General features: G+C 37.3%; 4 protein-coding genes across 6 annotated transcripts; 2 read left to right on the forward strand and 2 right to left on the reverse strand.

Annotated features, from left to right (window-relative positions):
- Positions 1–1,332: 1,332 nt before the first annotated feature.
- Positions 1,333–25,207, reverse strand: myo1f (myosin IF). The gene is made up of 28 exons (XM_055048067.1): positions 24,788–25,207; positions 16,547–16,675; positions 14,410–14,499; positions 14,216–14,310; positions 13,640–13,727; positions 13,458–13,547; positions 12,418–12,549; positions 12,169–12,303; positions 10,532–10,664; positions 9,694–9,890; positions 9,505–9,585; positions 9,305–9,391; positions 9,120–9,206; positions 8,405–8,572; positions 8,201–8,286; positions 8,040–8,121; positions 7,855–7,961; positions 7,675–7,773; positions 7,460–7,604; positions 6,702–6,816; positions 6,436–6,605; positions 6,184–6,329; positions 5,810–5,956; positions 5,585–5,733; positions 5,432–5,494; positions 4,089–4,296; positions 3,186–3,346; positions 1,333–2,476 (listed from the first exon to the last, which is right to left on the reverse strand). Exons 1-28 carry the CDS (start codon positions 24,788–24,790, stop codon positions 2,400–2,402), a joined length of 3,270 nt encoding a protein of 1,089 aa, XP_054904042.1. The 5' UTR covers positions 24,791–25,207; the 3' UTR covers positions 1,333–2,399.
- A 1,591-nt stretch (positions 25,208–26,798) lies between these two features.
- adamts10 (ADAM metallopeptidase with thrombospondin type 1 motif, 10) lies at positions 26,799–89,738 on the reverse strand. Its single transcript, XM_055048079.1, has 27 exons — positions 89,653–89,738; positions 80,407–80,519; positions 72,217–72,679; positions 63,732–63,871; positions 63,430–63,639; positions 60,236–60,404; positions 59,861–60,063; positions 57,055–57,138; positions 54,874–55,022; positions 53,607–53,650; positions 53,222–53,327; positions 50,724–50,870; positions 50,373–50,514; positions 48,087–48,194; positions 47,531–47,676; positions 46,238–46,301; positions 45,982–46,084; positions 42,137–42,270; positions 39,557–39,680; positions 35,360–35,440; positions 35,017–35,180; positions 34,785–34,911; positions 33,786–33,915; positions 33,456–33,660; positions 31,968–32,144; positions 30,448–30,613; positions 26,799–29,876 (listed from the first exon to the last, which is right to left on the reverse strand). The coding sequence occupies exons 3-27, from the start codon at positions 72,317–72,319 to the stop codon at positions 29,767–29,769; spliced, it is 3,336 nt and encodes a 1,111-aa protein (XP_054904054.1). The 5' UTR covers positions 72,320–72,679; positions 80,407–80,519; positions 89,653–89,738; the 3' UTR covers positions 26,799–29,766.
- LOC129371482 (tyrosine-protein kinase ZAP-70) lies at positions 83,419–98,743 on the forward strand. 2 transcript variants are annotated; one of them, XM_055048086.1, is made up of 14 exons: positions 83,419–83,469; positions 88,281–88,374; positions 89,376–89,847; positions 91,216–91,376; positions 91,477–91,615; positions 91,711–91,792; positions 93,219–93,241; positions 93,322–93,367; positions 94,067–94,271; positions 94,363–94,569; positions 96,232–96,424; positions 96,558–96,698; positions 96,806–96,918; positions 98,248–98,743. In XM_055048086.1, exons 3-14 carry the CDS (start codon positions 89,443–89,445, stop codon positions 98,363–98,365), a joined length of 1,833 nt encoding a protein of 610 aa, XP_054904061.1. In that variant the 5' UTR covers positions 83,419–83,469; positions 88,281–88,374; positions 89,376–89,442; the 3' UTR covers positions 98,366–98,743. The 2 variants fall into 2 exon arrangements, with proteins under 2 accessions (XP_054904061.1, XP_054904066.1); XM_055048091.1 differs by lacking the exons at positions 83,419–83,469; positions 88,281–88,374; positions 89,376–89,847 and having other exon boundaries at positions 91,313–91,376; positions 91,550–91,615.
- Positions 98,744–102,872: 4,129 nt separating this feature from the next.
- mob3a (MOB kinase activator 3A) lies at positions 102,873–111,573 on the forward strand. 2 transcript variants are annotated; one of them, XM_055057870.1, is made up of 4 exons: positions 102,873–103,085; positions 104,826–105,365; positions 108,461–108,663; positions 111,143–111,573. In XM_055057870.1, exons 2-4 carry the CDS (start codon positions 104,948–104,950, stop codon positions 111,170–111,172), a joined length of 651 nt encoding a protein of 216 aa, XP_054913845.1. In that variant the 5' UTR covers positions 102,873–103,085; positions 104,826–104,947; the 3' UTR covers positions 111,173–111,573. The 2 variants fall into 2 exon arrangements, with proteins under 2 accessions (XP_054913845.1, XP_054913852.1); XM_055057877.1 differs by having other exon boundaries at positions 104,912–105,365.
- Positions 111,574–122,093: the final 10,520 nt, after the last annotated feature.

The raw sequence follows: 122,093 nt of genomic DNA on the forward strand, positions 1-122,093 counted from the left end.
CTTGGTTTGCACAGTGGATCGAGACTGGGTTGCTGTCCGTGTGTTCTTAGTTCAAAGCCTGCTTAAGGCATGCTTTTTTAAACTTTAACATGGAAGACTGACTTTGTGGTATTTGTAGAAGTTCGAACGGAAAGATGGGTAGTTGCTCGGTTGGCACACTGCGTAAAGACATGGGTTGTGGTTCCGATGGGTCTGAGTTCAAGACCTGTGTGTGGAACGGTCCGAAGCACACTCTTTACCCAGAGTGACAGCTGGAGTTTTAAAGTTTAACACAGAAGACCGACTTTGAGGTACTTGTAGGAGTTCGATCGGATTGATGGGTCAGTGCTCGGTTGGCACACTGCGTAAAGACATGGGTTCGGTTCCGATGGGTCTGAGTTCAAGACCTGCAGGTGGAACACTGCGAAGCATAGTGTGTATGCAGAGTGTCAGTGAGGGAGCCAACTCTCTGACATGTGCTGGATTCAGCACATGTCAAGGAGGCTTTACTCAGAGAGGTGGAAAGAGGAGGGAGTTCAAGATCTGCTTATGGAATGGTCTGAAGTAGAGGTGCTCAAGTCCAGTCCTCAAGAGCTACCATCCCTGCAACTTTAAGTTGCAGCCTTACTCCAGTAGACCAGGCTCAGCTATGAACAGGCCTGGTAACAAGTCATTTATTTGATCTGAGTGCCTCTCAGCGCTGAGAGGCACTCTGAGTGCCTCTCAGTGCTGATATATATATATATATATATATATATATATATATATATATAGTTTAGAGCTAGACGGTAACATTCAAATCCCCCAAAATCTGCAGTTATTATTTGAACCCAGTTGCTTTTGTGTTGCATGCTAGGCTAACTGTGTTGCGTTGCAGCCATCAAGAACCTCAAAAACTCTGGATCTGAAAATGTGATCAAATTCTTACTCAAGACTTAAGTCTGTTTAACATGTAGCTTGGCAGTAGTTTATGCTAACTGCTTAGCAGGTTAAAGGCTAGCGTTAGCTTAAGTGAACAAACCTGTTTTCGAGTTACTAACACAACTCTCTAACATTCTGGCTATAGGCTGCATTCTCAAAAGACTTTCGGTGAAGTGTGATAAAGAGTTTAATATTATAGTCTGTCAAAAAGGATTAGCAAAGAAAATCATCCTTTGCAAATAAAACTGAACACAAGAAAAACACAAAATGTTGAAATAAACTGTTCTGCTTCCAAAAATATGATTGATGATATGTGATATTAACTGTCACAGTTGCTCAGTTAAATATATATCTTAATTATTTGGAGTCTATGATTTCATCTTTACTGCAGCCATATTTGCCACTTCCAAATAAAGGAATCAAAAGACAAGATACTTTAAAAATACTTGATTTTAATATTTAAAAAATAATCAAACATAAAACAAAGAAATGTACAAATACTGTAATTTCTGGACTATAAGCTGCTGCGTTTTTCACATGTGGAAAACACTGCGATGTGGCAAATATAAATGCTTTTAAATGCTGGACTGCTGTGTGATGAAGAGAACAAAACAAAATTTTCCCAAGACGGAAGTGAAAACGGAAAAGAGACGGAGGAAGTGTGTGAGGCTATTCAAAACCGAAGACGACTTTAGTGGTTTTAATGCACTGGAGGAAGATGAAGATAGTGATAAATTACCTTTCCTTTCTTTTTTAAGCATCAGTGTTATAGCCACTGTTGGAAAAAAAAATTTCAGTCCATATTTCAATGTTCAGACGCTCGCAATAGTCCAGAAATTACGATATATCTGTAAATTAATTTTCTTTTGATTTGTTTCTGCAACATCTCTTATAACTTACTGTCAATGCAAAATATGCCCATGCAAATAATTTGCTTTAAGATGTATGAAAATATATTCCTTGATGACAAAATACCAATAATCCTGATTTTAAAAAAACAGTAAAAACTACAATTTTCCTCCAAAAAGATCTGATTTGATCTGAAGCAAGTTCTTTACCTGAGTGCCAAAGTATCAGTCAAGTTTATGTTTTTGCTGTAAAGCTTGTTTACTGCATGGAGGTAAACACAGGTTTCTTTTTGTTCAGTTCATTTTCAGCTGAAGCCCGGAGTTATTCTGGAAGATAAAGTCCAAGATCCTGTTGCGAGGCCATTCAGAGCGGGATCCTTTGACTTAAAGGAGATGAAACCGGAGCAGCTCATTGTCGTCCTGTTTTAACAATCATGATGACGCCTCCTGTCTTGTCTTCGTACCTTATGCTGCCACAGGTAATTAGCCAGGGCTCAAATGTCAGCAAAATGTCACCCTTACACTAGATCCTCTATGCAACTTTGAATAACTCTCAGGATGGTTTTTTTTGGTAAGCCAACAGGATCTGCAGCCATGGACGAAACACGCCTTGTTCTTGTTAAACACAAGAATGTCCCTGAAAAGTCCTCATCAAATCTTCTCCACATAATTACCGGGGAAGAGGCCTTCCCTTCCTCGAATCCTGCCGGTCCACCAGCCTGATGGATCTGCAGGGGGAAAACAAAAACCACCATCAAAGATCAAGAATTCAAGCTACCTGAGTGAAGTTGGGCCTCCATTTTTTTTCAAATTAAACCAAATTGGTGTCAAAGGTTGTATCTTTGTGTCGTAACAATTTCTTTTATGCCGCTGTGTTCCCAGAGGTCATCAAAGGTCAACCAGCCAGTCCACATTTACAAAATCAAGCAAATTTTCTGTCAATCAGCTGTGCTACGTTTGCGCTGCCAAATGTTTTGTTTGTGCTGCTTTTAAGATATTAATAAATGCTTTCAGAGGTCATCACAGGTCAATCAACCAGTCGACATCTTTCAACTATGCTACAAATATTGTCGCAGCACAAACCAGCACAAATATAGCATAATTGATTTATATCAATTTTGTTGGATTTTGTTAAAATGGGAGGGGAGGAACAGGTTGGCCTCTGAAAACTTTTATAAAAATAAATCTTAAAATTATAACCGCAGCAAAATTTTTTTTTTTTTTGCTGCAGCACTAAAAAAATTTTGGATTTTGTTAATGTGGGCTACCCTTGTTGACCATTGCTGACATCTGGAAACATTTATTAATATTTTTTAAATGATAGTGGCACAAACAAAAACTGGTGCTGCACAAACGTAGCACAAAAGTTTTGTTTAATTTGAAGAATCTTCACTCAGGAATTCAAACTGCACTACTGTAATCTGATTGGCCACATACCCTCTTTGACGAGGTCGAAGACGTCGTTGGCCTCAAAGCTGATCTCGTCCGTGTCCTGTCCGACGTACTGATACAAGGCCCGGCAGCGCGGACCCTGAGGTCGCGGCTGAGGCTTCGGGGCAGGAGGAGGTCGATGGCTGATGCTCCTTTTCCTCTGCTTCCTAGCACAAAACAAGAACAAACACGTAAAGGGGTGTGAATAATGCACACAAAGAAAAAGAGTGACAAGCAAAGAAAATATATAATCAGCTAAATGAAGCCAGGCATAGGAAAAGCACAAAATTGTGTATTTATTTTGATGTTGGTTTGAATTCAAATAAAAAAATACTTTATTGAGCCCAAAGGGAAATTAAATGTTAAATTCCACAAAGTTATTACAGATAAGTTTGTTGAAAGTGAAAAGTATTTCTGGCCACAAGTGCGTAGCAAACAATTAGATTTAATAAAGCCATAATACTAGCAGAACAACGTTAATTACAGAAGAAAGAGGTACAATGAAGAGAGAAAAGTTTTGGTGGTAATCGAAAGGTGACACGACCAGCTCGTCAAGTCCGTGTGCCTCTTTAACTCAACCGTTGGCACAATATTTTAAAATTCCTGTTACTGATAATAATTTATTGCTCATGTGATTTTATTTTTCTTGGTGTCCGTCAGTCATTTATCAAACTGCTTTTTCATTCTTTACATTTTCCACCTTAGGCTCCTTATTTGTACTGACGGTACTTCTGTAAAGGACAGAACGTTTTATAAACAGGCACTTTTTGTTGTGTCATGCCACATGGCGGCAAACAGACCTCACCTTGACTAACAACCTGTTGCAACGTGTTTGCACTGATTTTACTCAGCGCTGCACCCATCCTCTCAAAGCACCTTTTGTTTGTCTCACCAGCTGGCCTCTCTTACCCTGACATGCCTTGGTCAGGCACGTTGAGGAAGTCCAGGTTCCCCTGGTTGGGCTGGTTGGGGGCCGGGGCCCGGCGGGTCCGTTGGGAGTCCAGTTTTGGAAGCGGCGCGTTGGGAGGCCGGGGTTGCTTGTGTGGGGAGGAATATGTGATATCTGCTTGCTGGTTGGGGTGGGCTCTAGAAAACTTGGCTCCGCCATTGGCATGTCCTAGAAAAAATAAAATAAAAGTTAGAAGACACGTTTTCCTCTTAAAGGTTAGAGAACTGAACTCATAGAAGTTCAGTTCTCTAACCTTCTATGGTTAGAGAACATAAAGTTTAATGCTCCAGACTTTGTTTTATTGCAGCTCAGAGCTTAGTCACAACTGACAACAATAACAAATATTCAAGGCAATTGTCTACTATATTTGTTGTGATTTGTAAATGCACTGAATTGAATTGGTTCTACAAATTCAGCTTATCCTGTGTAAGGACCATTCTTGCCTGGATTATCACATAAGACAAAATAAATTCTGCATGAATCCTCCTGGTGACACTCCAATCCAAAGCAGTGATATCATAATCACTGCAGCACATACTGGTGGAACCAGCAGCGCTCTAAAATTGATCTTAGCTCTGCCTTTTATTCTACCACACTTTTTCCTTCCACTCAACTTTCAGTCAGATGTAGCACTACCTGAGAGGATATGTAATACCACATTATGTAGTGACCCTGTAATATGTTGTAATGTAATAATGTAATACAACATCAAAGCCCACATTATGTAACAATCATTGCAAAATTAAATATAATCTCTGAATGCATTTTACAATACTTTGTGCCACATTTGTAATAATATTATTATTATATTTTGCATCGATTATTACAAATTGCAGAGGTAGATATTTTCTAGAAATGACATTATGTAATAAACAATTACTAATTTTTAGTGTTCGTCATAATCATTTTACTTTTAATGACGACCATTTTCTAGATCCTATATGCCATTTTTCCATCTTCTGTTTTTTGAAGTTAAATTTTGAGTTTTCAGTAGTTGTGAGATACATTCAGCAAAATAAAAACTTGAAATTTATCAATCAGTGTTTAATGAAAGTAAATAAAATACAAATTTCACCTGTGATTTGTTAATGCAATATATTTAAGTACGATTACTTCTTGTTTCCTTAAAATTGAGCTCTAACTTTTATGAATTTAAAGTGCAATCTGATGCTGCTTAAAGCTGTTAGAATAGTAAACGATACCGGTGTGTACAGCCATTGTGCCAGGGATTAATAAATTAAATCAAAATGCAAACAAAGTGAATGCAAATGAGAACATAAATTCAAGTTAAGGAGAGCCACACCTCTGTTAGATACATGGTTTCTCCCTCCTCCTCGAACATCTAGACCAGACTTCCTGGTTGGCTCTAAAGACAAAATGACGTATTAAAACATCTTAACAGAACGATATGATAAAGTTTGCAGCAAAGATACTTTAATTATTCGTTTTGACTCACTGGAGGACTTGGGCAGACCGTCTCCGACAGAAATGGTGAGAGTCTTCCCTCCCGGTTTGAGCTGAGCCAAATCTCCTTGACCCCTTTGAAAAACTACGACCCTGGAGGTTCCTCCGCCCCAGCCCTCCTTCTTCACTCTGAACTCCAGTCTGAAACACAGAAAATCTGCGTCAGATCCTTTTATTTCTGGCTCATCAGGCCTCTGAACACTTTCTGTTGTTCTACCTGTCAGAAAAGGAGATGGTGAGCTTTCTCTGGGTCACTTCCTCGTAGCGTTTCAAGAGCAAACTGAGAAACTCTGTCTTAAAGTTGGACTCCAGCAGGCTGTCATACTGGACCTCGTGCAGAACGAAGAAATCATCTTGTCTGGTACTGAAAAGAGGGAAAAGGAGTTTTAACACTTCTGTCCTAAGATTAAAAAAAGAAAAAGGAAGCAGTACTTCTTAGAAACAGAAATAAAATAAAATTAGAAATTAGAGCATCATCATCTGAAATAATTCTGTATTCATAGAACCACATGTTATGCAGCATATATGCTCATCTATTTAATTTATTTCTGGTACAGAAGCATTTAAACATCATAAAAGTGTGAAGCCTACCTGAGGGAGACGCCGGTGATGTTTGCAAACTCCATTTTACGTTTTAACACCTCCTTAATCTGCCCTTTTTCAGGCCCTTTCTTCACCTTCTCTAGACCAATCAGATAGATCCCCTTAGAGCTCAAGATCAAGTCTCTCTTGATAGACTGTGCGAGAAGAAAAAGAAGAACTGACAATTGTGTATTGCAAGAAAGGGGAAGAATAACAGTGAACACAAGCTTTTGTGTTTTGACCCCTATTTGTGACAGGCACCTTGAACCTGCGGTCGAACTTTGTGACTGAATCAGCAAAGTCGACGCGCTCCCTCTTCGCCAGGAACTGCCGCAGCTCGGGTCTTTGCTCCAGGCCGAGGTAGTCGCCAACAAAGTTCCTGTTGATGCTGTTTTTCCTTCGCTCCTTCGAGTTGTACAGGATGTCTGAGGCTGCGTGTCGAGAGGAAGTGAGGACATGTTTAAAAAACAGAAGTCAGGCTGCGTGAAAAGCAATACGGAGAAACCCATGCGGTCGGCGCTGCTCACCCTCTTCCCTCATCTGTTCGTACTTCTTCCTGGCGTTGTACCGTCTCCAGGCCTTCTGAATGGTTCTGGCGAAGGTGTCAAACTTCCTTTCTCTCATCTCCTCAAGAAGAAACAGCTGAAGAGGAAAAGGAATGTGATCATGCTAAATATTAAACAACTTTTTTATTTAGTATCGCTTATCATCATCTAACGTAGAAGAAATGTAGCTTTTACAATAAAATAAGTAATAATAATATAGCATAAAATATATTTTAAGATTCTTCTTCTCATATGCAAAAAAAAAGATTATTTGCTTAAATAAACAGTATATGCTTGAATAGGTTACTGCGAGTACTTCATAGCTGACAATTTGGCTTCTTGGCAAGAAGTTTGTGCACCCCTTAAAAACATTAATGTTTGCCCAGTTGTTGGACAAGTGGGAGGAAGACGAGGTCGACTCCTGGGATCGAGGTGCAGCCCAACCCTGCAGTGGGAATGCAGTTTGGAAAGACGTTTCTCTCTGATTCTGACTCTCCTGTGTCATTCTGTGATCACATTCACACAGCAGGGAGATGTGACCCAAATGCGTTTTTTTTTTTACCCAAATGCAACCCATATATGAACTTAAATGGCCAATACCAATATTTTCCCCTAAAATAATCCCATCTGAGCCACTTCCATAAGCAGTACAAAATTTAAAACAGATCCAATAGTTTTCAAAGCCTCTGGAGTCTGAACGGCCATGTCATATTTTGTCTAAGCATCGTAGTTCTCAGTACCGATTCTGGGTTCTTGACAAAGACTTTTGTACGTCCCATCTGATACTGGTCGGTGTCCATGTTGACGGACCGGAGGAGGTGGAGGACCCCCTGCTGCTCTGGTCCCCTCCAACACGGCCATGTTTCAGCCGTAAGGATGGCATACCTGGAGCCAAAACAATCTCAGTTTTCTTTCAGAACAAACTCATTCAAACACGAATCAGAAAAAAACTCACCTTTGCAGAAATTTAGTGAAGAGTCGGCGATAAGCAAATCCAGCTCTCCTCACACGAATGTTTTCCCTCAGTCCGAGGTATTCCACTTGATGCTTCACCCTGAAAACAGTCAGAATATCCATGTTAACATGCAATAATCTCCTGCTGGATGCTTTGTTTCGTCACAATGTGCATGCAGACCTGCTCTCCTCCCAGTCTTTCGGCCTTTTCGTCTCATTTGGTTTAATACAGCGGATATAGTGTGGTGTGCATTTCATCAGAGTGCTCACTAGCTCATTAGCTTGTCTCTGTTGGAAGCATCAACAGGTTTTTAATACATTAAACATGGAAAATTTAAGCATTTACTTATTTATACATTGACTTACTTTGATCTTTGAGCTGGCGGTGGTCGGCCTCCCTTTCTTTTCCATGTTGAGGTTTTCAGGGAACAAGCTGCGGATGAAGTTACTAAAGCAAGAAATTAGATTTTTGTTCAATTTAACAAGAATTGCACAAATTGATCTTTACTATTGCTGAAAATGCTTACAATTCACTGCTTTGCATGAGCTCAATGAGGTCAGGGAAGAGGACGTCTCGATTTCTCTCACAGAATCCATTGATATCATACGACACCTGAGGAGAAATTAAACTTCACCTGTGATTCCCACGTTATTGTTCCTGCTGGTGTGATTAACATCTTAAAAATCAACTTAAAAACTAGAATTTCTGCACCAGATGAGATAAGTCTGACCTTCCCAGCGTAATGATGGATAACAAATCCAGAGTTCCAGCTGTTGAAATGTTCGTGGGTTCCCACAGCGGCCTGCAGCTTCTGCAGCAGTGTGCCGTCTGCGCCCTCGCCTTTGGCGTGCATCGTGGCGCAGACGTCGTCCAGGACGCTCATGATGCCAGGAGGGCTCTGCAAGCAGGAGGCACCAGTTTAAAGGTTTCCATAAAACAGCTAGAAACTGTTTCTAGCTGTCGGAAACTGTTTAAACAAACAAACAAACAAACAAAAAAACTGTTTTCAATGTAATAATTAGTAAAAATGATGTTGAGAAAATTTAATGCAGGTTTTATTCCACGTAGCAGCAACAAAAGAAGCTTTATGTGGTTCTGAACCTTCATTGTTTGTTTCAGTTTCAATTATTTTAAGCTTAATTATTGTTTTGACTGAATTAAACATGTCGAATTATATAATCTTTTGTCTTTCCTAGTTTGAATAATGACAAACTGAAATGGGCCTTGCTGTAATGCAAAGATATAAATTATAAAACAATTTACAAAAGTGCTCTAGTTACACTGATTTTAGAGGAAATCTAAGAAAATGTACAAATAAAGGCTGGACATTTCAAATTCCTTATGTGGGAAATTGTGCAACACAAATAAAACACATTTTTAGGGCTTGTATGCATCTTTGCCAAGGGTGTCAATATTTTTTCATTTATGGAAAATATTTAGCTTACCAGTTTATTTTCAATGAGGTCACACACAATCTTGTTGTTAAAATACTCGATGGGGGTCCATTTAATGCCTTCCTGAACATATTCTTCCTGAGGAAATAATTCAAAAGAAAGCATTCTTAATAAAACAGGAGATTTGGAACAGCAGAGCTTAGTGAAAAAGAAATCAAAAAACATTTTATGTTTACCTGCTCAGCCTTTAAAGTGAGTTCAATAAAGATCTGCTGCAGTTTCTCATTGACAAAGTTTATACAAAACTGCTCAAACCCATTTTTCTGCAGAGGAAAATACATCACAATTCATATTACATCACTAAATAAAGCCACCACTTTATGTTTTATTGCCTGTTTATAAATGTTATGCATCTGTAAGCTGTGAAAGCACTAACCTGAAAAATCTCAAAGCCATAAATGTCGAGCACACCGATGCTGAACTCTTCATAAGGTTTCTGGATGGCTTTATTTATGGCCTAAAGTACACAGAGCACAGTCAGAGGGACATAAAACAAAGCTCTGCTGAGCAAAATGTGTTTAATTTAGCCTCTTGTGGTTGTAAAAGGTCAGTATGACATGCTAACCTCTACAAGGTAATCAAAGAGACGTGCATAAAGGGCCTTGGCTAAGGCGTCACGCGTGTAAGTCGCCTGCTCCTGGTTGAGCGTTACGTTGATGGATTCGGACTTCCCGCCCCACTTGGAGTCCATCTTTCGACTCGTCAACTTGTCCTGCAGCCTGGTGGGGTCGATTCCCAGCAGGTAGGCAGGAAAAGCAAGCACTGACACAAACAAAAGCAACCACAAAACACATAAGTTATTGAGAAAAAAAAACAATCTTCAATGATAAGGCAGTGGCTCCGAAATATAAATATGGTAATTACTATTTTGTATCAAAATGTTTGGTTTGGTTCTGCTTAATTTGACTTTATCAAACGTAGCGAAATAAAAGAATAAGCAATGCAACATCTAAACAAAATAAATTTAAAACAAAAGCAAAAAAACAATAGTAAAGTACATTTAGACTTTCAAAGGAGTGTGTAGAAGAATAAACTCATTTTATTTTACATAAAATTGTACTTTTGTAGCATCATGAGATAAATTACTATTCATGCTAACTTGGTTTTAACAGTTTTCCTAAATCCTTATCTATAACTGGTGCAGTTGGTTAGTGTTTCATTTATTTCGGTACAAAACACTCTGTCTGTCTGTCTGTCCGTCCGTCCGTCTATCTATCTATACAAAGCACTCTTAAGAAGATTAACAAATCAGCTGAGCACACGTTAACAATTAGCTGTGATTAACTGCTTTTGCAATGGTGAGCGCTAATTTACTCATAACCCTCAGAGGAGGAGCATTGTGACTCTGTCCCACCACGGGACCAGGTTCATGAGGTTCATGTTAGTTTGTATATTACACTCACAGTCTGTGCTTTCCACCTCGCTCTGGTTTCCGGCCTCGATGAAGCTGATGTTGCCCAGATGGAGGATACCTGCTGTGATCTGCAGCACCTGAGCCTGGATGTCACTGGGGATGCCGATAACCTGCATGGCTTCCTGCAAATGAGCAACAGCTCAGTGATGAACACGGATCATAATAACAATAATAATAATAATAATAATAATAATCATAATAATAGCTTCATTTATAAAGCGCTTTCATACATTTACAAGGAAACAAAAATAAACAAATAAATCTGTGTAGATTAAAAACACATAAAACACCAAGAAGGCAATAAAACAAGGAAGTAGAGTTTAACTCAAAATGTATAGGACTTAACTAGCTAGCTTTAAAAACATCCACAAAACCTCCAGATGGACGCTCAATTTTATTCTGCTCTACATGTTTTGGTACATTTCTTCCTGAAAAAAGTTTTAGCCATAGAGGTAAACCTACAGTGGGGGTTTCCATATCAGTTGTATGGTAAAATATACTGGGGCAATTATTATTATTTTAATTTGGACATTTATTTTGTCACCTGGAACAACAGTTTTGTCTATTCTGAACATGAAACTTCTACATACTACTACATGTTGCCTAAATCGGACACAAAAAAATATTACTTGACATAATTGCACTTATAATACTGGAAATGTCTCTTTCCACTGGCAGATTGTTTAACTTTCTCACCAATATTTAGGAATTATTGACTTAAAACAAGCTCCTACATCTTAATGAAAAGTTATTTTTTAGTTTTGCCTCATTTCAAGTGAACTAAGACACCTGAACGAGAAGCTAAACCGAAATATTTAGTAATATTTTGTATTTGTTCCAGTGTTTTTATTCCTAAAACATGAGCATCCACTGACCTTAACTGAGTCAAGGGATGTGCGGGGTTGCCCCCTAGTGGTCGGCGAGGTACTGCATGTAAGTTATCATACCAAATTATTGTGGTTAAAAATAATAATGGTTAAGTGACATAAAACTTTGTCACTTTTATTTAATTAAAATGATATATTGGTGATTAAATACAATATATAAATACTACAGAAGAGAATTAGGGCTGTGGAAAAAAATAATTTTGATTTTGATCTCATAATTCTGGGATTAAAGTCAGCATCCTTTTTTGTTTTGTTTATTGGCCTTAATCATCTTCCCTAAATTACAATTGATAGAAATGGGTGAATATTTTTATAAGAGAAGAGAATTTTTGTTTCTGCCACAGGAACTTAAATCTATTTTTATTTTATTTTAAATTACTCAATTACTTTTAATGAAATTGACTCAATAACACTCGTAGTGAAGCACTTGTTTTTTTATTTCCATGTTTTTGAGATTATTGGAAAACGTGCAATCCAGACGTTAAGAATTTGTAAATATCTCAAATCGCCCTGGACTTGCTCATGGTTTTGTCACGGCCAGTCGCATTTATAAAACAGAACCACTCCTCATTAGAGTAATACTTTAATTTCAGGTTTAGATGTGGTGTTACTGCAGGGGCACCTTCACGTTATGTGTTTGTTCAGTGGATCTCTGCACAGTTTCTGCTCTGATGTGACACATATATCCAGATATTCCAGATATTCCACAGGAGTGTTTGTGGTTTTCATGAGTAAATACCATCGTCTCAGAGAAATCTTTGCTGTCGTTGGTCCCGTCAACCTTGTAGGTCCCAGACTGGTTGAGGTAGTAATAGTAGTCTGGAGTCATGAGGCCCAGGCCTTCTTTCTGCTGTGCGTTGGCGCCCTCTATCAACTGGAAGCAGACGGTGCAGGTGAAAGGTCAAACATGTAACTTGTTCTTTACTGCAAATATATGATTAGGGTTTAAATCTGCTGATGTTTTGCGCTGTGCTCTTTCGCCTCTGACCTGGTAGTAAATGTGGAAGTTCCTCTCACTCTCATTCTGGCTCACCACCCTCGACTTCTCCAGCAGGAAGTTAGAGATTTTGCCACCATCTGGTTCCCCACCTCTGCTGAACTGAATCTCAAAGTATTTTCCCTGGTAAACACAAAATCAGTCGTCACATTTGCGCCGCTACACACATTGTTTTGTGTTGCTGGGATAGGAAATACACCAAGCTCCGCAGCAGGAACAGAAATCTGCATTTTTTTAATGCTGTGAGCGAGAACGCTGTGTGCATGCATGAGGCTGCAGTGACCCATAAACAGACTTTATGATGCTTCACCGAGGCTTACAGGAAATTTCACAAGCTAAAGCTGCACATGTGGAAGTTAGTGTGGTTTAATGGTGTGAAATTAGCGCATTAGCATTAGTGGTGAGAAAGAAGTGAGTCAAGTCGAGTTGGTTTTGTGTTATTCTCTGTGTTGGAGGCAAGGATTTTTAGCATTTTGTAACCAGAAATTATAACAACTGGCATCTCAGGCCTAAATAAATATAGTGTTTGTATCACATTTATTTCAGGGAATTCTTATTTACAGAAATGAAACAGAGTCAAGATCATTTAGTTTGATATGCTTAAAGCCAGGCTATCTTCTGCAGGCATTAAACCAATCATGCGTAAAGCTAATGCTAATCCTAATGCTAATGCTAGCTGAACCAACATTACTTGTGTTGTTTGAACATCTTTTTATTTTGGGGCTGCACAAAAACTAACTTAACAAAATTCTTTCACATGAAAAAAATACAATTGTTAAAAAAATATGTATAAACATACATTTCTAATAAAAAATGCAAGTAAATAAAATTAAATAAAATATTTAAAATAATACACAAAATATGTCCTGTAAACATAAAAGCAGAATGTATTACAATGATAAAAACTAATCACATAAATACAGTTTTTGAAGCATAAAAATATTTTGAAGATTGTGAGAAAATACATGCGACTTCCTGCCACAGCTTGTCTTGTGTCAGGTGATTAAATTTTGAGAAATAAAACGACTTACAAAACGACTGGAGTTGTTGTTTCGGACCGTCTTGGCATTTCCGAACGCCTCCAGCAGAGGATTGGACTGAAGAATGATGTCTTTTACGTGCTATGATGCATAAACACAAGTCATTAAGAAACAATTACTCATATTTATTTTGAATCAAAAATAAAACACATGCTGTGTGTTCCTGTTTCTACCTGCACTTTGGATCCACCTCCAGACACTTTGGAAATGTAACCCATGATGTATTTGGCAGCCACTGTCTTTCCAGCTCCACTCTCCCCGCTGAAGTCAAACCATAACAAAAATAAAAGTAAAACTTTTAGGTTATTCATGTAATTTCCTTTATTAGAGTCATCTGAATCAGTCGGGTTTAAAGTTGAATGTTGGCTCTAGAAAAGATTATTTCTTGGACACTTTAGTCGTCTATGCTACATTTACAACCAGGAACCTTGTTTCATGTTTTCACCAAAGTAATACTTTTGGGAACAAATGTAAGCTTTTAACCAATAAATGCTACACTGCAAAGTTGAGTTACATTTTGTCAACGTACCTGCTGAAATCTGTGCTACTTTAACAGCTTAAACAGATGGGAATCAGCTTTAAAAAGCAGCAAAACTTGACTTATTTCAAATGATTTAAAATGTTTTACAAGGTTTTGTGATTTTTCTTGAAAGCTGGTAAATAAAGTCAGTTTCACTTACTTAATTTAACAGAAAAGAGGAATTGACATAAAAAGAAAATGTGCAGTTTGATAAAACTTGAGTTTTCACCTGATGATAACGCACTGATTCTCGCTGTCAATCATCATGTTTCTGTACATGTTATCTGCCAAGGCGTAGATGTGTGGCGGGTTTTCATACTGGGCCTGAAGAGAGACAGAAACTGGGGTAAAGAGGAGCAGGAAGAGGTTCTCCACCACGAACCACAGGTCTGCAGAAGTTCATGTGAAGACGTCTTCACTCACGGCGCCTTGGTAGAGTTCAATCTCTCTGTCAGTGAAATAGGGCATCTGCTTAAACGGGTTCACTGAAATCAACACAGGGCCGATGTACGTCTGAGGCACAGAGTCAAGGAAAGCGAGAAAACATGGCTGTGTCTCATATAATCATTGGTACAGATTGAACCACAGTCCTATTTTTAAAAATTAAATATACGTTGAGTTATTTTCTTTTGAAGAAAGTCACAAACAGACCCAGATATTTCAGTCCTTCCACTTCGTCTTGCACCTACACAATGCAAAATATCTTGATTTTATCTGACATTTTCCTTCTCTGAAGGAAAAGATAATGAACACAGTCAATCTGATGTTAATGCTGCAAAATATACAGCAAAGTATAACAATAATAATAATAATAATGCATATTATTTGTCAGCACCTTTTAAAACACTTTAAAACATTAACAACACAAATTAAAAAGTAAGAAAATGGCTATGAAAACATAAAATAACTAAAAAAATAAAGTGACAAGGTTAACTTGAATAGAGAGCCAAAATTACAGATGTCAGAATATATGAAAAGTAACGCAATAATGTGCTTTTATTTTGTAATTTTTCTGTTTTAGTAAAAAAGAAAAAAGAAAAACAGATAAATAAAAGAGTCTATTAGCATGATGTAAATCAAAGTTTACAGCTAACATTTTGTGGTTTGTAAAGCAAATTGATCTCAAATGCATCTTTAAATGTATTTTTGTGAATGATGTCAGCATAATTAACTCTTGCAACAAAAACAAGTCGCTTTAGTTTGTTTGTTTTTTCATGCATGTGGAAGAAATGTGAATCAGAGATGCACCGTTCCACTTTCAGGATCGGCTGATATGGATCCGATTCAGATAAATAACTTAAAACTTCAGTGTATCGTCTAACTTGAATGCACCAAAAGCTTCAAAATCTTGGTCAAATATGAAATAAAAAACTATTCAAATGTAATTTATTCTGTCAGTGTAATTAGGATTATAAGAGCCAACATGAAATAAATAATTAAGAAACTGAAACAGACAAAAACAAGTCGACGACTTTGGTCAAACGTAAAAAATAAACAGCAACAAACTTTCCTTCAAATGACTCAGAAAGGATTTTTAAATATAATGTAACATAAATAACAAAGCATCCAATTAGACTATTAATATTGGATCTGTGCATTTTTCCTTTGATTATGTAAACTTATGATTTATGTTATTCTGTTTTTAGGTTACTGAATTTTAAATGCATAGCTAAAGTGATCCAGCGTGTGATTTGAATCTCAGATATTTGTCATGCATTTTGCAGTCGACTGACAGACTTCGGGCCCACAGCTGCCAGCCTGTAGGCGGGGAACCAGGAAGTGAAGTCATGCCTTCATTCTTGGATGATCTCAGCGTTTCCTAAACGCCTGCAGCTCTGACCATAACAGGTCATAAGATCAACACGCTTCCTGGTAGCTAAAAAACCCCAGACATCAATCCAACCGAGGAATAATCAAATGTACACCAACTCTCTGTCTTCAAAGTGGAACCGATGGCTGATTTAGTAGCAGATGAAGATACCACAGTATTTTTATTTCATGTAAATGAGCTAAACTGTAAACTTCGTTCCCCAGCTGTGATAAAACTCAGAGTTCAAGTGACAAATGGCATCAAATTGAGACAAAAAGTTTTTTTACTCTTAGAGAAAAAGCTTCATCATAGGCTTTCAGGAAACAGCCTTGTTGAAACAAAAGGGGTGAAAACTCCAACATGCAGACATGCAAACGTTTTTAAATATTTGTAAAACTATTTAAAAGAAATCCAAATCAAAACAGCCTTTTACTGAGATTTAAACTACTGTTCATAATTACAAATAATAGATGCAAATCATATAAATGATTTCCTAAATGTGAATAAAACAGTACTTTCATTGTTAGTGTAAAGTTTAGCTGTGCTTAGAAAAGACGGAAGTGAGTCGGCAGTAAGGAGGAAGAGTGAATCTCTTATTTTTATGACCATATATGTTTAAACGTTGGGTTGTTTATGTATAAGAGCAGAGTGATGCATAAAATCCATTAAATAATAATCAATCTGATAAGTCTTTTAACCTTTCGTTTAGTAAAGTTAAAACTGATAATTATCTGACCGCTTGCAGGATACAAAAATGTAATCGTCCATGTATCTCTTCTTGAGGTTTTCCACGATGGCATCCTCTGTGATCTTGGACAGCAGGACCATGTCGTCCACGCCGCTCTGCTTCACATTCTGACTCTGCCAGTGGTACTTCGCCTGAAACACAGAAACTTAGTCATCCAGGTGTTTCTTCCTGGTTTTACACGTCCGGGATTACAAAAGCACAACCTCAGATTATCAAACTTCTTCACAAAAGATTTAAGTTAACTCCCATAAATTAAATGGACCAAGTTCACTACATTTTCTAATTTTACGACAACACATACATATGTGCTATAAGACATTGTTAGAACACATAGCATATAAAATCAATATTTCCTTTGTGATTCTGTTCTATAACTTCACAAACTCTTAAAATTTTTTTTGCAATTTCTAAAAGTGAAAACAAACGTGAATAAAACAAACGCTAGCTTTCAGACGTCAGTTAAGAGAATAAAAATAAAACATGTATTGATATAATATCTGCTCATCTTTCAGTGCAAATTAAATTAAATTACAGTTAAGGCAAATTTAGAATTAAAATTATTTTCTTTCCTTTCTTGAGAAGTTTGTTTTTGTTGGAAATTGAATCAGACATAAAATACAATAAAACAACATAAAAAGGGCATTAATTTAGAAAAAAAACCCATACATTTTATTAAACAAAGAGCATCTTTTATTTTATTTACAGCCTTCTAAATGAGCAGTGGAAAAGACCCTTCTGAAAATTGGCAGCCATCTATTTTCATGTTTCCTCTCATATCATTGATTACCTCAAATAATTTTTTTTTATTTTTTTTTTTTAAAGTAGATATTTTAACTTGACAGTGCTTAATTAGGTGAAGGCAGTTTTATTGCCTAATGGGAAATACTTATTTAGTTTGACAGTATTAAGTTATAACAACTCACAAACGAAGATAAATAAACTATAAGAACGTTAAAAAACAAGGTTTAAATTATCTTGATGTTCAAGTTAAATCTTCCTCAAATGTTTTTCAGTGTATAAAAGCAACACAAATTAAACTCTTGTGCTTTGCTAAAAGCCAGTTTCAATATGTGAGTCTGTCTCGTGTGTCGAAACAGTTTGTTCCTCAGTTTCTGGTCAGTAATTACCAAAACCTTTAAAGGGAAGATTTTATTATATCGGCCCAGTTCAGGAGGCAGCGGATCCTGTTTGTTCACTTCCTCATTTTTTAACCATAAAAGGTTTAAAAACTGTTACATTTTTTAACACCTAAAGGTTCCAAAACAAGCAATAAATCTGAATATTCACCAAATGTAACCTGAGCCAAAACATCAAGGAGGTTGAAAGAACATTTTTTGTATCATAATTTCTGGACTACAGAAATATATGGATTTTTACCGATGGGTTTCCAAAAGCTGGACTCGTGTGATGACAAGTTCAAAAACTATTTTTATACGCGATTAGAGCAACAATGAAAGAGAAACTGCCAGATCTGAAAAACTCAAATACAACCTGTCTGACAAGATGAAGAAGGTTGATAAATATAAAAGATCTATAAAACGAAGAATATATGAGAATCAAAGTTAATGCTTGTTTTCACACCTAATAATCTGGTAGACTGAGTTCAACTGAGGACCAAAAGTGTTATATTTTCAGCTGGTGAGGTTTGCTTTCACTCTGCACTGCATCAAACAATCCAAGCTTATTGAAAAAAACCTGTTCTTCCCCTCGCCTGTGGTGGCGCTGCACCAAAAACCACTGAGGAAACAACATGAAAACGTCTGAAGAAGACATGAGCGCGACTTCAAACCTGCAGGAAATGCAAACAAAACATCAGATTTTAGCTGTTGTAGAATTTCTCTCTTCTCTTTGCTAAAATACCAGGAGCCATTTCTCCCACTCGCCCTTGATTCTCGTGTTTGTTTTGGTTTTATTTACCCAGAATGCCCTGCGCTATCGTCCGCTTCCTGCTTTCGAAGAGGTTTCCGGTCCACTTGTATCCACATAAGAAGTAGAAATGTGTCAGAGTTTATTTTTTTTGGTCTGTATCATCACAGTTTGATTACACATTCACACCAAAACAGGCCGGACTCTCTACGCGCAGGGCATTCTGGGTAAATACGCACAAAACAAAAATCCCACACCACTAAAATCTGACTCTATTTTTGTTTACATTTTGTGAAGAAAAAAATCCTATCATAAAGTTTTGCTCATGTTTTATTGAGAGGTTTTTATATTTCTTTTGCTCGAGTGATTTTTGGTGCAGCGCCACCACAGGCGTGGAGGGAAATAGGTCTGATTCCTAAAACCGTTACAATATTATGTGAACTGACGAGAAATAATCTGAACTATTTGAGGTTTTAACAATTAGGAAAAGAGGCGTCAGACCCACAGGAGACATTGCGAAGGTGTGAAAGTCTGGAGCTGCAAGTTCAGTCCAGAATGGCTCAAAAATAACAATTCACACGTTTTGGATCCGCCTTGTCAAGGTTTATACAGAAATATCCATGCTTGAAAATCCTCTGATGAGGCTGAATTATGAAGTAACTCTCAAACAAAGTGGGTCAAAACACTTCTATATAGGAGGTCTGGAGGGGAATTACTTTTCAAATAGAGACAGGTTTGAAAAAAAGAGTTTCGTAATTCGTCAAGTTATGCTTGTTTGATGGTCTGAAACATTTAAATGTGACAGAAGAGCAAAATTACGTGGTGGGTTGCAGCACAAAAACAAGCATTCAGGAAGATCAGCAGGTTAATAAGTGAAAATTAAGGTCATTATTATTAATGACCTGAAAAAACTTATTTTGAAAAAGTTTTGTTTCAAATCATAACTTGGAAAGAGATTTAAAAAGCATTTTTAAGGCTAATTATATAAAATCCTGACATTTACGAACAATTTTTGCAATGCCTGTTTGGCATTTTCACAGACATTGTTAGAAGCAAAACTAGTTGTGGTTATTGTTGCAGGAAACTGAGGTCGGCTGCCAGGCAACAAGTTCAAGAAACCCTGCACAGCTTTTTTTTTTCTTGGACATTGTTGAAAAAAAAAAAGCCACGATTGTACAACCTTGAAACCTTTTGACCAATCGCAGGAGCCGTCTTCTAATCCAGCTGACCTGATGTTTGACACCTTTAGATTCACGTGAAGCTTTGCTTTTCCCCAAAAGATGCCGGTCTGTTTGATGTGTGAAGCTGCTCAGGGTTTGTCACTGGCAAAATGTGGTCTGTGGTCAGAGACAGAGACTGACGTAGACATGCAAGAAGCTCGCTGCTGTGCTGTTTCATCATCAGAGTGATGAGAGAAAGAAGTTCAGGCATTTTCTCACATTTTAAATCTTTAAAGGCAAGACAGTAGGGTAATTTTAATGAAAGACGAGCGCTTCTTGTATTAAATATCCTGCAGAGCTGAGGCATGATCAGTCTGCTTCATTAAGCTCTGGCAACACAGGAAATGCTAAGAACACTCACAGTGTTTTTTTTAAATGTAAAAATCCCATGATACACGGAAATCACTCGTAAAAAATGTTTCGAACTGCTACTGCTTGTCTTGTTGGCTGAATACAACTAAGATCTCAGTAAAATTGAAAATGTTTCTTCTGTTTATAAACAGTGGAGATTTTACAGCTCTGGAAAAACACAAAGAGTTCGTTGAAAATCTGCTGGTTATTCCACCAAATATTGATTCTGATCTCTCACAGATCAGAATCAACTTTCTCACAGAGTGAAAACGTTGGTTTCGTTGTTTCTAAATGACTATGATCTTGTTTTCTTTGCATCATTTGAGGTCTAAAACTCTGCGTCTTTTTTTGGTAAATTTTACCGTTTCTCATTTTCTGCAAATAAAAACAGATTTTTTTTGCTTGGAAATTCAAAGACATGTTGTCAGTAGTTCATTGAATGAAAGACCAAAGTTCATTTTTGTCAAACGTAACCCTATAAAGAGTAAAATCAGAGAAACTGATTATTTTCAGTGGCCTCTGGAGCTGTAGGTAACATGGCTCTCTGCTCAGGGCAGCATGACTGAGGGCTTCACAAAATAACAAATTATAGGTTTGGTTTGTATCAAACCAAACCAAAACTAGAGCCAAACTGCTTTTCTGCACCTTGTGAGCACTAAACATGTGACTGCGCACAGATTTAAGACAGCGTCGGATTCAACAAGTCAGTGCGGAAATAAAAAGATATTTCTCTGTATTTTGTAGGTTTTGTTTGTTTATTGTAAACACTGAAAGCGTTGTTTGATTAAAAACCTGCAATGTTTCAAATTCAAAAAGACTTTCTTGATTCCAAATGGAAACTAAATGCTGCTGTTACTCAAAAGACTTGGTTTTACTGGTTCTACTGGTTTCTGCGTCCTTTTGCTGTGGTTTGAATTAGATTTATCTCTTTATTTCAATGTTTTGTTATTACAGGTGATGTTTTATATATTATTACTTTACTTTGTTTTTGCTGAAACAAAGTAAAGTTGATGATGCTTCTTCAGCGTTGTTGTAAATGCTAATGGCTGTCCTGTAGCCATCTGCATTCCAGTGACTTTGAGGAAGCCTCTGACTGAAGACACTGACTTTCTTAGTTGGGTCATATCCAAAGTTATTTTTGGAAAGCCATCCTGAATGTTTCTGGTGATGTCATGATGTAAAGTTTGTTTGTTTTCTAGATTGTTTTTGTCAGAAAAGTCGAGGCCCGGTCCAGTCATACCAGAACCCTGACAAGGTCCTATAAATAACGCAACACTGAACGTAACAAGCTTTTTAATCTACTCTGTTTTTGTTCCTGATGGTCAGCTGATGTCTCTTGATCTCAAAATACAGCAGAAAAAAACCCAATCCATTTTTGAACATTGCAGTGAAGAACACAAGCAGAACAGCTGACCTTAAAGTGCTGAACTGTGTTTTAGTTCGGGATTAATTTCAGTTTTCATCTGAACTCTTCTTTTGGGTTTTTATCTTTACACGTAATAATCTGGCTTTCAAAACTTGATGATGCCAAGAAACTTTTTTAGAATCTAGTTTCTAGTGTAAATACCTGAGTACTAAATAAATTAAAACTAAGGAACTTCTCAACAAGATATGAGCTTATTTTTATCAAAAATAATTTCTTAAAAGTTGCAGCTCTCTTATCAAGTTATTTCACTCATAACAAAACATTTTTCCATGTTATGAGTTAAATAATCGGCTGGTGGGATTAATACATTTTCTCAATATCCAGGAATAATTTACATAAAATAAGTGTTTATGTTGCTGAAAAATTACATGCAAGTTAATTTTGTCTTAAACAAGATCAAAAATACTTAGTGAGATTTTGCAGAATTGCGTTAGCTCATCCTTAATTCTTCTCTTTTAGTCTCTTCAGATCAGCAGATTTCAATCTGGAGGCTGCTTAAATCTGCTGGACCATTTTGTGTTGATTTGGCTGCATGTTTCGGATCATTATCCCACTGAAAAACCCAGTTACAACCCACTTTTGTCATCTTACCACCAGATATTTATTTACAATAAAATTCTCGATGCAGATTTCCTGCGTTCAGTTTGCGTCTCTTCCTCTTCTGCTCAACTTTTCTCCAGCTGCTAACAAGGTTCTGCGGTGTCAAAATGAAACTTTTTCAAAAATAATAATTGGATGTTATTGAGAAAATTGGTGATTCCAAGCACTCTATGAGAAACAGGCCCACAGCATCACTGATAACCTGCTATCCTAATCAATGGGATGAAGAAGCTTTTTTCTCACATTCATACCAGAAACAAATGGATTGTTATTTTCCTCCTTTTCTCTCTCTCTCTCCTGACCTCAATAATCAGTCCAACTACACAATATCCAAAAAAGAAGGAGCGGTTGTCAAAAGAAGGTTATTTTCCTCCACGAAAGCAGGAATGACAAGAGAAAAAATATCAACGAAAGCGCAGAGCTTCTTGTCGATAGGCGTAAAACTCCATATCCAGTTTATCACAAAACAGAAATAAGCATTAAAAATACTCCAGTTGCATTTATTTCTCAGAAATTGCACAACTATAATTTTAGAGAGCAACTTTTAGATGCATCCTTTCTTCAATGCAGCTGAAGCTAATGACTAAACCTCCTCCTCATCATGTGCATCCGACTCTACAGACGCAACCAGACATTTATTTGATTCAGGTGTTTTGGGAGGAGGAATGAATCTAAATAGCAGGACTGGAGTTGAATATCCGTTGTATAAAAGTTTCTGGATTAAAAACCTAATTTGGCACATTTTTAGAGAATTTCTCAGTTCTTGCAAACATTTTGTTTTTAGGATCCTCTTGGCACAATTAGATTTTTTTTAACTAAGATATTTCTCTCTATAACCTGAACCTTTTCTTCTTAAGAGCTTTGAGATCATTTGTTGCTGTAATTTTACTCTACGGCTTCTTCCCAGGTGCAAAACTAAACTCGGTGAGGCAACATTTTGCTCCTCATCGCTGAAAAAAAAAATAAAATCCTGATAATCTGAAAAGTGTAGAAACTGTTGAATAAAGACTGAAAACAATATTGCAACTTCTGATCACCAGTTACATTATTATCCCAATCTCTGACAACAGATATCTCTGATAATATCACATTTAACATGTTTCTTTTTATGCAACATTTTAAGGTTTATCCTCCATTTAACCCCAATGTGAAGGTAAAAAATCCTTGTTTTTGCTGAATCAGACGTTTAATTCATGCCTTTTCTTCAGTTCATGGCAGGATTTTAACTAAGCATGGAGTTAGCATGATCTCCCTGATTTATACATGTTGGCTTAGCATGTACAGGCACAGAAATCTTCTCTCTTTCCTTCGGGTGGTTAATGCCGGCTTCCATTTATACTCATTACTGGGAAATTCTGACTTCCCAGTCGGAAAAATCAAGTGGAACGCCGTCCGAAGCCGGCTTGTCACTGGGAGCAACTCCGACTTCTCACTGTCATTATCTTCTGCCACAGTTAATCTCGTCAGTTGTGGAGGTGAAGCACAGATTTTGCCATCCGCTACAAAACACTGAAGAAGAAAATCTTGAGCGATTGACACGTAATTTATTCAGATAAATTAAAATAGACTTTTTCTCAGTGGTTTTGTCTTGAGATGTCTTAGCGAATCACATCTTGGTGCTTCTCAGGAAAATCTGGTTTTTGTTGACGTCATTGTTCATTGGATCTGAATCTGCCTCCTTTTGCACAAATCAAAATTTACAGAAACTTTTTACTGACAGCATCAACCTACATTTAATTTTGCTTTAAAACATTTATTCACTTTGATCTTCTTAAAAACTGATCATTGACCTAAGAAAGAGAAGCAGAGACCGGAACTTCACACACAGTTGCTCAACAATTTCATCTTCCTTAGAGGAGATGTCCTTTTTTTTTTTTTAAATCCATCAATTTGTGACACAGATCATCACTGGCAATGAGGTCAGCTGTGACTTTTATTTTGAAAGGAGTCGTTGGAGGCTGCAGAAACAGTGAATTTGCTCTTTTGGATGATCTTTAAGAGATTGTGTGCATGAGTCACAGGCAGCGTTTTCAGGAAGTGTTGTGACAGAAACTACCGGCCTCTCCTGTGAGTCCACTTCCTCCTCTCACCTCAGCCCTGCCTCTTGTGAAACCTGCAACTTTTGTACATGCTCTGGGGTCTTTTCCTGTAGCAGCCCCCTGTTCCATTTTTACCCCAAAGAGTGCAATAAATCCCTCAAGGCAACACAAGAGATTGATCAATGAACCATGATGGATTTGGCTGCTTATTTTTGAATGAATGCAACACTTAAACCCTAAATCTTCTCTTTAGGTTTGTTCCTTGTGTACAAACTGATGCTTTAATATAAAATTCAACCTTAAATTACGAATTAAAGCAAATAATTCATGTATTTTACAGCTTTGAGCTTCAGTCTCAATAAAAAGGCTTGTCATGAAAAAGGGGAAACTCATTCTGCTGCTGTGAAGAGCAGAATGAGTCTCTGAATCTCAACAGAGTTTGAAGTTTAAACAATCCAACACATCTCTGGTCATGTAAAGATGAAAATTTGACTTGTCTGACGCCTTCATCTGGCACATAAACAAAAGCTGTTTTACTTCAAGTTCAGGTAGATTAATTGTTTTATCAGTTTTGAAGCCATCAAACTGATGGCTTCAAAACTTTTCTTACTAGAAGAATTGCAAAAATCCAACTTTTTGTTTGTACTTTGTAGATAAAATCTGAATGCGGATGTAAAAGTTACACACCTGAGTTCACACAAGTCAAAGCAGCTCAGAGGATATGAAAGTGGGGTGCTTTACCATTGTTCCTGTGGGCTTCTCCTCCTCAGGCGTCCACCGTCCAGAGAGTGTGTGTCGGCTGCGTGTGTGTGCCGCTAAAATCCGCGGTTCGACCTCGTCAGACTGCGGCCATCATCCAGGAGAGGGACAGCCGAAACCAGCAACAGGAGCTCACACTGCAAGACCTCCAGCAGAGCCGTCACATCTACTTCCTCATACTCCCACCGGCAGTGTGTGAAACAAGAACTGAACACACACACAGCGATGCACACGCTCACCACACACTGCTAAGAAGCTACTTCTGTATTTCTGTCTTGCTACCGGCCGCCAGGGAGGATTAAGAAGTGACCGGTTTGTTGGCTGCAGCCATCAAAGCTGCGGACCAAAATTAGTCCGTCAGATTCTTCTGGGATGAGCGGAGGAACGGCGTCACACAGAGGGATAATTTTCTCTGGTGTGCTGCCAAATGATGATGGGTGTTTTGTCAGAGAGGTGCTGACTCCACCCAGGCTGTGGTTGCTTCACGCAGCCTCCAACGCCCTTGATAACCGATGGGTTCAGGAAGAGTGTACAGGAGAGCGTGTGGGCGTGCAGGTGGCAAACGCAGGAAGTTTTTGGTCTGTTTTAGGCTTCTTGTGAGTTGCATCTTCCTGCATCGCCGCCGTCACGTTATCATTTAAATACGAGTCATTTCGTTTCTGAATGTTTTCAGTTTGTGTGGAAAGCCTGTTTTGTATTTCTCCTCCGCTGGAACAGCATTGAAAAAAAAGAAAGTATTTTTATCTATTTCTAGTGCAAATATCTTATTGCACTTGGATTAAGACACAACAAACTTACACAAGAAAAAGTACTGGTTCCATTGGCAGATTATTTGACTTATAACAAGTTTTTCCCATGTTGTAAGTGAGATAATCTGAGTGGATTCTCAGCAATACCAAGAAATTATTCACATGAAAAAAAAACTCATCTTGCTGAAAAGTCAGTTTAGTTTTATTTCATGTGTAAAGAGATATTTGCACTAGAAACTGGCTAAGAGGTTTCACATTAACTTGCAGTGTAATGAAAACTTTAAACCTTCATCATTCAATAAAACCCAAACACTTGAAAAAATAAACATATTTTCCAGGTAAAATTGAATTTTTTCTTAACCAGAAAAATAAATCTTCAGGTAAGAATAAATTATAAATGCATATGACATAATGTTAGCAACAAAGCTAACCCTAGTAAGACATAATTTTCTTCACTTTTTTCATTGAAATTAAGGAATGATTAACTTACAAGCTCCTATATTTGCTGAAAAGTGACTTGTAAGTTAGCTTTATCTCTTCAACTGCACTAACTAGATGTAAATACTTGGTAATATTTAGTATTTTTGCAGTGTAAACAGTTTGTTTCTGTTTGGCGTCTGTTCTCCCCGTTGCTGCCTCCCTTCCTGTGCTGCTAATCTCTGTCTGGGTGGAGCTGTTGCGCCTGCTGCACTGATTAATGCACCGACTGCCATTTTCTCACAGACCCAGAAGCATTTTGAACATTTTAAAGCCAGAAAGCCTAAAAAAGTGATTGCTTTTACTAGCAGGTGTAGCGCTTGAAAGTCATCCTTCCAATGTTTCACAACGAAACGTCAATTAAGGCTTTTTTAAATTCAAAACAGCACATTACATAGTAATGACGACATGCAGCACAACCAGAAGTGAATATTCAGCAATGTGGCTTCTTCTCATGGTTTTATTCCATTGACGGTTCCGTTCAGCCCAAATAAGAGGGAGAAAAAGCAGAAGTTATTGGTTCATTTTGGTTTTTCCGTGAAAACAGGCTGATTCTGAAATAGATGAGCGATGATGTAAACCAAAAGTCCTTCCCAGACTGAAACCAGATCAGCGCTCACTTCCTTAAATTAGCAAAAAGTTTCATCAATCTAGTGCTTCCTTTAAAGGAAAAATGTAGATTGAACAGCATGCATGAACAAAACGGGAAAAATAATAGCAGTACAATAGAGATACAACAGTGAAATATAAATTTTTTTTAACAGCCTTTTTATTTAAAAAAACATGCAAACAAGTTTTAAAATAAAAGTGATTTGATTAAATTAAATTTGATCATTTCTTGTTTTATACATATTTACCAGAGAACCAACACGTCTCCCATTAAATCACAAGTAAAGACATAATTGAGACATTTTAAAATGTGGCGTTATTTTCTTTAAAGTCACTCCAGAACAAGTAACTTAAGTGTTTTACTGTGGACTGTTTCCTTAAGCTCCAACAGTGAGTCCTAAGCTACAGAAACTGGTGAAGATTTTCAGCTGGAAAGAAAATTTTACATATGATTCAAAAGCATGCCACACTTTTCAGATTAGGTGGTTGTAGAAATGTAAAATCCAAACTTCCAGGGGATAAAAATACTTTTGTAAGACACTGTGTAAGCATGAAAAGTGTGTGTCATGCTGGATAACGTCACTGCATTCAGGAAACGGGGCCTCTGAGTAATTAATGTTTTCATTGTAAACATTAGTTATTACACAAATAAATGAAGACATGAATCAAAGAGGACTTCTAGTGGATGAACCTTTATAAACAGCTGCACTTATACACTTCATCACTATACGTTCTACCTTGCAGACCTGTAATATATATAAAAAAAGAAAGGCTCAAGTTGATTTTTAAATAAAAGATTTTAACAACTGCTTACATGATACATGAGGAACAAACGACAGTCAACAAATAGCACCATTCAAAACCGAAGCACCACCAGAAGTAACGGGAACAAGTGCAGCCAATCCTCACAAAGACAGACCGTCACTTCCTTTCTTCACAGAGAAACGTTTGAGTGTCGCAACAAGTAGCTGCTCTAACTAAACCCCGGCAGGTCAGAGAGCAGAGTGAGCGTCACAGCGAGGCCACGAGGCGCGAAGACTGAAAACACCGAGGCGGCATTTCTTCTGTTTCTCCCTACGAGTCGGAGAAACGCGGTTTATGCGTCACTAAATCCGCTCTGCTTCAGACGAGGTCGTACCAAAAGTGGGACACTTCAGGGTCACGTTAAAAATAAACCGAGAGTCAATTCTCTTCCCCTCCCCAAAACAAACAAACAAAAAAACAGTGTCAGCGTTTCTGACAGAATGCTGTGATTTCGTAATCTCCGAAAAGATTTTGTGAAGAGATTCTGTAGGCCCATTACTTTACTTTTATTACATTTTTCCAAATATTTGATACTCATTTACCTCATCACTGTGCATCAGATTTCTATTATTTACACAGAAGAGGATTTTAGCCTCTTCTGATTTCTAATTTAAAATTCAGAGGGTTTTATTCTCAGAATCTTATTCTGTGTCAAATAAATAACCAAACTTTCTTAGGTAGAAAATAAAATAATATTCAAAATCACAAAAGATGAAATGGGCTCTTGGGTTCGGACATTTCTATTTTTTGTGTTTTAAGACGAGATAGTCGTCTTAAATATCCCCACTTTAAAAAGAAATAAGAGTTCCAGTTAGAATGAAATCAGGTTGGTTTAAAGTTATAGACAGAGCACCTGCAGTTTTGTGAAGGAAACTGTCTGAAAGGGGGTCATGCCTGAAGAAAGGCTGATAAATGACGCATTTAATTTCTCAGATTAGCTTTTCTGATGTAAAGAACGTGACAGAAATGTGAGGCTGCCTCTCTCCTCTGTTGGCCTCTTCCTGTTGGCAGAGCTGTGGCTCACTGTGCTCTGTGTTTCCACTCAGTATTTGCACCTTTACACATGTGGGAAAAATAAAATTAAACAAAAACTTTACAACCAGGCTGCACGGAGCGAAATCTGATAATGTCTGAGACTTCGTGCCAAAGTCTGACAATCTGAAACTATTTGCAGTGAAGCTCTGCTGCGTGTTGCGATTTAACCTTGCAGAGGTGACAAACTGTCGGGGAAACTACCCAAATGGCAAGACCGAGGCGTTTTCCACAACTTCCATAAAGACATCAAGTCAAATGATGGGACAAGAAACACAAAACACACAAGTCCTCCGACTGCAGACGCTTTGTGCAAATCCAAATCTGCTCTTACAACCGAATAACTGCGAGGACTCAATGGTTATACTGATATGCAACAAAACAAGACATAAAAACAGTAAGTCAAGTAAAAGCTAACATCAAAATATGTTTTCAAATTAAAGGAGCCAATCTTTTCCACTGCAAAAACACAAAAGTACTTTGGTCGAGTTTCTAGTGCAAATATCTCAGTGCACCTAAAATAAGGAAACTAACTTAGAAGTATAGAAGCTTTAAGTCAATGATTTCTACATATTTATGAAATTGTACCATTTCCAGAGACAGATTATTTCACTTATACATGAAAAATTTATCTTGTCATCAATGACAATGGAACAAGTACTTTATAAATAAACTCCATCAATTTTAATGAACTATTGGCTTGAAACAAGCTTATATATCTTGTTGAAAAGTTATGTGTTGGTCAGTTTTGTCAAGTGCACTAAGATATTTGCACTAGAAACTAGACCAAAATTAATTGATAAGATTTTGTGTTTTTGCAATGTTGTGGGCACAGATATCGTGAAAATCATTTCCTTTCAAAGTGGATGTTTTAAAAACGTATAACAGGCTAAACATTTAGGCCACTCAAGTGATAAGAAGTGGAGTTTAAGATTACTGAAACCAGTCCCATAGCCAAAATTAAACGCATAGCACCAAAATATTAAGACCAAGTCAAAGTTTAGAGAGGCAAAGAGAGGGTCAGCTGCTGCCTCCCTCCCTCCTTCCTCTCCAGGTTTCAGCGCTGGACCCTCTCCTCCAGTGGAACGATGTTTGGTCCAGAGATTTCAAATCTGGATTATCAGTGAGGAGAGGAAAACAAAGCACCCCTCTGACTAATTTCAGGATCTGTTTGTCAGCATCGACAGTGGAGCCCAAGCTTGAACCGACGGAGAAACGGTGAAGGCTGCTGCAGCGAGGCTCAGTGGAAAAGGTTCAGTCTTACTGTTTGACCCTGCGACCGCAGCAGCGTCAGTGTCCCTGGCAGGTCTTACAGCACATCTGTCTGAAATATGGCCGGTTGCAGAACTTGAACCTGAGCACCAGGGGGCAGTACGCCACAGTGCTCACATCTTTACACTCTGCAGAGACAAAGAAGGAGAACCACAGCTTCACAAACGTGTTGGACAATCTGATATTAGCAATTTATCATCTCAGCATATATTATCTATTTTAACTAAAAGTCATAGAAAAACAAATTTTGTTGTATGCTAATCCTTTCAAAATGTAATATTTTTGATAGACTGAGAGCTGTGTCATAATTTAAGATTATTTCCTCCTGTAGAAAATGGTTGCTAAAAAAACAGCCTGTGGATTTTGAGGATGTAGCATTTAAATCTTTGATAAAACAAAAAGTTTCAAAGAGTTCACAAAAATATCTTGATCTGTTCAAGGAATTAACATAATTGAAATTAAATCAGGAAGGAGGAAAAAACAGAATAAATTCTGCATTTATCATATCTAGTGTTCAGTGGGTCAGGATTTATGGTCGTTCAATCACTGTGGTGGGCACCGCTAACTAAAAAGAACCATAAACAGTTGTACAGTTAGCGGACGTGTGCCCACCAGTGTTCCCTGAACCTAATCCGAAGAAATAAAAACTCCTCTCGGTTCAACAGAGAATATTACCAGCACTGAAATTTGACCTCTGACCTTCTGGGTTCTCTGAGTTGACGGGCAGACTGGCGTCACATTTGCTCTTGCACTGCTGCATGGCGGCGGGCCGCTGGTGCTCCAGACACTCGTTGGATGGCTGGCCAGTGTGGGCCAGGCACTGAACCGAGCGCATCTCTTGACCCAGACCGCATCTGGCAGAGCACTGGACCACGAGAACACGTTTCTCAGAAAGATCATCTCAACTTGGTTTCCCAGAAGATTCATTTAAATGATAAAACTAACAGGAAGACTAATAGCTAACAGTTAGACTTAATCCAGGTAACACAAAGTTAGGAAGCTTGGACAGAAACACTTCCTATTTTTTAATTACGCTCTTTAAAAGCTACAAAGAGCAACTTCCTGCTATTTCTGAGTTCCTAAAAAGTCTATTTTCTTCTCTCAATGCCTCACAATGATTTACTTAAAAGTCAAAGTGTCACTAACAAAGCAATTATATATTAAACATGGCTACTTCAACTACCTACTCCACAAGATAAAGAAGAGATTCAGTTTATTTAGTAGTTGTGAGGATTTTGTGAATTCATCAAGTAAAAAGAAAGTACATTCCCTTTAATTCAAGCGTTTTATTTATCAGGAATGGAGAGTCAACATCAAACTGACCGAAGTGACAACATTTAATTTCAGATTAAGCAGCCCTGATCCGGCAACCAAACAACACACACTCTACAATAAAGCTCTGCTATATCACCACTCTTCAATTTGGAAGTTGTTACTGAGTAAAAAGAGACTGAAAAAGTATGTTTCTAAAAATTTTTTCTCAGACAATAAACTATTTTGTCTAGATTATTGTCAGTGCAATAATCCTGTTATATTACAACATTTGGGCTGAAAAACATAAGAATTTAGATGTTGCTAATCTCATGTTTAACAGTTTTAAGTTTATTCCTATAATATTTGTATTGAATTTCCACAAAAAAAATCATTGAAAGTAATGTTTTCAGATCTGTTTTTCTTGTCATCAGTTGGGAATCTATGCATTTTTTCTGTCCCACAGAAAAAAAGACCCATCCTCTTTTTGCTAAATTTTATGTTTAGCTTCATTTTAAATCCTAAAAATACTAAAACATATATGGATATTTAAAAATGGCAACAGGCAAATAGTAGATACTTATCTAAACTTATAAGTCATCATTTTTCAAAAAGCCATGTGACATTTGTGGCTGTAAATGAGTTTTATTTGGCTGGCCTGAGAGTAACACGGCTCTTCAGGTTGTACAGGTTGCAGATCACTGGCCTAGTCCAAGTTCAGATCTTAAAATGATCAAAATGTTGCAGTGGAATCTTAAGACACCAGCTTCAGCTTGTGATCCTCAGTCAGCAATTTAAACTTAATTTTCCACACACTTCCCAGTTTACCCAGGGATCTGTTTGTTTTTGTAAGCTCCAGGTTGAATTACATAAATTTAGAGCCTGATGGAAGAGAGTGTACTTTCTTTAATAATGAACTGAATGTTTTGATCAAGTAAAAATGGTGAAGGACGTGTCCAGCGTCTCACCTCGCCCCACGGGCCCGTCACCCAGACAGGAGGAGGGCAACGCTGCAGGTTACAGCGCACCCTGGACGTCGGGCGGCCATTTTTGGGACACTTTGAGTCTGGCAATGTGTCGCCGCTCTCCCCGCTCTTACACAACACCACGCGATGTCGGTAGCCAGGACCACAACTGGGTGTGCACTGCAGACAGGAGGAGGGAAAACAATCTTTACACCGACAGTCAGAGCAGCTGAGAGATGGAGGAGCAGGGAGGTCACTGCGTTCATAAGCATGCAAAAAAAATTATAAAACTTTGTCATTCCAGCAGGGGGCAGCAGCTGCAAATGAAACAAAGCCAACAGCATGCAGAGTTTTTGTAAAACCTGACAAATTAATGGAGAAAGTGCTCAAAACTGTACTTAAGTAAAAGTACAAACAGACAAAACTGTGGCCCAGTAAAAGTATCATACTAACATTTTTATCTAAGTAAAAGTATTTGATTTTAAAAATAATGCATTGAAGGTAAAAGTACTTGTGCAATGATCAAAGTTTATTTACATATCATAATTACAACAACCTCAGCTGACCAAAGTGCTTCAAAACATCACAGATAGATAAATTATAATGCAGAAAATAAAATTAAATTTGGTAAAAAAAAAAAAGAGAATTAAAAAACAGGTAGAAAATACCAAGAACCAATAATATGAATAAATGCCAATATATGATTAAACAGCTTGAATAAGTGATGTTCTGATATCAGCCTTTTTTTTTCCTTCCCTTTTCTTTTTGACTGGTGTAAAGAAAACCATTAATACCACCGGCAACAAAAGAGTTAGCAGACATGTTTTTAACTTCTAGAAGTTCTAAAATATTGTTTTTGCTTTTGGCAACTTATTGAAGTTTTAAAATAAAATAATATACTGCCTATTATATGCAGTTTAAGTGTGAACCGTAACATGATCAGACCTCCTGCCTGTACCGCTGAAGGTAACTGTTTGTCTCAAAGTTATACAAGAGAAAGACAGGAAAATATTTCAATAAACAAATAGAACAAAAATTTCTTGTACATGTGTTCATGTTTCTACTGATGTGTAATTATAATTTTATCCTTGCAGGCAGCTTTTAAGCATAAAAAGAGCAACAATTATTGCTGCTAGCATACGGAAGAGGCAGCGCTACACTAGATGTCAAAGGTTTGGCTCTTTATTCTGTTTTTCATAAACATCTTAAAACTTTGAGGTCTTTTATATCTTCTAGATCTGATAGAAACCCAAGATGCCATCTTCTACATCACAGTCATGATGCCTCCTGAATGACAGGTGCACTGAGAGACAGCAGCCATTTTTATGTGCAAATGTAAACTTTGAGGTCATTTGTCCTGGCCAATAATGTTCTCTTGTTTTATTTTTTCAAACAACTGTGTTTTTGGAATGGTTCAAAAAAGCAACTGTTGTCTAAAACAACTGCAAAAGTCAAAATAAAGCATGCAAGACTGCAAAAATGTGTTCGTACCTCAGACCAGTCCAAGGCCAGCCACTCTGGAGGGCAGCTGTGGTTGCTGCAAGGCTCTGTGAACGAGGGGCGGGTGGAGCTGCAGGCCGAGTCGTCCAGGACCTTCTCCTCCACCGCAGAGATCCTCCTTTTACATAACACCTCCCGAGTGCGCAGGCCGCCGTTGCAGCTGCGGCTGCACTCCGACCACTCTCCTGTCCACCAGCTGGAAGTGGAAATAAACCTGCTGTTTGTTTTTAATATCCTCACACGCTGCTGCCGCATTAAGAAGGAAATGCAAGAAAAGTTTTGAATTCCCTCTCATGCAGAGGCAAAGTGATCAGGACTCACTTTGGGGAGCACGGCTCAGTGTTGCAGGATCTGCTCTTCTCTTTGGGTTTGCTCTTCTTGTCACAGAAGTGATTGTAGACGACAGAAAGATCCGACTGCCTCTTACACACAACCTGCTGGATCTGTACACCTGACCACAGGTGAGACAGAAAAAATGCAGCGCAATGTCGAAATACAAACACATTTTATCACTCAAACTTCACAGCATTGCACTGGAAAAATACCAACTCTTAGCAAGTATCTGTCTAAATTCCAGTACAAACATCTTAGTACACTTGAAACAAGACAAAACTGACTTACAAGTAACTTTTCAGGAAGCTATAAAAGCTTGGTTACAGTTAATAATCCTACAGTATCAATAAATGTACTGATTTCACTTGCAGATTGTTCCACTAACGAGACATTTCTTTCATCAGTATTCAAGAAGTATTGACTTAAAACAGGCTCCTAGTTTTAGTTTTGTTTTATTTCAAGTGTACATAGATATTTACCCTAGTCCAAAATACATGGATTTGTTTCAGTGTACTTGAATTTTATGTGATAATTGCTTCCCTATGACAAAATAAAACCTATTGCTAATTTGTCCAGTGAAGGCAACTAGGAGTTCATTGACTCCTATTCTTTTTAAAAAGCCTCACCTGCGGATTCTGATTCTGTCCAAAACCAAATTATTTTGTCTGAAAGTTGCTGAAGATAGCAACAAAGTTTCCCAGTTGGCGACAGTAGAGTGACTATTGTTAACTGCTTTTGGTCAATTTTTTACTAAATCTGATTATTTTTCTATCAAATGCGAGCGCAATGTCACGTCAGTGTGAACGGTTTATGACCTCAAAGCAACCTGCATGTGTGTAAACATCAATAAAACAGTAAAAAATTGATGTTTTCATATTTAAATTTCATTTCTTTACTTATGTTCAGGTTATGAGTTGATCAGCCAGTGACTGTGTAGCCGATAAAACAAATTTCAACATGTACTTGTACTTCATCTTGCTTTCCTACCTCCCGCACACAAAGCTGAGCAGCGGGACCAGGACGTGTACTGCCAGGCGAAGCCGCTCATGGGTTCCCTGCTGGCAGGCGGGTTGAAACGATAGTGGATCCCCTGGTTGTCCTCCCTCACCAGCACCTAAATACACAAAAGCAAAACAGGAATAGACTCACGAATTTCACTTCATCAAATTCTAACTGTGCACCTTTTGAACACTTAATATTTCTTCTGTCCCAGTCCTACCATGACAATGAGGGTCATGTTCGTTGGGCCCAGAGCTTCTAGCGTTTCTGGACCATCGGTGGGCCGCCTGTAGTGGAAAATCGTCCCAGCAACGCTGAACCTTCGAGGCGTGTCGATGTTGAGCTTCCCATTGATAAAATACTGGTCATTTTTGCTCTTCAGGACTGAAAGACAGAGAACAGACATCTACTCTTTAGGTTTCAAAAATACATTTTACAATTTGATAGACTGAAGCAAACTGTGAATGTATGAGCTGTGACTTTAAAACCAGTACATGTTCCTCTCCAGTTAAAACTAGTATCAGTTTTTAATCTGACAAGTGTTTGTTTAATCTTTGACTTACCAAGGTAGTTGAGGGAAATGTTGAGCTCTTGAATGTGGATGAACACTGATCCTTTAGGAATTCTCACCACTTCTTCATAATCTGGGAGCCAAAAACCCAGAAAAAAAGAGAGTGAAATGAAGGAGTTTTATTCACTGTGGACCAGTATGGTGTTTAACTCTGTGGGACATCAATGTGCTAAGCAGGGGCTTCAGTTTCCAGCTGCATTCCTGGGCAGACATCCTCCAGTCTGCTCAGAAACAACATCTCTGCCAGGACCTGGCTTCTCCCATTTTCCCTCCATTCACTCCATCTGTCTGTCTTTCGTCCATGTTTTTTTTTTTTAAATAAAAGTTTCTGCTCATCTCACCTCCAACTCGCCTCACTCTGACTTTTTGAGCTTCGCTCTGCCGTCCAGCCAGAAGACCAGGTGCTGAAACACCATAAATAACTCCAACTCACTGGAGGATGACAGAATGAAAAAGAATCACTGGAATGTAATTCCTTCCAGTGATTCTTTTTTGATTGCGAAGCTTTGAGAAGCAAACGACTTTGGTTTCAGGTGTTTTGTTTTTTTTCCAGAACATTTTGCAAAAATTTAGTAACACCTCATCACCTATTTGACAGATTTGGACAAATTGTGAATTGACATAGACTGCAAACACGGCAAATTTTACCAAATATATTTGTCTAGTTTCTAGTGCAAATATCTCAAAACATCTGAAGTAAAACAAAACTAACTTACTAGCAACTTTCAGAAAGAAAAAATAACCTATTTAACGTCAAAAACTGAAAAAGTACGAGTTGCACTGGCAGATTATTTCACCTATAACATGAAGAAAATGCCTCGCTAAAAATTAAATAATCTGCAAATGGAAGATATACTTTTTAAAATCAATGTTAAGGACAAAGCACAGAAATGCCAAAAGAATTCAAACAGATAGAACTTTTTTTTATTTTCTCAAATTAAAAACACAAACTTCACTGCATTACCACGCAGAAATGCAACATTTTACCAAGTATTTATGTCTAGATTTTAATGTAAATATCTCAATACAATTGAAATTAAACAAAACTAACTCACAACTGCCTGAACTAGATACTAGAGTGTTTTATTTCACTTATGGAATAAATAATGAGCTAAAGGAACCAGAACTTTTAAATTAATATTAAGGGATTGTTAACATAAAACAAACTCGATATCGTACTGAAATGTTATGTGTACATTCGTTTTCTCTTAATTCAAGACATTTGCATTAGAAACTAGGCATAAAATACTTGGTAAGATTTTGTTTTTGTAGTGTTGCTACATCAGAGGAGCAACCCAAAACAGGTTTTCCAAAGAAACAAAAAAAATTCAGAAACTTTAACTTACAATCCTAAAAAGAAACTTAAATGAAAAGATAAAGGCTCAAACCTCAGGCGACCATGTAGGAGGAAGCAACATGGGGGAAATGCCTTGCTATAAAATAAATAATCTGATTTAAAATGGTGTAATTTGTCAAATCAATATTAAGAACTGAGGACAAAAGTATTCAAACAGATTTAACTTTTTAAAATATTTTTTCACATTACGAACAAACTTCACTTCATGACACAGCTAGTTTCTACTATAAATAACTCAGTACACTTGAAATAAGACAAAACTAACTTACAAGTGACTTTTCAGCAAAATATACAAGACCTTAATTTAAGTGAATAATTCCTTAATTAAAAAAAAGTGTTAGTTACACTGGCAGATTAATTCTTTTATAACAAAGGGAAATGCTTTGTTACAATTTAAATAATCTGTTAATGGAACCAGTACTAATCAAATAAATTATTCAACTAAAACATGCTCAAAATCTTGCTAAAAAGTTTCTTTTTAGTTAGTTTTGTCTTATTTCAAGTGTACCAAGATATTTGCACTACAGTTGAGACCAAAAATATTTGGCAAAATTGAGTGTTTTTGCAGTGTAAATGCATCTATGCTGAGATTGGAGCACAAATTAAACAAAAATAAAAAAAAACACAGGAGCATTGGGAAATCTGATCTTTCACTTTTCTAGAACAGGCTGAACTCCAGTACACATTCATGTCATTTTTCTTAGCTTTACAGTGCAGACGCAGTGGTTTGGCTTCATTCTGTGGTCATAAAACTCTCCCTATAGGGATAATGTTATCACTTGGTATGTTAATAATAGAGTAAAGAGGTTTCTGGGATACTCTTGCAATGTAATGCATAGTTTTATACTAAGTTTTGTCTATAGGCCTTGCATACTTTTGTCTTTTTATGCTTACACTTATATTTACTGCCTCACAGCTTTATAATCTGCACATTGCAGAGTTCATTGGCAAACAACAAAACCAACAAAATAGAAGTGGTTTACTGTAATGCATGTGAATTGTGTGCTTGCATGTCATTTGTGAGACAAACAAAACGGAAAGCCACACATATAAAAGTTGCCCCAAAACTCTACTGCAGGTCAAAAACTCCAGAGGGAGACTTTAAATCACTGAAGCAGACAGCAGAGGAGAAGTGTTGGCTGGAGGCTTTTTTGGAGTTGGGAGAAATCAAAAGCTTTCTGTAGACATGACTGAGTGATTCTCTCAGTCATAAATCCTGACCGGTACCAGAATAAGCCTCCAGTCCTGCGCCTGGAGTTTGAGTTTGAGATGAAAAGGCACTGTGCTGTCGTTGTGACCGAGTCGACTTCACTTTGAAAAGTAAAGCTTCATTTCATTTAAACTCACTTTATTGTGCTGCTTTTGACAGATACAGCATTATAAATCGATGTGATTAAAAAGCAAAGCTGGACGTTGTAGGATTTTTTTTTTTAGTTGGGAGGAATTTCATCTACTCTTCTTTCCAACCTTGCATCAGTTTCTGGAGGCCACCAGACATGGATGGACAATAAATCAATGACAATGTATATCGCCATAGGAATATTCAATCCACTTTGAATATTCTGATCAATATCAACAGAAAACATGTGACACTGAACTCCAATCCAGAACCACAAGGCATTAAGGTTTCGCCACTCATTGCAGTTTAAAAATGAAAAACAACAGTGTGGATCAAAAACTTGATCAAGTTTCAAATACTTTAAACAAAACTAATTAATAAATTATTGATATTGACATGAAAGGCTTACATCGTGATATGTTTTTCAGCCCTACTTCTCATAGAAAGTGACTTTTTTTTAAACACCAGCTGTGGCTGCAGATGTTCTGAAGGCAGCCGGGCCGTCAGACAGAGGATGACAGGTTGACCCGGTTCTTGTGGTTTACAGCAGGAGTGGATGTTCGGAGTGTGGCCCGCCCCAGAGAATCATGGGAGGGGGCGATGGGTGTCAACACAAACATGAGCGACTCTGGAGTTGGTGGTGTTGTGGGCAGACAGTCACCGAAAATACATCTGATGGCAGCCGGACCTCAAGCCGCAGCGGTCAGATTTACAACCACCAACAAAGTCTGGAGAAACAACTTATTGACTAAACTAAATAAATAAACTAAATAAAAACTCAAATGGGGCTAAACGTGGTAAAGACGACCACTTCTTTAAGCTGAAGTGTTTCAGCTTAAAGAAGTTCAAACTCATGTTTGACTGGGAATAGGACTTTCAGTTTCAATTTGCAAATATGGAATCAAACACTGACATGATAATCTTCCTCAGAACTTTTGAAAATATAATCTGTAAGAAGATATTCCAGATACTTTAGTTTTTTTTCTATTGATCTAATGTACTATTCTTATCATAGATGTAGTGTTTTTATTAGATGTAAGCAGAAAATCATCATAATTAACAGATATAAAGGCTTGAAAACATCAGCTTGTATGTAATCAATAAGTTATTTCACTTAGTGGATTGAATTACTGAAATATACTAAGTTGTAAATGTATCTGACTCTCATATACCTGATTTTAGAGCAAGGTCTGGCCAGTCGTTGAGGTAAAATATTCTGAAATCCTTGTGTTCAGCAAAGTTAAGCCAGTGCTTGAGTAAATACACGATTACGAAAGTATGTTTTCATCCTCTAATTCGCCCAAATTCCATTTTTCCAAGATAGCAAAAGCCAGATATGCATATTTCCATATACCTTCAAATGGTGAAAGCTTCCCGTCTAGCCTCTGGGAAGATGAACACTTGCTCCAAAGTTGAAATTAAACTTTGCCTGGATTGACTAGATTTGGATGATGAAAGCAGAAGAATAACAGGTGAGTTGTTTTGATTTCTACCTCCTTCAGGCAGCGAGTCGTTGAAGACTCCCTCCACGGAGATGCAGCCGCTCCCGTCGCCGCCGCACGTCCGACAGCGGTCTTCACGCACGTCTGACCCGAGCACACGGTCGCAGCCCACGTGCTGCGACAAAAAGACAGGAACGAGTGAGCTGCAGAGGTCAACCGGGGTCACGGGCAGAAGAGGGCACAGTCGGTGAGCTGAGAGGTGTCAGAGGCCGAGCTGACGAATTACCTCCTAATGTCTTCCAGACCGCTTTTTCAAAACACAGAAATATCAGATGGAAAACCCAGATGTGCGCTGCGTGTTTTTTTGTTGTATTTTTTGTCTGATCCTGAGCAGACACAACGCTCTTTGGTTGCTGAACTCAAAGCTGTCGACATAAATAAATTTCATGATGAGCGAAGCAGGTGGTTTCACTCAAACTCTTAAACAGGGAACAAAACTGAAACTAAGCTGTAGAAAATGAACGACGACTGCTCCGATTTCTGTTTCTGCATGCGGCGGCTGGTTGATGCCAGGCAGCAATAATTTTGACATCAAATTCAGTTTTAGTTTTAGTCTTTTGACAAAAATTTTATTTAGTTTTAGTTGACTATTTATAATAACATTTTAGTGAACAAAATTATCTATAAAATGTAAATACTTTTTGATCAATTCACTTGAATTAACACAAAATTAATCATGTTAATGCATAAAGTTATTGTATAGCTAGAAAAACAGATTTTATTATTTTTTACTTATTTTCAACAACATATTTCAGCCAGTTGGCCTGCTCTGCCTGAAAATTGAAAATATAACCAATGATAGAAGTTGCATGAGTATATTTCACTCCTTCACAATTAATCCTAGATAATCACAATTAATGAAAAAAAGCAATTTTCATAAAATGTTTAAGAAAATGTTTTATCATCTTAAACCAAGCTGTTTCAGACTTTCCAGGCCTTTATATTTAGGATGGCTTAAAATAAGTGATTTTGTTTTAAATATAAGTTAGAAATGTTAAACTGGTTGAGCTTTGGTGGAAAGATAATTCACTACTTGCATTGTTTTATTGATTTTTTAAAGTGAATTTTCCGCTGAGCACACCAGTTTTCTTGTTCGACCCACCACCCGTCATAAAGGATTGTTTCTCACACCTTGTTGGAGAAACAATTAATACCGAAGAAACTTGCAATAAGCAATAAATCAGTTAATTGCATAATACACTAAAATATCACGCATTTGCATGATAGTTTTTTTCTACCAAAGTCTGGATGACAAAAAGCGACTTCAGAATTTATTTTATTTGTTGTTTTGGTTCTTTTGTTTATATATTTTAGATATTCAAACTAACTTCCAGTTCTAGTTTATTGATCTCTGAGAGGGTCTACTTCCATTACAGTGTCATTACCATTGTATTATTTGAAAATAGTTTATAATATTATTGTTTATTGCAATATTACTGGGACAATTTATCATCCAGGAAAAATTTGTTATTGTGGCTTTGGTTTATTTATACAGTTATTGAAACCTGGAAACATCTTTGCATCAAATCTGAGGTAAATCAAATTTCATATTATTCTTGCAGCTAAAGAGAAGAAAATAATGGAGTAAAGCAAACCTCAGACAGAATTGCTTCACCTCTCTCACTGCAAACATTTGCTCCATTAACTTCCATTAACCAGAACATCCACACTGAATAAACTACAACATATTTTCAGATGCACTGCCACTTTTCTAAAACTTTTGATTATCTAACAACAGATGTCAGAGCAAGAGACAGGTGGACATAAACCGCGAGTAAGCTGGCTAAAATAGAAAAAGAGCAGAGCCTGGATTGCAGAAAGAAAAACTGCAAGAAAAAAATAACTAGAAGGAAGTCAGAAAGTAGAAAAGGGCAGAAAATAGGAGTGCAGGGAATGAAAGCCAGCCTGCAGCGCAGACAGACTAACAACTGAGCTGGAAGGTCACTGAGTTCCTGCGGAGCAGAGCAAAGCAGAGCACAAGAGAAAAAAAGAGGACTTTTGATAAACACAACCGTCTCTTGGGATTTCCGACAACCTCTGCTTCACAATCTAACAAACTTCTGAGTCATATAAAAAACGGGTGCTAAGGTGAGGCTAAAAAGGTTGGAAGACAGAGATTAGGATGTTATTAATGTCTTATTTATACACTTAAAAGGGCTGAAGTACAAACGGTTTCACTGTGAGATTTCTAAGAAAAGCCAGAGAAATTATTCAATAAATCTTTGCTGTGAGTGTCAGCTGGCCCATTCGGAGCACCAGGCGGTCTCCGTTTTATCAAAGCGCACCACACTGGCATCATTTTGTTATAATCAACAGCTGGGATCAAGCTCATTAATGTGAATCTGAGTGTGCTGCCAAAGTTACGTCTAGTTTTATCATCTGAGCAGCTGATTCTGACAAGCAACACCAGCCAGTGTGTAAACCAGACGGCCGCAGCCGTTCAGGCTTCAAAGATGAAGACCGTCTCCTGTTGATTCGACTTATACCAGCTTACTCACGTTTTAGAGACTTTTATTGGACTAAAACCAAATGCTCGCATGGATTTGTTTAAACAAAATCCTTCTTACTGACCTTGCACTCTCCGTTTACACAAACATCCAGTGCGTCGTCTCGACACGGCGTGCCGTCCACCACGGCGGGAGCTCGCTCCGTGTAGAAGTTGTATCCTTCAGCGAGGCAGTTGAGAGAGCAGGGCTTCACCCCACCTGGACCCGCACAGCGCAACAGAACCGACACACAGAGCGTTACACAAAAGACAGAGAAGACTCGTTTAGGAGAGGTTTTGTTTGTTGTTTCAGGAAATTTTGAGTGGAAATGAAACAGACGTCAGCAATTTTTGAAGGAAAATGAAACTAAAACTGAACAAAAACAGGATGTAAAAAATGATTCTCAAATGATTCTTGACTGCTGTCCAGCGTTCTGCATAATTCCTAAGGTATTTAGATGTTTCTCTTTTGTGATGAGCTCCCTAACCTTTAGCTACTCCTAAAGTTGCTCTAGATATTGTATTTTATTTCCACTCTAAAGAAACATGTGGCTTAATTGGATCTTTGGACCACAAGGTTTTAATGCAACTTTGGCTTAAAATGCTAAAGAATCAACTCATGTTTTAAATATAAATACAATAACAAATGGTGGTGTAAGCATTTTTTATACAATACATTGACTTTCCATGACAAAATGACACTAAAAATACTACCATTGTTTCTGATTTTTTTTTAAAGTTGTAAATACTGTTTTGTGTTCCAGAAATGTCAACATCCCACAGAAAGAAACGTGTCCATCTTCTTCTCTGAAAAATGTTTTTATTCATTCTGAAATCCAAAAGCAGGAATCAGATGGGTTCTTTAAACCAGTCTGGGTTGCTAGGTGATGGGCTGCTGAGGTTGCTAGGTAACAGGCTGGGCTCTGCCGGGGTTGCTAGGTGATGGGCTGCTGAGGTTGCTAGGTAACAGGCTGGGCTCTGCCGGGGTTGCTAGGTGAGGAGTCATGCCTGCTAATTGGAAACGTTACGTTACAGAGGTTTTTGAAACAGATCATTTTCCAGAAACATGAACTTATTGCCAAAAACTTTCTGGGCGGTGATGTTTTTTAAGCGCTTGGGTTGTTTTCAGAAGCAGTAGAGACTCAAATATAAGCGTAAAGATGTAAATTTTGCATTATGCATCCCCTTTAAAGTATATTTGGCATTTCAGTTATGAAAAAAGCCAAGTGGATTAAGTTGGGGTCTTAAGTATTTGCGGATTCTAGAAATTTATGGACCACAGTCGCTCATGAATTGCTAACACTGCAGGTCCACTGCACCTCTGAATACTACAATTCAGCAGTTCGCTAGCAGTTTCCTGCCACGTCTTTGGGATAAATGTCATCTTTACCCAGAGGGTCAGTATTTAGCAGTTTATAGTGGTAAAGGGAAGTACTGAGTGGCCAATAAATTTAACAAAATATCTTATTATGAAAACACAAGCTCATTCAAAACAGTGTTTCAACAAATCTTCATTCATGTGTGAAACAGATCAACAGTTTCTTATTAGAGCGACTGCTGACATCATCCCATGTTTGTTTGTGCTGGCAGTCACAGCCTGTGCTAGCAAGAGAAAGCGAGAATGTACCGGTCAAACTCACAGACAATAAATTGTTCAGACTACGGAAAACTACAACTCCCATGGTGCCGTGTTTTGGCAGGGTAATGGTAGCTGTCAGGTGTGTGGTGTGAAGGTCGAACGTGAAGGCTGCTGGACTAAAAACATTGACATAGAACAGCTTGTTTCAAGAAAAAAAAATAAGTGAGAGGTTTTTCCTTTAATAAATGAGCTGTCCTTGGCTGTCTGAACTGACAGAGACGGCCTGTTTCTGTTTTCCACGTCAGGATAGAAATAAGAAGAAATCACATGAAGCTAAACTAAATAAATTTAGAGATGGAAAGAATGGGGAAATGAGGAAGGAAAAAAAGACAAGAGTTATCCGCATAAAAAGAGGAAAAACACAACTGGAAGTCTGACCACGGAAGAGAAGGAGAGCTGCTGTTTGACTTTAACAAGGAAAAGAAAAATTGGCACTTTTCCCATTTTAGCAGCTGCAAGGGATTTTTCTTGGAAAATCAGCTGACTTGATGAAAAGACCACTTGTTGCCTGGTGTTGGAATTGTTTCGCCAACTATCTCTGCAAGCCATTATGTTCGAAATTAAAGTAGTCAAACTATTTATCTTCTGCGTCCAGTTTTCGGCGTTCGGCATTTAGCAGAAATGAGAAATTCCTGCAGAGAACTTCGGGTGCAGCCAGCATCTGCACACCAGACAAGAGGGACAATCTGCAACTTTAACGCACACAAGCAGCTTCAATTCAGTTTATTTACAAAGTGCAGAATTTACAACATCTCAAAAGGCTTAGATTAAATGAATCCAATTCAATATGTACCGAGCTAAATCCAATTTCTACTTCAGCACCGGCGATGCTAAGCAGGAAGTCGTAATGTCTCCAAGGTCTGTGATCTTCATAAAACATAAAGCATCATACCGAACTATGAGTAATGAATTACAACTGCTGGCAGAAAGAGAATCAGTACCATCTGGGACGACTTTAACTCAGTTCTTTTAATTTGACTTAAGAAGAAAATCAATTTAGACACAAAGCCATTTTATTTAATAGCTGAACATTCTGGCTTTGTAAAATGTGCTTAGAAAACGAAATTGCTACAATTACTGACATCCTTTATTTTCAGATCAAGTAAGCCGGGTCAGCATAAAGAAGAATCTTGCAGCTTCTCTCCACCTCATTTAACGTGTTTAATGTGTAAGCTTTTGCAGTTTGGTTATTTCTGAAAGCAGACTTATTATCCAAAATTAACATTTCTAATGTTTTTTTTACTTCCATTTGGGCCTCAACTGCTTGTAAAAGCAGCTGAAGCACTAAGAAAAAAACACCACCCAGTTAGTTTCTGGCATTAATTTAATGTTTTTTGGTTTCTGGAAAACAAACCATTTCGAAAGGTCACAATCTACGGGGGACTGCGCTGTTACCTACCAACCCCAGCAAGGGTAGCTCCAGCAGTTTGGTCAGTGAAACAAAACTGTTGCATTAACAGTCTTCACCCCCTTCAAAACAAGAGCATGATACTGAGAGACTACTAAAAGAATTGTTAAGTCAACAACCAAAACTTCAACAGACGTTAAAGTTCATCCAACGGAAAGTCTACAGAACAGCAAAGTAAATTAGCACTTTAGAATTTATTCAGAAAAATTACTGCAAGGCAAAGCTGCGTTCACAACATACGAGTTTTGCGGGTCAAAAGTGTGTCCAACACTCTGAGTTGGATGCACTTTGAAGTCAGCTTCAGCTTTAGACGTGCATCCAACTCAAAATCGCTCCAGACGCGTGTTGGGACGAGCTGTTTTCCGTTTCCTGCATCTCCTGGCAGAACACCAGGAGATGCAGGTGTCCTATGTCACATATCAGAGTCTCTCTGATTGGTTGATGCTCTGCATCAAGCGGCGGAAGTTCAACTCCAGCATCTGATGCGTTGAATGCTCAAATGCTCCAGTCTTGCAGCACTAGACACACAAAACGCGCCGCAACACGTATCCACATAGACTTTGAATGTAAACCAGACGTTTGGTGTGAACGCACCATAAGTGTGCTAAATGTATTCAAAGTTAGCTGTTAAAGACCTAAGCAAAAAATTTGCTCTACTATTATTATGTTAGCGTATTTGTGGAAATGTGGCCACAACTGCATTTCACAATCGTGCATGATTTTGAGTTGGTAACAAAATATGTTGAAGTGTGTAATTGTAACATGAGAAAATGCGGAAAATTGAACAAAAGCAGCGAGGCAGAGGACAATATCAGCTAAAACGATAGACATATCAATCCTAACACTATGCTTCAGCAAATATTAAACAAAAAGAACACGCTCACCTCCTCTGTACGGTTTCCAGGTGTAAAATTTTCCCCTGAAAGGAGTGCTGTCAAAGTCGGAGCACTGGATCTCTCTGAAGTCCCTGGAGCCTGCAGGACACTCCTGCATTGGACACAAATGCACAAATTCTTCTTCATAAGTGCAGATTTTACTCTGCATTCACACACTACATGCAAGCCAAGAATGACAAACTATATTCATAGTATAGATGAATGAGTGCAAACAAATTGACAGTAAAGATTGAGTAAAGCTCACATCAATATTGCAGGACCTGAAGCGCTTTCTTTCTCCCAGACAGTATTTTCCTCCAATGGTTGGCCTGCAGTCAAAAACAGCGGGATCAGTCTGTCACAAATCGACTACGTCAATCCTCCATTACATCAGCACACATACCGACATCAAAGCTCAGTTGTTTCATGGCTCCATCCTTATCTTTAGCTGCACTGATTGGACTTTATTTTAGCTACATCGATTTCACAACAAGTCATCTTTTCTACATTTTAAAAATACATCTGTTTGGTGTGCAGCTGGCAGCTTTCTCAATATTTACATCACTTTTCGGCAGAGTAAGACCAAAGCAAATGTGGAGAATAATAGTCTGAAATGAAACAGGAGAAAATCGTTGGCCCCAGATTTGGGTCAGATCATTCCCCTCTAATAATTTCAAGATGAGCTATCTGCTGACAGGGATTCAAAATATTATACATTCTGCAATGATTTGGACTTTACTGATGCAGAGTGAGAAGAAGCCTTCTTCATGCCGCAACTGAGAGGAAGAATATGTACAAATATAGTGTGTAAAGTGTATAGTGTAAAAGGTTGACCAACACTAGTGAGAGTGAAGGTCTGATGTGGCGTCAGAACAGATGGTCTCTCTGGGAAAGAGGTTTAATCATCTCTGGGTTTAATGACTGCTGGGGCCACAATATGGACGACAAAGCTCTCAATCTACTGGCCTGTCTGCCTTTAACCCACCCATGATCCCATGATCAATAAATGTGGATCATGAACCAGATTTGATGAAACAGCTGAAATCAGATTTCAGAGAGAACAGCTGGGTCAAAAGAGGTAAAGAAAGGAGATTAGTTTTCTGGCCAGTTTGGAGTTGAGGAACCAAGAATCAAAGAGTCAGATGAGCTGAATCAGACATTTGATCAGATGCTCTGAACATCAGTGGATGGATGAATGGATGGATGGCTAAAGAGATGGACTGACAGCTAGATGTTTGCTTTTGTCAGTCAGTCTTTCATTCCTCCAAGCCTTAAAAATTAGATTTTGTTTTTTAATCTCGTTTATTTTGCTTGCTTTCTGCTTCCTTATTTCCACCGTCCTCCTGGTTTATTTTATTCCCTCCTATCACATCACATTTTTCTGCAGCTTCCTCATATCGTATCCTGCACAGTTAGTCCAGGTTTCAGTTTCTTTGTAGTCTCAAAAACTTTGAAATCAAGTCTTTGATTACCTTGTTTTGAGTTTCTGTGACTTATTTGAGAATAATTGAAACGTTTTTTGATTTTTTTACGATGTGTGGATCAATGTAGGCAGTACCTGGGACTATCGCAGTGTCTGACGGAGGAGGAGACTCCACCTCCACAGGTCCTGCTGCACTCCCCCCAGGCGGACCACAGACTCCAGCCTCCATCCACCCCTTCTGGACGAGTCCCATACGCAACACACACCCGTTTGAAGCACCACTGCAGCACACAGGTTAAAAAATTATAAAATATTAATACACAGTGATGTATTTGCAAACACTCATCTAGTATTCTTACATTATTATGCCATTACCATTACATTACTTGGAAATGGCCTTAAAACAACAATATTATCATTTATTCTAACTTCTGGAATAATTTATTGTCTAATAAAATTTGTTATATTGACAGGCCTCAATCTGGCTTTTCGTTATTTCTTCCACTTTGTGCTCCAATTTACCACAACAACTGACCTTAATGAATGAAACTTTAGGCCAGAAACATTTTTTTTTTATTCCTGCAACAACAAGCCCAAGTGAAATTTTTAAACTCTACGTTTTTTTATCTTGAGGTTAAATAGAAAAACAGATGAAATGTTTAAATACTGGATTATTATTTTCAGAGCTCACCCCTTTCTCTATGGTGTTAGTCTGACAGATGGTTCCCTCTGCTGCAGGTATACTGCTGGTGATGCAGCGGTTGCTCTTACTCATGCACCAAAGTTCGCTGCAGACTTCCTGTATGCGTCAGACAGAGAAAAATAAAACCATCGGCGAAGCCGACAGACACAAAAGTGAGGATATGAGAAATATTATTGGTCTTATTTATGATCAACAGGCAGAAACTGTCATTCACCTTCACCTCTTTTCCCTCCAGAGCCATCAACACTTTAGGGCAATGTTTTATTGTGTACATGCGCTGAGTACATAGTATCTAAAACAATGAGTCTATAAAGCCGCACGCTGTTCCAGATGTCCGTTCACTCTGAAGGCGGCCTCGTAAAATCCTGACTATGCAATAAAAAGAACGCTGTCCCGTGAAAGTATTGCAAGATGTGTTACATATTACAGATTTGAAGATGAGAGTCCGAGCAAGATGAATCAAGCGTGAGAAGCTGAGCCGAATCTTTTTCTTTTAGTTCATTTTAATAAACAGCTAAAGGGAAGATGACATAAAAACAAGAGTTTGTGGGAAAATGATGCACAAGTTTATGCAAGAAGATATCAATAAATCAAGATGTCATCAGAGAAGTAGTTTATTGTAGAAAGTAAATAAAAGAAAACTGAAGCCCATACACACTTGCTAAATTTTGATGCACACAGATTGATATTTAATAAATTTATGAAGTTAAGTTTTCAACTATAAAACTATTGAAAAGAAAAGTTCTGCTCCAGAAATTAGGAAAATAACTAAAAGTTGACCTATTATGCTTACTTGCACATCTTAGGATTTGTCTATGTTTTTCACAAAATCCTTCTTAGACAATGAGATTTTAGTCTGGTCAGTTTTAGGGCATCTTGTCACTTTAAGTCCAAATAAGCTGCTGCTGGCCACACCCATTACACCCATCAAAATGGCTGCAACAGATGCAGAATTATACAACTGCACATCTTTGAAAATGAGAAGTGAAGCTTCCTGATCAACCAACAAGAGTGCTGCAAGGATGGTAAGTCAACAACAAAACACTTCATCTTTTCCAGCAGCCATTGTACTTTCCAATACAGCTTGGGTTGCTAGGTGCAGTGAGACTCAACAACGAAATGTTTTATTTTCCAGACACCAAAATAACATTAAATGATTTCCAAAACACAGCTGGGTGGAGTTTTTCAATAATTGAATTGTTTTTCGGAGAGGTAGCAACCAAACTATAAATATAAAAATGTGAATTTTGCATAATCAATCCCCTTTAAGATCAATATAACGGCCAACCAGGGACCAGACTGCTGATTTGTCCAGTGGAAGGTCATTGACATCCTCAACAAGTAAGGTAAGTCACAAAAAAAAATTGTAATTTCGAAAGAGGCCTGGTTTATCCAAAACTCTGGTGGAAAAGGGATAAACAAATTACTGGGATAACAGAAGTCTTGAGAGTATTATGAGGAAGGGCGTTTAGGGGAGATTTAGAAGCCGTTAACTGCAGCTGGAGTAGTGATCTGCTGTGTTTTATGAAGTCCAAAGTCAGACCAGCTGTCTACTGACTTAAAAAGTATGTGAGTAAACTACAGCTGCAACTAAATTATTTCAGTAACAGAATATTCTGACAATCGGACAAAAATAATTGGAACATTTAGAAGATTTATTCCTTTGTGAAAAAAAGAAAATAAACAACATAACACTTCTTCAGTGAGCAGTAAAAAAAAATAAAAAATTTACATGTGAAACACAACAGACTGAAAGCAGTCATGCAGCGTGATGTCGCTTCTATTTAGATAATTTGGCAGTAAAAGTGGTTGTAGGGTGCTGCATGGTCAGCTGCACAAAAAGACGAGGATAAAAATCAAACGTGTCATTTTATTTCATAAGGTTTCATGAGGAAAGATAGGGCGGCGATGGATAGCAGCTGTTAAGCATAATGACCGTTATGATCAATTTTCAGCGGACAAGAGGTATGAGACGGTTTCTAATCTCGCTGCTTCCAACTTTTATAAATATCGCCGCCTATGAGCCCCAAGCAGGCGTGTTACGTTCACAGACAATTTAGCTCGACTCGAACAAAAAGCCATGAATAAACTGAAACAACCAACTTTAACGTCATGGAGCCTCAAATGATCAAGTGACGTAGATGCAAATGGTCAATATTCCAGTTAACAATTAATCAATTAATTAATTATTGATGATGACTTCAATAATTATAACCAGTGATGATTAAATAAAACTTAGAAATGAATAAAAGTAGGTTATATTTGTGTGCTCACCGCATATTTGCACTGCCGGGATCGGATGCCGTACTGGAAGCGGCACTGCTCGTCTGCGTCGTAGGCCTGACCCGGGGCGGTGGTGGGGTAAACAAACTCCTGCTTTGGCGGCATGTTGTTCAGACAGGAGCCCAGACCTGAGCTGAAGCACATCGAACAGAGGAGAAAAATATAAATACTAATCGTAAAATAAAGACCAAAGCAGCTGATGTTTGGTTCCGATGTGACATTTTATTAAAAGCAGGAGCAGTCTGAATATGTAAACCATCAAACATGTTCTTACATTTTTTCCTGCACTCCAGTAATTGGCTATTTATTTCTAGGAAGGAGATATCTGATGGGCTCACTCACTCCAGGAAGCTGGTGATGTAATCCCGGCTGCAGGCCGACCAGATGAACGGGTTTGTCTTCATGGTGATGTGGTCAGCCATCAGCTTGGCGGTCTCCTGGCTGCGCGGCCTGCAGGCGTTCCCCATCCCGTCATGGTTCATCCCAAATCTAAAGCCCATGATCACACAGGGACAAGACTTTGAGGCCAAGCAGACGGCTAATAATCCCTGGAGCAGCAACGGGGAGAAAAACGGCCTCTGTGGATAACCAAGAGGAACTCCAAGAACATTAGTGTCAAAAATTAAACTCTTCAACTTTGACATTGCACCAAAAGTGAACAAAACAGAATATTAAACATCTTCTGTTGGAAAGACTAAGCATTGGCCTGCAAACTATTCCTACCATTTGCACATTACAAACACTAACCTGTATAAAAAAAGGTCATTTTTAAATCCATCCATAGATGTCCATTGTTACTTCGTCTACGTTTTTACATTTTTCTTCTGCAGACGAGGATCGTTTTGGGGTCAAAAACCCAGAAGATTTGTACAACTTGTATTTAACAAATTGAATGATCAACCATGTATAAAATCTGATTTCCGCAAAGAAGTAAGCATCAAAACCTGCAGTGTGAACATAGACTCAATCTACATTATTGCTGAAAGCGGGAAAGTTTAACGCCTTTTTAGATTAAAAAATCAAAACCCCAAATTTTAAAGAAGACATGGAGCGCTGTTCAGCCTTCGATGAGAAAAATGAAAATCCACGAGCTAACCGTTACGGAAGAGGGGAAACAAAAATGTGTTTCTGAAAGAAAGCTGGAAGAAGCAATGCAGAGGTTCTGGTCCGATAAAACCAAAACCTTTTGGACTAGGTGTAATGGAAAACTAACAATGTGCATCATGACTTAAAAATTTTTGTTAGCAGACACTCTCGATCCAATCCGACAGAGACTGAACAAAAACAAACTGGTGTTACTGAACTGAAAGTTATTGACTCATACGGTTAAACATAAAAGCCTAAACAGATGACAATAATTAGTTATATAAATATCTCTAAATTCAGTTAAAGATGTATTGGCCATTATGATTTTATTTTAATTAAACAATCAAATGTTGCGTTTGACGTCCAATTATACAACACATCAAACACAACAATGATAATGAATAATCTGATTTTAGATTTGCATTCCACAAAGGAAAACTACACAATTTTACCTTTTTCATGTTCAGCATCAAACGCTCAAGAATCTGTTTAACGCATTGGACCAGGTGATGGATCCACCATCTGTTTCAATACGTCTTAATGTGGTTTGCTAACACACGTGAACAGGGAAATTAAACTTGCGAGCAGTAAAAATTTAAGTAAAATAAAGCCGAGTTTACAGGCTGAGAGAAGAGATGTTATTTAGGATGTATTACCAACAGATGTGGAGAAAATTGTTGGCACTCAAAAACTAAAAGTCAATGTTTATTGCAGTAAACCCTGGAAATTAGAGGGAAAAAAACATTTGATTTGATTTGATTACATTTACATATTAGGAGGTGTTAGACCTGCAATCACAGATGGAACCATGAACAAAGCACTTCAGCAGACGGACAAGCACCAGCTATTATTTGTTAGCTTAAGCTTATGTAACATTGGTTAAGCAGAAGAAAATGCTGGAAAGGAGAATAAATATAAAGCTTTTACAATGACCTAATCAAAGTCTAAATTTAAATCAAATCAATCAGTAGTGACATGACCATAAACAAACCTTTTAGTTATTGAAAAACATTCAACATGGCTAATTGCAGTAATTTACACAGACACAACTTGTAGATTTAGATTTATTAAGAGTTTTGTTCACCACAAAGTAGTGGATGCTAATGTTAGCTGATGGCAGATAAATGTTTTCATGGAACTGAAAGTTGTTGCTCCGCCTTTAGGACATTGATCATCGTACAGGAGGCAACAGCTTTGACCCTCCTAGCTCCGATTTGTTGTTTTTGACAAGGAGCCGGGTCTGATTGCGGTCTGAATTTAACAGGTTAAAGTTTACGTTAATATGAATACATAAACAAACCTTCATGTAACATTTTAAGTAAAATATCCAGGTTTATTAATACAAAATAAACAATAAGAATGTAATGTTTTCTACATCTTTAATGCAAACTCAATCTAATCAAGTGAGAGTAGCAATAATAGTATTGCTCAAGTGAAAGAAAAAAGTAAGGCGCAGTAAAAGTTTGAATAACAACAAAGCTAGTATCCTATTCTTGCTAACAAGCTTAATATTTTTAGCATCAGCTTGTCATCATTTAGCTAACATTACCTGCATTTAACCACATTAAATCAGAGACAACGGGCACAGATAACAGGAGTGCGGGAGATAGGATAGGAATAATAGACAGATGACCACTCTGCCGTAAAAATAAAAAACAACTTCTAGTGAGTTTTAATAAATATGGAAGCAACATATTTTGTTACATACACCCAGAACAAAATAAAAACCATTTTCAGATCAATGAGTGACTTACGTGTGACCGATCTCGTGGGCGATGGTGAAGGCTGTTCCCAGACCGATGTCCTCGTTGATGCTGCAGCTCCTCTCTGGCTCACACATCCCTCCCACCGGAGCCAGACCTGACAAACATCAACATGGATTCAGAAACATTGATTCTGTGCACAATGAATCTCACTCCGCATGCACATCACATCTTCATGTTAATTACAGTCACAGATCATTTCTGCCGACAATTAACTTTAATTTATGAGTCAAACCTAGCATGCTTTACGGGTCAGAGTTGGGCTAATGTTGTGGTGATGTGGTGCTCAGTGTACCCCGCAAGAGGCACAGCCAGTGCTCTATGTCACTGTGGATTATGAATGGGTGCAGATCGTACATCTGTGAGTGAATGTTACCTAGAGTTTCACAGGGCTTGTTTTTCTGGATGCAGATGTCGTACCTGGAGACGAGACAGAACAGTTATTTAAAAATGTGCAGTTTTTTGGGCGGAGGCATTGCTTGTTCCTGCTTGTTCTCACAGAACACAGATGATTTCAAAGATCTGTTGAGAAAGGAAATGCATTTTCTTTAATGTATTCGTGAGACTGTGGAAAAACAGTTTCTCAGACAACAACTGAGAGTTTTTTTCTGATTAATTTGGATCAGCCAATTTCTGTGAAACACCTGCAATTTTCCTCAGAGATTAAGAAAAAACAAACACATGCTGCTATGTTTTGGATAGCTTTTTGCGGTCTCATTCTTGCCAACTGTTTTCCCTTTTATTTGCAGAGTTGCTTTAATTCACTAACATTAGCAAGTTTTTAGCATGCAAACCTTGTTTAAAGTCAGACCACAGCACTTAATGCAGATTTAACTAAAAACCTTTACTTAATACTGTTTTGTGAGACACCGAAAAGTGGACTCAGATTATTGTCCTGTTGCAAAACCCAAGCTTAAGGTCACATATCGACGACAAGACACTATTCTTTGAGTTATACATTTAACAAACAGAATTTGTGATTCCATCAGTTATGGGAAGAGGCAACAAAACAGCCAAAATACTGCCACCATCATCCTTACCAGAGACACAATTATAGGTTGCGCTCTGAAATTTTGTACGTTAAAAAAGAAAAGTTTTTAAGATAATAAAATCATGTAATCATTGAATCATCAAAATGAACCTGCTGAAGGGCAGTAATATGTTTTCCAGGAATACATATTACTGCCCCTTTTACTTTACTGTGCACTTTACTGTGCTATTTTATAGCACAGTAAAGTAACTATTCTACCTTGAGTTGTTATAAAACTGTTGTTTGTGTAAAATATGACTTAAGAGGAATTTGACTTTGTAATTTAACGCCTTGAAATGAGGCATGTCTCTTTACAAAGTAGCTCCTATAATGACCTCAGCAGATGCACCAGGTGTTTGCTAATTGCTGCTGGCTAGTCTGTAGGAGTTGAGTGTTTGGAAACAAAAGCTTCAAGGAAAAGCTGTGTCTCAAAGGCGGAGATTGAAGGCTTTCTCAAACATACATGGAAGGATCAAGGCAACACCCCAGGTATGTTTTTGATGAGGGAATAACATAATAAACATGAAGTAAATCTCATGTTTAAAGCCCTGGTTGGTTCGTGAATCAAGAATGGCTCCGTTTCACGTTTCCTTCTGTGTTTGTCTTGCATTACCTGGTGATGAGCACGGCGGTGTCGTGGTGAGCGATGCCGTTGTCCGGGATGGCGTTCCCGTAGCTGCTGCTGCGGTGCTGGATGGTTTTCTGCCACTTACAGAAACTGTCCAAAGACTTCCCAGCATGATGGTTGATCTCCAGTGTTGGCTGGAAGAGAAGAAAGGAGGGAAACGCAAACTCAGAGGCATGTCTGGAAAAATAAAGTTATGCATTTTGTTTTGTTAAATGCAAAACAGTTGCTCTGTTCTGAGGTTATTTTCCCCTCACACTATGTTAGTCTTTCCTATCTGTTAAAAGTGTGTAGATTCGCCGCATTATGTGGGAGCTGAGGGAGTGCTCTTCTGGCCACAGCTGGCGAGAATTCGTAACCAAGGAATGCATGCGGTGACATAACTGGTAATTGTCTCATCCCACAGTCCCTCATCTCTGGGCCCACTCATGGCATCGTTTTCCCTTTCCAGGCACAGCTTTGACTTTCTTTTCAGACTTGGAAACCTCTTGCAGAAACCCCTGCTCTGCTTCTGCAGAGCAAAACTGGTGAACCCGCTCTGCCCCCTCACAGAAAAACTAATACACCGCTAATGAGACTAACATTTACATGTTCGCTCATTTAGATAACAAACACATCCGGGCGGGAGGCTCCAGAGATTATTTTAAGGCACGATGAATCATAAATGTTCCTTAACAAGACAGCGAAGGAGGAAACCTCAAAGCCACTGCGTAATACCCGAAGAAGCGGGCCGAGGAGTCCCACCACATGCTGTTAATGGCGAGCTAATACAGTCATTTACAAGGCAGGCAGGTGGTTCAGTCATCTCCAGAGCTACACTGGTAAGGTCATGGACTTTTTATGAGCTGAACTCCTGCCCTGTGGTCAGGTGGGGGACTCTGGCCGCCGGTCTCTGGCTTACATCATGCAAGCAGCTCAGTGAGGCGGTTTTAGTCCTGCTGCTTCTTTTGGAGGTGAATGCTGACCTCAGCAGGATTAAAAATCAAGAACATGCTTTCCTTGGTAACATTTTTAGTTTACATTCAACTCTAAAATCAGCTTCTGCAAACGCGGAACCTTGAAAAAGCAAGCATTTCACGATTTCCTCTGGAAAAGTGTAGTTGGTCAAATTTCTAGTACAAATTTTTTACAGTTGAGAAAAATCTAAACAAACCTACAAATAAATTCTCAGCGACATGTAGAAGCTGGTTTTAAGTCAATGAGTCCTTAATATTGAAGAAAAAAAGATCCAGTCTGTTTTTAGCAATAAATTAATGTTTTTTGGTGCCTGAAAACTGACCTGTTTCAAAAACCTTCCACATATAACGTCACAAGTCACCGAGCAACCTCAGGCAAAGTCCAACCCAAGATGAGTTCCAGAACATTTTGTCAGCTGGTTTTTCCGCTTCAATGGCTGCTGGAAAACATGAGTGCTTTGTTGTTGTCTTACCATTCAGAAACCATTTGCTGCATTGTTGTTTGTTGTGCAGGAGGCTCTACGTTTGCTTTTTAAAGATATATGGTTGTATCTGTTTGCAGCCATTTTTATGTGCAAGTGGAAATATTGACTTGGGGGAGAGTGGCCAGCAGCGGCTTATTTAGATTTAAAGTGACAGAACAGTTTGCTCTGAAAGGAGCTCAAAATAGGCAGAACTGAGCACACTAAAATCTCATCATCTGAGAATGATCTGGTACAAAAAAATGTGCTGAACATGTTTTGTGTAGCCCATAGATCAATTCTAACCTGTTTAAAAAAGCATAAAACAAAGTGAGGCTGTTAGAAGGCAAAATACAGAGGAACATGAGATTCCTGTAGCACAGAGAGTATGCGGTACAGCGTATTTAAATCCATCTCGTAGATGTTCTACGTCCGGAGAAAGCGTCAGAGAGCTGCCTGTTTACCACAGCAACATACACGACAGTCACAAGGCAGCTCTGTGTGACAGGTACAAAACTCTCCTCACTGCCCGACTTTTCCCACCTCCGTTCAATCATCTCTCCCTCTCTACTTACCCTCCTTACCTCCTCTCATTCCCGTCACTACAGCAGTCATTCATAACAGCCACACACACACACACACACACACGCGAAGGTCGCTGGGTTGGGTGGAGGAAACAACACTTAAGCTACTAATTTACACAGAGATTTATGAGGACAAACTCAGAGAGAGACATGCAGCTGTTGACCGACCTGGTCTTCCATGAGCAGGATGAGTCGTGTCACCACGATGTTGACTGCATTCCCCAGACTAGAATCATGGAACAGTTTGGCAACCTGACCTCCAGGGAAACAAGAAAAGACCAGTCTTAAAAACGGCCGACGCACTGGCAGACCTGAGCGCAGCTCAGGCCAGACAACACTGGGACAGAAAATAGCGACAAAATAGTCCACTTCATACTAGGACTGAAATGATTAATCGGTTTAATCACGATCAATCGATTATTGAAATCATCGTCAACGCATTTAGTAATCGACTAATCATTAACTGGAATATACATACTCTAACAAAATGGTGATTTTCTGAAAAAACAACACAATCAGAGCCGAGTCTGTACAAATATATAAAGTATATATAAGCATAATATAAGATAAAAATAAAAAAACAACTTCTTTGTAAAAATATCTTACCCATAATTTCTCAAGTGGATCAGTTTTAAATTCCCTCAATTCAAACAATTCAATAATTTTTTTAAAAAATAAGACAATAAAGCATTCCTTCAGTGAACTTTTCGTCAGTTGTAGCAAAGGATGAATCTGCAGCTAAAAACATACATAAAACATACATTTTCTCACCAATTACTGCAAGCAAAACAAACATTAGAGACTAACAAACAGAGGTATTGATCTACAAAATAACAAATAACCAATCAGACAAGAGAATGAATAACAAAAATAAAGTAAACAAATAAAAGCACATTAAAATTGATACATTTAGGACAAACACAAAAGGGAACTTAAACAAATGGTGTTACAAAATATTTTTGTACAGTTTTGGTTTACTTACAGTGTGTTGTTCTTTCAGCAAATGGCCTTTTTAACTGCAGTTAATGATTATTGATAATTGATTATAATAACAAAACTTATTATTGTAACAAATTTGAGAAATGTGTTTGAGAAATTGTTTCAGAAGTTATTGTGATAAGGAAAATGTAGTTTTGAGACCCTTTTTAAGCAATGTGATGATAAAAATAACAATGAACACATTCTCCAGGATCCGTAAACTTTAAATTTTAATGGACATTCAACGATGGAACAGGAAGATATTTTAAATATCTAAAATAAATAAACAAAATGACAAATAAAATTAATTTTGAAGTCTTTGTAAACAAAATTGTTCTTCAAAAAATGGGATAGATGAGGCCAAAGCACCAAACCGAAAACTTTTATCATCCAGTTTTTGGTAGAACGAAAGACAAGAAAATAAAAGAGATAAATGAAAATTATTGAGTTTGTTTTCATTTATTGTGCGATGAATTGATTTACTGATTATTGTGACAGGCCTAATTGACGATTATTCAATATTCATTGCGATTAATCTGATTAGGTAATCTTTTCATGCCTTTTTTTTCATCTGACCAAAATGTCGTCTTCCACAACTTTCCTGTGGAAAGATGCAGCTTTTGGCAGAACTGCATGGAAGTTTTCTGCTTTTCGCTCTTCCCAAAACTTAAATGCATCAATAAATGCTCCCATCTGAGCCTTGGATCTTTGCAGCTCCTCCAGAGTAACCATAGCTAACATGTCTAATATGGCCCTTCCTCTTCATGAAGCTGTTTGTTATCTAATGTTTGAATTTACTTTTCATGTCAGGTGTTTAAATTACATTTTACATTAATCTTCTACTTTCTGTTCCCATTAAAATACATTAAAGTTTGTGGTTTAATGTGGAAATAAAAAGTTCACAAACAACCTCCAACCAAACATTTCCTGTAAACAGACTCTTCTGCCTGCAACTAAAGTAATAAGTGGCACCGAAGCTTCACTCTGACCATACTGTCTGATTACGGTTAGTCTTTCTCTAAATTAAGTTCCATTTTTTGATGTTGTCTGGACGTTTTTTTATTTGAAGTCTTTCATTAAATACATTCCCAGCATGTGAGTGTCTGTGGTTTCAGAGTTTAGCACGAGAAGATCCTCAATAAAACAAAAAGCAGGCAACTTGAAACTGGTTTCCCCGGGGAGGAAGAACGCACTAAATACTGGCTTTGCTTCTTTCCTGTTATTTAAAAAAAATAATACTGTATAGTTTTATAGCTAATTTAATTCAGTTCATGAAATGTTTTGATAGAAACATGATGGAAAGGAAGGACATCCTCTTTTATTTGGAGTGTTTCACATTTAACAATATGATAAATATGATGTAGATTCTAAACTTTGACTCTGTCATTATCTACTGACAAAGTGTGAAGCCAAAGCAAAATAAAAAATTAGAAAATAACAATAAAAGCAGCTTGTAGAGCAAATCTTATCAGCATTAAGAGTCATTTTCTCCAAGACTCAGTCGCTCACATCATTGTGAATTAATTATCGCACTCTAAGGAGATTTGCATGTCCTGTGCTTTCATGACAGCCCAAATCATCACCCTCCCACACCGTGCTTGACATGCTTTCATTGGGGCAAAATTTCCACTGTCTACTGTTAGAAAACTGCTAAAAACTACTGATTTTATTGGGAAGATCACACTGTTGATAGTTAATTAAGAACCTTATTCAAGAAAATGTAATTGAGTAAATGAATCGTTCACTGGTTGCAATGGCTGCCTGCGTTAATCTTGCTGTTTCAATATTACCTAGCATGTTGTCAGTCAGTGTACTACAACTGTTTATCACAACGTGATAAAATAAGTTATTCTACCAAATTGACATTAGTGAATGAGATGTATCTTAAAGACCAACAAGCATTAAATGCAGGTGAGTTTAAAAATGTGATAAATGAGAGCAAATGTCCATTGAATTAGCTTGCATATCTGTGAATCTTTTGTGTTGTGACACTTACAATATTCATGACGGCCAGGATGTACTGCTCGATGTCCCTGCGACCGTGGTATCCCACCATCATCTTGTCGGCCACCACCAGCGTCTCCACGTAGCGCTCCTGACTGACCGAGCGCTTCAGCGGCAGCTGGCCGCGGCCGACGTGGTGAGGCGGCGTCTTCAGGGTCCGCTGCCACCACGACGCGCCTTTCATTGGCTTCTCGTCTGAGGTAAACCACACACATTCATGATTTCTAGAGTATATTGTGGAAATAAACCCAAAAAAGGCAGAAGAGTAGAAGGTTCTCCACCCAGGTACTTTAATAAAAATAAGAAAAAAACATTTTCTCAGCAAGGCCTTGTTTACTAAACAACACCAAAATGCAAATTTTCTCACCAATGACGCCGCAGGAGCGGCCCTTGTACTGATAGCGCAGTGATGAGCGTTTGTACACCACATGGGGGCGCCCTTCTGTCCTCTCCCCCCTCTCTGTCCGGGTTTGGTTATCTGGTGAGACAAGCGGTTCAATGAGGTACTCCTCTCCCCCTGCAACAATCACCCCCTGCTGTGAGACACAGATAAGGAGAGCAAAGAGGTAAAACAAAGCAGGATAACATGGAAGCCTGCAATAAGAACCTGAAATGTTTACTGCTAAATAGAGCTAGACAATGAATAAACAACAATATATATGGTGATGGACACGAGGTCAATATCAATCGATGATACGCCTGATACAATATCCAATAATTTCAATTAACTCCGATCCAGAACTGCACAACATCCTGGGTGATGTGGGCAAAGGAAAGACTTTAGCCAAAGCTAGCTAAGAAAAGTTGATGGAATCAACCAACTCTCTCTCTTTGGTTTCACCACTGTGCCTCATAACTGCTTAAATATGAAAAACAACGCCGTGGAGTGAAAACTGAGGATAAAACAGGAAAGATCACACCAAAAGTTTGGCTGCATTTCAGATATTTAAAAAAACAAAAACTAATCAATAATTATAAATATTGACTGATATGACACGCTTATATTGTTTTCCAGCCACCATTTATCCGCCATCATCAGTGGCCATGCTAACTAGCCTGAGCATTTGTGCTAGGCTAGTACTAAATGCAGCATAGCAGAGAGCAAAGGGCTGAGCATCGCCACACGGAGGGGTGATTGACAGCACTAAGACCCACCTCCTGGCTTCGATTGGTTGATTCTAGATAGCAAACTGTCACAACACAGCGTATGTGAAACAATATTCTCCATAAAAGTTACATACTGCAGCTTTAATAGCCTACCTTAAATAAAAGTTTTAATGAATGAAAAATAGAGGATAATTATCTGTGAATGGGTAGTAATTTTTTGTTACCACGGTCTGAAAAGGGCTACATAACTAATCATAACATATGTTTCATATTTAGAGTGGTCCATATTTTGAGAGAGTGATGCACGGTGTCCCATCCCCTCCCACGGAGAAACGCTGGACTTGTTTGAGCAGAGGATCAGGAACACACAAGAGAGGATGAAAGGGTGAATGAGAGCGAGAAAAATGAGTGAGTGTGACAGAGAGCGATACACTAACACTTCCTTTTGATTCTGCTCAGATGTGTCGGCCCCGCTTAGAGCGAGTGTCTCCCCATCGACTCGCCGCGGCGACGTTCAAAGCGCCTTTTAAATCCCATAATGAGGTTAGTGACGCTCCCTCGGACACACAGCGGGCTCACTGGTGAATGCCCTCATGCTGGTCCGAACCAACACTAATTACGTGTGAAGCTTTTTAACGCTTTCTGAGCACGTCTGAAACACTATTGTGGGCCCTGCTGTTTTGTAGTGAGAGGATACGCGGCGGGTAGAGCAGAGTGCGTTGATGCATCACGATTGAGAATCGCCGGTCAAAGGGTTTGGATGAGCAGAAACTTGGAAGCATCATCAAACAGATGGCGGCGATCTGTTGTGATTCGAAGAGATGACCTCATGAGAAAACTCTGAATGAAAGGGAATCTGTGCTTCGATACAGTAAGCGCTAAACAAGTCTAAACAACTCATCATCTCATGTTTTCTACACTGAAAAACATTACTCTGTGGTGAGGTAGGTTTGACATCACTGAATCCGTGTTCACAACCAAAACATCCCTGATTAGAAAAATGTTTCTAGAGAAACTAAAAAAGCAAAATAAAATCACTTTTCAGATTAGTTTAACTTTTATTTCAGCGTTTTTTTAAGTGGCACATCACTAAAAAAGTGTTTATTCTGACCATGATTTCGTTCTAAACAATAAATTATTCACAGGATAATATAGGAGGTAAAAATTTGAGCAAGATTTTTCAAAGAACGCTTTAAAATTCAAAGAAAATGTAATGCAGAAAATTACCAAAACTACACAGAAGAAAGAAGACATCTCCAACTTAAAAAAGTAAAAAGTAACTGAATGAAGTTGGTCAAACTTACTTTATTCACATTTGTTAAACCGGACAATTTATTTACTTAATTAACTAAACTTAATTTGATTACCGATTAATTAAATGTATTAAATTCAATGACAGGCTCTCTTTTTGTCAGCGAGTTTAGGAGATTAAACCTTAACATGTATGAAAAGATGACAGAACAACCTGGACTAGAGTAACCTTACTTACTGTTTACTTTTCATTGTTTTTCAAAGTAAATGAATCATTTAAAAATATGAAATAAGAGTCTTTTGAATCATGCCCACTGTGACAGGAAGACGCTACCAGATGGCGGCAGCCAGTCATCTGTGACTGTTTGGATATTTATATATCCAAACAGATTATATAGATTATATATAACTGGGAAAATAAAGACATTCAAGATCTTATAAAGAAAGGAAAGAAAGTCAGATTTGTATTGTATTTAATACAAAAAATGTCTTTGAAGTTGACAAAGCAAAGGAAAACAGAAAATGAATCTAGATGTTTTACGACATTTTCTTGCCAACTTGTAAATCTACAACAGTAGGAATCACATTCTTCTCTATATTTGGTCATTTCTCTGTGGGAATAAAACCCAGAGATTAGACAAATGCCTCCTTTAAAGTACTTATTTTCAGATAAGATTCAACAAAACTGCACAAAGATACCATAGGAGAGCAGTTTGGGACTTAAACAGAACCTATTATGCAAATTTCACATTTTGCACTTTTTTATGCTTCCATTTGGGCCTCAACTGTTCAAGCGGTCAAAAAACCCAAACAAGCATTTTTGACAATAAGTTAATGTTTTAAAAATCTAATGAAGGTGGGACTGCGTCATTACCTAGCAACTCAAGCTGACTTCCAGAACATTTGTTCAGCTGGTTTTACCTCTGCTAGAAAAGATTAGGTGACAAGTGACAAGACGCCCTAAAACATCTCATTCTGAAAGGGGATCGAAATAGACAGGAATGACAGAACTAAAATTTCATAATTTAAGAATGATTTTGTGCTAAAAATGTAAGAAACATGTTCTCTATAGGTCATAGACCAAAGCATAGCAAGTCAGCTTTAAGTTTATAAGAGGATTGAGGTGTGTTCAAATGTCCTGATTATAGGTAGGAATCAAGAGGTTCTGATTCAGCAGCAGCAGCAGCAGGGTATGGGTCTTACCAGGCCGTTGCAGTTGCTCAGGGCCACTTTGCTGGAGTGCGGCTGGTCCTGGAGGTGACCCGTGTAATGACAATGGGGAGAGTACGGGTGACTCCAGGCTAGTTGGCCCCTCTTCCAGTACTCCACCCTAAACTGGCGGGACAGCAGGCCTCCCTGCAGCGTCAGGTTCAGCAGGAAGTTGTTCTGCGACGTGGACAGCTGGTAGAAGAGCTAAGAGACGAAGGAGGAGGAGACGTGAGAGCCGTAAAACGCTTGGATCGGTCTGAAAATGATCCACTGCGGAGTCTGAAAAAGCATAATACAGAGTCAGGCAGCCTGTCTTCAGTGCTTCGTCGTCTTCTTTGGTGGTATTTTGTCCTGTTAGTGTCCAGCATCTCGCCAACTGGTCCTACACGTACTGGGATGGCGATCTCATACTGGCCTAGGGTGGACAGGAAAGCAGCTGTGGACGTAGAAAACAAAGAAGGGATAAAAATATCAAAGTTAAACAAAATGTCCATCCATCAAAATTCAGTTTAATCAGTGAGCGATTCTGTATTTGCAACAAGCTGGGAAAGAGAATCAGACCTTCTGGTTCTCCACTAAAAAGCCCCAACTTACTACAACCACTCTCCATTCATGAGGCCAAATGGGGGTTGCCATGGCTACCTTGAAATTGTATACTTCCTGTCCGTCTTCCTGTCGGAGATTTAATGTAAAAACGCACAGAATGAAAAGGCAGTACAGCATCTTACAAAAATATTCACAGTGTTTTAACTTTCTTGTGTTTTGTTACTTTAGGATGAAAATACTCTGTTTGTTTCACTGGAGTTTATGATAAACCAACATAAATTAGCACAAAGAGGAAGTGCAGTTAAAGTTGCAATTCATTTCGTCTCATATTTATTTATGTCGCCACCAGCATTCATATCTAAAGACTCAAATTGAGGTTGAGCTCAGACAGACTAGATAGAGAGAAAGTTGTTCCACAAGTTCTGAGTTGGTTTTAAGTCTGGACTTTGACTGGACCATTCTAGCGAGAATATGCAGAGTTTTCCCCTAATGAAGGTGTTCACCCCTAGTTTTCTATGGTGGCCAAATTTGCACAACTAAAGATTGATTTGTCAACATACTTTACCACCTGAGCTGCATACTTTATCTCTGCAGCTCCTCTTACCATGAGTTTCTTGTCTGCTTCTCTGATTATTCTTTATCTTTCTTGGATTTTATTGCCATTTAGGGAAGCTGGAAAAAGGAAAAGTATGTAAAAGTAGAGGAGAAAGTGAAAGTAAGAAAGCAAGAGTAAAGAAAGGATAGTAGAAAGTAAAAATAAGTAAGAAGGTAAGGAAAAGTGAGTGAAAGTAAGCAAAAAGAAGAGCAAATGTAAGTGAGGAGGATCGTATGTAAAAAAGCAAATGTGAGTAAGTAGAAGCAATATATGAAGTAAAATGAAGTAGGTCAGAATAATAACTAAATGTAAAAGTGAAGAGATAAAGACAAAAGAAATTAAGTATGAAAAATTTTTAAAACTAAGTCGAGTACAAATAAGAAAAAAGTAGATAAAGTAGGAATGGAAAGGTACAGAAGTAACAATAAAAAAGAAAAGCAAAAATACATAAAATGTTAGTAAAAGTGAGCGAAAGTAAAAGTTAGAAAGAACATCTGAGCTCTTTTTCCAGAGCTCAGATTATTTATATGTATATATAAATATTTATATGTAAACATATAAATAATCTGAGATGTATATAAACAAGCAAAAATACATAAGTACAAATAAGACAAAGTAAAAATAATAAAGTAGATAGCAGTAAGTAGGAAAGAAAATAAATAAATATATATGAGGAAAGTAAAACACGGTAAGAAAATGTAGTTTGCTTTTAAAAATCCCACAGAACATCATAAAGGTTACAAACGTTGGAGCTGTAATCCTGAAACTGTCACAAACCACAACAAGGTGGCAACAGCATCATCTCTGCAGCACAGGAAAAACTCCTGCAGAGAAAACAACAAGGGCTCTGTTATAATAACACATGAAAGAAATGCAAATTACTGAGACCTCACACAGAATAACGAAGACCACCAACACAAATTAGTCTACTGTATCAATAAAACACCAGTAGAGTGTTTTTTTAACAGCTACTGCAGGCTTTTTCTCCACAGGGTTTCCCATCAACTTCCTCTGGCTCACACACAGTCTCTCCAGACCACCAGCACCTACTGTATGTCGCTTTAATGACTTGATTTAGACGTTTTAAACAGACTGTTTAACATTGAAACGTTACGAGATCACAACGAACTTCACTGCAGACAGGACGACTGCGGGAACTAATTTATGCGTCTCTGGCAGTTTGTTGTTTCTGAGTGAAAAAAAGTTGTGCAAGAAGCAAACGTGTTGCATTTAGAATAAAATACAAGGGTAACTTTTCTGATAAAATTTTGATCTCTGAATGTAGCATAACATTTATCTACTCTAATACAATTTTGAATGACATTTACTTAAATATAACAAGGTATTTCGAATTTCTTTTGTCATTTTAATTTGAAAATTAAAATGTTCAAATATTAATTTGAAAAATTAAAATTTTCTTAAGTTAATTTCACAAAATGCATTCCTATTTTGTTAATAAATGTAACAACCCTAATTTTTTATTAAATTCCAAAACGTCTGTAAAAATGAATGACTTCTCTTTGCTATATCCAAGTTATTTCAACTCAATGATCTAAATTGAGTCTAAATAATCTAAATCTCAATATGACGTGGACATTTATTATGTCGTTTATCATAAAAAAATTCATTGTTGCCCTGATAAATATCCATTTATGATGTTGAAGAAAAAACTTACAAAATTATTGAAAATTTTGTTTTTGACTATTTTGTCCATAATTTGTTCCAAAAGAGCATTAATTTACTCAAGTGAGAGAAGCGACACTTCATAGTAAAATTAACCAAGTAAAAGTAAAAAAACTCCTAAAAGTACTTTTCCCCCAAAAAGTAGATGTATTTGAGTAAATATAAATAGTTACTGCCTAGCCCTGCTTATAACTTAGCTGTTCACAAGAAAACCCATAAAACACAAGAAGGAAACATGAATCTACTAAGAAACTGAAGCATCAATGGAAAAGAGAAGAAGTGGAAACATGGCTGCTGATTTTAACAGGAGAAAACACCCAAACTAATGGGCTCACATACAGAAGTTAGTGTGCTGATAAAAAACGCCCCTGGATTTGTTATCGTTAAATGAAAATAGTGGAAGGAAGTACTCTGGGTGGAAAAGAGCAACTCCCTCCAGGCCAGAACGCTGATCGGTCTCTTTTTCACCAAGTTTTATGAAAGAAAAGAAAATATAGTTAATCCGTATCATCAACGAGTTCCAGAAATGATTTGTTTGTGTTTTTGTTGTTTGATATAATAATTTTTAAATAAAGAAGAGCTCCATCTTTAGGAATAATATAATTCCTTCTGGGACAGTACTAATCATTTTAATTATGTGCTTAAAAGCTGTTAAACTCTATAACCATTACAGCTCGCAATAAAATCAATGCTTATAAATACAGCTGGCATTCCAACAACCACTTGCACTGTTTGGTTTATTTTTAAATAAACTCTTGTTACACATTTGTTTTCTGCATTGCACAGATGCACTATTGAAAATAGTTCAGTGTATATTTAATATTTAATACACATGCACATTATTTACTTCTTTTAAAGCAATAAACGCATTTGTACGACATCAGAGTACATTATTTCAATTCTTATGTTTCTTTTTTTACTTTTTGTGAACCTATACTACACCTGAATTTCCCCAGTGTGGGACAATAAAGGATATTTTGGTCTAATTCTGTTTCCAGTAGAGAGAGTAACAAATGAGATGTTTGACCAGAATAATCTGAGGCACACAAGAAAATCTAACTCTGGATGGAAATCCTTTTTTTACTTTCTTTTTTAAGCCACTCATGAAGCCTACAGTCACCAGCTGCGTTTCCTTTCACCACATCATTGCAAGGCTAACTGCTCAATGCTAATGGCTCAATGCTAACAGTTTAAGACTAGCAGTTTAAGGCTAGCGGTTCAAGGCTAACTGCTAAGTAAATAAACACAACTCTGATTGATTAAAATAGAAATGCTAAAATATAATAATTTCCAGATCAATACATTGAGGTAGTAATGCCTGATTTTATGTGTGTAAATTCCAATGGTAGCTCAATGACAGCACGGGAAAATACGCTGCACTAACTGCAGTTTTTACATTTAAGCACTGGTTTATGCTACTTTTTATTTTTAAGCATTTTCCTGAAGGCAGATTTTCACAAGCCGGTTTTATTTTAATCACTACTCACATGTTTTATTGTTTGTTTCTTTGTTGTTTCCCGCCAATAATCTTACAGAACCGATTCAGGACTCGTAGGAGAATTTACTTGCCTGCCATCTTTGCTTTATAAGGCAAAGACTTATAAAGTTGATAAGGGAAATTACTTAAAGTTTTGGTGTGCAAAAACTCATAAATTTTATCAAAAATGAAGATGCTTGCTGATTGGGTCTTTGACCTCATCAGACACTCATTATTGGGTCTAAAACGTAATTTTTTTGTTTTTGTTTTTACTTGACAATCTCAGACATATAATTTTTCAGAATTTAGTGCGGATGAATTAAAATGCAGCCTTTGGCTCGAGGTTTGAAATAAGCAGGAATGGCAACTCCATGCCAGCCCTTATCTTCCAACATCTGCACATAACTCAGTTAATGTTCTTGTGGCTGACTGAGATTAAATCCCTCTAAAAAACATCTAGAACACTGCCTTCCAAGAGAAATGGAGACTGTAATTAACTTAATTTTGTTGGATGCTAAAATATCAAATTTGGGTTGAAAGTTTGGGTGTTCATTTGTCTTGGCATGACTGTTGTGGGCGAGGATTCAGATATAGATGACATACAGAAGACCTGACGCTTGTTAGGAGTAAAATAAAAGAGAAAAAGATTTTAGATTTCTCTTTAAATAAAACAAAAAATGCCCAGCGGGATGCAATGCCTTGTAATCAAGCAGACAGAAGGAAAATCCAGTAATGATTAGCTTTGACTGGAATTTCATTATCTATTTTAGCAGTTGTCTTCAAAGGAACTTACTGTAAATTATAGTATGCTATTTAAAGACAACTGGGGCTGACCAAACATGTCACAAAAGTAAAAAATATAAAATAAAAAATAGTAGTTTGACAATCATTAAACAACATGGTGATGACAAACTGACTCATAAATATTTTCATTAACAAAATACAGAACAATCAAAGTATAGTCAACTGAGTTAAAAAGATACAGAAAGTTTTAAAAAATGAATAAATGATAAAGTTATCCCTTGTTTCTGATTTAATTTCGGTGCAGACGAGGTGTTAAAGGCATTCACTTTGGTGGCCTTCAGATTTTCATTCACATCCTATCTGGGTCTGTCTGCTGCAGGTTGAATTTTCCAGATTAGCCACTGATTAAATTTGTAGTTGAAAGTCAGAAATTACAACTTCTCAGTTGGAAAAATCAGCTGAAACGCCCAACGAAGTCAGACTTTCCAGTGGAAAAGTGGAAGAAATTCCAACGACCCCAGTTAGGAATTTTAAGGCCGACTTGGGTTTCAATATGGCCGCCTCTCACATGAGCAGCAGTAATTGTTGGTTGGCATTAAGGGTGGGCATTTATTGTATTGCTTATCATTTATTGTGACAAATTTCTTATGTTGATAAGAATTGTGATTTATTGTTGTCATGATAAATTCCTATTACTTATCCTTAAGAAACTGTCTGTATTATTGGGATTGTTTGTTTTACTATTTTCTCCACTGTTTTTGTAATCAGAGATCAACAAACAGTTCCTGTGCACAGTCTAGTGACAGAGTTCTTCATGTGACTGGTGACAAACGGGAATGTTTTCAAGAGCAGTTTTTCTGTTTATGAGACAGTAGTGACACAGTCACAGCCGTACAGTTACCTAAAACTGACGAAATAAATAGTTCTTATTGTCACTTTTATCACTATTACAATAGTCCCACAAAATATGGAGATAAACTTTAAGTCCATGTTGCCCACTATAATTGGAATTGTATTATTTTACAAGAAAAACGTAAAAGAATGCATCTAAAAGTCAATGTCGCATTTAGCAAAGTAAGCTTTGCTCCTTTTTTCTTATCCTAATTACATTACAACTCACACCATTCATGAGATAAATCTCAGAGGAAATGTTACATATGTAAACTAAAACAGAAGCTGGTTACTGTAGAGTAGGGGTGTCCAAATTGCGGCCCGGGGACCATTTATGGCCCTGCAAAAAATTCAAAAATGTCCAGCACAGGTGGTTGAAACAGATGCAATTTTTAAATTTTTTAGTAAGAGTACAGAGTATAGTTTTATTACATTGAAAAATGTTGGTGACTTTTTAAAACCAAGCTTTAATAATAAGAGGAATCATGTTGGGCCGTAATTTTTTACTGGAAACCAAATTTTGCTGCACTTAAATCAACTTTTATTAAAATTATTAGACTTGGCAAAATATAGCATGTGTTTTGAAAAGAAAGTGACCAACAATTTGTTCAATCAAGCCCAAAATAATTTGAAAACAAGATCAACTTTATTTTAATACCAAAAATCCTCAAATCCATTTTTACGTACAAAATTTCTTTTCTACAAAAAAATCAAAACTGGTGTCTTAATTTTTGACTGCAGGAAAAGTCCATTAACTAAAGGTCTAACACTGATTCATTGGGCAGCCCCCTAGGTTCTTTTGACTCCTCCGTTTTGGCCCTTTGACAAAAACTTTGGACACCTCTCACTGTAGAGCAGGACTCTCAATGGGAAAACTGGTATAATATCTATTTATTTTCACTTTTTTTGAACATATTTGACCTGATTCTGCACAGCAATCAGACCCACCATGTTACTCACCTAAGTTGCCACAACAGGAAACACACACATGCACAAAGGAAACAATACATGATTCCAGAAATTAGAGGACTTCTTGGTTTTCACATTGGGTTGTGTCTCTCTCCAGTAGCTTACTGGCAACCATTATGTTTCCCTCCAAGTTGGATTCTGCTGCAGAAACTTGTGGGCTAGTTGTTAGTTTTTGGAAGTATGCATGAAACCAAAGAAAGTAGCAGCCAGGAACATGCAAACAATGACCTTAAAAAGCCTAAAGTAGCAGCACACATTGAAGGTTTAACATGTGGGTTTATTTCTGCAGGAAAAGTCCATTAACTAAAGGTCTAACACTGATTCATTGGGCGGTTCTGAAGGAAATTTTGAGGTTAAAAACCCAAAACAGAGTCTGAGGGGAGGTTTCTTTAAAGGAGGAAGTATTACCGGCTATTACAGCCAGATGCCTTTTAGAGGTCAGAGGGCAAATTTAGGAAATGCACAGAAGCTGTCTTGTCCTTATAATGATGAATGGACCCTGGGGGGATTTGCGTCTTTAAAGGTGTTTGTCTTTGAGCTTCAGCTGGAAAAACTAATTAAAAGGTGCCAACAAGCTTAGCTAAAAGGCAGACCTAACTTCTTTGCTGTTGTCTATTTTATGCAACTTACGTTTAATTATATTAATTTAATTCACAGCATGACAATTTGTTTTATTTTTCTGAAATGACAGTAAACAGTCTTAAAATATACTAAAAATGGTCTATATCTCTAGACTGCTATCAGTCAAAGTTATTTTATTTAAATAGTAAAATTATAATCATTGATTTTCTTTTTTTATGGTTTTATTTCCAATACAATTTCAGTTGCTTACATTCATTTTAGAAGCTTCCCGTTTAAGGACGAGGTAAAATGAAGTGGATATATGCAACATACAGAACATAAATGAAGGAAATAATGTGATGCTTTCTGCTGTTTTATCATATAAAATCCCAATAAAATCTTGAAATTTATTTTTATTTCACTGCTATTTCAATCTGTGGCTCTTTGGTTCTTGCAAAACCAAAAAGGAAATGTCTTTGATTATACAAAAAATGTTTTTTTAAAAAAAAGTTTTTTTTCTGTAACTTATTTTGCAAAATCTGCTTTTAATATCTACTAGGGATGCACTGATCCGATATTAATATCAGTATTGGAACCAATATTTTAAGTAAGTTTAGATCAGATATTGGTGGCAATGTGCCCAATCAATAAGACCCGATCAATAAGGACAGATCTACTCTGTCTAACTCTCTCTCTGATGCATCCATGATATCTACAAATTACTAATTATTAAGCTTTTTAAATTCTAGTTAAAAACTAAAAGCTAGTTGAAAAGTTTAATTTAATAGCTTATAAAACAAACCAGCTTTTTAAAAGATAGTTTCTTTTAATTAGCTTATCAGCTAGTCAATAGCTTTTAAAGCTTAAATCTTTTGAAGTAACTAGCTTTTAAAAATAACTAACTTTTTAAAAGATAGCTACTTTTAACTAACTCAAAAGCTAGTTAAAATCTCTTAAAGTAAATAGCTTTTAAGCTAGTTAAAAGCAAGTACTCTTTAAGCTAGTTATTTTAAACTTTCCATACTAGAACATGGAAAACATTTGCTGAATATTTTCCATATTCTAAAGAAAGGGCTCACCTCATTCTATAACATTATATTCTTTTCATTCATTGATTTTGTTCAAAGTGTAAAAGTAGCAAAATAATTGTTTAATTTTGTTAGCTTTCATTATAAAACAGTTTAAAAAATTGTTTTATGGCTATAGGCGAGTTTTATTCTGTAGCAGGTTGCTAAGCCCTGCTGTAACAAAATGTGAAGAAAAGTTCAACAGGTATACGTTTTATTTTAATTTTTAATTATTTTTTTTATCTTACCTTGTGATTTAGCAAACTCATCTTTGTGACCTCCTGTGATCTTGGTGGCAACCAGGACGACAACGGCAGTGCAGACCAGAGCAGTCCTCCATAGCTTTTCCATGGTTACTACAGTATTTGCTATAGTAACAGACTTCAGTGCGGTGGTCCTCGGTCCTCTGTCCCAACATGTCTCCTGCCCTGTCGGATGCCCCGTCGCCTAGCAGAGGGACAGCTCAGCGCTGGGTCGGGCCATCGCTGCGGGATGATCAGAGACTCTCTGCACCTGCAGCATGTCTGTCTGTCTGTCTGTCTGTCTGTCTGTCTGTCTGTCTGTCTGTCTGTCTGTCTGTCTGTCTGTCTGTCTGTCTGTCTGTCACTGAGCGATGGCGAAGCTCCTCATAGACAGAGAAAACACCACACTTGACTTCTGCGATGGGGTGAAGCAGCAGCGCTGGCAGCTTTTCGGCCTCTCTCCGCTGCTCTGTGGAAGAGGAACAGTTTAGGAGGAAAGCCGGTGAAGTGAATGACAGCGAGCAGTGGTACAAATTTAGACTGAAAGAGGAGCCAGGAGTAGAGAAAACTAAACATATTCACAGACAAAGGGAGCATGAGATCCGTCTGACACAGGGCTGGACGATCCATCTGAAAAACTATAAAAGCTATATGCTCACAATATAAGCATTTTATGTCAGCCGATATCAATAATTATAGATTAGTTTTAAATATCTGAAATATGACCAAACTGATGGTGAGACCTTTCCTCTTTAATCAGTTTTCCCTCCACTCCATGTGTTTCTGTTTTCAAGCAGTTACAAGGCGCAGTGGAGAAACCTTAAACTGCTGCTGCACCAGTTTCTCAGAAGGTTGTTGCTAGGTAACCATAGGAGTGATTGAGTTGCTAGGTAACCAGAGGAGTGATTGAGTTGCTAGGTAACCATAGAATGAGTGACTGAGTTGCTAGGTAACCATAGAATGAGTGAGTTAGTTGATTCCACCAACTTTTCTTTGGCTAGTACCAATAGGAGAGGCTGAGCGGCCAAGGCAGGGGTGTCCAAAGTATGGCCCGGGGGCCGTTTTTGGCCCCTGAAATGATTTTGTTTGGGCTATGACCACAACTCAAGTGAGAACAAATCTGGCCAACAAAACAGAAAACAAATGAAGATCCAAAACATTTAGAAATTGTCTGGTTTTCCTTAAGGCAACAGTAAGCCTTAACCACATTTTTGCTTTTTTGATTGAGTGAATTGTGAAAATGTTTTTCTTTTAATAAGGCAACAGTCTGAAGCCATTTTTATGTTTAATGATACACAGATTTAATAAAAAATATTGTTGAGCACGTAAACCAAAACAAACCAACAACAACAAAAAATCACAGTGAACATTTTTTGCTTTTTGTGATTTAATGAATGTTGTGGTCAGTCATTTGAAATAGCAAAAGGTTTGTACACGAGGGGGCTAAAGCCTTTCCCCTGCCTACATCCCCCAGAATGTATGTCTAGCTCTACTTCTGACCCATCCAAAGAAGACAAGCCTTTCAAGTTTATACACTTGGAAGTGTTTATACTTAAAATTAAAGCTAAAGTTTTAGCTTTAACGCTTTATAGTTTCACACAAACAAAAAGAACCAGCAGCTTTGTCCAGGCACGTGCACCGGAAAGAGTGAATACAAAAGAAGGACAACTCTGAATCCATACACAGAGTTTGAAGTGGGTATTATGTTGAAGCTTCTGGGGTAAAATTAGCTAATTTGAGAGAAGCAGCAGGATGCCATCACCGCCAGGCTGGCGGCCTCTGATGTTTGGTTGTATGGCTGAGTGACTTGCTGGCAGCCGGCCCGAAACTCCTAATTGGACAGCATGTCAGGAGCTGATGGTATGTGTGCCTATATGGAGCTTATTCACGCCTCAAACAACGAGTACTGTACTTTACTCTGACTTCTACCTTCATGGGAAAAGTCCTCTTTCCATGAGTGATTCGACAGTAAAAGAAAAACAAACATTATTCGAGACTGAGTGGATTTTAAAACAACTAGAAGAACCCATTTTCTTTATGACTTTATCAATCTCTCATATCGCTGTGAACAAAGTTTTGTTCACTCTTCTTTACCAACTGACTTCAGTTTATTACAATTTGTGAAAATGTGTTTCTCCACAGGTTTCAATCAGGAACTTGCCACCACAATGAGTCTTTTTCAGCGTTTCTGTTGTTGATTTTCTGCTGTGCTTGGGATCAATGTCTCGATGGTGACACAATTTGGCCTCACATTTATTTTAGTAAACAGGATACCTAATTTAGAGAAACTAAGTAAGGCTAACATTCATGCTTTTGTACTGTGGCAGGAAGTTGGAATACAAGGAGAACATGCAAATTTTCAAACCCAAGACCTTCTTGATGCAAGGCAATGGTTCAACTTACTGGGCCACCCAGAAATATTAAAAACATACTTGTAAAATAGTGTATGAATATTTTAGAATTTACCTCAAAAAGCTGCATTAAGTCTCATTTATTCATTAATTTGATAATATTTTTAAATACATTGATTAAAAAAAAATGATTCAATTTTTTTTTTTACAAGCAAAAATCCCGAACCGGAACCTTTGTGTTGTGTTTCTGGTACGCTCCTAAATCTGACGCACAAGCAAAATCTGCAAACAACAGATGACAAAGCCGCATTTCTTGGCTTTGGAGTTAATTTTTACATCAATGCACGATCTGATAGGACAGTAGAGTGGGAAAGACTATTACTGTATTCAAATTTTGCTAAAAGGAGTTAGTTAGCCTAATTTGAAGCGATTAGAGCCGAAAGAGGCATCTGAATGCTAAACGCAACGCAGTAATGTCAGTGTCCACGTTTCTAAATAAGTATTTTTCAATTTAGATGTATGAATAACTCCTGGAACAACTGAAGTTTGCATGGGAATAAACTACATTTGTTGAGCTCATAAGACTATTTTCTCTATAATTAAGAAAGAAAAAGGGGTTTTGAATTTAAGAAGTTGATTTCTTTGTTGATTCTAGATTTATTAATTACAGATCTGCCAATTAACTCAATGATCATCCATGTCCACCAGATATTTCCTCTGACTTTTTAACAAACCTTTTAATGCCCTTCTCTCAAACTTGTTTATTTTTTAGTTGTTTATTTTAGCTGACGAGGCAATTTTTAGCCAAAACGTTCAACTCCTGCTATCATGTGGTCTAAAAACTGCCCACCTTCCTTCCCCACTCCCTTGGAGCAGTTTGGGGATTCAAAAGCGAGCGGAGACGCCACACTGGCCCGGATGACTGGCAGCTAACCAACTGCAGCCAAAGGTAATCAGAGGCAGATGGGAAACCTTTTGGTGATGATAGCAGAGGGGAACAAATTCCCTCCTGAAAAAAGGAAGGAAAAAAAAATAAAAACACCTTAAACCGAAAGTTGAGGAATTGTGAGAAAAGCGTCTTCTGCTTCATGTCAGCAGTAATGTGCAGGAGATACAGTAAAAGCAGACTAATAGGTCTTTGTGCTGTTGCAGCGTCCCTCATAAGCAGAACAACTAAAAAACTCCCTCTCTCATGCCCCCTCCCTCTGGCTTTTTCCCAGTCATTTCCTGCGAAAGAGCTAAACTCCCCTCCATTTTCATTACTCCTCCTCCCCGCTTACAATTTATTGTTAACGTATTAAACTCGGCTGCTTGATATCAAATGCTTTTCATTACCACTAACTCTCCTTGTGTTTATTTAAACCCAGGAAGGAGGGAGGAGGAAAAGACCCCCGGTGCTGACCCTAAGAGCTGTTTAAAGCAAAGCCCCTCAGAAATCCCCCACAACAACAACACACACGCACTTTCCTGCGCCATTTCCACCAATGAAATATTACTCCAGATATAATTGAGAGTGGGCTGTCATGCAGAGGTGACGGTGCTGTACATCTTCCTGCGGTGTGTTGTGCAAATCCTTCCCTCTGGGCCGTATCATTTTTGTGAAACAAAAACGCATGTTTGTCAGCAGGCCAAAGCGACAAAACTCTCCACTCCGTGTTTTGCTTGGATGAGCTGCGAAAAAGGAGCGTACAGCTGCGGCTGTGGCCAGCAGGGAAAGTGGTCTGGGCTGCAGACAGGCCACACAGCCTCCAACGCTATTGCAGCTTGGAGGGCAGGAAAGAAAAGGCTTGTTGTTAGAAAGACGGAGAAAAGCTGGACGTAGGTGGGCCGGACTCTAAAGCAATGAAGCTAAAACATCTTCACGATCATCTTGGTTGGCAGTGTGTGATGCTTTGCACACTTTAAGGTGACCTATTATGGTACCTTAAACAGGTTGCAACAGCTCTATGGGTGACTATAAACACTCATGACATTTTTTGGAGAAAATCACTCTGGGATAATGAGATTTTAGCTTAGTTTTACTTTTAGCTGTTTTTTCCCTCTTGTCACTTTAAATGTCTCCCAGCTCAACGTTTACGCTTGCACGTGAAAATGGACACAAACAAATGCGCATTTACATTTTGAAAAGCACTAGTTGAGCCTCCTGCACAACAAACATGAATGCAGCAAGTGGCTTCAGGATGTTTAGTCAAGAGCTAAACACCAAATGTTTTGGATCTCTGGATGCGAGGTGATGGATGGAGATCCGCTGGAGTTGCTCGGTGACGAGCCGTACCTGTTGATTTGTGACGCGACATTCAAGAGGTTTTTGAAGGGACTCATTTTCCAGACACCAAAAAATATAAACTTATCACTAAAAAACAGCAGAAGCCGTAGAGACCCCAAAGGAAGTACAAAAACGTACAAAATGCAAGTTTTGCATAACAGGTCCCCTTTGAAGCTTTTTCCTTTAAATGCTGGAGCTAATTATGATGTCCTTGTCTTTAGCTGCTGCCAGGGAGAGTGGAGCTATCCGATACCAAAGTACGCTAATCAAAGCCATATGACCGGCTCAAAGTAAAGTCTGTGTGGAGTGAACAGATGCTAAGTGTCTCACAGCTTAGCTCCGAGAGCAGCACTCTCCCCCAAACTGCCTCCACTTTGATCAGGGAGTAGCTCATGAATCAGTTTTAGGTTCAGTTTATTATTTCATTAAACTGGCACTCATTTTTAATAGGACTTTGGGGTTGGGAGGGGATCAAATGGCTCGTAAGTCCAACGTCATAATTCTGCTTTTATTATAGAGATATGAAGTCTAGAATCAAGAGAATCTTCATGTTTAAAAGAAAACCCAAACAGGTGAGAGAGAAAACTACATCTCAGACTAAACTCTGTCTGCCACAAAGACAGAGAGAGAGAAAGAGGCCTGGCATTCCTTTGCAGATTTCCCCAAATAAACAGAGTGCAGATGAAAAGTGGGAACGTAAACAGGCGGGAGAGCCTCGGATGTGCTCCCCTCGCTCTGAAAATGTGCCTCTCGAGTCTGAAACAATATTTAGTGAGAGAGAGAGAGAGAGCTGACTCGACACAAAGCGAGCAAGCCAGGAGTGAAGGGAACAGAGCGCACAGATAGCAGCAGAGGGTTTTCTTACTCTGCCTTTGAAATGCTCTGAGGCAGCCATCCAAAACTGCTAATACGCACAAAGTGACTGTCAGATAGAACAGGAAGCTCCTCACATTTAGCATAGCGTAATCAGTATCAATATACAACTGATGATCCAAGTAGGGCTGAAATAATTAGTCAGAACTATTGTGATTAAGCAATTATTTAAATAATGGTAAACTAATTTAATAATTGATTAATCAAAGAAAGTCAATTTTCTGAAAGAACAACAAACTCAGATTAGTAATTAGGCCAAAACTGTGCAAAAAATATCTACACATTTTGCATTTAAGATTAAAAAAATAAATAAAAACTTATTTGTCTGTACTATCCCTGAAATTTTTATCCATTAATGAAAGAACTTAGTCAAAGTCCTGAGCCTTTCCCATGTTGATGTTAGAAGTATTTCTTTAGCAGGTCCATACTTTGCAACAATATATACTTGTATTTTATGGTACAAAGTTTTAAAAGGATTTTTTTATTTGCACCTTTGAATGTATTCCAAATATTGTGTAAAAAGGCTTAAAGAAATTTTAAAAATCTGTAGAATGTGCCATTTTTTAGACAAATCAATCAATCGGGTGTCAAAACAATCAATTACTAAAATGACTGTTAGTTGCAGTCCAAGATCAAAGTTGTCAGCAACTTTGAAAACAGTTTGACTCCACTTTTTTTCCACAATGTTAATAATAAACATGGGTATTTTGGATATCCTTGGAACAAAAATGCAAAAGCTTCTTAATAAATTAGAAAATCTTCAAAAATTTAATTTAATTTTCTGATTTAATTCAAAATATAATGGTTATATACCTGTAGGTATTAAATGTATTACCTACAGAGCGATATGTGAAACCATTATTTAAAAACTCGAATAATTAAAACCCCAAAATGTTACATAAGGCCACCAAAAAGGGGATTTGTATGTAATTTTCTGTCCTTCACAAAATCATGGACAAGAGAGCTGCATCTAAGTCTGTTAATGAAAAGTTGAGTGGAAGGAAAACATGTGGTAGAAAAAGCTGTACAAGGAGCAACAACCGTAGCTTTGAGGAAACTGAGAATCAAAACCTTCTCAAGTGTTTGGGCGAGTTTCACACCAAGCTGTTGACGGTGCAGTAAAGCATGAAGCGGGAATGTTTCAACAGAAAGAAAGCTCAGCAGAAAGTCCTTCTGCAGTGAAGTTGGGTGCCATTGCCTTGCAGCAGGAAGAATGGAAGGTTTTTCTGCATCGAGTTTGAATGTTCTCCCTGAGGTTCTCTCACGGACTTTGTGCTCATGGTTCTTCAGTTTTTTCATTGTAAAAAATGTCCTGCTCTTAACCAAGCTGTAGCTGTCACAGAGCAGCTGTATCTGTACTGAGATTAGATTAATCACTAAAAGTCATCAGGCAACTTCTGCAGGCAATTAGTTGAGTTCGTTTGCACACCGCACTTTTCAGGCTTTTATTTGCAAAAACTGTTTTAAATCATGTACAACTTTCATTCTGTATTTCACTTTGTGTTGATCTTTCACACTAAATTCCAGATTTCGGTAGTTACTAGTTACATTTACTCAATTATACTTGAGTAACTTTTTGAAAAAATACTCTTGAGTATTTTCACTATGCTGTACTTTTTACTTTAACTTAAGTAACATTTCTGTATTTTCTACCTGCTGAATGAAAATTCACCAGACATTAGACACACACACCTGCAGATTTTGTTAAAGATTCATATGTTTTTTTATTGAAAGAAACTGTTTTGGAATAATTTTTCTTTTGCTGATTTTGTTACTTCTATGAATTATTGTCATCTTTGTTCTTAAATTAACAAAATTTCCACTTAACTTTATATTTTGGTCCATCTGATAATGGGTTTTAAATATTGAATGATAAGTAATGGAATTACCCGTTTTTTTTCTTTTTTACTATAACTTGAGTTATTTCTTAGATGTCTTTTGCTTTTACTTGAGTAAAAACATGTTGAAGTCGTGCTACTCTTACTTGAGTGTAATTTTTGGGTATTCAGCCCACCCACTAAACTCTCATGTGACAAAATGTGGAAAAGTTCAAGGGGTGCGAATACTTTTCCGACCCACTGTACATATAAAACGTATCATTAAAACCTAAATACAATCTGCAAAAGCAACACTGATTGAACCAAAAGGATGAGTTTGACTTAAAAACGTAACTGTGTTGCACATCTGTGAGCTACCTGGGATGAAGTTACATAAGCTCTGCATGCAGAATGTAAAAGTTGGCTGTGATGACACCGACATGTCATTATAACTGGATTTCGTGCTTTTATTTTTGCAGAACTGCGAGTTGCTCCCCCAGCCGGTGAAGGAAACAATGCCAGCCTTCAGTTACCTGATGGCAGCTGACAGCCACATCATCCACTGACCGGTAAAAGACTCATAAGCCTGCCCTGTCATCAGCCACTGAGGCGACCACAGCGTCAATGTACTTCTGAGGAAAAGAAGACTCGTTTAGGAAATGAAGACCGAGTCCAAAGAAAAGAACTTATGCATTTCATGAAACTGGAGAACACACAAAATCTTGATGAAAGACATGCAAAGCTTAAGCAGGAACAGCGCTGCAGAGGCAGCAGAGGTAAGAGCTGAGAAGTGAGTCCTGCCAGCATCAGTCCTGCTCCCCCCACCTTGATCTGTGCATGAAAGAAGAGAAGAAAAGAAGGGAGCAGGAGCCGGACCGCCTGGTCTTACCTGCCCGTGTCCCCTTGCAGGAGAGTCTGGTGAGAGTCTGTCCTCTGTCGCCCTGCAGCCGAGCGGAGAGGAGGCGGCGCCGGCGGCGGCAGACTAAACCTCGGCTCCTTTAACTTTACAGGAGAGCAGAGAAAGTTTAGTCAAGCTCACCCGAAGCACAAACAGGAAACGGTCCCACGTCCTTTCAGAATAAACTTCTAGTTCGGCATGAGACGGTAAACCAGAAATGAGAGATAAAGATTATTTGAGTAAAGCTGCAGTATGTAGCTTTATTTTTTTAAAATATATGTTTTTAATCCTCCCTGAGCTACGACTGCTGCATGAAGAAATGAAACCCCTCCCAACCAAAAACAGAAACAGAAGAAGGGTCTTGGCGCTGTCAGTCATCCTCATATACTTGCTGCTCAGTGTGCTAACAGCAGAGAAACAACTTATTGTTACAGGAAAAACCGTTTATCTGCTATCATCAGTGGCTACGCTAACTAGCCTGGCATTCACAACAGGCCAAGTTAGCGCAGCAGAGAGCAAGAAGGGGCAGATGAGCAGCGCCACACAGAGAGTGATTGACAGCGATTGCTTGGTAATTATTTGGTAAAATACTTCTAAAGTACTGAGTAACTGACCAAAAAAGTCATTTAATTTTTAAAAATTGTAGATGAACCAACAATAAAGTTATGTGAAAATTCAGGTGTTTTAAGGACAAAAATGACATTAACTCAGTTTCTTTCAATACGAAACTTGTGAGCCTGGAAACACTATTTGAAGAGGAGTGCATAAGATTAACTGTCACAAATAGCTAAATGATGCCTGTTTTGAACATGAAGGAGTCTTCATAAATGACTGTTGTCATGAAGTGCCATTTGATAAATAATGACATTTTTAACATAAAGTTGCACTAAAAGTTTAATTAAAAGTGCATTGGAATGTCAACTTAGCATTATTTGTGACAACAGTTAGCTTGAACAAAAACTGCAGGTGTGTGTCTGGTGAAGTTACTCACAGTGGATAAAGTATTCAGAAAATGAACTCAAGTAAGAGTAGTGATACTGTGAAATAAAATTACTGCAGTAAAAGTACTCCTAAAAGTATTTTTCCCAAAAAAGTTACTCAAATAAATGTAACTGAGTACATATAAATCTACCGACCACCTAGTATCTGTTGAAGGAACATCTCATCCACTTACAATGGAAACTATGTAAGTCAGTGTCTGTGCTTTTATTTTGAAGGAACACATGTCCCCTCCCTAACCCCCCAAAGGTTTTAGTCTCTCTGAGTTTGACAGACTTGATTCAGTTCTGCTGCCTGGCTGCCAGACTTCAAGAAAGCAGCTGCAGCCTGAGACAGTGGAGGGGGGGTGGGTTGGCCGTGTGTGTGTGTGTGTGTGGTGTGTGTGTGTCTGTGTGTGTGTGTGTGTGTGTGTGTGTGTGTTCATAACCCCAGCCACTGGTCTGCTGGTGTGAACACTTCACAGGTGCAGCATTGGAAATCTCTACTTTGCCCTATATTTGAGTCGCTGGTCACGTAGGATTGTGACTTATCTCCAGAGATCTAAATGTCAATAATTCACATAAACATGCACAAAAACTGATTAAAGCTGATTTACATAGTAGCAGTGAAAGTTTGATTCAGTTAGTCAACATATTTGTTGACTAACTTAATCTGCCAAACGTTCCATTGGCAGATTGATTCACTCATAACATGAGAAAAATGTTTTATAATATGTGAAATAACCTGTCAATGGAACAAGTATTTTTTTTTCATCGATGTTAAGGAATGAGTGACTTAAAACAAGCTTCCATTTCTTGCTCCAAAGTCACTTGGAAGTTAGTTTTGTCTTGTTTCAAGCGAACTAAAATATTTGCCCAATAAGCTAGGCCAATCCTTGCACTTTATGTACTGGACTACAACAGAGTTTTAGACATTAAAAAATAATACAATTATAAGAATAAAATTATAAAATTACAAGAATAAAGCCATAATACTACGAGAATACATTGATATTATAACTTTATTTTTTAAAATATTATGATTTTCTTCATATATTATGATTTTGTTCTCATAATATTATGACTATTCTTGTAATTTTATGGCTTTATTCTCTTAATTTTTATTTTTTCTTAGTATGGACCTACTTGTCTTGTTGGACTCCATCGCCTGTCCATATATGTGCTTTTTATGGCACTGATATTTTTTTTTTCAGCTAGAGAATAAATAGATTTTTTTTTTCCATTCTCTGGTGAATCAGTGCTATTTGTTTTTCAACTGTCACATTTTACAATCAACACTGAAGAGGATGAGACAGCCAACTCCATCTGTGGTTATCAGTAAAATCTGATTTTTTTTATGCTAGCAGGCACAGGCTACAGTCTATCAAAGAAAAGAAAAACTTTTTAATGACAGTTATGCCTTTTTATTTGCTAACAAGAGTTTAATTCCAAATCCGTTGTTTGAAAAGGAACGCAGAAAGAATCAAAAGTTACATCATGGTGTGAAAAACACAGCCAGTTCAAGTGTCAAACTGGTAAAATGGTAATTTTACCAACTATTTTGGAAATTCACACTCAAACATTTTATGACAACTCCCAAGGACTGAAGTTTAGATGTTTTGTTTGTTTATTCGTTTTCAGTATTTCCTTCACACCAATAACTGTTTTCTTCTCTTAATTTTCAGCAAGAAAACAAAAATAAAGGGTGAATCCATCAAAAACGGAACACCTCCTGCTATGCAAACCCACCCAGAGGTGGGCAATGTATTCTCACAAACACACAACAAAAACAAGAACGAAGCAATCTCCCCTAATACTGAGTGATTATTGGTGCGCTGCACAGCTCAGCTCGAGCGTCACAGATGGAAGTCAATCTAATGGCTGATCTTTGTGCATGAGTTTGCCGTTGTGTGCATGTGTGACTGGTGGTTGCTTTGGCTCTGTGTGAGTGTGTGTGTGTGTGTGTGTGTCGTTTCTCTCTAACCTCCCTTTTTCTCGACACCTTGCGCTTCTCTCATATCACCAGATGCATCTTTGTCTCAGAAGCAACAACATCAGAGCTGTGAAGCACTGAAATGTAAGTAGGTTTTGTTAGATCCGATTGTTTGAAAGAAACGTGTTTTTTATATATATTAAATAGTATCACACAAACAAAAACAAAAGAAAAAAAACACTTGAAACTTATTTTATTGAGGCGTACACAAAGTGGTGCTTAAAAATGTCAAAAACAAATTAAATTTTTTACTTTCTTAACATCTGAATTACATGTTTTCATATATATTATGCTATTTTGTTCATTCTACAATCAGAGAAATGACTCTCAATTATGCTTGAGCTTTACAAAGAAAAAAAAAGGTGTTCACATAATTTTGCCAAAGTATTGTTGCTTTTGGCTCAGACAAGCTGTAATTTCATGCACAGATTATAAATAGCTGCTTTCATTGTGCCTTCAGAACGGAAAACCAAAAGCTGGTAAATTTAAACACACTCCAGATTCCCATGTATGTCTTTTTCTAAATGTACTGGATGTATTTTAGATCGGAAGCTTGATTTTTTCCCCCTGTTGTTTGTATTATCAAGATTATTTAACACTACTTTATGTCATGAAGGTATTTGACTCAGAAATCCTCCAAATTGTAAAATCTTAATCGACATAACTGAACAGCTTGTGGTCAGAAGGTTTTATGGAGGGGGAAAAAATCCTTAAATCTTGCTTTTGTGTGGATTTCAATCTCAAGGGTTTATGTTTCAACTGAGTCAACAGTTAATTTGAATGGCAATTGTTTCCCCTGATTTAGGATATTATGGTTCAGCTTGGGTCATTTCAGCCTCTGATCTGATAAGCAGATCGGCTTCTGATCCAAAACCACCCACATAAAGACCTTGAATGCCCTTCACCGAAATAGGAGAAAAAAAATCCAGAAAAAGAATCAAATGTGGGGATTGTTTGTCGCCGGAGGCCTACGCAGATTCAAAACTCGACACAAGTTTCAAGAAGAATGCTCGAGTTACATAACAGCCAGCGGACTTCCTGATAATGCAGCACAAATAATCATGACCTAAAAACTTTACAGTGTCCATGTCTTCATCGGAGTTATGTAATTAAATAAAAACAAATCTTCCTTCAGCGTTCTGATGGTATTCTCATCAAAGGAGTGAGTTAAACAGAAAACATAAAGCGGTAAAACCCTTTTCTTATTCCGGTGACCTCGCGTTGTGATTATGTTTCTCTCCAGCCAGCAGAAATACAAGAAATAACTTTTGTCTCAGCGTCTGCTGAACACCAGCACATTTCCCACCGCAGTGATTCATATATAAAAGCAAGTCATAAAATTATAAAAGTTATGCATATAAAACAGTTAAAGGTTCTCAAAATTTAATTTAGCAACATTAGAATCACAACTTTTATCGACCAAACATTTGAACCTACAGAACATTAAAGCTAGCAAACATTTGTACGTTAGCATCAAGCTCAAAGCATCAATGTATTGTTTATAATTTTCTAAATCTATATTTGCTTGGAGTTTTATAGAATTGCTCTTTTCCCATGTTGCATGTTTTCACGTGTGACTTTTTGTTGTTGGTTCCGTCTTATTGTTATTGCAAGCAATATTTTGTATCATCTCTAAAGCCAATCGTAGCTTATCTTTGAATCGCTCTTGAATTGCACCTTGTTTGAAACTTCTGCATCATTAGGAGGGATGAAATAAAACATTTACCCCTTTCAGATCATTGCCTTCAGAGTTTTTCAAAACCTGTCCAACCTGAGATTAGCGTTGTTACCCGGAAATGTTAATCTACTGTAAAATATTTATCTTTCGCTGACGGTTTTTGCCCCATACTCCTCTGCTTTTTGAAGACAGAGTATTCCTTCCACCGTTCGCTTAGTCACAATCAGTTTACTTTCCAACCCCTCCTTTGTGAAAATATCTGATGCATATTAGAGGAATGTACGAACATTTTCCACCTTAAAATGTCTTTTCCCTCCAGACATGATGGCAGACACCACGCAAGTTTTGGGGTTCAAAGTTGTCACAGGAACTGTGTCATGTGTCGCTTCGCTTGCTTCACTTGTTTTTGTGGTTTATGGTGCAAGTCTCCAACTTTTAGAAATGATTTCTGAGCTGACACGTTGCTGCTTTTATTGTGCGGGTTGGTTTATCCTGCACCACTTTACAAACACGTAGCGTAATTAGAAAAATAGGGAGGCAACATTCAAAACGCTGGTTGAGAAAGTTAGTTATTAATTTCACTTTCTTTTTCGATTGGCTGTGCTAATGTCACATTCGGTTGCATCATCTTTTTCCACAAACTGCAATTAGAACTTTATGTAACAAACACAAAGTAAAGCATTAATGTGAAGAACACCAAGTCAAAACTTTACAGCTTTAGTCTTTTTGAATATGTCTCTATTCACATTTACCCAATTCCAGATTCACTGGAGAGCATCTGTGAGAATCTCAGTGGTTCGTTTTAACACTTGAATATCCTTCAATCTAAGCAGTTTTGTTGGTTTTTGTAGCACTGTCTGCGAATTTAGTCGTTTTGCTGAAACCCCAGGACATTACAAGGCGGTGAGGTTCAAGTCAAGACTAAAGTCTTTAAGGAGAAAGTATAATTTGAGTTTGAAGTCTTATTTTTGTGACTGAAGTGCAACTCAAGTCTGAAGTCACTATTTCTGGTTCAGGGTTCAATGCAATGCTGGTTTTCATCCCCACAAAGCATTTTGCATGCACACTGGAAAAGGGGCAGAATCACTGTTTAGCTTATGTAACTATTAAAAATATATTTTTTGTCCTTTTACTTAATAAAAAAAAAAGTCTGGAATGAATTCAACTCTACTGAACGGTGAACATTGTACACATATCAGAATAAGCACAAAACAACATTTCTCCAAAGTATGATTTATTAATAAAAATTTATTAACCTTACAGTCAAAACAGTCAGTCAATAACTATGCTGGTTAACAGTCAGCTTAGCTGGTTATCTGCTGCAATAAATAATCAAGAAACAAAAGAACGAGGTTGGAATTCTGAAATATATAACTAATGGACTAATAAAGACCATAAATGGCAATGAAACAGATGTTTACCATAGTACCACCACTCGGAAAGACATGAGGATGAAGATGAGGAGAAAAGAAAGGTGGAGGTGAAGATGCCTGGACAAAATGGCACCAACTCGCTACAAAAGGCAACAAAATCTTGGACACTTCAGTGCCAGAGAAAACGTTTATATTGACGTTTGCTCAATATAGTGAACATATATATACTTACATACATACACTTGCATCTCTGGAAAAAATGAAGAAACCACCAACAAATCTGCTTTGTGATCGATGATCATTTTCTCTGATTATACTATTTACAGGGATGTTTGAGTAAAATGAACATTGTTCTTTTATTCTATGAACTTTTGACAACATGTCTGAAATTCCAAGCAAAAGTTTAGTATTTATTTGGAGAAAATGAAAAATTGTCAAAATAATGAAAAAGATGCAAATAATGCAAAAGAAAACCGTCATTAATTTAGAAACAAGAATACTCACGTTAGCTCTGGAAGAGTTCAGACATCGATATTTTGTGGAATAAGCAGGTTTTCACTGGGGTTCAGTGCAGCGGACACTTGCCTATGTGTCTATTACAAATTGTGATTCTTAAAAAAGCACTTTATGATTAAAAATTACTTTTCTTATTCTGTTAGTTTTTAACTGAATGTCGTTCAGAAATAAGAAAAAAATAAATGAAGCTTAAGAGTTGCTTACACACAGATTTGATAAATTCAAACCATTAGAGACAAACAGCATTTGCTCTTTCAGGGTTTAGGTGAAGGTTACAGTCATATATAGTAGCAAGGCCAATCCCCAAAGCTCTTAAAGAAGCAGCTGATTTGTGCATTTTTTTTCTTTGGGTTGTTTTCTGGTGCAACATCCAGGCTCACACTCGGCATTTGTGTCCACGCTGCAGCATCTGGCTGTCTTTGTTGTGGCGAGTCGGGAGGTCAAGCCACAGTGGAGTCCGCTTCATGTGGCAGCTGTGCCGTTAGGTTTGGTTGTCCACTGTGGATGTGGGTACTAACTCAGATGTAAAGCAAGGAAACTGTGGTCAAACACATTGTTTTTTTTAGCATTTTCTTATCTTTTAAAAATTTCAGCTTCCTTGTTTGAGTGCAAAAAGTGTTTCCTTTTAAACTGAAAATGGAAATTGTGATGTGGATGGCATTGATTCAAAGATATGAGTGAGCAAAACTTTCCAAAACAATACTTTGAAAAGAAAAGAAAAAAAGCCCAACTGGTTTCGATGCTTTTAAAGATACCAAACCTTGAACAAAGAGCCCATTGGTTGTTTTTTGGTTTAATGGTTTGAGTCGATTAACAACAAATCTCAATTTCAATTTTTATCTTCGTTTGCCTTTCTCAAGACTTCCTCTGTGAATTTTTAAGCTTCTGAATCTGCTTTGTGATCGTTTCTGGCTGAAACCAGCAGGTTCGTTCTATCACGGAAATTTTCCAGACTGCATGATGTTAATCTTTTCTGTGTCGTCATGTTAGACGACACCAAGTTTACCTCAAATTCCCAAGTCAATAAGCACAAATACGGTTTAGAAGTATTTAGGTTTGATTTATCCCTTGGCAGTGAATTACTTTCTTCTGAAAGGGATTTAATTTTGATAAACATTAAACCCTCTGAAGCAGAGGGAATCATCTAGAACCAAAGAGCACCTGTTCAACGGAAGAGCGACTTGCTGGAGAAACGAGGCTGTGAGGGCGGACTGCAGTTTCCTGTTGTGGCTTTGTCACCAGTTTGTTAATCTGCAAACTATATGCAATCTTAAAGTGTGGGTGTTTAAAGCTGAATGTCTCATCCAGACGTATAATTCCCCTCCTAGCTCCTCGCTGCTGAGCTGAAACTCCCAAAAGACGCGGTTCGACTTAGAGCGCCCGTCTGACCCGGAGCCCAACAACAAACCGGAATAAAAAGAGGTGAGGGTGTCGTTTTAGATTTACATCCACTTGAGTAACTTTTTAGGGAAAAAAATACTTTAAGGTTTTTAATTTTACTTGAGTAATTTTACTTTAAAGTTTTTCTATTCTTACGTGAGTAAAATTTCTAGATTTTCTGCCTACTGATTGAAGAACAGACAAGTTTTAACCAAAGATTCACCAAAGATACACACCTGCTGGTTTTGCTAAAACTTTCTTAAGTTTTTTATTGAAAAAAAACTGACTTGGAAATTTGTTCTTTTGCCTGATTTCATTATTTTTTGTTACTTATATGAATTATTGTCATTTGGTTCATCTGATGATGTAACTTTTAAATATTAAATGAGTAATGATTTGATCAGTTACGCAGTACTTGAGTAGACTTTATCAAGTACTTTTTGACTTACTTGAACAATTTCTTGGACAGATACATTTTCCTTTCACTTTACACTGCAACAACACAAAATCTTAAGTATTTTAGTATTTTTGGTCTAGTTCTTTTGTGCAAATATCTTACTACACCTGAAATGAGCAAGAAATAGCAGCTTGTTTTAAGTCATTAGTTTATTAATGTTGACAAAAAAACACTTGTTCCATTGCCAGATTATTTCATGGGGAAAATATCTTATTAAAAGTGAAATAATCTGCCAATTGAACTTGTACTTTTTCATCAATGTTGAAGAATTATTGACTTAAAACAAGCTGTTATTCCTTGCTGAAAAGTTACTTGGAAGTTAGTTTTGTCATATCAGGTGAACTAAGATATTTGCATTATAAACTAGACCCAAATAACTTGGTGAAATTATGTTGAAGTAGTACTACTCTTACTTGAGTACAACTTTTGAGGATTATGTCCACGTTTCATTCTTAAAACATTTCTTTTTTTGTTTTGTAAATGAACTTAAAGGGATGAGTAGGGCAGATAGAGGTAGGTAGATAACAAGTGACACAAAGTGGATTTAAATTCCAAAATAATTTTTTCTTTTTGTCTTTCTATCCAGATTTCTTCACCAATATTCGTCCAGAGCTTCAAGACCAGGTTCAGATTGACTCCACCCAGGGCTCAACATGTCCGTTGACCCCGCGGTTGAGCTGCCCTTCTTCTACGGCAGCATCAGTCGCTTGGATGCCGAGCAGCACCTGAAGCTGGCCGGCATGTCGGACGGCCTCTTCCTGCTGAGACAGTGCCTCCGCAGCCTGGGAGGCTACGTCCTGTCTGTGGTCTGGAACCTGGAGTTTCACCACTACTCGATAGAGAAACAAATGAACGGGACTTACTGCATCCCCGGAGGGAAGCCTCACTGCGGCCCTGGGGAGCTCTGCGAGTTTTACAGCAAGGACCCCGACGGGCTGGTGTGTCTCCTGAAGAAGCCATGTCTGCGTCCTCCGGAGATGCCCATAAAGATCGGCGTTTTCGACAAAATGAGGGAGAACATGCTGAGGGAGTACGTCAAGCAGACCTGGAACCTGGAGGTGAGGCACAAAATTCACTCATTCTGTTTAAGATGTGCAAATTCCTCGTTTTTTCGAGGCTTTTATTCGTACTACGCTGGAGTTCTTGGAACTGAGTTTAAGGAAGACTTGGGCAGTAACTAGTTACATTTACTCAATTACTTTTCCTTGAGTAGCTTTTTGAAAAAAATATTATTTTAGGAGTATTATTACCACCCTGTAGTTTTTACTTCTACTTGAGTAAATTTACTGTGCATCTCTTCTCTTACTTGACTGAAATTTATGGATTTTCGACCCATTGAATGAAAAATAGTTTTAACAAAAATCAGACCCACACCTGCAGGTTTTGTTTTGTAGGTTTTTTATTGAAAGAAAGTGATTTGGAAATTTTTTATTTTGCCTGATTTTGTTGTTTTTGTGACTTACATTAATTTTGATCCTTAAGAGGAAAGTTTAATCTCCACTTTATATTTTGGTCTGTCTTATTATGTAACTTTTAAATATGAAAAGATTGATCATTTGTACTTGAGTAGACTTCCTACCAAGTACTTTTCCACTCTTGAGTAATTTCCTGCATGGCTACATTTTCTTTATAAATTGAAATATATAGAAATAGTCCTACTCTTAATTTTTGGGTACTTTACTCACCTTTGGTTTAAGGATTCTTAATTTAATGTGAAGCAAAAATATTTTCATTTACTTTCTAATCCAGTAAATTAAGACAAATCTATTAATACACTGCAAAAACACAAGATCTCACCAACTGATTTTTGTCTCGTTTCTATTGCCAATATCTTAGTACACTAGAAATAAAATAAAACTAACTTATAAGTAACTTTTCAGCAAGATGTAGAAGCTTGCTTTAACTCAATAATTCCTTAATAGTGACTAAAAAGTTAGTTGTTCCATTGGCATATTATTTTACTTATTACAAGGCATTTTTTCTGTGACATTTGCACAAGAAACTAGACCAAAATGATTTTGTGGTTTTGCAGTGTGCAGCACCCTAAAAGATCTACACTGAACTAATCTGCAGCTGATTAAATTCACCAAGAAATTTAGATAATTTTAAACTTTAATTTGAGTAAATTTACTTAATGGAACGAAAATGGAATGTGTTTGACTAAGTGAAACATTCTGCCAGTTGAGGGTTAGAGCCAGACATTTTGGTTTTTAATGTGGGGAAAACATTGGCAGATCAGGCAAATTATATCACCAAGAGAAACATTTTCCAGAAGTTTTACCCTTGATCAGGTTGAAAAAAAAAACAATGTTAATATGACAATTTCATTTAAATATTGTTGCACCAAAACGTTGCATCTGTTTGCAGCCATTTTCACAAACGTTGAGTTGAGGGCCACTTTTAATATTCCTGCTGCGTTTGTTCAGGGAGAAGCCATGGAGCAGGCTGTCATCAGTCAGGCTCCTCAGCTTGAGAAGCTTATCGCCACCACCGCCCATGAGCAGATGCCCTGGTATCACGGAAAAATCACTCGACAGGAAGGGGAGAGGAGGCTTTACTCTGGAGCACAGCCAGACGGCAAGTTTCTGTAAGCCTCTCAATGTCACACCTCTGCCTCTCTGTGTTGCCACTTGATGTTTAGAGTTGTCAACATTTGAGATCTTTATGCTATTGTTTTTGTTTGTTAGTGTCAGAGACAGAGAACAGGCTAATTCGTTTGCTCTCTCTCTGACGTACGGGAAAACGGCTTACCACTATCAGATCCAGCAGGACAAATCAGGGAAGTTGGCTATGCCAGAGGGAACAAAGTTTGACACGCTGTGGCAGGTAGAGCCTACATTCTCTTTTTTCTTTAGTTTTACCTTTAATTTCTGCAGAAGCTCAAGACCTTTAAATGACTGTAACTTTCTCTGCCTGTTCAGCTGGTCGAGTATCTGAAGATGAAGCCTGATGGTCTGGTAACTGTCCTGGGGGAGGCCTGCGTCAACGGCAAAACTGTAGAACGTAATAAAACATCTTGTACTTGTTCAGTTATAAATAGCACAATTTTTCACAGATTTTTCCACATTTTGTCATAGTACTACCTCCAACTTAAATGTATTTTGTTGGGATTTTATCAGAGACAAAAATAAGTGCTTTGGAATAAGTGCGTCTGTTAACTAGAAATACATCTGGACGTTTTTAGGGTGTCGAGGCGCCATGTCGGACGTCGGAAGTGAGGGATAGGAGTATTTAACAGAGCAACTGAAATTGCTTTCCAAAGTCGTTTTTTTCCTGTTTATTCGTGTCTTTTACTGACTCCAGTCAAGTTCATTTGTCTGCGAACGTAACACGCCTGGTTGCGGCTCATAGTCGGCGGTATTTACGGAAGTTGGAAACAGCTAGCTTAGAAACCAACCCATGCATCCGCCGTCTTTCCTGACGTGTTGATCAAATTACCGACTTTACCTGAATTCACACCACGTGATTTATATCGCTATGTCACAAATAGCGTTTCCCTTTACACTGGATCAGCATGAAAAACGTACAAAAGACGAGATGCTAATGCATGCTAGGCCACATGACGATGCGGCACTGTCTCCACGATTACCAACCATTAGACGCGTAACTTCTTCAAAATGCCACATTTGATATCTTTCTCGTAATAAAATAAATGATCATTGATCTTCTTACCTTGTAAAAAGTGTTTGCTGAAAATCCGTGATTACACCGAGGGTCGTTATGGTTAACGGCTGACGGTCATTATTATCATTATTAAACGGCTGCGGTCCGTCGCCATTTTATCTTTCCTCATTAAAAGTTATACAGTGAAATAATTTTCCACACTTGTTTGTTTCTGCAGTCGACCGCGGAGCACCCTACGGCAGTTTGTTTTTGTTTTCTAAAGAGAAACCAACTAAAAAGAAGAAACATTAGGTTACATATGTCTGTTTTTAGACGAGCCTAAAGAAGCGCATTGGTTGTTTTAACGTCCGTCATGGCGGAGTGGGCGGAGCTCTGGAGAGCGTGACGTCACGCGCAAAGGGTCAATATCTACCCGGGATGTTTAGCGTGAAATGGATATTTCCATTACACATAGATAGCATTTTAAATAAAGTTCAAATTTTTAGGGTTGGGCTCCTTTGACCACGGTGTTTGTTTGTTTGTTTGTCTGTCTGTCTCCTGCATGGCTTGTGTCGTTCTTTTAACAATATATTTCCTTTTCAGTGGCATAAGTTCATAATACAAACTTGCACCACACTTTTCAGTTATAAAAACGTAAGAAAACTATGCAGAATTTTACTTTTAATTCACATTTATGTCATGTCTTTGTGCCAGATTATCCCATAAAATCTCAATGAAATACACTTGTGTTTGTGGTTATGTCAAAATGTGAAAATGTTCAAGAGGCATGGATACGTTCTTATTTGTCTCTCTTTCAACGTTTCAGAGAAACCCAGTGTTCCTTCAGAAGTAAGTATTCACATCCATCTCTGTTAAAATTCAGCATTTTTTTTCAACCCCTGAGATTTATCTGGACGTTTTCCTTTCAGAGGAAAATTAGAATTCGAGTGAATCCATACACACCACCACCTGGAGGTCAGTTATTTATTTACATTGTAACACCACGCTTTTCTTACCAAACTATGGAGAGCAGTTTCATCAAAACTGAATGAATCTGCTCAATTATTTTATTAACAAAATAAATTTTGTTATTATTAAATATTCCCTTGAAATAAAATGTTGCTATTGTCAATCATATTTTCATTTATTTCAAGATTTATTTAATCTTTCTGGGTATCACTTTTGATATATATATACTTATATTTATATTTACTTGATTGTGCTATTGTTAAAACCCTAATGTCTAGGGGTACAGAGAAGTGTCTAGACAAAGATGTGAAATTTAAAATGGTTTATTTAAAAAAAAAGCTAGTTTCACAAGCAAAACACAGTACAACTTAACCCAATTAACAAACTAAAGAGTGACCCTCCAGCAGTTAAAAATAAGCAAACAAGTCAGCCTAAAATAAATTCAAAACAACCCAAAAGAAAAAGGAATACTAATGAAGCAACTCCCAAAACATCCCAAACACAAGCTAAAGGGGCAATATATGCCCAGAAAACACATAATACTGACCCTTTCATACAGTTTTCTTCTTTTTTTATTATTTTTTTTATTTCTTAAATAGAACTTACTCTGTTCCCAGTATATTTTAACACATGAAAATAAAACAAGAATTAGAATTTGGAGCTTATTTTTCTAAACACACTGAACAGATCTCATTCCCCTATCAGCTGCTGCGATGGCCTCAAAGTCAGCTACTTCTATGCCTAAAGAGCGCGACCTTCTGCCCATGGATTGTGATGGATTTAACCCGTATCACAACCCGAATGAGATCAAGAAATTCAACATCCAGCGGGACCAGCTGATCATGGACGAGGTGGAGCTCGGCTCAGGAAACTTTGGCTGTGTCAAGAAGGGAGTCCTCAGGACAGAATCGTGAGATTAGCACTATTTATTGCAAAACCAGCAATAATATTCCACATGATTTATAACAGCTTAACAATGATATTTGACCCTGTAACCTCAGAGGCCAGGTAGACGTGGCCATCAAGGTGCTGAAGAGTGAAAATGAAAAGCTGGTGAGGGATGAGATGATGAGGGAAGCAGAGATCATGCACCAGCTGGACAACCCGTTCATCGTCCGCATGCTGGGTCTGTGCAACGCGGAGCACCTGATGCTCGTCATGGAGATGGCTGCAGCCGGTCCCCTTAACAAGTTCCTCTCCTCCAAAAAGTGAGTATATAATGGAGAAAATAAATAAATGTTTTTAAAAATGACTTGAATGGAAACAAATTATGTGTTCGCAGTTTTTATCACAAAAAATGGGAAAGAATTGCACACAATAATTCAAATGTGACTTCTGTATCTCTTTGTGTGAAATTAAAACTGATTTTTAGTTGCCTTACTGCTCCAACACACCTGATTTATATGAATAACTCATATCTTTTATCAAATATTGAAGAGATAATTTAATGGTCTGATTCAGCTGGGTGGGAGTAGAGAGGCATTTAAAACCTGCAGGACAGTAAAATCTCCAGGACTGCAGTTGGAGATCACTCAATTAAAAAATATATTTGCACACTAGTACGAACAGAAGTCACATTTGGGATACCACAATGTTCAATCTTTTGACCCCGACCATTTGATATCGACATTCTGCCTCTGGTTGTAACAATAAGTAAGATTCACTGTGAAGACGATACACGGCTCTACATTACGATGTCACCAGGTGACTCAAAACCCGTCCAATCACTGAGCAGATGCTTAGAACAGGTACATGTGTGGATGTGCCAAAACTTTCCCCTGAACATTCAGAGTCACATAAAGACAGTTACAAAGTCGGCCTTCTGTCACCTGAAGAACATCTCCAGGATCAGAGGACTAATGTTTCAGCAGGATCTAGAGAAATTCATCTATACATTTATCTTTAGTCGCATTGATTACTGCAACAGCGTCTTCACAGGTCTGCCTAAAAAAATCAATCAGATCCAGAAAGACGAATCACATCACACCAGTTCTAAAGTCCTTCCACTGGATCTCTGTAGCTCAGAGAATACATTTTACTGTTGTTATAAATGAAATGCTTAGCACCACAATACATTAAAGATCTGCTGCTGTGGTATCAACCGTCCAGAACCTCTCAGGAGTTTTGCTTCTGGTTCTACTCTGCATCCTCAGAACCAGAACCTAACAAGAAGCAGCATTCAGCTTGTATGAACCACAAATCTGGAACAAACTTCCAGAAAACTGCAAAACATTTGAAACACTGAGTTCCTTTAAATCCAGACATAAAACCCACGTGTTTGGAATTTCTTTCTTTTAGTTATAAGTGAAACATTGATCCATATATTTGCTTGATGGTGGGATTTAACAAAATGTACTGTTTATTATTTGTTTCATAATTCGTGACTGTAATGTTTTTATTATATAAAACACTTTGAATTGTCTTGTTTTTGAAATGTACTATACAAATAAACTTGTCTTATGTCAGGGTCAGTACTCAAATGAACATTTGTAGAAGGCAAAGTTCACATACAAGACACAATTTTTTTCAAATTAACCAAAGATTAAGTCAGAAACAATTAACATAGTAAGTAAGCATAAGATCTGTTACTGGAGAATGAGCAAATCTACTGGGAAGAATGGTAGCTGTTAGCGGATTAGAAATATGAAACAAAAATTGAACAAAGAGCTGACACACATGAAGGAACCTGAGGACATCTAGTGGAGACAGCAGGAATAAGTTCAAGCCACCAAACTAGAGCAATATTTGAAGAAGTACTGCAATATAACAAACCAAGATAAACAGAAAATAAAAAGCATGAAATCAAAAATTCTCCATTCAAGACAGACCATCGTTATTGCTCAGACTCATCTTGTTTGTATCCGTCTCAGGGAAACTGTGTCTGTGGAGGACATTGTCAACCTGATGCACCAGGTATCGATGGGGATGAAGTATTTGGAGGAGAAGAACTTTGTGCACAGAGATCTGGCAGCTCGCAACGTCCTGCTGGTCAACCAGCAGTTCGCCAAAATCAGTGACTTTGGGCTTTCCAAGGCACTGGGAGCAGATGACAACTACTACAAAGTACGCAGCCGCTTTTCTTTAAGGATGATAAACAATAATCATGACCTAATATTCAGTACTGAATGGAATAAGAAGTGTTTAAAAGGAAAATTGTTGGTTATGTTTGCTTACTGTCAATTAATGATGTTTCCAGGCTCGTACAGCAGGTAAATGGCCACTGAAATGGTACGCTCCAGAATGTATAAACTTCCACAAATTCTCCAGTAAAAGTGACGTGTGGAGCTTTGGCGTCACCATGTGGGAAGCGTTCTCCTACGGAGGAAAACCCTACAAGGTAACAGCAACGTGCGAGAGTGAATTCATGAAAGATTCTCACCTTTTAGGATTTGAACAACTCTTAAACGTCATGCTACAAATTCTACCTCTCTGACTTTACTCCAGAAAATGAAAGGTCAGGAGGTCACGGCCTTCATTAACAGCGGGGGCCGCATGGAGCGTCCGCCAGTGTGTCCAGAGAGGATGTACACACTGATGAGAGAGTGCTGGACAGAGTCGTAAGAAACCAAATCTCCTTCATCTCACAACTGACATACAGAACCTTGCAAAGTATTTATACCCATTAAAAGTTTAATGCATGGGCGTCTAAAGTGCCCTTGATCACATTTCAAGAATATCCTAAAATCGGTTTGCTGCTTCAGCCAGTTGATGCAAATCTACATTTTAAAATATTCAAATGGAAAATGTGTAACACAAAGTATTCATCCAGGGTTTTGCTTTTCATTTAATGTATTAGTAATATTAATCAAAAACATCCAGTGGCTTTTACTAAAAGGCAGACTTAGGAACGCCCATTTAATGAACTTGGAAAAATAAAGCAATAAACTTTTCTTGTTATGAGAAAGAGACAAAAAAAATCTGGTAAAAGATGAAAAAATACAGAATAGGATTCACTGTCTTTTGTCTTAATCTGGCAAACCTGCAAGACCTTTTTTTATTTTAAATCTGCAAAGAAGTGGTTGCTTATTTCAATAAAATATTTTGTGTTTAGTTTGTTTATTTATTAAGTAAAAATAAAAGTTTTTGCAATTATAATTGCCTCCATGCATAAAAGTTTGGGCACCACTGGTTTAGTGTATTTTATCTGGATTTTATGAGAAACCAAAAGTTGTGAAAAAGAGGAAATAATTCAATGGATTTATACAAATAAAAATCTGAATCGCATGGATTGGATTAGTTGTCAGTCCCTTTCATTTTGGCATAAACTAAACCCAGTGCAACCAACTACCTCAGTAATTGATGTTGTACTTGGAACTGGGAAATTCTGACTTTCCACGTGGAAAAAAATCAACTGGAGCACCATCAGGGTAAAGTTAATGGGAAGGTAGAAGGAGATAAATACATCCTAGAAAACTTGTTGCAGCCTACAGAAGATTAGAGACCAGGGAGGCAGGGAGGCATGTGTTCGTCTGTCACGTAAACCTCAAGAAAATACACTAAACAGCAACTTTACCATCAAAAAGGAAAAGAAAAAAAAAGAAAATTTCAATGGGTTTGAAAGTTTTTACCAGGCTTTGTGATATAAACAAAAAAAATGTGTAAAACAAAGAAACAGATGATAACTTTATTCCATCCTTAGACAAGTAGAAACAGGAAAAAGTCCAAATAAAAAAGAAAGTCTAGACAACATTTCTAGTTTGCATAATTTTTATTTGATTGCTGCAAAGTTCCAAAAATTGAGTAAAGTTTGTTTTCAAACATGCAGCAAGTCTAGAGTTGACATAAATGCTACTGTACGAGCCTTGTATTATCAGATTGATAATAATTAAGGTTTTATTTATCACTTTCAGCATGCTAAACCAAGATCTCTCTCTCTCTCTTTCCAGCCTCGAGGATCGCCCCGACTTCAAGAAGGTCGAGGAGTCCATGAGGACTTATCATTACTCCATATCCAGCAAGGCCAAGCTTACTGGGGCCGGAGCTGCTGCCATGCCTAGCAAGTAGACAGGAAGACAGGCGCATTCTGTCCCACTGCTGCACAAAGCATCTTTTCAACCAAGCGTTAAACTACTAAAACAAAGGGCATTTCATGAGTGGTGCATAATGATGAGCTTTGAATGCCGAGCAAATACAGCTAAATGGGCCTCATTGACAATAAATGTGCATTTGTAAATTGTTCCTGGGTGTTTCAGCTGTTTAAGGAGGGTTGCTGTAGGTTCGTGTGTCTGTCATGGTCTGAATGTTCAGAGTGTTTGCGTCAATGACAAAACTAATTCTGTATTCTGGTATTTCTAGACTGTAATGGGACTCTATGGCACATGAAGAAGTTTTTTTTTTTTCTTAAAGCAGTTTGTCTATTTTTATGCCAAATAAAGTGAAACTGACAAAAAATAGATCATTTGAGTCAGAATTCTATGTTAAGTGATTCATATATTTAGAATGGACACCATAGAAAATACAAAAATATGTGAGTTTACAGGGGTTTAACTGTGTGTGACAATTTTTATCTTCCATTTTTTATTTTAAAGCCATCTTGGCTGTGTGGAATGAATGTGCAATATATTTACTTAAAAAAACAAATCTGTCATTTACAAACTCAAAGAAACAAAGAGACATCTATTTATTTCTTAGTCCTAAGATTCACTCAGAATCAGTCACCGTCTTTATCCTTCAGCCAATAGAAAATCCATTGGGAGTGAGTAATTACTTTAACAGCAAAATTTTAAAAAGCAAAGTGAGCAACACTGCAAACTATAAGAGGAAGTTTCTGGTTGGGGAACTTAACACTCACAATGCAAATTTAAATGATAAAAATATCACTTATCAAAAGTTTGATAAGTTATATCAAGATTTATATGAAAACCTTAATGTCAAAATCTCTTGGGACTTTAGAGAATGGGACATGTGGCCTACTTTGGAGTTCTACGTAACAGTCATTAATTTTATTATTAATGTATTTATCTTCATATTTATCTCAGTGCAGATACTGAACAAAATAAAACTTCAACAGACAATATATTCAGCTTAGTAACATTTATAAAAAATAACAAAAAGTCCAAGTGAATGAGAGGAACTAAAATAGAAGGAATTAACGTTAAATTAACATTGAAAAGGTAACTGTAAGCAGGTGGGTCATTAACCTTGATTTAGGAACTCAGTGTTTCAGCTGTTTTGCAGCAAATATTACATTTCGCACACTTTTGTACTTTCATTTGGGTCTCAACTGCTTCTAAAAAATAAAATAAAAAACACCCAGCTGTTTTTTGGCAATAAGTTAATGTCAGAATGTGTCAGCTGGGAGCATGGATCTTTGTGAATGTTCTCTAATGAAAAATACTGAAAACTTACAAAAATCAGGGAACCAGAGTGGAACAAAAACAGGAACAAAAAGCTTGCAGAATATTGATAGGGATGCAACCAGGACGTGTTGGGATTTAACAGAAATTAACAGGAGAAGCCAGCAGAGAGTGAGAGCAGGAGAAGGGTTTTTAATTCTGTGAAGGTGAATGTTGGAACAAAAGAACTGGGATGATTAGCTGGCGGATTGCAGGTGTGAAAGGCTGCAGCCTGAAGTGACCTAAATCACATTTTCCCCCTCCTTTTGCCTTAATGCCTTCTGTATCTGATCTTTTCATGGCAGTCTGAAAATTACAGATCAGATTTCTGTTAAAGTTTCCCAGGCCTCTTAGACATGTGGTCCAAAATCCGGTATGTAGCTGATCTTTCCAAATGTGACCCGAGTCTGTACGGCCAGATGGCATTCATCCGACCTGAACGTCATTGATGCTCAACAAACGTCACTACTCTGCGTCCTGGTACGTGCAACCGGGAAGAACAAAAACAATAAAGAGGATTAAGTTTTTAATGAACTGGCTGCGGTTGGACAACAACTTTACAATCATAAACTATGCCCCACTATTACTATCCACATTTACACTGAGATCACATAAAAGTCGCATATATTTGGAATTGTGAAGGACCACAATTCCCCCAAAAAATTTGAAATGAATAAATAAATAAATCAGAGTTCACACAAACAAAAAAAAATTGAATTTAGCACATGTGAATGTATCTTAGAGTAACCTTTGACTAGACACAAGGAACAGATTAACAAACCGGAATCACTGAGAAAGGCCTCTGAGAAATGTTTTGAACATTTTCAAAACAAGAAAATGAGAAAACACTGTAATAATGGAACCAGGACGAAATGATCAAGACAACCTAAATGTTTTTTCATCTCTGGGAAACAAGCGGATATTTCAATGTTGAGTCACAACGGAAGGACACTGCTCCGTTACCTAGCAACCCCAGCAAGTACAGCCCATCACCTGGCAACGCACGCGGCGCTCCAGCCCATTTGGTCAGCTGGGTTCAGCGTTGTATGCATTGCACAGGAGCTACTGGGAGCTACAGGGATGTTGGTGCTGGCCTTGTTGTTCCCAACTATCGCATTTTAATGTTAATTAATCTAGGATCGTTTTGAAACAGTTTTGAAATCTTAAATTACTAAATTAAGATTATTGAAACTAAATTTTGAGATGGAAAGTGTCCTGACTGCTTCAGGACACTCTGAGATCCTGAAGGATTCAGTTTTTCAAGATTTAAGGATGCTATTACAGTGGCATAAATGGTTGTTATTGTCAAAATTTTGGACCACCAAGGGGATTTTGAGGGGATTTTGTGAAAAGCAGTTCTGGTTTGCTTGCCTGCACAGAAACCATCTCATTATCTTCATAGTTCATAAGTGGGGGTTGAATGGAATGGGAAGTAAATAGGCAGACTAGAGAACTATCTGCAATTATGTGAATGGTGTACCAGCCTGCTGAGAAGAAAAGAGATGTGAGCCGCAAGGTAAAACTCTGACTTTCTGCGTTAAATTATAGGGAGAACCTGTAAAAAATATGCAAAAAAACTCCAGACTGGGATTAAAACCCAGGGCTTTCTTCCTGCATGGAAACAGTGCTTTGAATTAATGTTTTACTTTTCATTAAGATATCAAACTTTCCTAAATTAGGTTACCTGTTTCTTTTTTGTGCAACTGCTCTGTCTTCTCAAACTCCCACCTGGTCGCTCGTACTGAGATCTGCTGGAGGCCTCTTCCTGTTTAAGGGGACATTTTTCCTCTCCAACATCCATTTACAATATGAAGGATTCTTATAAAGTCAACAATACAATACTCACGATTGTTTACTGTCGCTACGCGCTCGTGAATACTGCAAGTCATTCATTTCATAAATCTAATTTCATTAGATAGAAAATGTTTTGAACCAATTTTAATAAACAGAACTTAATAACCAGGATCAACAGGAATGTGGGTAAGATTAATTGGAAATTATGTATTTTGTGAATGAATTATTAATTATTGATTAACTGAATTGAACTGAAATTGAACGTTGACAGGTAAGTGGGGGGAAATTTCAACGTAGACCACAAATATCCTTGAGGAACTATTATTTCTGAAATGGGAACGCTTGAGGAACTATTATTTCTGAAATGGGAACGCTTCATTTACACAAAGATTAGTTATAAAGGACTTCAGGACTTCATTTCTACTTTCTTACTTTTTAGTCTTGGACTAGTTACCTTTGCAAACCGACCTCAACTACGGATGAATGGGTAAAAATACCATCAAGTCATTTAGGGTGTTTTTTATTGCATTTGATCATCTGATCCCTACATGTAAAAACACATGTTTTGTGAGTATTCTAATAGATTTATGAGCAACAAAAAGTTATCCAGAGTTGTTTATTTATTTGTGGTTTAAACATGATATACTGTGGTTTACTTAATCTGCGTTATGAAATAAATTAGGTTAGTCTGACAGGCTGTGTAACACATTGTGTCAGAGGAAGTGCCTCTGTCTTGCCAGGCAACGCTGAACGAGACCGGAAGTTTAAAGATGGCTTTCCAAAATAAGATTTTGTCGTATGTACCACGGATTTGTATCTAAAATATGTGTTACTTTACATAAATAATAAGCGATTCAAATAAGTCTTCGTAGTTTTTTTTTAAAGAGAAAATATAAATCAATCTGCATGAGCTTTATCAATTCTCATCTTGAAGTGAGAATTTGACAACATGATTTAGTCACAGTAAAACATGATTATAATAGTTTACTTTGAAAAAATATATTAATTAATTAAAGAAGAAGAATATAACTTTAGTCCTCGCTACATTTCTATTTTCTGTTTTAAATAAACAACAAGCCAGCTATTAGAGCAGATTGGTTGGTTGCAACATTTTTAAAGACGTGTAGATCCCTAATCTCTTATCTAATCTGTAATCTGTGTACAAATGCCTGACTGCTGAGAATGTGTCAAACATTTTATATCCATCTCTAATTCCATAATAACATATTTCCCAAAGTTTTATTCATGAATGTCTATCCTGGGTACGATTCATTATGTAATATTCAAGCAACAATATTTTATCAATTTGTTTTAATCCAGTGAAAAAATTCAAATCGATTATTTTGAAGGTCTCAAGCGGAAGTCGCTGGTGTTACCGCTAACTTTGCGGTGGTATACTTTTCGCATCGCAGGGAGGAGTCAGCCGTTAGTTTCTTCATTAAAGTGGCATATTTATTGATTTATCGCCGTCTTTACAGCATGTTTAGCTGCCTGAATCCATAATGTAGGTCGCGCATATCACTGACGAACAGCTATTGACGAGTTATCGCGTAATCTTTGGGTAGAAGACCGAAGGAAACAGGAAGGCGGAACAAGTAAGTTCGGGAAAGTGCCTTTCAACTGTGCGGTTTCGTCACCGTCTGATCAGACCGTCTCAGATAACTGATGTTGTTTCTGGTTGATTTTATTGATAACTGTCACTGCGGGTATATAAGCTTTCTTGTGTATGATTTATTTATTTCTTTATTTATCCCGTTGTTGTGTTTTTGAGCAACAAGTCGGAGCGCGCGCGCTGCGGAGCGTCAAGAACAAACTTCGGCAGCAGTCGTCATGTGCCCCGCTGCTTTAATCTCCGGGGCTTTCATCCTGGAAAATGAGCTAAAAACGACACAAATCCGCATTGTTATGAGGGGGGTGGCGCTCATTCTTCAGACAGGGGCCTAAATAACAGCACTCATGTGAAGTTAAAGGCGGGTTCCGTCGTTGTTGTGCATCGTAAGCTTTCAGGCTCTGAAGTAGGAAATGACTCACGCAGACTCCATGTTTCATCTTCAATGTGGAAGTTTCACCTCAATTATTGGCTTAATTTAATTTGTTTTGAATGCATTTTAAATTAGTGGCATTTTTTGTGGCAGGTAAAGTTAAAGTTCAATTCACATTCTGAGGGAAGGAGGGGATTCCTTCATTTTGTGCCCCACCTGTATTGATTAGGGACACAAAACTTGACATAAATATAATTTATAATTGTATATTTTCAAACATTATAACAAATATTTATAATAATTCTGAATTTTAAACCCCTTTAGGGGCCATTTTAGTAGTTTATGTCTATTTTCGCTTCTTTAAAACACAAAAAGTGGATTTTTCCTTCCCTTACATGCACACTTTAATTTCTCAATGGGTGTTATGCAAACCGTGAAGTCTCAAAAAATAACAGCAACCCTGATTCTGATCTATTTTTGGGATTTCTTTTTCAGTGCAAAGAGATAAATGATTTGCTCCATCAATATCCAAGGACGCGTTCCTTTACAGATTGTCATTTTTACAGCATGGAAATATTTCTGAAATCCAAAATAAACTCTGGTCATTGAGGCACGTCTCCTGGCATCTGATGAAATAGGAACAGTAGTTCTGGGGTTATTTAGCAAAATCTGGGGAAAAAAAACTGACCCAAACTCATGCTTAATTAAAATATGTATTTAGACGTGATAAAAATGTCCCCAAAAAAATCCTTTAGTGAAAAATTGTCAGAATATTTCAGTTAATTGATAAACTAAAAGATAAAATTTATGATTTTTGAGTTTCAAAAACTGCGACAGAATATAATTCAATCCCAAATCAATGAGAACAGAAGTTTGATCCGACTCAGTTTTCAAGCAGCTTTTTATTTGTTTCTGTGCCAAACAGAACGGGTTTGGACTGTGGACCTTAGAGAGCCTGCAGCTTTATACAGTCGCCTCAGAAACGGTTAACTTTAAAATGAAGCCAATATTCAGATTTGTGAAATTTGAAACCTGAACTTTAGGGGTTTTTCTGTTAATGAGCCAGTTTGGGGAATCTAAAACACCCAGTGCTGTTCGGCAGTGATAATTCACTGATCTGCTGTGATTGACGTTTGTCACAAAAATAACTAGCATTTTCTCTTAATAATTAAATAGATGAATGCAGCCCATCAAAGAACCTTAAGTCTTTTTTTCAATTTTGTAGTTTTTTTGGGAGTAAAATAATTGGCAGCAAACCTCAAAGAATGGCAAAAATTGGCCTAGCACCACATTTGTAACCTTACATTTTGATACTTTCATATCTAATCTGAATCTTGTTTCTTCTGCATGCAGCTTAAGAAGCAGCAGCCAAAGCGTTTGAAACACTGAGGTCTGCATAGGTTGTCTGCGCAACCTTTTGACTGCGTCCTCCTCCACAGTAAATAATTCACCAGAGGGATCCGTCGTAGGCGACCATGTCTATGGCTTTGAAGCAAGTCTTCAACAAAGACAGAACGTTCCGGCCCAAGCGCAAGTTCGAGCCCGGCACGCAGCGCTTCGAGCTGCACAAGAAGGCACAGGCGTCTCTAAACGCGGGCCTGGACCTGAAGCAGGCCGTGCAGCTGCCGCACGGCGAGGACCTCAACGACTGGGTGGCCGTCCACGTGGTCGACTTCTTCAACCGCATCAACCTCATCTACGGCACCATCAGCGACTCCTGCACCGACCAGACCTGCCCCGTCATGTCCGGCGGGCCCAAATACGAATACCGCTGGCAGGACGAGCACAAGTACAAGAGGCCGACCGCGCTGTCCGCGCCCAAGTACATGAGTCTGCTCATGGACTGGATCGAGGTACAGATCAACAACGAGAACATCTTCCCCACCAACGTTGGTGAGTCTTTGTTTTTTTTGGAGTTTCACCAATTTATTTTATTCACTACTTATTTATATTCGCAGACCACCAAATTAGTGCTAAATAACCGGATAAGAGAGCAAATAATCTCAACAGAAAATTAATCTTCATGTATGGAAGATCCTCCACCTTGAGGTTCCAGAGGCACCACCAGCTTCAAGTAACTGTTTGCTCCTTTGTAAGAGCATTTTAAAACCTGCTCTCTTAATCAGATGAATTTGTCTAACAGAAACCTTCCTTGTTGTGCTTTTGTCTGTATAAACCCATCTTTGTTCTGAATCAGCCACAAATCTCTTCACAGTACGATGATAACGTTTCAGTTTTTGTTAAATATCTAATGTTTTCATACCTTGTCATACAGCACTACACTATCTGATGATGTTCGTCAGCAGAGAGATTCTTTCTCTTTCCTGCATTGCTTGAAGCCTGTGGCCTGATTAATAATGTGGAACATCCTTCTTAAGTAGATTTCCTTTAATTGAGCTGCAGACAAACTAATCAAGCCAGCTCTCTGAAATTAATTATAGTGATTCAAAGAGCCCTGACACACAATATCACCTTTAAATTTAACAGCACAACAAAAATTTTATTTTTATGACACTTAAATCCAATTTGCATAATAATTTGAAACATGGTGTTTAGTGAAGATTAATTTTGCCTAAAAATGCAGATTTGATTTTAAATATATGGATAAAAAATGCATGCATATTTTAGTTTTATTATTCTCAATAATAAATATTAGCATTTAATTTGTACTTCATTACTATATGCAAATATTTACACTTTAAAATATGAGTTAAGATTCAAACAGTGTGCCCTAACCCTATAAAATAATTTGTGCCTTTCCAAAAAAAATATTTCTGAATCTGTGAACAATGAACTGGTTTAATTTAGGTATTCATAGATAAGTTGCATAAATCCAGATGAATCAAATTTGTTTTGGTATTCTGCAGTAAAATCTTCATCTTAACCATTTCATAAAACTCGTATTCAACAGAAAATTAAACATAAAGATCATTCAGCAGCGTAAATCAACCCACTGTGTCCTTATCCTCTCATCAGCAGCGCCTGCTCTTCACATGTGGCGTTTGAGTTTCTGTGGTTCCCATCAGTCCGAACGCTTCGTTTATTGTCACTAAACTTGAAGTTGTTGAAGAAGACCACTTCCTCCTCTGCAGCCCTACAGTCAACATTTGTCACCAGTTTCTTTTGATGCTCTTTCCACCATGAAACTTCCTGAGACGCAGCCAAACAAGCTCAAGTAGGGAGGCAAATGGGTTTTGTAGCGTCAATAGAAATGTTTTTACAGACGGTGTCTTTGATTGCAGCCTAGATAAGAGGTAAATTATTTTTGCCGCAGTTGCTTCTAATAGCAAAAATATAATTTAGAAAGCTTGAAACACTAAAGCAAATAACGCAACGGGAAAATTAAACACAATGTCAAAGACAGACAATAATGAAAAGGAACAATTGCTTCAGATAATATGACAAATTATGCTTGAGCAGATGGTTGAGTCGAGATAATTTGCAGATTGTTTGTAGAGACAACATGAGAGTTATTAATAGACATTCAGCAACGAAAGAGCTGCAGTGGGTTAGTGTGAGGTTATGGTTTAATGTTGTTTAAACAGAAAACTCTGCATGTTGATTACTGGTGCCTAGTTTTACTCTCCCTCAGTTACTGTGCAGAGAACTTGACCAATAATTACAATATACAGCCGTTAATTAAAGAGCAAAAAAGAGAAATAAGCTTTAACACTACCTGGATCACACAAACACATTTTTTTTAATTTTAAATTATTAAAACTTACCAATGTGGTGAATTTTGTACCCATTCAAAGCACAGTTACCAGAGAATATTCAAACATTTTTTTCAAATTATAATCTCAGAGGAAAATTCTCTAATTCAGAACTTGTAAGATCAGAACCACAAAAATTAAGTTTTTGCATTTGATTGTGGAATTAAAGCCCAAACATTAAACACTTCAAGCTACTTTATAATGACATGGTCTAAACTAAACATGAGAAATTCACAATATATTGTGTTATTATAGCATTATTAGCATCAGAATTACTGTTGTGAATACTAGGATCCACTTTTTTCACCCCCGATACCAATACAGATATCCAAGGTTTAGTATCGGGCGATACACAAAAATAGCTGAACGGATTAAAATGTTTATAATATATACATAAATACACTCATAAATCTGAACCTTTAGCGCACTTAAATACACCAAAAGCTTCACATCTTGGTCAAACGTGTAAAAATAACTTTAATTTATTCAATTAGGAGCCAAGCAGCAAATGTAAAATAAATTATTAAGAAATCGACAATAACAATAGGGTGACTAATTGGTTAAACATAGAAATAAACAACAAGTCTGGAAAGTAAACAAACGGTTCATAAAATTAATTATAAAAATTACAAAGTTTTTCCTCAAAAAAGGTCTGAAGACTTTTGTCATCCAGTTTTTGGTAGAAAGACAAAAAAAGTTAAAGCATGCAAATGGAAATTACTGAGCTTAATCCAATTCATTAATTAATTAGATTTTTTGCTTATTGCAACAGGCCTATTTATAATACAATAATACAATGAAATAATCATCTTTAACCCAACCTCTGGAGCAAAAAGCAACTTTTAAGAAGAACTTGTAAAATAAAAAGACAATGAAATAGTTTCACAATCCAGAATATGAAGCGTTTATGTTGCATTTATCAGATTACCTTCTGCGTTTCACATCGCAGACATTGAGGATTCGGTAAATCCGTGGCAGTGGCGTTCTCGCCTGGATGCTATTATCTCTGGATGTATGCATGGCCTCTGCTCCGGCTCAGCAGCTGACTTTACAACAGAAACATCCAGGCAGTGGATTAAAAAAATGGGTCACACCGCGCCCAGCGCACTATGAATAGAAACCAGTGCTGATGTGAACTACTTCCTGCTAATTTCGTCAAAGCAAACTGCAGTCAGACGACCAGAAAATGTAATTTTTTATTAAATTGTTTGTTGTGAATGGATTTTATGTTTGGGGCAGACAGTGAGGGAGTCTCTCCATCTGCTGCTCCCACAGGTACTCCCTTCCCTAAGAGCTTCATGCAGGTGGCTAAGAAGATTTTGTCTCGTCTGTTCCGGGTGTTTGTCCACGTCTACATCCACCACTTCGACCGGGTCTCCCAGATGGGGGCCGAGGCGCACGTCAACACCTGCTACAAGCACTTCTATTACTTCGTCACTGAGTTCAACCTGACGGACCACAAAGAACTGGAACCCCTGGTGAGTCAAACACACCTGGACCTGAGCAAACTAAACCCCAGAGAGGTTTAAGTGGGGGGCAAATCAGAAAGCAAACAACCTGATAAGTAATAATTACAGATCCTTGTTTTCATTTGTTCAATTGATTAAATTATATTAAAATTTATAAATGAAGACAAGAATATTTTCTAAAGAAACTTTCATTTTAACATTAACTTAAAAATCTGTATGTTTCTGGTAAAAAAGTAAAAGTCTTTTGTGGAAGGAATTTAGAAAAAACAAATTAAAATCAAACTTTTAGCGCCCCTAGCGGTGAAACGGTGTGAAAGCACCACCATTTCACAACATGCCTGAACATTTGATTTTTTTACCGCATCTTGGTAATTATATTATATTACTGATATATTAATAATAATATACTAATATAATATTATAAAATAATAATACAGTATTAATTTTCATGTATTCTACTCCTTTTTAAACAAAACAGTGTAGAGAACTAGAATAACCTTCGATCATGTTTGCATTTCAATTATTATTCATGTAATTTATCTGTTTATTTATTTTGGCTTCCAGCTGGTACAAACCTCTGAAGTTTCAAATAAAATTTTAATATTATATAATTCAGATTTTTTGGGGGGGAGAAAACTTTCATATTCTGGTCGACATAATCATGGGGGAAATATTATCAACATCAAAAGTCTTTGTTAAAGAAGCTGGCTAAGAGCTGTTTTTGAAAAGTTGAGTGGAAGGAAAAGTTTTTAGACATATGTTTGTAAGTACCTAGGAAAACCACAGTCAAAGTGTCCTGAACTGTGGATAAAGAGGACTGGAATGTTGTCAGGTGTGTTCAAATCAGGCTTTTAATTTGGAAATCAAGGTTGTAGAAAAAGTGGAAAGGCACACTGTGGCTTGAGGTTTGCTGAACTTTCAGAATTATGATTTTGGGCGAAATCATCTGCTGGTTTAACACATCCAAAGTCAGTGAAGTCGGTTCCTTCTGAAGATGAGTTTCATGGAGATAAAAGTACCGATACAAAGATTAATGACCATGAGAGAACTGGAGTGGCAGGAGGGCCAACCAGGTACTGCTCAAATAATTGATGGTAGGCTTAATTGGATAAACCAAGTTCATTAAGTTTGTTTATGATATGCTGATTTATTGAGATTCACCTGTTGTGTCATAGTGAGTGATAAGAAAAAAAAGGACTCCCTGCTGTTCAGCATGAGTGAGAAAATTTTAATCATGCAAAATGCTCTGTGCCGCCAAACGCAAAAACATGGAAATTTCCACCCATGAACGTAAACACAGCAGCTCTGCAGACTGGCTTGCTTTCAGATAAGTTATGAAAACAAATGTCGGGGCATTTTATTTGGGTTTAAACTAAAGTTTTCTCTAAGACAGTGCAGTCTTACTGGACATGAACACGAGTTTATGGGTTTAAAGCAACATGTTTTGAAAAGTAGATCTCCCTGATCAGAAGCCTGAACTGTAAACTCAGAGCTTTAACCTTGAACCTGTTTTCTGTTTTTGATCCATCTGCATCTTGTCATGTGATCAAGCTCTGGAAAAACTCTGCTGCTTGAAAATCAGGACTTTATTTCACCACCCTGGAAGATTAACAATGAAAAATGATCAGGAAATAAATGCCGATTTATTTTGTCAGTTATGTACTATCTATTTGAATCACACATGCATGTTTCCTGCAGCGAATAGTTGAGAAAAATGTTAATCTTAGCATCACAGTCACCATGATGACCTCAAACAATCCATAGGTGGGCAAAAAAGCACCTTAAAAGTAATAATTACAGAAACTCTTTAGAATATTTTCACAAATTCTTAATATTTGCATGCAACATTAACTGGGTTTAGCTGTTGAACTTGCAGAATAAAAAATAAAATCTTGTTTTTTAACTAGAATTGAAAGAACATGTTTAGAGCAGCAATTAAGCCAAAACTGCTCCTGTTGCTCCCCATTTATTAATCAACAGATCAGAAGCTTCTTTTAGCGAACACTTGATCATTTGCAGCAAAGCAGTGCTATAATTTTAGCCAATAAAATGTTTATTTTCTAAGCAAAATAATAAACTTTTTATTTCTAAAAAGGAATTACATTATTTGTCTAGTTGTGATTTTATGTATTTCTACTATTGTATGAAGTAAGTTTCAGTAGTTGGATGAAAAATCTGCAGAATGAGACTTTTAAAAACATATATTAATAAAAAAATAATCATTAGTTGTACTCTGAAAAAAATGTAGCAATACTCTGGAATGCACACGTTTAAATTTATGCCTTGAAAATTAAAGGATTTTTTATTCTAGTAGAGCTTTATTATTTATTTATTATTAGTTTATTTTTACTGGTGCAGCTCAATAAATCAGAAAATCATTGAAAAGTTAATTTATTTCAGAGTCAGCCATTAATACTGATTATATTTAGTGGGTTTTTTTTTCAATTAGTCAATTTTCTAATAATTGACTCGCTGTTAATGTCCACAGAAAGAGATGACTGCTCGAATGTGCCACTGAAGGACCTGAGGACACGTCCGTCCATCCGTCCGTCCGTCTCCATGACTGAATCAGAGAGAGAAATGGGAGCAAAGAAATCCAGAGTCTATTTTTATATTTAAGTACTGTAATCTATTTTAGCAACATTCTTTAAGTTTTCAGCAAGAACATTCTCGTGAGGCAAACTATTCCTTTAAAAAAATATAAAACAAAAGATGAAAAAAAAACTCTTGCAGGCATGTAACAGAGCACAGTATTAAGAGGTGAATGTTTGTGTTCATGTTTTTCTATTTTATTTCAATCATTCCATGCTATCTCCTTCCTCTGGGTCTAAAATGATCTGAAATTAGATTTTTATTTCTGACTGTAAGTCTTTAAAATCACTATGTTGTTACATTAAAGTGATTTCTGATCTGTTTTAAGTGGAATTGGTCTGTTTGTGTTCACATCAACACTGACTAAAACTGAAGAACAAAAGCTGAAACTGGGAAAACATTTTCTTTAACTGACAAAAATAAAAAAAAACAGTAATTTGCAGGTGAGACAGTAAGAACTTGGTGATATAGGTATAGATAATCACAATACCTTTGACTGCTTGAATTCTGCATCTAAAAAGTGTAAAACAACACAAACTAGTAGTATTACTAATAAAAACTAAATATTTAATTAAAGCTGCATTAACTTTTATAAAGAATGTTTTTTATGTATTGGTTTTTTAAAACTGTCTCCATGTCATGACAGTATAATGTGAGATAAAATGTGAAAACATTCATCCCCTCCACTTCTGTCATTAATCGCCATTTGAAGAAATGTGACATTCCAGAGCTAAAACAACCAATCAGCCAGGAGGAGGGTCTTACCATTGTCAATCAAGCTCACGTACGCGCTGCTGAATGTGCTAATGGCAGAGAAACAATTTGTCATGACAGAAAAACTTTATCTATGTGGCCATGCTAACTAGCATTAGCATTAATAACATTTAAGCTATGTCTTGGAGAGCTAGGGGTAAGATGAAGAGATTTTGATTGACAGCGCTAAGACCCGCCTCCTGGCTCTGATTGGTTGTTTTTAGTTGGAGCTGGGAGAAGGCTAAGAGCAGAATAATTCACATTTTAATTTTTGGTAGATTATCTGTCTTCTACTATACTGTCATGATATAGTGACAGTTTAATGTATATATATATATATATATATATATATATATATATATATATATATATATATATATATATAAAATGTTTTAAAATATAGGTTTTATGTACTACTAAAAACAGGCTGGCTAGAATTAGACAAAGCCAACAACATACAACTATAATTGGAAAAAAAATAGACTTTTATAACCCTGCTACTTAGATTGTCAATGACATATTTTGCTGGAAGATAAATTGTTCCAGAATTTATTGCGATAAATGATAATATTGTTGCCTTCATACTATTTCCAAGCTGCATAATGATAACAGCGTAATAATGCAGGAACACATTCTCAAAGATAAATGAACGTTAAATTCAAATGAACATTTAACACTGGAAATATCCAAAATAAGAAAACCTGACAGAAACAATGAATAAAATGAGTTCTAAAGTCTCTGTAAACAAAATTATCCTTCACAAAAAGGTTTAGCTGAGACCAAAACTCAAAACTTCTTTCATCCAGTTTTCTGTAGGAAAAAAAGCAAAATCATACAAATTGAAATGATTGAGTTTGTTTTCATTTATTTGATATATTTGTTGATTAGGGCTACCTGCTATATAGTAGCATGTTAATTTATTTTTATTTTGTTAAACCATTTAAATCACAACATTCAAACTCTGGCTCGCTGTAGCTTTTTTTTGTGGCCCTCTAAACTCTAAATTACATCAATAAGTCTCCAGTTTTTCAAAAATCTGTAAGGTTAAAAAAAAATAAAAAATCAACAAATTCCCACAATTTTTTCAGAGTTTACAGCAAAATTTTCTCAAAATTGGTCTAAACATTGGGTTTATGTGACTGCTGTCGGCCTTATCTGATGTCAATTTATAAGTAATAAAAAGTCACATTTAACGTCATACATTATCGCAAATATTTTAAAATTTTCTTACAAATATTTGTAATTTAGTGCCACAAAATCTATGATTTTGATTGCAAAACACCACTAAAGCAAGAACAAAATCTTTTTTTGTGATTGTGTGAAAAGATATTATTTTATTGTGAAAAAAAAACTTATTTAATGTTTTTAATAGTTTATCTATATATTCTGGCGCAATATACCTATTAATAACAATACAAATTTTGATTTGGCCCAGAATGAAAATGACTTTGACCCCCTGATTTAAGTGGAACCAGTAAAGGTCCGCCGGCGGCCCAGACGCTACAGGAGCCGGGTTCTGCTTCACTCCGGTTCTCCAGCCACCCGGCTGCTTCTCAGATGTCCAACCCGCTGATAAGCTTAGGAGACGAAGGTCACACGAGACCTGAGCCTCACGTGACGCGACGAGCGCCACACGTCCTTAAAACCAAAAATAAAATCCACATCCTCAACCCGCCACTAGGTGGCTCCAGACACCAACACCTGCCTGCATCCGGGAAAACCCAGTCACCCTTCTGCCGCTGCAGCGCTTACAAAATCCGCCCATTGCGCCTGTAATAGGCATGAAGCGCAGACCTGAGCTGGATTAAGCTGCTTATGTAAGAAACAGGGCAGAGTGTACTGTGATGGAAACAGAGGACAGTTTGTTGTGAATGAACTCCGCCTGACGTGACCGGGTCAACCGCAATGAGAGCAACAAAAACATCCAGTTGGATGGATGTGGAGGCACTTTTCTGTTTTAATTAACAAGTTGCATAAGTAAGAAGCAGTAAGTTTGGGACGCAGCTAGCAATCAATTTTGTCGTAGCTGATTGTTCTGACCTTTGATTAGATTTTTTTGAAAATGGCGCATTCTGCAGACTTTTCATCACAATTTTAATAACAAAGATGCAAATAAACAATTCAGTTGCTTTTATAAATAAGAAAATAAACATTTTATAGCCTAAAACGCAAAATTATAGCATTCCCTTCCTATATGCTTGATCATTTGTAGATAAATTGATTCATTTTTGCACTAACCAGTTGCTAATTGGTTAGTGCAAAATAGGACAATTGGAACCAAAAATATCACTTGAGATTTAGGTAAAACATTTTTACAGATAAAGATTTTTTTTTAATTATCTTAAATACAAGATATATCATTTTTTATGCATTTTGGCTTGAATAAGCTGCAGAAATTGTACTGTTTTTGAGTTTGCATATTGCAGTTAACAATTAATCAGTGGCTAAATTAGTTGACGATTAATCTAATTAAAACATGCATCATAAAGTAGTGCCATATTTTGCAGAAAATTAAACTCGTTTCTGCTGAAGAAGGACAAGAAACTCACACTTCAATGAAACCAAATTTAAGACAGAACTAAGAACAATCAGCATTAAATATGTTCTAAACACACAAAATCAAACATTATTCAAGGGTCTATCTTTATTTCTCTTTGGCTATTTTTACATTTTTGGGTAAATTTGTTTAGTCTTCTCCAGTCTAATTAAGCAATTCAATTTTATATTTTGCTTATTTCATGTTGTATTAAACATTTTCTCTTTTTTCTATTGAATGTAATTTAGAGAAATTTAATAAAATAAAAGTTTATAGACAGAAAAGTGTTCATTTGGTGGACATGTTTTAGCTTCTGAAGACTAAATAAGATAAAAGGGGCTCAACTTGATACGATTCCATTTGCTAGAGAATAAAAGATATTATTCTTAGAGTTGTTTATATAGATGCTAGTAATAGTAAAAACTATAAGCTAATGAAGCCAACAAATTGCATCCAAGTTGCATCAGAAACTGATTTAGCACAGACGGTCATCCTGGGAGATTCCCGGAAACCAAACCCTATAGGCACAAAAGTCAAGGTATGAGTCACAATCACATCACTCATCCATATGTCTGTCTTTTTGATAGTTTTGTTCTTTTTGTATTTTAAAATCTACAGGATCTTCTTTAAGGTTGTCTGGAATGTATTTCTTAAAATGTGTCTGAGTCGTTTGGAATAACAGCAAACCTGAAGCAGACCGAAAGTAAAATTCAAATCTGGAGTTGGTTTAACTGGTGAACGAGATGCTAACACTGTGAGACAGACAAAAACAAGCAAAAACTGTATTATATGGTGCTTATGTCACTTTTACACTTAAGGACGTATGTTAAGATTTTACGATGTTTTGTCGTTCTGTAGCTGAATAAAAAAACCTCGACATCAGTATGAGGTGTGGTTTATTGAAACCATTGCAGCTGCATGTGATGATTTCTCTCTGATTTCACTTTTGGGTGATACAACTCTGAGACCTTGTTGCAGTACATCAGCATCAATCTCACCTTCCAAAAATTCAAAGAATCTCACCGCTTGTGCAGACTCAAGAAATCCTAACAATGCACAACCTTGGCAGGGTTGTTTGCTCAAAAATGCTGATTTAAAGTTAGTAAAATACCAAAAAAATGAACTTACACCAGATCTGTCTGAACAAAGCTACAGGTAATGCTATTATCTTCAGGACAGCCAACAGAGCTTAATTTGATACTGCTAACTACATTTAGGCTGCATGTGTAAACTAATCCCTGCAAATGATTTCATTATTAATCAACCTCACTGCAAAAACAATAAACCTTACTAAATAATTTAGTCTAGTTTCAAGTTCAAGCTTGAAATAAGGCAAAACTAACATACAAATAACTTTTTAACAAGACATAAGAACTAATTTTAAATAAATAATTTCTTATTATTGATTAAAAATGGTCCTAGTTCACTGAAATATCAGTGAGGCTGCTTGGCTGGGATGAACCCACTGACACGAACGTGACCCGCCTGCAGTCACGTTTCAACTGGAGAAAACCCGAAACATTATCATTAAATTGGATTATCTGGTACTTAATGAAAACATTTATTGTGAAAATACTCATTTTGTCCTTAACTTGAGCAGCTCCCATCATGCTGGGGTTATATTTAAATAAATTTCTCCATGTTTGAAGTGAGCCCACCTGAAAGTAGATGTAGTGTTCCCACAGGGAAATGCCCCGTCCAGAAATAACAACACAGTCACCACATACTGGAATATGTGCACACTATAAAACTCTACTTGTTAAGTTAACATTTAACAAGTTGGAGAAACAAGTATACTAATCTATTTTAACATTTTTTATTATGAAAAATCTTGTAACTTTATCTGAGTTGGACCAACATAAAAGAGCTAAGAGTATTTGTCTTGTTCAGAATATAAATTTAATTGAATATGATAAAAATTATAATGGTTCAATCAACAGAAAATGTAAAAATTTTCTTAAATGCTCAAATCAAGAACCAAAATAGTGAACTCAATGCTATTTATTAGCGAGACGCAATAACGTCAACTTTATTTGACTGGTCTTCTTAGAATTGATCAACTTTCTTTACACGTGTTATTTTCTCGTGATTGACTCGGAAAAAGTTTCAGAAAGAGACATCGGAGAGATTCCATATAAGCTTTAATCTTTTAGTTAAACTATTTTAGATGTGAGTTTGTTTATATATTCCAGGCACAATCAAGTGACTATGTTATGTTCAGTTGTTAAAAATGGTCAATTTGATCAAATATAACTTAATAGAAACAATTTGTTGCCTTGAGATTGGCCTCTGTCTCTTTAAGAAGCTCCTGCTCTTTCTGAAACTCCATCTTCATGACATTTCAATAACACTAAGCCGTTTACCGTCGTTCCAGCTTTGGTCCATTTGCTAGAGAATAAAAGATATTATTTTTTATATCTATGCTAGTAATAGTAAAAACTATAAGCTAATGAAGCCAACAAATTGCATCCAAGTTGCATCAGAAACTGATTTAGCACAGACGGTCATCCTGGGAGATTCCCGGAAACCAAACCCTATAGGCGCAAAAGTCAAGGTGTGAGTCACAATCACATCACTCATCCATATATCTGTCTTTTTGTTTGTTTTATCTGAGCCTTACTCTGTTTAAAATATATATGGGGTATGTTATAAAATCCAAATTTGTAACAGGAAATAAACCAATTTAGAGAAAACTGACCATTTCAGTAAGAGTGGTAAAAATATCCAGCTAGAGTTATACACAAATCTTGTTGATGGATGTAAAAAGTAAGTGGTTGGTGTGCAACTTGTTGATATCTGATTAAAGAACATTTAATCAGATATCAATGGAGGTAAAGTAATATATATAACCTTTTTATGAAAATAAATCACAATTATTATCATTCCACCATTCCTTCTAGATCTTTTGGCAAAAAAGAGATGCTGAGTTTTTATTTTTTCCAAAATCACTTTTGGTGAAAAACAACTTAGGCCGTTATGTCGACTCCTCACTCAATTTCATAAAATTACTATGAAATTCAGGGTATGTAAACTTCTGACTGGTATTACACCTAAATGTTTTTATCTTCATTAGTAATAGCTCTACAGTCAATAAGAAAAACTCAATATATCTTTGTAAAATGTGAACATATTTCTATATAAGTTGCAGCTTTATTTCTACGAGGACCTTCACATTGGACACACGTTCGACGTTTCTCCTCCTTCAGTCAAGCTCGGGCAGGATGGAAAAAGTAGGTTTTGACATACAAATATATATTTTAAAGAAGCCACATGATGTAACGTTGCGCTCCAGTAACATCACCCACTGAAATGACCTCATAGCCTCCTGCAGCCCTATTCTTTTACAGGATTGTCCCTTCTCTCCCTCCCTTGTTCCCTGGCAGCGTGTGCTTTGCTTGTTACGTGTGAGGTGAACCAAACCCAACCCTGCCTTTTGCTCATCCCTGCCCCCACCCTTCTGTGTTTTTCCCCTGCTGGAATGTACCAGACAGTCTCGGAGAGAAACGCTGCAGCAGCTCCAAGACGGGAGAAAGAGAAACAAGGGAGGAATTCATGGCGGCGTGCGGCCAATGAATACTGACTGACGCTCCTCCAGTTTTGATTTTATACGCAGGGTGTTGTTTTCCTGGTACAGTGTGGCCAGTTTTACAGTCGGAAGAGGGTTTGGGACATTTTGTGACTCAGCACACACCCAAACGACTCTGTGGGGTGTGAGTCATGCATCTGGTGGCGAAGCTTCTGCAAAACCCAGGAATCAGGGACGTGATTAAAAGGAGGCTATTCCTCTTTTGAGAGGAAACAAAAACAAAAACAAGCTGCTGCACTGAAAAAACACAAAATCTCACAAATTTGTGCAAATGAGTTGACTTGAAACTAACTTGCAAGTAGCCTTTTAGCAAGATAAAGTAAATAATTGCTCAATATTGATGAAAAAGTTCTGGTTTCAATGGCAGATTATTTCACTTATAACATGGGAAAATGTCTTGTTACAAGAAAGAAATATACCCCGCCACTTGAGGTAGTACCTTTCCATCAATATTAAGCAATAAGTCACTTTAGCCTCCTGAAAAGTTTCTTGTAAGTTAGTTTCGCCTTATTTCATGTGCACTAAGACTATAAGTTATAAGTAACTTCTCAGCAAAGTACAGGAGCTCGTTTTCGGTCAATAAGTCGTAAAAAGTACTAGCTACAAGAGAAATCATCTGCCAGTGTAACAATATATATTTCCAATATTATAATTCATAACGTATTGAATGCATTTATCAAAATATTACTTTTAATGTCATCCATTCATGACGAGAATTTTGGAACGTCTGATCAATAGTGCTGCAATGAATATTGACATTGTTTAAATCCAAATAAGCCTAAATACATTAAAAATAATGTTCTGTGTTCTTTCAAATGAACAAACAGCTCAGCTTTATTGCTCCAGAAAAAGAGGAAGCAATCCATCTGAAGGCTGATTCTTCAAACTGAAATGAAAAACAACAACAACAAAAAAACCCAGTAATACCCGAATGGTTTGTTATGAGTGGTTATGTAACAAGATCGCAGGGTGACTTCAACACAAAGCGTTTCCTGAATCTAAATGGGAACAATACTGCGGCAGAAATCTGCTCCAACTCAGAGTCAAAGCGGATTCCAGGAATGTTCCACATCCAGAAGGCTGCGGCAATGCTCCTTTAAAGCCAAAAGCTCATCTACTACAACCAGAGGCTATGTTTATGTGTCTTCTCCTCTGGAAGCCTCTTCCTTTTTGGTATCATGTTGCTAAACAGGAGGAGTAGGCACAGTGGACACTCTGGGTTGCTATGACCATCCAACTTGAAAACAGTATGCAGATTATTGCAACAGAGTAAGGCTTCTGGCTGCATGCAGATCACTGATCTCATTGGCCTTTCAGTGTGTTTTGTACGTGCCTGAGCTCAATCCTATGAATGCATTTGCACATATGAGAGTTGTGAACAGCTTCACTGATGCGTGTATGTGCTGAACTGTTTGTACTGGAGGAATATTTTTGCAACAAACAGGTTGTACGAGTCCTGCAGCCGTGGCTGTCATCATCTAACGATCTGAAATCCAAACAGTATGACTTTCATTGTTATAATGTCCTGATTGCTGCACTACATGCCAGTCTGAAAAATGAGCTCTGTAGATGTTTTAAACCTGAGAAATGTTAAGCAATCTATCAACGCAGATCATGGTTTTTAAACGTTATGGTTTCAAAACCACAAAAATGTGTCATGATTTGATTACAGTTTAAAGTTTGCTATCTAAAGCAACACAACAATGCCTCTCCTACACCCACGGTTAACTTCATTTTTCCTCATCCTTGCCAGGATGTCTGTAAAGCTGCAGGCTAGTTAGCTCAGCTAAAGTAAAGAGAATAACAGCAAACATGCATGATATTCTGTGCAATAAGTACTTATAAACTATCAGATAATGTAATGCCTTCAATCTGTATTTTTTCTCAGGTTTGCATCAAAACAACATAGCAAGCATTCGACTTCTCCTCACCACAAATATGGAGCAAACTTCCAGAAAACTATAAAACAGCTGAAACACTGAGTTCCATTAAATTGAGACTAAAAACCCACATGTTTAGAGATGCTTTTCAGCAGTAGTAAATGGAGCATTGACCATTGATGTGTATTAATAATTTTGATGGTGGTGCTCATCAAAAAATAATGTTTTTTACTGGTTTGGTGAACCAGTAAAAGACTGGAATTGTTGACTGTCTGGTGATTTTTATGACGTATTTTTGTGTTTTTATGATGTAAAGCACTTTGAACTGCTTTGTTGCTGAATTTTGCTATACAAATAAACTTGATTGATTGATTGAAATATGTCACAGAGAGCATTAAAATTGTTTATTTAAAACAGATATGCTGCATACTCATTAAAAAATACTATTTGTAAACACATCAGACTGCAGACCAAAGCTAATTTTCATCTTCTCATCCCTCGGTTCATTGGTTTTAACACATATCAAATAACAAATAATTATAGATATTCTATTTTAACTCTTTCCTTTTCTACAATTTCTGGCGTTTGAAATCAAACCCAAGTGTTTTTATTACAGCAGCATCGCATAAATATATATTTCATTACAGCTGAAAATTTTTTCTGTCTTCCTATTTTCGAACAAAATATTACTTTTAAAATTTGTATTTTGCAGTTAAAGAGCAAGAAAAACAGCAATGCACATGCAGCACATTGCTTGGTTCTCTGAAAAGAAGACCCCCGCCTTTCACATCAGAAGCAGAATTGTAGCCATCTGATGGTATTCATGTGTCAGCCCATTCCTTGACCTGCAATAACTCAGACTACGTCCCCACCCACTTCCAAGTGGGATCTTGTTTGTCTAAAAGCTTTGACTACACGATGTGCTCTTGGCTACAGAGAGTGAGCTGAAAGCTTGCGTAATGTTTTCTACTTTCAGGTTTATATTTGCGGGGCAGAAGGTGAGAGGAGGAAGAGGAGGAAGAGGAGTGGAGAGCCTTCAGTCACAAGACTATTGGTAGCTAACAGCAAGCTGTACAAAATTTGACTAAGACGCCATTGATGTTACACAGAACTGGATTGAGCTGCAACAATAAGAACCACATGGAGTCAGATACAGCCTATGGACTAAGCATGTGATCTGATGAGACAGACTTGTTGACAAAAATGCAACATGTTCTCAGAAGGGTTTAGACCATATAAACAATGAATTTATATGGAGACCATTTACTCACAGTAAATCCAAAAACCAATGTGATATAGAAATGTTGCATTAGCATGCCAACCGTATGGTGATACTGCATAGTTAGCAGATGGCCCAGTTAGCAGGATCATCCCTGCAAATTCAGACTTCTAGAATTTCTTCCAGTGTCACAGCCATGACACTTTGTCACCATCATCGTCAGAACGAGAGCTTCATCTGACTACAAAACATGCACGTTTGCGTCACTGTCCATCACAGAGGGCTTATCTGCAGTTGCTTGTTTACAAACCTCACTCTTGCACAATGTCATTTACATACTCACAAATCACGTACTCCAGACGATGCACACATGTATGACAACTTTATTGCAGCATATAATGAAGCAGAAAATATATTTATTATTGCATTATGTTGAGGTTCAAACTCAAAATTTAACAGATGAAAACCACATTTGCAGGTGCATTCCAATGGAGCTATTTCAATATCACAATATGTTGTATAGAGTCATAACACACATTTAAATTGTCTATGTTATGTAAAGAATTGTGTTTTTCTAATCCTAAATGTTATAAAACAAAGCATAATTTACAAAAAAATGTATTGTGTCAACTCAAACAAGCTTTAAAGTACGTGTAATTCTGACACCACAATCTGTCATCAGTGCAACACCCCACGCATTGAAAACAATCTATTCATGTCACTGTATAAAGGAACGCATGTCTGCAATGTAGTGTGTGTGCATTGAGTCAGTCGGGGGAGAGGGGGGGTTAGCAACGTCATAGATGCAACTGAACATAAAAGTGAAAGACGTTTTACGCATATGCATATTCCTAAGAATATAAACAAGCTGGG

This window comes from Poeciliopsis prolifica, unplaced genomic scaffold (assembly GCF_027474105.1).
Source record: "Poeciliopsis prolifica strain line A6 unplaced genomic scaffold, Auburn_PproV2 SCAFFOLD002, whole genome shotgun sequence".
Lineage (NCBI taxonomy): Eukaryota > Metazoa > Chordata > Actinopteri > Cyprinodontiformes > Poeciliidae > Poeciliopsis > Poeciliopsis prolifica.

Excerpts from the sequence above, each read along its gene's own strand:
- myo1f (XM_055048067.1), bottom strand. Across the intron at positions 8,122-8,200 it reads CTCATGCAAAGCAGTGAATT|TAACTTCATCCGCAGCTTGT; the intron begins GTAAGCATTTTC and ends TTCTTGCTTTAG. Across the intron at positions 7,962-8,039 it reads CCGCCAGCTCAAAGATCAAA|AGACAAGCTAATGAGCTAGT; the intron begins GTAAGTCAATGT and ends TGCTTCCAACAG.
- adamts10 (XM_055048079.1), bottom strand. The coding sequence starts at position 72,319 with ATGGAAAAGCTATGGAGGACTGCTCTGGTCTGCACTGCCGTTGTCGTC. Across the intron at positions 63,640-63,731 it reads AAGACAGGCTGCCTGACTCT|CTCTTCTACCAGCTGTCCAC; the intron begins GTATTATGCTTT and ends TTCGTCTCTTAG. Across the intron at positions 32,145-33,455 it reads TGGCCTTGGACTGGTCTGAG|TGCACACCCAGTTGTGGTCC; the intron begins GTACGAACACAT and ends TCCTGTCTGCAG.
- LOC129371482 (XM_055048086.1), top strand. The coding sequence starts at position 89,443 with ATGTCCGTTGACCCCGCGGTTGAGCTGCCCTTCTTCTACGGCAGCATC. Across the intron at positions 93,368-94,066 it reads ATACACACCACCACCTGGAG|CTGCTGCGATGGCCTCAAAG; the intron begins GTCAGTTATTTA and ends TTCCCCTATCAG. Across the intron at positions 96,919-98,247 it reads AGAGAGTGCTGGACAGAGTC|CCTCGAGGATCGCCCCGACT; the intron begins GTAAGAAACCAA and ends CTCTCTTTCCAG.
- mob3a (XM_055057870.1), top strand. The coding sequence starts at position 104,948 with ATGTCTATGGCTTTGAAGCAAGTCTTCAACAAAGACAGAACGTTCCGG. Across the intron at positions 105,366-108,460 it reads CATCTTCCCCACCAACGTTG|GTACTCCCTTCCCTAAGAGC; the intron begins GTGAGTCTTTGT and ends CTGCTCCCACAG. Across the intron at positions 108,664-111,142 it reads ACAAAGAACTGGAACCCCTG|AAAGAGATGACTGCTCGAAT; the intron begins GTGAGTCAAACA and ends TAATGTCCACAG.